The sequence below is a fragment of the Giraffa tippelskirchi genome, chromosome 13 (assembly GCF_054371585.1).
Source record: "Giraffa tippelskirchi isolate mGirTip1 chromosome 13, T2T-mGirTip1v1.2.pri, whole genome shotgun sequence".
In the NCBI taxonomy this organism is placed as follows: domain Eukaryota; kingdom Metazoa; phylum Chordata; class Mammalia; order Artiodactyla; family Giraffidae; genus Giraffa; species Giraffa tippelskirchi.
The window spans coordinates 116372125-116514649 of record NC_137287.1 but is presented as its reverse complement, the minus strand read 5'-3'; the positions used below and the strand labels follow the sequence as shown (position 1 = coordinate 116514649).

Below are 142525 nucleotides of genomic sequence, written 5' to 3'. Positions count from 1 at the left end.
TAGCACGCAGACACACACGTGGTCCTTCCCAGGGGCAGTTTGCACCACTTTGAATCAGCATTGGCACTAGTTGCAGAGACAGGCATTTTTTCCTATTATCTCCTTCACTTGATAAACTGCTACTGAGCACCTACTGGATGTATGGCGTTGTGTTAAGTCCCGTGAAAGACTCCAGGTTGACTTGGACTCACTGAGTCACATGGGCGTAATCTAAAGGCTCTCCCAGGGCAGAGAGCCTGCTGCCACCCCGCCTCAACCGATGGCCTTGGTCAGCTGCCTGGGGATGCCACAACGTGTGCCCTGCACCTCCAGAAGCTCCCTTCTGAAATGTGATCCAATGAGCAGCCTCCCAGAGCAGTCAGTGAAACCTGATGGGAAAGTTCATGGGGTCAGGACCCAGCCCTGTCATCCCAGTGCGTGACATCAGGCAAGTTTCGTGTCCTTGCTGACACTTGCATTTCCTTCCCAATAAAATATGGATAATAATACTTAGCTTGGTTGGGGGTGGGGGGCGCGGTTGTCAGGGGAATCCACGTGCTTCAGAAATACTTGGGTTTTTTTTTTAATAATTTTTTAAATTTATTTTTGCCTGTGCTGGGTCTTCATTGCTGTGTGGGCTTCTCATTGTGGTGGCTTCTCGTTGCAGAGCATTGGCTGTAGGGTGTGTGGACTTCCAATAGTTGTGGTTCCCGGGCTCCAGAGCACAGGTTCAGTAGCTGTGACACACGGGCTTAGTTGCTCCGTGGCATGTGGGATCTTCCTGACCAGGGATCGAACCCGTGTCTCCTGCACTGGCAGGTGAATTCTTTACCACTGAGCCACCAGGGAAGCCCAGATATACTTATTGAACGAATGAATGAATTGATGAGTTTCTTGCTGTGAGTTATGCTAAGGAGACATTTAAGATTAGACATGTCTCAGATTAAACACTTAATCATTTCTCCTCCTGGGAGAAAATTGCTCCTCTTTCTGCATCAGTCAGGTCTCTTGATTGCAAGGGAAGAAAAAAAAAAAATAAAGTGAACGGGCTTTAAAGAACAAAAGGAGATTTACTGTCTCACACATCTAAAAAGTTCATGACTGGGTCTGAATTTGGATGTGAGATGCTCAAACGATGTCATTAGAAATCTATTTCTCTCCTTATCATCACCCTGCCACATTATGTCTTGGCCTCATCCTCAACCAGGCTCTCCTTGCTGGTAGCTCCTCACCTACAGAGAAGTCAGAGCGATGTTGGAGAACCACCTGGAAGTTTGCCCTGAGTCTCCTGGACACACCAGTGCCACACCTGGGCCTCCAACAGTCTATAAGTTTCAGATAGTGGCCGCTCAGCCTCCATAGGAAATGGATTACTGCAAGCGACAGCAGGAAGTGGCTCCAGAGTGGGTCAAAGGTGTGAATTTTCCCGAGGACTGGTTCTGAACCCCACAGAAGCCTGTGATCACTTGGGTGCTCAGTGGCAGGACCACCTGGAAAGGTGAGAGATCCGAGGGTAGGGGCTGGCCCATGGAACGCCAAGGATCTGCCTCCAAGGAAGTGCGTTCACAGGTTCCTGGTGGGGGTTGGCCAAGAACCCCCATGCATGCACACACACACATGCCCCTGCAAACCACTGCAAACACCCACTGAGTCCAGGAAGCACGATGCCCTGTCCTAACAGTGCCAGCCAGGTAAGGCCTTTTCCGCCTCTCACCTCTTTTGTGTCTGGTGGAGGTGAGGGAGGGGAAGAAAGCATGGGGAAGGGGAAGATGTAACATGAATGAAATTGGAAATTTTGACATGACATGTTAATTACTGATTTTAGACCATTATTTAGCTTCCCAGGCGGCACGAGTGGTTAAGAATTCACCTGCTAATGCAGGAGACACAAGAGATGCGGGTCCGATCCCTGGGTCGGAAAGGTCCTTGGAGTAGGAAATGGGACCCCACTCTAGTATTCTTGCCTGGAAAATTCCATGGGTAGAGGAGTTGGGCGGGCTACAGTCCATGGGGTGGCAAACAGTCAGACATACCTGAGTGACTGAGCACACCCAGGCCGCTGTTACACTTGGAAATAACTGGAAGATGTTTTATTGTTCTTATATTGTTATTTATCATTATCTAAGAGTGAGCAGAAAAGCTGTGGAGCCTGTGGGATAGATCACGCGGGGCCAGGGAAAGAACCTTCCCACTCATTGTGTTTGAGTGTCTGGTGGGAGAGGAAATAGGGTTGATGGTTGTTGCACCTGCTGGCTTCCTCGCTTTCAATGTACTCAAATGTGTCTGCCCCGGGAGCAAGTTCAAAGAGACAGTGATGGCAGGCAGGATCACTGTATGGAATGGAGCTTCAGATCAGGTGTGAGAGAGGGTGACTCTGGAAGGCTGGAAGGCGCAGGTGCTAACATGGGGGTCACACTGTAAATATCTTCAAAAATGAAACCACAGTGGCATTCGAGATTTAGAATGGCTGTTGGTACTTTTATGGGCTTCCCAGGTGGTCAGTGGTAATGAATCCGCCTGCCAAAGCCAGAGATGCAGATTTGATTCCTGGATGGGGAAGATCCCCTGGATAAGGCAATGGCAGCCCACTCCAGTATTCTTGCCTGGGAAATTCCATGGACAGAGGAGCCTGGTAGGTTACAATCCATAGGATCGCAAAGAATTGGACACGACTGGTCACGCACACTGGTGCTTTAAATGCTGTTCAGATCTGGAGATATTGGTAAGGAGGGCAGTGAAGAGTTGATTTGGAGCAAAAATTCTATCTCCTGCCAAGAGCTACCTGAGCTGGTTCCAACTGTCAAGGATGTAGTGAGCACTTATTTTGTGCCCAGTGTTGTGCCAGATGTATTTCAGGGAGAAGGCAGTGAAAGCTGGCATCCAAAAGCAGAACGGCTGCCAAATTCTCCCACCTCAGGAGTTGACATCTGATTGAGAGATGACCTCAGAGAGAGCTTTCTGGATCGTATCTCAGTGACCACCGACCTCGCCTGTCAAACCCGGAGATTTAGGATGGCATCGGATCCCAAATCTGGAAGAACTTAGCAACTTCACAGTGCCAGATCCAGGGGGAAAATATGCACACAGGGAAACCAGAAAAGCATAGGATGGTGGGGAGAAAGAAGGAAAAATGAGAACACTCTGTTTCCACTGGCAGAAATCAGTCTTTGCCAGGAAAACTGGAATGTTGACTTGGTATGCTCATAATTCGATTTTCTATACATTCCGAAGTAAAGAAAAAACCAGACGGTGAAACTGCTGATACAGTTTTTTTAATACTGGCAAAGGCGATACGTACATGAACTCAGTCTCATGTCAATGCCTTATCTGGTATATCTACAAAGGTATATGCCACCACGTTTTAGATAGAGTACGGTCTCAGTGATGTCAAAGTGTCTATCAGAATGTTGTCTGTCTCCATTTTTAACCAGCTATCATCATAAGTAACAGATTCAGTGACCATACACCAACATGTTGCTAGTAACTGGCAGGGCATGGGCAGTTTTATTTTTGATCTTTAGATTTTTCACTGTTTTGAGATTTTCATAATGTAAAAGTTTATTTTTCAACTATTTTTTTTAAACTTAACTGGTCCCTTCATTATTGAAACAAGACACGCCTACCTGAACTTACATGAATATATTGAATACATAGAGCTTAAAAGGTTCAAATCAGAGAGTAGCTCATCTTTCTAACGCTCCCAGGCCCCACATCCGTGAGGTAACAACTGTTAAAATTTTGTCTTCTTCTCTCCCTTTGTCCCTGTCTGCCTTCCTTCCTCTTAAGGTTGTTACCATAAAACTAAACCAGGAATGAAAAGCTAGGTGGATCTGCAGCCAACTGCAGGTTAAAAGCCACATCTAGAGAATGGCGGCTACCCTTCGCCACCTGCGGGCTAGACTTCAGGGTGCAGGCCCAGATCTCTTTAAAGACAAGGCTGTATGTGAAAACAGCCCAAATTTCAAAAGTTGGTACTACCCTCAAAAAGTTAAAAGCAAAGGCTGGGCCAAATAGAATACATTTTAGGACCTGTTTTTAGAGCACTGAGGCCTCTTCTTTAAAAAAATAAACACAGAGTGCTTTTCTTAAATTATCAGTCCTAGACAGTGTCTAGTGATGAGAGAGATGAGGAATTTTGGTGATCTGCGTTCCTTCCACTACCCCCTTCTTTCCTTTTATTCCCTTGTTTTTATTAGTGATATTATTGCTTATAATATTATTCTACCAGTGTTACCTTTATGACTTTAAATATTTATACTCCATTTAAAATTTTATATCAACTGTAACACCTACGATATAAGAGGAAGAAAGCATTTTTCTTTAAGTCTCTGGTGCTAACAAATACCCTTTATTCTGCATCTGCAACATTCTAGGCACTTTACATTCACTCATCCATCACTCATTCATTCATTCACTCCTTCATTCATTCATGTGGTAAATACTGAGTGTCCACTTATGAGCTGTTCTAGACACGGGAAGTAAAGAGGTAAACAGTCAAAATACCCTGCCTTTGTGGGACGTATATTCTCACAGGGGATATGGATAATAAATCAACAAATAAATGAGCTACAGTCTGTTGGAGACTGGAAAGGGCCAAGGGAAAACGAGGACGCAGGGAAGGGAGAATGTGAAGTGTCAGTGTGTGCGTGTCCATGCGAGTGTGCAAGTTTAGCTGTGTGTACACACGTGTGTTGTGCATGTATACGTGCCCAGGCCAGTGTGCAATTTTAGCTGTGGTAGCCAGGGAAGGCCTTCCGGAGAAGGCAGCTTTGGAATAACAGATGGAAGGAAGGAGTTGAGCAGTCCAAGTATCTGTTGTGTGCACGTTCCTACCACAGGGAACAGAAGGAGCCAGGAATGGAAGGCGGAGTTGGTCAGATGAGTTAGAAGCGATGGAGAAAAGATGAGGTCTGAGAGCAAAGGGTGGGCACCGCACGGAGGGCCTGAGAGCTGGTGGTCAGTGCTCTGCCGAGTAAGAGGAGGAATCGTGGGGCGATCAGGTCAGAAGTGTGGTGTGGACCAACTTAGGTCTGGAAAGGTTCCTTCTGGCCACTGTGTGGAGGATAGACGGGAAGGCGGGAACAGAAGGAAGAAGGCCCGTGTTGCACGATGGCAATACTCCTGGTGAGAGATGGTGGTGGGGGTGGCGATGGTGATGCAGGAGGTGACTAGAAAGATGGGATTCTGTCAGGATGCACTGGCAGATTGGGTGTGAGAGAGAAAAAGAGGAGTCAAGGATGCCTCCAAGGTTTTGAGCTGAACACTCCGAAGGATGAGGTTGCCTTTTATCTCTCTTCCTAAGTTGCTTCATCTGTCACCAGCGATAAGAAGTTAGATGGATATACACCAAGATGTTAGTGATTATGGGCTTCCCAGGTGGCGCTAGTGGTAAAGAACCCACCTGCCAACGCGAGAGACGTAAGAGGCACGGGTTCAGTCCCTAGGTGGGCAAGATCCCCTGAAAGAGGGCATGGCAACCCACGCCAGTATCCTTGCCTGGAGAATCCCCACGGACGAAAGAGCCTGGCAGGCTACAGTCCATAGGGTCACAGAGAGTCAGACACGACTGAAGTGACCACGCATGCACACATGTTAGTGATTATGTTTGAGTAGTAGGGCTTGGGTGGGTTTTATTTTTCTCGATGTTTTTCAGTATTTTGTATTTTTGCAAGCAAAGACTGTATTACTATTATTATTGCCATCACTATTATTATTTTAGGGCTTTCAGTCATGGCAATGGTATACCCTCTGGGTGAGGTTAAAAGCACTTACTATCTGGGTGGATTCTGTATTAGTCACTATTTGCTGTGCAATAAGCAATCCCAGAATCATAAGTTAGCACTCCTTTCTCACTTTGAGACCTGTGAGTTGGCTGGCACAGCCCCACTGCAGGCTACAGGTCAGCTTCGGGACTGTACCAGATTTCTCCTTCTGGGGCCCAGGCTAGATGGGCTGGGGTACCCTGTTGTTATGGTAGATGTAGAAAGTTGCCCGAGGAGAGAGAGGAGACACCCACTGCCTCTTAATGTCAGGGCTGGGAACTGACACCGTGTAGCTTCAGCCCACATCCTATTGGCCAGAGCAAGTCACGTGGCCAAAGTCAACATCCAAGGTAGTTTCCAGAGCTCGGCTGCTGTGAATAATACTACAGTGAAGCTGGTATGCCGATAGCTCTCTGGGATACTGATTTCAGTTTCTTCAAACCTGTACCTAGGAGTGGATGGTCACGTGATAGGTCTCCTTTTAATTTTCCGAGGAACCGCCAACTGATTCCTTTAGTGGCTACTCCAGTTTGCAATCCCCACCAATGGTGTAGGTTCCCTTTTCTCTACATCCTTGCTGACATTTGTTATCTCTTCTTTTTTATTATGCTCATCCTCATGGGTGTGGTCTCATTGTGGTTTTGATAGTGAGGTGAGCACCTTGCCATCTACCTGTTGTATGTCATTTGTATGTCTACGGAAGAAAATGTCTATTCAGGTCCATCACCCAGTTTTAAATTTGATTATGTGCTTTTTTGCTATTGAGTTGAGTTCCTTATATACTTTGGAGATTAACTCCTTATCAGATTTAGAGTTTGCAGATATTTTCTTCCATTCTGTCGGCTGCCTTTTCCACTCACTGAGCATTTCCTGTGCTGTGTTGGAACACTTGGAGGGTGAGTGTGAGGCTTTGAGTTCCTAGGCTTCAAGTGAAACCTGCTTGTCAGGCTGGCTGACTTTTCTGCCCATGTGCAGCAGATGTGTACATTAATCCAGTATCAGCATGGCTAATCTATAAGAGGGTGTTTGCAGGGATTCATCCGAAGGCTGGGATGTGGGATCTAGATTTGACAAGGACAGTGAAGCCCATGAGCCTCTTGATGGATTCTGGAAAAGCACTGGAGTCAGGGATCAGCATTTAGAGATCAGAGATCTCAACGAGGCCAGAGAGTTATTACCAGGGGAGCATTCAAGTACTAGGAGAAATGTTAGCACATGGTGACCAGGAAGTGGGATGTTTGATGTAAAGCATTAAGACTGAGTCAGGTTTGAGGTTGACCAGGTTTGGGGTGGAATAGGAGGCTGCTGGAATGGCAGGTACAGGGACCCAGAGAGGCCACGCTGAGGTGTCATCCAAGAGGATGCTAGAGCTGGAGAGGGTCAGTCATCGTCCTTGTAAGCCTTGGTTTCCTTATCCACAAAGGAGAAATGGAGAGGCCCCTCCCAAGTCTGATGACCCATGACCTCAGGCATGGGCTGTGATTGGTTTCATATCTCGTCCCATGAATGAGTGGCCCCTCGAAGCAGCAGGGAGATAGTGGGTGGATGTACACACCCTTCTCCTCCGCTGGAGGACCCATCTGAGGACACATCCCTCCATCCCTTCAGTCCCCTTGAAGGACACTTGCTGTGGGGACCTTACTCTTGTCTCCTTGGTTCCAGGCCGATGCTCCCAATGCTCCTCTCCAGGAGAGTCTGATGAGAGAGTAATTAGGGCACCCTGTCTCTTTCTGGGTGCGTAAGACTTCCTTGATCGTTTCACTCTAGTGCTGTGTCAACCAAAGACTGGGAAGCGTAGTGCCCGTGGCATTGGAAATGATTTTCGGTGGTTCACAAGCATGTAAGTGTGCTGAGTCACCCCACTGTTCTTTCCACCCAGACACAGTCTCGGAGTGGTGCTACTATGCCACGAGGGCTTCCCTTATGGCTCAGCTGGTAACGAATCCCCTGCAATTTGGGAGGCCTGGGTTTAATCCCTGGATTGGGAAGATCCCCTGGAGAACGGAAAGGCTAACCACTCTAGTATTCTGGCCTGGAGAATTCCATGGACTGTATAGTCCATGGGATCACAAAGAGTCGGACCTGACTGAGTGACTTTCACTCACTCACTCACTCACTATGTCATGAACACCCCTCTCACTTGCTAAGCCCCCTTTTTCAACACAGAGGAGGCCTTAAGACCAGAGCCATCAGTCGATGACAGTATTGCAAGAGAATCAAATCCAGTGGAACTGGATTATTTTCATAGTATTTTTATGGTTTCTATTTCTGTAACTGACATTCTTTTTTTTTTTTTTTTTGTATTCACCAACATCACCCACAAAGGGTATTTTATAGCATTAAGTCTGATCATGCCATTCCATTGTCAAAGTTCTCCAGCGGCTCCTTGGAACACTTAGAAGAAAGTCGGAAAGGCTTCTGTTTTATGGAAGCTCCTTCATGACCTGACCCCTGCTGACCTCTTCATCATCTTCTGCCATCACCCTACACTTCATTCACTCCTCCTTGGCATTCCTCCAAGATGGAATCTCAGCCTTACCTCAGGGCCTTTGCACATGAGATACATCCCCTGCCTGATCTATGAGTTTATGACCCTGATCAAAAAAGAGGAGAATCCACCCTAAGACTAGAAAAGTATCACCTTAGGCTGACAGGAAAGGAGAACTGAGAAGGTTTGGGGGCTCCTGCAGAGAAAATCAGGTCTGAAGAAGCCAAAATGGCAGCTGTAAGCAATGATGGCAGGGTAAATGCTACTAGTGGACTGGTAATAACTGCTCTCCGGGGGAAAAAAACATAAATGTGTGTATGTAAATTTTACTGGGATAAAGGATGTACTGTTGCACAAAACTGACAAATTTACAAATAATAATAAACACTTTATTGTAAATACTCTTTATTGTAAACTCTATCTAGCCAACTAATTCTCTCAGAAATGTTTTCACTGATTTTCCAGTCAAACTCTGGATTCCAAAACCAACTGTCACTGCAATTTAGCCATGATTTCACAAAATCAGACCACAAAGAAATGCTTGACAGCAACACGACTCAGTAAGGAAGGTGCTCACATCACTGGAGCATGCGTGTGGTTGTGACACGAATGCTAGTTGAAATTTCTGTTCATGATAATGAGTAAGATGGAAGTAAAACAAGGAAGACGTGTGTCCAGACTCCTTCACTGGTGACATGAGTCACCTATTGGCTGAACTGGATAATAATCTCCTCCATTTTTTTGTGCCATTCACAATGTATCAACTACAGACAGGACAAATTGTTAAGTTTAATTTACATTAACATTTTATCCATCACATTGTTGAGACTGGGAAAAAAAAACAAACAATACATCAAGCCCTGATCTGTCATGTTCCTCAGTCTCTCTGATGCAAAGACACTCCTGTGGACGTTTCAAGAAACCAAGGTGACATCACTGAATGCAGAATCGGCAAGGGCTGGGCAGTGCCCCTCCCCCAGGCTCCTCATGTGATACAATAGCTGTAAATCACCTTAAGAGCACAGATGAAAGCAAAATGCAGTAAAATAAGGAAGTGCTGAGCTTAGAGTATACATTACCTTGTTTTTAAAGATAATTTATTTAAATATAAATTTAAATAATTTATTTTTTTAGCAACTGTGTTTAATAATGAGCTTGCAAAAGTCTGAAAATTTAACAATCAGCTTTCACAAGCCAGCACAAGCCAGCTCCAGTGCTCTAAAGGAAGTATCTAGAAATGAGAGGAGAGGAGGACTTTGGGAGGGGCCAGAGTCCTGTGGGGTGGAGCTATTTGCTCTGTCTCCATTTGACTCAACCCTTGTGGCCTGGGGCAGTGGGGGAGACACTTTACAATGTCCCAAAGGTGGGACCTAGGTATTGAGGATAAAGAGAAATCCCATTCATTCTGACCAGCTGAATGGGACTAGTTGAAGACACTCCCGAAGGGAGACAGAGGTTAAATACACCCCTGGGGGAAAGTCAACTCCATTCTACAGATGTGGAAACTGAGGCTTGAGGGTGTTGTTACTTATTCAAGGTCAGTAGCTGCCAAGAGGTGGAGGCCACACCGACAACTGGGTTTGTTAGCTTTCAGACCTATTTCCTTTCTGCAAAGTCCTCCTGTGCCATCCTGGAAACTGCTCTTGGAACGCATGACCTGCACTGTGATGGCCCTTGGATTTCAGGGCACACAACTATGGAATTCTTCACCTTTCCCCTAATTAAAACTTATCTCCCCAAAAGGGACTAGCATCTTGAAAGCAGGACCCATACTGATTATCTGTGGTATTGCCAGCATTTAAAATTCTGACTCATTGGCTTCTGAAGAGATCTTAAGAACCACCTGGTTCAGATCCCCCATTGTACACACAGGGACGCTGAGGCCCATGGTCAGACAGCAGGAACACCTGCAGTCAGGGCTAGAACTCAAGCCTCCTACCAACCATCTGAGTTGAAGTGAATGACAAGTATTCTGGGGAAAGGAATTGGAGGGGTTGAACAAAATGAGATCTGAGTACCAAAAAGCAGGTGTTCCCCCGAAAAGTCCCAGCCAGATGGAGAAAGATAATATGGTATCCTTTGCTGGATTTCGGTGTGATTCCAGGAGTGACTTCCTGCCATGGTGGTACCTTTGAGATTCTTTGAGAAAGTCCACGGAGCAACAGAGTCACTGTGAGATGCTCTCATCATTTCATTACTGCAGAGATGTGCGGAGTCAGTGGGGAAACTGAGGCAGGAAGGCAGAGCCTCAGGAACCCTCGAGCCTGAGACTCAAAATGAAGAGTGTGCAGCTCTCAGACTTTCATCCCTTTTGCCCCAGCAAAACAGACCTCTTCTGGAGCAGGGGCGACTCTTGAAGGACCATCTAGCACTTGTGTTCTGTGGCCCAGGCAAGCAGGAAGCTGAAGACTGTCTGTTAAAGCCATGGTTCCAGCATCTTCCAGATGGACCCCCTCAGGAGGCTGCAGAGACTTCGATACGACTGTACTGGACGCCAGCTGAGCTCTGCCTGTGGCCAAAGCTCAGGGGGAACCTGGAGCGCAGAGAGCAGGTGGGGTCAGAGGTTGGCAGGGCCTGGCAACCTTCCCCGGGGCTGATGGGAGTGGACCATGCCTGGGGTCCCCATCCCATCCCCACCCCACTCCTACCTGACCCTTCCTGCTTTCTGCCTTAATGTATATTTCCATCTTCTGAACAGCCCAGCTGTTCCCCCTGGTCTTCCTGGGTCCACCTGTGGCCTCTATAGCCAGATCTCCCCATCACAGCCAGACTGACCCTCCTAAACACAAAGACTAGCTCCTGTCACTCCTGATGGGAAGTGACATCACGCCCAGCCTCCCGTCCAAGCCCCTTTCCACAGCCAGCCTCTCCCACATCACTGCCCTCCAGTCCCATTTTTCCCATCCCACTCAAGGAGAAGAGCTCGTATACAAAGATAGGACAAAAGTCCTTGTGTTCAGGCAGGAAGAACAGGAAGAAAAGAAACACACTCTTCTGCAAAGGCAAAGTGTAAGGACTAAATCCTGAAGCAAAGTGCTCACAGTCTGAGGTCACTCTTCCCCCTTGGCCAGCCCTGACCACCTTACCATTTCTTCTGGAATTGCTGGTCTATCTCTGCTAACGACTGGCCTTTTGTTTCCGGGACAAATAAATAGATGAAGCCCAGGCCGAAGACAGCTGTCAGCCCATAGAGCAGGAAGGTCCAGGACAAACCAATGGCACCTGGGAACAACAGGGTGGGAATGTGGATGGAGCTTAGCCTGGGCCAACTGGTTGACCAGTGTTCCAGGTGGGACACTGAAAATCAGTTTACCTGGAACAGGTTCTCCAGATAGTAGATTTGCAGAATCTACTGTCAGATAAAAGTACCTTAAAGCAGGAGTGGGACTGGTTGTCCCAGAGGCAGACAAAGGGCCAGGGCCCAAATCCACAAAATGTCTGGGACTGAACCTACCTCTCCTGCGTCGGCAGGTGGATTCTTTGCTTCTGAGCCACCTGGGAACCTTGACCTCCGCTTAATCCTTTCACCAGCAGAGAGAGAGTGTTGGGCTGGGAGAAGGAGGACTGCCTTCTAGTCTTCTGACTACCTGGCTAGACTTGGGAAGGATGTATTTCCCAATCTGTGAGATGGGGATGATAGGATATGAAACAATTCGAATAAGCTCCCCCCCACCTTGCTTCCTTCCTCCTCCCTCTCCCTTCCTTCCTCTCTTGTCTCTCATTCATTCCACATAAAAGGAATGCTAGAAAACTGAGGCACCAGTGTGAAATTTGAATTCCCAAAGACTGGGTGTGGGAGATAGGCAAGGTGGACGGGTTCTTCTACCAGTATTTCCCACAGCCCCCAAGGGCTCCTCCTTTGAGGAGGAAACCCTCGGCTGCAGGAAGTGGGAAAATAACTAAACTCTCAGAACTGTGCCTTGGGGCCCACAGGGAAGGAGCCCCACCCACCTGGGCCTTGATGACCCCTGGCCTTGGGTCATGAGTATCCTCTGCATCTTGGACACCCCTCGCTAGTGTTCTGGGCCCATATAATTCCCACCCCACCCCACCAGCACCCAGACTGGGTCTGAATGCTAGCTAGGAAGAGAAAGTGTCACTCAAACCAGATCTGAGCAGAGCTTCCTGCTGGCAGGCGGGCATGAGCCAGTTTAAGTTGGTTTAGAATGAAAAGGAAAAGTTGTGGCTACTGCTGGTCTCAGACACCTTCTCTCCAGCGGTAGGGGTGGGTGGGGGAGTGGACCTTCCCCTCTTCTCTGGCCTGGAGGATTTTATGGTGTGACTGAGGGTTCTGGATATTGTCAGGCACTTCTGTGGAGCTTCTGCACAAAGTTTTATTTGGAGAATAGTTCTGCTGCTGCAAATAGGAAAAAAAATGCAAACTCCTCTGCTTTAGAGTGGAAACTTTTAGTTGCTAGAGGAGATTGGACTTATCTTGATGGGGGCAGAGAGCAAAGCCCCACACTCAGGGCTCCCAATCTCCAAATCCCCTACCCGGAGTTTGTTCTCCTCCCCCCACCACTAATCAGAGATGGCTTCCTGGACAGAGGAGAACTGGATGCTTCAGCTCTATGCCCGCTTCAGCCTCAGCTCCCAGGTTGTCAGTAAAGCCATTCCCCACCCCCTACCGCTGCTACCTGCCCTCCCCTGCCAACTGATGGGGCCTGGAATGAAGTAGAAACTTCGCAGGTTGTATCTTCCGTTGTCTTTGTCTCTCAGTCCCTCTCATTCTTTCACTAGCACCTCAGTTTTCCTTCGGGGACCCTCCCCCAACTCTCGGTCCACGCAGTGAAGTGAGGCTGTCAGTCTAACACCCCACCTTGTTCAGACTGGGTATGTGGCCCAAGGCCTGGGCATCAGAATATTGCAGCCTTCCAGTGATGGTTCAGTGATGGGCACGTGATCTTGCTGGGCCAATGAGAGTCAGTCCCAGGACATGAGTGCGAGCCACTGGAAAAGACAGGCTCTCCTTCCCGGGGGCTGCCAAGATGAAGAGCCCCGCTTGTGGTCATCTTTGCAGCCCTGCAGTGGGTCTGCCCAAGAATGAAGCTCACAGCGCAGGAGGCAGAGCCAAGAAAGTATGAAAGTGGGCCCACAGTTTTGTTGAAGCTTCTGGATCAGTCATGATTAAAGACAGCTACCCTCCTCTTTTCATGACTTAAGACAAAAGTATTACCTTTTGCTCATAAACTGGTTTGCACGCGATTTTCTGTCACTTATACCCAGACAATATGGAAGCCTGGGCTCTGTTTGGAGGCAGCTGTTTCTGGATCTTGGGCCAGGAAATTAGGTCAGAGGACTCACCGATGAGGTCGAGGAAGGAGAGGCTGATGAAGAGGTTGGCGGCCCAGTTGAAGCTGTTGCAGAAGGCGAAGGCCCTCCCTCGGATCTCCACGGGGTAAATCTCGCTGAGGACAAGCCAGGTCACTAGGACAGGAGGGCAGAGAGGATGCCTAGTAGCCGGGACCCAGGGCCTGGCACCCACGGTCAAGCAGGCAGCCCCCCAACAATGGGACTCAGTGAAGGGTCAGGCTCCTGACACCCATTTCTCCCTGCTGTTTCCCACAAGTGGCCATAAGATTCCCTTTAGAAGGACCAGTGACCTGGATTTGCCCAGGAAACCAAGGGGTTTCCTGGGACCCCAGGCTTTCAGTGTCCTAGGCAAACTGGGATGGTTGGTCACCCTATTAATTAAGTTCCTTTCCAGTCAACCCTTCTGAGTGAGCTATCCAGGGGCACATTCTGGCTTTATGAAGCTTAGGAGATTTGGGGTCTTTATAAGGAAGAAAACATGACAGACACAAATTAGGCTCCTGCCCTTGGAAGAAGTAGCTTCAAGGAAGCAAGGAGCCCTGGAGTTTGAGTTCGTTGTTCTCACGGTCAAGCCACCTCTGGTCCCTCTGAGACCCTGACTGGTTCAGTCCCCAGGCTTTCTGCTAGGAGGGGTAGAAGGCTTCCAAGTTACCTGCAGAAGACTCCCACTTACCAGGTCCAAAGCCAATGGAGAAGGCGCTCACAAAGACCATCATGCAGACCAGCGCGGTCCAGTGCAGCAGGGCGTGATCGGGGGAGGGAGAAAGGCCTGCAGGGGACGTGAGGCTTAGGTCTGTAGGGTCTTCGGCTCCAGGAGGAGGCCTGGTCTTCTTAGAGGTTGACAAGACTGGCCGCCCGGGGCTCTGGTCGGTCGTGGGCGGCAGAAGTGGAGCCAGGCCCCTGGGCAGGCCAGAGTCTCCAGGGAGCCCTGACATCCTGGTGGCGTTGGGCATGGCCAGGCAACCTGGGCCTGAGTGCAGGGGCACAGCAAAGCTGATGAGGCCGATGCCGCTGACCGACAGGGCCATGAGGGCACAGCCGGTGAGCAGCAGTGCCCTGCGGCCAGCTCGGTCCACCAGCCCCATGGCCGTCAGGGTAGCTGCCACCTTCACCGCACCAAGCCCCACGGAGGCCAGCACAGCGGAGGAGCCTCCCCGGAAGCCGACCGACTGGAAGATGGTGGAGGCGTAGGCGAGCACATTGGGCTGCCCGGTCAGCTGCTGGAAAAGCACCAGCCCCAGCCCCACAACGGTCCGGGCCCGCATGTTGTCCCGGGCCCTGAAGAGGTCCACAAAGGCGTATCTCGGCCTCCCCGGGTCCAGCTTCGTGGCCTCACCTCCCTGCAGCGGGATGAGGTCCTTGCGGGCCGCAGCCCCTACTGTACCAGCGGGGAGGAAGAGGAGGCTGAGAGACTGCAGGAAAGCAGGAGCAGCGGCCCAGCCAAACATATGCCTCCATCCCCCGAGCGCGCCGGCCAGTGCGTAGTTGAGCGCGTAGGAGAGCAGGACGCCCACGGTGATGCCTGCCTCGTAGAGGGCCACCAACACTCCCCGCTGCCGTGGGCCCGCCAGCTCGGACACGTGGATGCAGCAGGCCATGGAGGAGAGGGAGATGGCAAAGCCAGCCAGCGAGCGGCCCAGGAGCAGCCAGGCCAGGGAGCCGGCCAGGCCCAGGCTCAGGCTGCCTGCCAACAGCACCAAGTTGCTCCCGAGGATGGCTTGCTTCCGGCCATAGCGGTCGATGAGGCAGCCCCCTACCAGGGAGGCGAGGAGAGCCCCCAGGAGCAGGCTGCCCACCAGGAGCTCCTGCTGTGAGCAGCTTAGCCCGAAATCAAGCTGCAGTGGCAGCAGGGCACCGGATATGACTGCCAATTCATAGCCAAAGGTCAGGCCACCCAGCAAGGACACCGAGGCACACAGGGGCAGGAGGAGTGAAGATCGGCCTGAAAAACAAGAATGACAGGGTGGGTGCAGAATGTTTCCATGCCAGAGCATCCAGCCAGCCATCCGTCCGTCCCATCAAACCCCCTCTCCATCTGTCCAGCCCTCCATCTCTCCATCTATTCACTCATCTATTCGTGTATCCCTCTATACATCCATCTATTCATTTATTCATCCATCTATCCATATACCCACACATGCATGCATGCATGCATCCACTTCTTCCTTCATCCATCCCTTCATCCACTTCTTTCTTCATCCATCTCTCCCTCTCTCCTTCCTTCCATCCATCTACCCATCCATCCATCCACTCCTTCCTTCATCCATCCACTCCATCTGTTCATTCATTTATTGATCAATTTATCCATCCCTTCATCATCCACTCCTCCATCCATCCACTTACTTCATCCACCACATATTCTTCCATTCATCTACCCCTTAATTCACCCAAACATCCATCCATTTATTGATCCATCTATCCAAAAATACATTAATCCACCCATCTTTGTAGTCTATTTGCTATTTACTCTGACACACACACACCCATCCAGTCATTCATCCATCCAATCATTCAAAAAATTATCTGGCATCTACAGCACACTAGGCTGTGTTCTTGGGGCTGGCAATACAGTGGTGTTTTCAAGGACCTGACATTCTAGTAGAAAAAGGCAGATAATAAATGAATAGTTGATAGGTGTCATTAAAAAAAAAAAGAGCAGGTAATGCTGGGAAAGACTGAAGGCAGGGGGAAAAGGGGATGACAGAGGATGAGATGGTTGGATGGCATCACCAACACGATGGACATGAGTTAGAGCAAACTCCGGAGTTGGTGATGGACAGGGAAGCCTGGCGTGCTGCAGTCCATGGTGTTGCAAGGAGTCAGACATGACTGAGTGACTGGGATGAGCTGAAAGGGGGTTGAGAGCAATGGAGTGGTTCTGTTTTAAATAGGGTAGCCAGCCAGCTAAGGCATCTCTGAAGAGGGAAAACTTGAACAGAGATCTGAATGAAGTGAGGGTGAAAGTCATGTCAAGAATGGAAGAAGAACATTCTAGACAAGGGAATAGCAAAAACAAAGGCTCTGAAGCTGGACAGTTTTTGGCATGTTTGAAAAATAACTATGAATATCTAGTACTCCTACGGTACTAAGTACCAGGCTCTGTTTTAAGGGCTTTACATGTATTTACTCATTTAATTCTTACAACAACCTTAAAATCTACTATTATTAACATCATCCTCCAAGGCACAGAGAGGTGAAGAAACTTTTTCATGGTCACACAGCAAGTAAGTGGCAAAGTTGATGTGACTAGAGAGTTCAGGCTTTTAATCACGGCGTATTGAGCAAGGAGGCTGGAGTGGCTGGAGACCAGTAAGTGAGAGTGATAGGTGATGAGGTAGGAGAGGTAGCCAGGGGCCAGATCAGGAGGACATTGATGAATTTCACTCTCAGTGAATTCTAGGCACTTTTTTTTATCGAACTTTTAAAATGTGGCCAATGTAATTGAGGAACTGTGGTTTTAATTTTATTTAATTTTAATTAAATGTGAAAATAGCCACATGTGGCCAGCAGCTGCTGTACTGGCAGAGCAGCTAAACGGGTTTTGCTCTTAATTTTTAATTCACATATTTGAACAAATATTTCTGGAAGCATCTAGAGTAATCCAGACATATCTCCCTACCCTGGACCTGACAAGAACATTCATAACATTACAGTCAGATTTATGGAGTATTTGCTCTGGACCGGGCACTGCTTTGAGCCCTTTTAGTGGAGTAGCTCATTTAATTCTCACCACAACTTTATGAGGTGGGTTTTTGTGTTATTTATGAAGGAATAAACTGATCACCGGGTTTCTCAGGTGGTACTAATGGTAAAGAATCCGCCTGCCAATGCAGGAGACGCAAGAGACCTGGGTTTGATTGGGAAGGTCCCCTGGAGAAGTGAATGGCAACCCACTCCAGTATTCTTGGCTGGAGATTCCCATGGACAGAAGAGCCTGGCGGGCTATAGTCCATGGGGTTGCAAAGAGTAGGACACTGCTGAGCAACTGAGCACACACATATAAACTGATTATCAGAGACACGAAATGACTTGCCTAAGATCAAGAGTACTAATGGTAAGTAGCTTGTTGAGATTCAAAGCCTGGCGGTCTGGTTCCACAATCTGTACCCTTAACCACTCCAGTATAAAACTTTGGCAGAATAAGATTTCACTCTGTTTTCTCACTTCTGCCTCACCCCATCTATGTTAGGCAATTTTTGTGCAGGGGCGGGGAAAGGACTTTCATGGGTGGAGGAATCACCTCCCCCCTCCCCCCAGCTCATCTTTATCCCCATCACCTCTGCCCCCCAGGAAACAACCCCCTACCATTCCCTGGCTGGCCTAGTCCTTCCTCTTCATGACCATCAGCCAGCACCCTGGGGGGATCATGCTGCCCAGGTCCTGCCCCTTGTCACCCCCTTCTGCTCCGCCTCCCTTAGTTTCTAGAGTTCACTGCCGGAAGGGAAGGTTCTTCCAGGCCATGTGAGGCAATCAAGTGAAAACACAGAACTTTTCTGCCATGTCCTGGGTTCTTCTGGAGGTGAATGGGAACCCAGCCAAAGGGCCCAGCGGCAAAGCTGACCGTCCACAGGTTCCACCGGTAAATGCAGAAGGACAGACTCAGGTCTCAGTGGTAAGAGCAGAACAGCAACAATAAAGGAAGATCAAACAGTAATAATAACATGTGTCACTGACAGAGTGTCTCCTCTCTGCAAAGACTTCAGGTGCCTTCTCTCAATTCACCTTGGTGACAACTCTAGGTGGTACTGCTCCCATTACCCCCATTTGACAGATGGGGAAACTAAGGCTCAGAAACTAAGTGTTCTCACAGCTGGGAAGCAACAGGATCAGGACTCAAACGCTGACCCATCTGACTCCCAAACCCACGTACTTAAGCTTTCCAAGGCTCCCACCATCTGCTCTATTAAGTCCCAACTCATTGGCATGACCTCCCAGTCCCTGCACGAGCTGGTGGCCCCAGCCTACCTCCTTGGCCACCTCTCCTCTCCACACCTATCCCCACCCCTCTGACACACCCTGCAAACACTTGTTCCCAGCACATACCATAGAGCTTCATGCTGCTCTGCCCTCTACACGAACTGGTCCCTCTCTTCCCGACCTGTGTTCCCCAAACGCTCCCTCATCCTCTTCAGTCCCAGTTCACCTCCCTGAGGGGCTCCAGTAATACACATCTGTGATTTGGCCTCAGTCCCCCATACTCTGTGGAGAGCTGCCTTCGTCTTTCCTGTCTTCATCTCTCAATCTCCGGATCTGGGTAGACTTGACCTCCCCACCTCCACCCCCGATCACCTAGCTCCGGACTTTGTGTCTGTGACCCAGATCTGACTAGCTAGCAGGTTCTCTGGCCTTGGACAGTGGTGAATGCCATGTGGCTGAACCTGAGCCAGTGAGAGACAGTCCAGCCCAGCCCAGGGTAGTTGCTTATTTGGGGTACTGAGCTGGTAGTTTACCTGCCTGGAGCAGCTGAGGGTCATCTTTCCCTAGCAGGGAATCCTGACTACACTGCCTGAGCTCCTAGATCCAACCATGCCTGAAGCCATAGATTTTTCAGGGACCAATAAATAAGTACCTTTTTAGTTTTTTCCTGGTTAAGCTAGTTTGACGGAGACTAATTTCTGTACATCTTCCTCAACTTTCCAAGTCATATTTTTCACTTCCAGCCAATTCTGCTTTCTTCTGCGTTTGCTCACACCAAGTAATTGTGAAATTGATGTGTTTTCCTTATTGAACGGGACATGATGAGAACAGAGACTTACTGTCTCTGTGTCTCTAGGCCCCAGCCCCACCCTGAAACCCAAGATGGGCCAATTAAAGCTTCTACTGAGTGAATGAAAGATTGAGTCAGGATCCAGGGCAGTATCTCCACGTCCCATTCCAAGGACTGTATCAGATACATTTGAACTTAATCTAATGCTCTAGAGCAGCCAGAGAGATCCATGATAGCCCAAGTCAGGCCACATCATTCTGCCCAGAGTCCTCCGAGGCTCCTCTTTCACTGTGAAAAAAGTCAAAGTCCTGACAGTGACCTTCAAGGCCCTATAGGACCTGCCTCCTCTCACTGAGCTCCTGGCACACCAGCCTCCTTGCGGTTCCTCCTCACTCCAAGCCCGTCTCAACTCGAAGCTTTTTTTACCAGGTCTCACCTCTTCTGGAAAAGCCCTTTCCCTCCATTTCAGTGACCCCCAACCCCCCTTACCTCTGGTCCTGCTCAAGCATCACCTTTTCATGAGCCCTTCCCTAGTGCTCTACTTAAAATTGCAAGCTCCCACGGCATCCAGCATTTCATATTCCACTTTCCTGCTTGTTTTCCTCCATGGTACTTTTCATCATCTGAAATAACTACACATTTAACGTATTTGGGGGGCTCCACAACCAGAATGTCAGCCCTAAAGGGACAGGAATTCCCTGTGCGTTCTCAGTTGTCTCCTGATGCTGAGGACAGTTCCTGGCATACAGTAGACACTCAGTAAATACTGGTTGAGTAAACACATGATTGAATGAATGAGTGAATTCGGGACATAGGGAATCCAGACAGAAAGGATTTGGGCTCTTGAGCATCTTGACCCATTCAGGGTCTGGAAGTGGCCATGGACAAGAAGTGGAGTAAATCTTGGCCTCCAAGTTATGACGGCCCAGCCTGAATTTAGGTACTAGATGGTTCAGCAGGTCAAGAATCTGCCTGCAGTGGAGGAGATACAAGAGATCTGGGTTCGATCCCTGGGTCGGGAAGATCCCCTGGGGGAGAAAATGGCAACCCACTCCAGTATTCTTGCCTGGGAAATCCCATGGACAGAGGAGCCTGGTGGGCTACAGTCCATGGGGTCGCAAAAGAGTCGGTCACGACTGAGCGACTAAACAACTCCCTTTCTATGGATTGTCTGTCTAAATACAGTATGTGAAACTGGCTCATGCTAGATGAAGTCTCTCAGTTCTTGAAAGCAGAGCTTGATAGGGGAGAGAATCAAGGGTCAGGTGGAGAGGAAAAACCCAGGTCATGGCTGCACATGTCACCAACCGCAAGTCGCAGGGCACCTTTGGTGGGTGATACTAGAGCGGCATCTCACCCAGAGGCACAATGTATTGGATCCCTCCCCGACCAGAGACCTGCCATGGCTTCTTTTGAAACTCCAGGGAAAAGCCAGGAGTTAAACTGATCCATGCAAATATCTTCACCGAGATGGCTGGCTTCCAAGTGTCCCAACAACAGGTGATATAAGTGAGACTGTTGATACTATAGCCAGCTCACTTCCTTTTCCAGAAGCCATACCTGTAGCAGCTGCCTTAATTCCCACGTTAACCCTGTGTCACAGACACTGGTGCCGTTCCCATTTTACAGATGAAGCAACTGAGGCACAGAGAAGTAAAGACATTTGCCTAGGGTGAGAGTTTGTCAAGTCACAGAACAGATTCTGAACTTGGGCAGTCTGATTTCAGAGTCCTGATGTTGAGTGTTATTTTAAAAAATAATAATAAAATCTCACATTAACGGATCCTTTACCATGTGCAAGCGGCATGTGGAGTGTTTAAGTTCATATTCTCATGTCATTCACATGGCTTCCCTGTGATGGGGTGTTTCCTGGTGACTGTTTTGGAGATGCGGAAACTAAGGTCAGAGAAGTTAACTACCCTGTCCTAGATCAGGATGCACCTGGAAAATGGAAGAATGAGGGCTGGAAACCCCGTCTTTCTGACCCCCAAATTACAAACAGGTCCACTGAGTCCCCAATCCCCAAACCAATATCTGCCAGGTAGTAGGTGAATGAATGATTGACCTTTAGAGGCTTCTGAATCCAGAGAGAAAAACACAAACCTGAGTCCCCCGGAGCAATAAAGAAGTTTCCTAATCTTCTCCCCACCCCACCCCCTCACCCCCACTCTCCTCTATCTCCTCCTGTCTATTAGGCATCTGACAGCGGAGGTTTTTGTCTGTTTTGTGTAGGGCAGCATCCTAGGCCTAGAACTGTGCCTGGAGAGAAGTGCTCAGCGAATCCATGAATGAGTTTGCTCCTTTTGGAGCCTCTTCTTCGTCTGCAGAATAGGAGCAATTTCACTCGCTCGTGGGACGACGCTGCAAGGCTTCAAGCGGTCGGGGGAGAGTAGGGCCCGGGAGTAAGCGCCCGGGATCAAGTTTAGGAGCCCTCTCAGGTCATTTTTTTTCTGGGCAGAAAGGAGCGTTGAAGGAAGTGGGCCCAAGTCCCTTCCCAGCCCCCAGCCAAGGCCTGCTGTCCCGGCGGCCACCCGAGTGGGTAGTATCTGGTCGGGGCGCTGCAGCCGCGGGCAGAGGGTGCGCGCGCGCAAGGATGGGATCGTGGGGCTTCCCTGCCGGAAGCGCCCCTCTGCCCGCAGCGCCGATCGCGACTTACCCATGGCGACCAGGGCTCCCGAGGCGAGCAGGGGGCGCTGGGGGACTGGGCGTGCATCTCCCCCGCCGAGTCTCCGCCTCGCAGCCGCAGCCGGACAAACTTTCCGGCCCGCCTCCGTCCCTCCCTCCCCGCCTGTCCGCCTGTAGCGCCGCCGCCACGTCGGCCAGCTCAGGGCCCCTGTACCCGGGGGGCGGGACAGCGGTGCGCCTGGGACTCTCGCCCGGCCTGGCTGGGACCCCACCCACCGTCATCCCGGTTGCGGGTGGGGAGCCCACAATTTGTCCTCCTAGAGGAAAGGAGTCCGAATCACTGCGGTCCACTCTAGTTTGGCCTCTCCACCCAGCGTGTGTGTGTGTGCACTCACACACACACTCATGCATCCACACTGACACACACACCCACTTCAGCCGCTCACGCTCTCACCGATTCATCATCCATTCACTGAACACTTAGGTTTGGACACCTCCCACCTGCCCTCAGGCACTTTCCTAGGTCTTGAGGATGAGCTGGGAGAACCAGACAGACAGTTCATTCTGTTCCTGTAGAGTTTATTTTCTGGTGCGGGAAGCAGAAAGATAAATAGCCAAAAGAACCAGAGAACTACCATCTAGTGCTGAAGGCCAGGCAGAGAATTAAGCTAGGGTGCTGGGTTAGGCAGCCACTTTAGCTGGGGGTGGGGAGGGGATTTTTTGAGCTAGATCTCCGGTTCCAGACAGAAGGGAGACCAAACGCAAAAGCCCTACAGCCTGTGCAGCATGAAAACAGAAATGAAGGCAGAGTTTCTGGAGCACAGCGGGAGATAGGGTCCAAGGTACACACATGCCTACTAAGTCTCTTCAGTCTGTATCTGACTCTTCATCACCCTATGGACTGTAGCCTGCCAGGCTCCTCTGTCCATGGGGATTGTCCGGGCAAGAATACTGGAGTGGGTTGCCATGCGCTCCTCCAGGGGATCTTCTCAACCCAGCGATCGAAGTCAAGGCTCTTATGTCTCCTTCATTGGCAGGCGGGTTGTTCACCACCAGCGCCACCTGGGAAGCCCAGGGTCCAGGGTATGTGTTGCCAAACCCAGATCATTTAAGTACCTGGGAGGCCGGGGTCAGGATGGGATTTTATTCCAACTGACACAGAAATAATTGGGCAGTTCTAGCAGGTTATAGGGAGCAAGAGTGGAAACAGGGGACCTTTCGGAGGCTGTCGCAGGGTGAAAGGTGACATTGATGTGGACTAAAGTGATAGCAGTGGGGCTGGAGAAAAGTCGGCAGACAGACTGGATAAGGGCAGATGGACTAGGAGAGGAGCATTTGTGAATGAGGAAACTGAGGCAAAGGGACGTGAAGTAACTTGCATCATAAACAATACATAAAATCAAGAGTGCTGAAGGACACACACTAGTATACAGCTGATGTTGAAGTCAAGCTTATGGGAAAACCATGCTCTTATCCATCAAACTCCACTGCCTTTCTGGCATGGAGAAGAGCTCAAGCAGGCCTCTTGGCTTTTGCCATGTGACAGTTCCTCCTTCATGTGCGCATCTGGAATTGTCACCGGGAGATGCAATACAGAAAAGCCTAGGGTGTTCCATTCCTGAGATAACTTGTAGATATTATATGATTAAAAGGGCAGGAAGTCTTTGATCTTTATGGCTTGCATTACGTCAGGAGGATGTTTACAGGTCTGCTGTCGGGTTCTAGCTCTCCTAGAGAACAGAGAATCTCTCTTCACTGGTTGCCCCAAATGAGAAAGAAGAAGTTCTAATTGGGCGTTTTGGTAGGTGTCTTCAAAAATGACTTCCCTTGGACTTTCCTGGTGGTCCAGTGGTTGGGAGCCCACCTACCAGGGAACATGGGCTCATGCAGGGAACCTGGGCTCAGTCTGGGAAGATTCCCCATACCATGGGGCAAACCACAAGCCCCAGAGCCACAACTAATGAGCCCATGTGCTCTAGAGCCCATTCTCCACCGCAAGAGAAACCACTGCAATGAGAAGCCCACACACCGCAACTAGAGAGTAGCTGCCACTCGCCACCACACTGCAACTAGGGAAAGACCACATGCAGCAACGAAGACCCAGTACAGCCACAAAAAAATTAAAATAGATAAATAAAAATTTTTTAAAAGAATAATTAGTTTTAAAAATGGCTTCCCTTGAGAAGAGGTAGGACCTAGTAACTCATTTCTAACAAAGAGAATACAGCAAAAGTGTATTCTAAAATGTTCGTCATTTTAGAGATCAGGTTATAAAAGATGGTGATTTCCATCTTGCTAACCTCTTCTGATCACTTACTCACTCTGATGAAGCCACCTACTTACTGTGTTATGAGTTTCCCAATGGAGAGGCCAGTGTGGCAAGAATTGAGGGTGGCCTCCGGGCAATAGTAAGGGAGGAACTAAGTCCCTCAGATTAACAATCTGTGGGGAACTAAATACTACCACTAATCAAATAGTCATATAAGCAAACAAAAAGGCAACACAAAAGAGAGATTCATAAGGACACCAGGAATTATTAAGCTGGATTTTCCCTCCTATGAGAAGTCAGGGAGGGCTTCCCTGAGGAAGTATCATTTAAGCTGGAAATGGAAAGACGCCTAGATGAGTTTAGGCGGCCAAGAGAGGGAAGAGCACTTCTGATGTGGGAAATAGCAGCTGCAAAGGCCCCAGAGAAAGAGGGAGCCTGGCAAGAATGAGATTGAGAGGAGGCAAATGCATTTGAAGATCCCAGAGCAAAGGGGAGTTTGGTGGGAGATGAATCTGCAAGAGGGACACAGGGCCCCATGGAGGACCTCATGGGTCTTTATCTGAAGCACAACAGGGAGCCACTGAAAGATTTTAAACTAGATTTCCTAAGGTAGAAGTCAGAATCGGTCTGACTACAGCAAGCCTGGGACTTTTAAATATGTTCGCACAATGGATTTTTCCAAAGGAGGGTCTTGGAAATTGGAGGAAACAAAAAGCGCCCACCAAACTGAAAAGGTATGTTGAGAACAGAAAACAAGGCAGACAGCTCCATGTAATCAATGGATCAGTTTATTATACGGTAACTTACAGGGTAGAATCAAGTGGACAGCGATCCAGAAGCATTTGCAGCTGCACTTTGAACCTTTGAGAGGCCATTGGGACAATTTTATAGTTAACCTAGGGTTTAGGGGTACATCCTTGGAAACAGGAAGTGCATTCCTAAGTCAGGATTTATGTATGGGTAATGAGTTTTTGCAAAACCAAAAGTACATCAGCAAAGGTCTTCATCGTTTGGAGGCTAACAAAGCATAGAGACCACCTGGACCTAAAAATCACTGATGACAGAGAAGAGATTTACTACACAGAACAGCCATAGGTAGGGTGAGTGGAAGGACAGAAGGAACTGTACAGACCCAAGATGGTGTCAGTTATGCTAATAACCATACAGAGCAGTTCAGACAGGTTTGGTAGCCATGAGATGACCATATGGACACTAAGAATTATGATAATGAAACTACAAACTTGGGAAACTGCGTTTTCCAACCAAATAGAATTGGTTTTATAGGAGCTTCAGTTCAGTTCAGCTCAGTTCAGTCACTTAGTCGTGTCCGACTCTTTGCGACCCCGTGAATCGCAGCATGCCAGGCCTCCCTGTCCATCACCAACTCCCGGAGTTTACCCAAACCCATGTCCATCAAGTCAGTGATGCCATCCAACCATCTCATCCTCTGTCGTCCCCTTCTCCTCCTGCCCCCAATCCTTCCCAGCATTAGGGTCTTTTCCAATGAGTCAACTCTTCACATGAGGTGGCCAGAGTATTGGAGTTTCAGCTTCAACATCAGTCCTTCCAATGAACAACCAGGATTGATCTCCTTTAGGATGGACTGGTTGGATCTTCTTGCAGTCCAATGGACTCTCAAGAGTCTTCTCCAACACCACAGTTCAAAAGCATCAATTCTGCGGCGCTCAGCTTTCTTCACCGTCCAACTCTCACATCCATATATGATCACTGGAAAAACCATAGCCTTGACTAGACAGACCTTTGTTGGCAGAGAAATGTCTCTGATTTTTAATATGCTATCTAGGTTGGTCATAACCTTCCTTCCAAGGAGTAAGCGTCTTTTAATTTCATGGCTGCAATCACCATCAGCAGTGATTTTGGAGCCCCAAAAAATAAAGTCAGCCACTGTTTCCCCATCTATTTCCCATGAAGTGATGGGACCAGATGCCATGATCTTAGTTTTCTGAACGTTGAGCTTTAAGCCAACTTTTTCACTCTCCTCTTTCACTTTCATCAAGAGGCTCTTTAGTTCTTCTTCACTTTCTGCCATAAGGGTAGTGTCATCTGCATATCTGAGGTTTTTGATATTTCTCCTGGCAATCTTGATTCCAGCTTGTGTTTCTTCCAGCCCAGCGTTTCTCATGATGTACTCTGCATATAAGTTAAATAAGCAGGGTGACAATATACAGCCTTGATGTACTCCTTTTCCTATTTGGAACCGGTCTGTTGTTCCATGTCCAGTTCTAACTGTTGTTTCCTGACCTGCATACAGGTTTCTCAAGAGACAGGTCAGATGGTCTGGTATTCCCATCTCTTGAAGAATTTTCCACAGTTTATTGTGATCCACACAGTCAAAGGCTTTGGCATAGTCAATAAAGCAGAAATAGATGTTTTTCTGGTACTCTCTTGCTTTTTCGATGATCCAGTGGATGTTGGCAACTTGATCTCTGGTTCCTCTGCCTTTTCTAAAACCAGCTTAAACATCTGGAAGTTCACGGTTCACGTATTGCTGAAGCCTGGCTTGGAGAATTTTGAGCATTACTTTACTAGCGTGTGAGATGAGTGCAATTGTGCGGTAGTTTGAGCATTCTTTGGCATTGCCTTTCTTTGGGATTGGAATGAAAACTGACCTTTTCCAGTTCTGTGGCCACTGCTGAGTTTTCCAAATTTGCTGGCATATCGAGTGCAGCACTTTCACAGCATCATCTTTCAGGATTTGAAATAGCTCAACTGGAATTCCATCATCTCCACTAGCTTTGTTCGTAGTGATGCTTTCTAAGGCCCACTTGACTTCACATTCCAGGATGTCTGGCTCAGGTGAGTGATTACACCATCGTGATTATCTAGGAGCTTCAAGTAGGGTGAACTGGTGAAAGGTGCTGGAAGCCACATTAGGCCAAAACAAAGGGTCTGATGTTTGAAAAGGTTACCTTCCCTGTGTATGAATGAAACGCAGGGCCTGTGAGGTTCAACTTCCAGGATCCAGATTCCTGAGAGCAGATTCCAAAAGAGGTTTTCCAGAGAGACGCCGAACCTTTCCGGAAATAGCCGAAGAGCTGAGAGGCGGAGCCACCAAAGCCAACCGCGAGAGTCACGAAGAGCTTCCGGAAAGAGCCGGAGGAATGGAAAGAGCGGCTCACCGAGAGTGGCCGAGGGTTTACGGAAATAGCCGAAGAGCCGAGTGGCGAGGCCAGGAGCCTTAGAAGAGAGCCGAAAGGTTGGGGGGAGGAACCACTTCCACAAGGCCAAGGTGTCGGCCTTAGAGAGGCCGAAGAGGTCCGAAAACTTCCGGAGCGAACCGAAGCAGCTCCGACAGTTTCCGGAGACGGCCGAAGGGCTCCGAGCGGTGACGCGGAAACGCAAACATGGCGGCGTCCAACGCTGTTGCCGCTGAGTCGAGCGAGGAGCTGGCGCCCGCGGCCGAAGCGCTGGCCGCAGCTCGGGAGCGGAGCAGCCGCTTCCTGAGCGGCCTGGAGCTGGTGAAGCAGGGCGCCGAGGCGCGCGTGTTCCGCGGCCGCTTCCAGGGTCGCGCGGCCGTGGTGAAGCACCGCTTCCCCAAGGGCTACAGGCACCCGACGCTGGAAGAGCGGCTCAGCCGGCGGCGGACGGTGCAGGAGGCCCGGGCGTTGCTCCGCTGTCGCCGCGCAGGTAAGACGGCCCGGCTTGGGGGCGCGGGGAACCCCGAGACTCCGGGGCCCAGGTGACGGGCTCCCCTGAGCTGGGCGGTGAGGGTGGGGGGTGGCGGAGATTTGACTCATTTTCTCCATTTGTTCCTTCTTCACGGTTTTCCGTTAAGAAATGTCATCCTTTCATCCTTTTCCTTTCATTAACTTGTAAGAAGCTGCTTGACGTTGTAGCGACGAGCATTTGTCCTGGAGCGCCTGGCGCCTTGTTCAAGCTCCCGACTCTTGCCCCCTTTGCTCAACGTTGAACATATCATTTAACTGTCCTGAGCCTCAGTTTCCCCATCTGTACCGTGTCAACTTTCCATCATTGTTATTTTTTTATTACTTACTTATAAGAAGCAGATGTAGTTACAAGTTCTTGTCCAGGAGCCAGGCTCTCTGGGTTCAAACACTCCAGTTCAGTTCAGTGGCTCAGTCGTCTCCGACTCTTTGCGACCCCATGGACTGCATGCAGCACACCAGGCTTTCCTGTCCATCGCCAAGTCCCGAGCTTGCTCAAACTCATGTCCATCGAGCGAGTGATGCCATCCAACCATCTCATCCTCTGTCGTCCCCTTCTCCTCCCGCCTTCAGTCTTTCCCAGCATCAGGGTCTTTTCCAAGGAGTCGGTTCTTCGAATCAGGCGGCCAAAGTATTGGAGTTTCAGCTTCAGCATCAGTTCTTCCAATGAATAGTCAGGACTGATTTCCTTCAGGATTGACTGATTTGATCTCCTTGCTGCCCAAGGGACTCTCAAGAGTCTTCTCTGGCACCACAGTTCAAAAACATCAATTCTTCGGCGCTCAGCTTTCTTTATAGTCCAATTCTCACATCCATACATGACTACTGGAAAAACCATAGCATTGACTAAACATCATTATGCACTGTGACCATAAACCTTTGCCTCTGATGAGAAACAAGGTTCAGAGGGGAGAAGTAACTCGCCCAAGGTTACACAGTTAGTAAGGCTCTCAGCTTCTGTCCCTCTGACTCAGAAACACTGGCTTTTCACTTTTACACTTTCTACCTTTGTTACTTTCGTTGGTAATTTTTTAGGTATCTACTGTACATCAAGATATTGTTGGGTGCTGGGAGATTTGGAAGAAATTCAGTTGCCAGCAAGCACACTGTCTCTGCCCTTGCTTGGATTTACAAAGTTATTAATGTGTTCATATTTCCTATTTTCACCCTTTCCAGGAACTAAGTTCTTTTAATCAAGGATACCGGTTGCTTTGTTTCCTGCTGTATCTCTACACATTTGTCTCTAGTATCTTGAAATGTCTTGAGTGTGATTGACATTCAGCAAAGATTCATTGAATCTTCAAATTCAGTGAAGTCGTTGGATTATTGGCAGTACTGTTCTCATGTTATAGAAGCAGAAATGGAGGCTTAGAGAACTGCATGTGAGTTTAAAGATATACCTGTTTCCCTGGTGGCTCAGATGGTAGAGTCTGCCCACAATGCGGGAGACCCAGGTATGATCCCCGGGTCTGGAAGATCCCCTGGAGAAAGAAATGGCAACCCACTCCAGTATTCTTGCCTGGAAAGTCCCATGTACGGAGGAGCCTGGCAGGCTACAGTCCATGGGATCACAAAAATTAAAGATACATGGTTAATAAGGAAGGGAACTGGGATTTGAACTTGTCCTTCCTCTCTGTAAAGGTGCATCTCTAAGCTAGCATGCTGCTTGTCCTCCTGCTTGTGTCCTTGTCAGGAAACTGCTTTCATATGTTTGAACATATGACTGATGGTGCTTACCCTTCTGTCTCTTTATTTTGATTTGTATTTTAGGGAAGAAGTATGACAGAGAAAGTGAAAGTCGCTCAATTGTGTTCGAACTGTTTGCGACCCCATGGACTGTAGTCCATGGAATTCGTCAGGCCAGAATACTGGAATGGGTAGCCTGTTCCCTTCTCCAAGGGATCTTCCCAACCCAGGGATCGAACCCATTTCTCCCACATTGCCAGCGGATTCTTTACCAGCTGAGTCACCAGGGAAACCCAAGAATACTTGAGTGGGTGGCCTATTCCTTCTCCTTTGGATCTTCTGGACCCAGGAATTGAACCGGGGTCTCCTGCATTGCAGGCGGATTCTTTAGCAGCTGAGCTACCAGGGAAGCCAAATATGACAAATGAAGTTCTATCACAGAGGGTAGAAAGGAGGAGGGAGCTTTGGCTGTGCTGACCTTAGCTGTGGGGTGGTCTAAGCATAGTCTGGCAGGAGAAACTTCCAGAGAAGTAAAGCTGTACCATACTGTGGCGTTCCTAAATCTTTTTCCCAAAATATGCAGAAACATACGGGAAACATTTTCTGACTGAGCTAGAAAATTAAGCTTACTGTTAAAAAAATAAATATCTAATTCAGTGACCCCTTGTGTCTTGGTTGCAGGAATATGTGCCCCAGTTGTCTTTTTTGTGGACTATGCTTCCAACTGCTTATTTATGGAAGAAATCGAAGGCTCAGTGACTGTTCGAGATTATATTGAATCCACTCTGGAGACTGAAAAATCTCCCCAAAGTCTCTTCGGCTTAGCCAGGACAATTGGGCAGGTTTTGGCTCGAATGCATGACGAAGACCTCATTCATGGTGATCTCACCACATCCAACATGCTCCTGAAACCCCCCCTGGAACAGCTGAACATTGTGCTCATAGACTTTGGGCTGAGCTTTGTTTCAGCACTTCCGGAAGACAAGGGAGTTGACCTGTACGTGCTAGAGAAGGCCTTCCTCAGTACCCATCCCAACACTGAGACTGTGTTTGAAGCCTTCCTGAAGAGCTACTCCACCTCCTCCAGAAAGGCCAAACCAGTGTTAAAAAAATTAGATGAGGTGCGCCTCAGAGGGAGAAAGAGATCCATGGTGGGCTAGAAGACTTCTCTGTGTGACAACCACAGACAGGAAACTGTTCGCAGTACATTTGAAGGAAGGCTATGAGTATGAGATTCTACCCAAATAAAGATGGTCAGGTAATATTACGTGCTGCGATCGTGCTTGTTAGACATTATCCCATGCAGTTGACCGTTCTCACTCACTCTGTACACAAGACATGTCTGGCAGCACTGGGCATTCAGAATAAATCTCCGGCTTTCTCTGCAGTTGTAAGGTGTACACCTCAGATCGAAGGGCATGATGTTACAAAACGTTGAACCACATACTGAACCAGTGAACCACACTGAACCGCTTTTCAGCCCTTCTGGTGAGAGAAGGACAGAGCCTAAGTTGGTGGCAGTATATCTTTATCAGTTCTCTAACCCAGCCTTTTTTGTTGTGTTCATATTCTTCTTGAAACCAATACAGTGGGATGCAACCAGCATATTAAAAAAAGAAATGGAATCAGAGATTAGAAAATATTAGAGTACATTATATGTAGTATTGTAAATATTGTTTTAAGAGTATGGTAAAAAAAAAAAGATGAAAAATGTTGCTTAACTCCACTGATCCTTTAAGAGATGGATGCTGGCTATGACATATCTTTAAATTATTATATTATGTATTGGCATTATATCACACTGTTTTTCAAAGAATTCCAAGGCCACAGAGGCTGACCATGATTTTTTCAATGAATATTCTCAACGAGACTGCAGGCTCATGCCCCAGTTTCCTCCTGTACTGTACAGCTGATATGGCTAACCTCTGCCTCCTGGAGGGAATGGTTGACCCACGTGTGCGGGTTTTACGTCAGCAGATACCTAGTACTCACTCTGTGCCAGGCACCAGAGACACAGAGGGGACGTGAACTGCTCGGGAAACAAACTAAGTACCTAAGAGTTTCAGACAGTCATGAGGGCTGTAAAGGATGCTGAGATCCCAAGTGACCGCCAGGAGTGGTCAGAGAAGCCTCTGATGAAGTGACATTGGAACTAAGATGTGCCAGAGAACCAAGAGATGGCAGATGGAGCGTGATGTACCAAGGTGATGAAGGAGGAACTTCCTCGAGGGACAGCAAGGCCAGTGGGACTGACTAGTTGGCAGCCAAGCAAGGAGGAGAAGCGGGAAGTGAAATCAGAGAAGTGGGTAAGCGCTGGGTCATTCCAGGCCTGGTAACGAGGTTGGGTTTTTATTAACGCAACTCAGGAGGTTTTAAACAGGGAGCATCTGATTTGTATTGTGAAAGGATGGCATTAGTAGAAGAAATCTACTTACCTGGTACTACTTCCTTGGACTTCCCTGGTGGCTCAGACGGTAAAGCATCTACTTACAATGTGGGAGACGCGGGTTTGATCCCTGGGTCGGGAAGATCCCCTGGAGAAGGCAATGGCAACCCACTCTGGTACCCTTGCCTGGAAAATCCCATGGACGGAGGAGCGTGGTAGGCTACGGTCATTGGAGTTGCAAAGATTCAGACATGACGGAGCGACTTCGCTTTACATTCAGACACGACTGAGCGACTTCACTTTACATTCATTACTTTTAGTAGAAGAAAGTCTACATGGAGTCAGAGTGAAGGCAGGGGAGCAGCGAGAAGGTTGAGCCTGGGATGGTGGTCGACGGGTGGATGGTGAACCATGTGACATGCTGGCCAGCAGCTTGGGGAGGTGTCAGCAGCAACAGGGAGGCAAAAACTGACTTCTGCAGGCAGGCAGAAGGAGACAACCCGAGACTGGAGAGATGTCTGCCTGTCCCCAGAAGGAGCATTCCATCTTCTTCCGCAGTCCGTGGCCCAGGCTGGGAAACAAGGGTGAACAAGCCTTCCTAAGGGATCAGTGGATTCTCCTAGCTCAGTGTCTCACAGAGGCTAGGCTAAGGAACCCTCTGCGATCCCAGCTCCCTCGAAGTCCATGTGGGGACAGCCTGTGCTTTGCATCAGTGAGCCAAGGGCATCAGCAGCCAAGTGTGAATTCCCCCTGGAATCCCCCCGCCCCCCAGACGGGTGCAAACCTCCATTGTACAGATAAGGAAACACTGAGCAACGTGGAGTATGATGTGCTAGGATCGCAGTAAGTGACAGAGCTGAGATTCAAACTCCCATTTGCAACAACAGTTAACTGTATTGAACAGTTAAATTCTGTGTGTACGTCGCCCTGTCTTCAAGGGAAGGCAGCTGAGGCACAGAGAAATTCCGCCTTGCTCCAGGTCACACAGCGAGTAAGTGGCAGAGCCAGGGCAAGGTGCTGCGACGTAGCGTAGAGGTGTCCAGCAAAAAGGATAACAGGCCACATCTCCTGGAGAACTGGCCGGTCTGTGGGTCGCGGGATGGAGTTACCCAAGCCTGACCTGGCAGGTGCCCCACCCGGGCATGCTCCTGAACCATCTGAGCTGCCCTCGGGGAAGTGGGGCCCCTGCTGAGGCACGTGGGCTGTAGTCTCTGCTGTAACCGAGGAGTTAGCCTGGATCCTGATGCCGCTTCCCATACGATTTCCTTTACACAGACAGGCGCCTGGTTGTGGCCCATAGTTTGCCAGGTTGATTTGTTTAAAATATCACATTAAAATATTTGTCTCAGTTACTGAGTCTTGGGGGCCCTAAGTGCTGCTTTGGCCTTGCACTCATCCTTAACTCCTAACCCCACCGTCACCAACTGATGGAGACCCTGACTGAGTGCCCATGTCCTTATAAGGGCCTGCCCCCAACCCTCTTTTTGGGAACTAGGACTCTCCTGAGTTCAGGGCCCTGCAATTCCAAAGGACTCAATTCCCCTTTCCCTGAACCCAGTGGAGTGGCTCTCCTTTGCCACCAGAGGTCGCAAGTTTCTGTCATTCTGGGTGCAAAGAATTTAGAACTTCTTGCCCTTCCAGCCTCTCTTCACTTCCTTCTCCCCTCCCCTCCCCCTGTCCTCCTCCTCCCCCACCCCCTTATCTTCCTCTGCTTTCCTCTTTTCTTCTCTCTCTCTCCCTTGAGTTTATTCATTTATTCACGCAACACCTTAGCTGAGTGTCCAGATGCGAATGCCATGCTGATCACTGATCACCCAGGGTCCTAGTGAGCAAGACGGATCAGAGGTGGGGGCGTCTGTTTCTCTCCTTGATTTTGTCATCCGTTCTCACTCACTGGGCATTTGCCAAGCATGTTGGCTGTGTCTGGCCAGATCCTGAAGGAGCTATGGTGACAAGGGAGTCCCCCTGCCACCTTGGAGGCCCCCCTTCTTCACCTCTCCCAGCACCGCTGCAGTCAGTGGTTTCCCCACTGCCTCCCCACCCCCGACCCACACACACACCTCATGCTGCCCTGGCCCCCTGCGTTCCTCCTCACTCAGCAGTCAGAGACATCCTGGTAAAGCCAGAGGATGCCAGTTCCCTCTTCACAAGTGTGACGGCTTCCACCCCGTGTATCCTTGCTCACCAGCTGCATGGCTTGGGACCATCTCATTGCACTTCTGTGAGCCTCCATGTCCCCGTCTGTAAAATGGACCAACAGTGGTACCCTGCTGTGAGCATTCTCCTGGTCAGAATCCCCAGGAAGCAATGCAGTTTAGCAGGTAGGATGTTTACTAAGGTGTCAGCCTCCATGGAAGGGAAGTGAAGGAAGGGAGGGCTTCAGAGAAGTGCCGCTGAGATGCAGGCTGACAGCAGCCTCAGCCGGCCCCATGGGGGACCCTGCAGCTACAGTGGCCCTGCACAGATGTCCCAAAGTGGCCTTCATAATCCCACGTCACCTTGATGTGGGCGGGCCACCCCCGAAAGGTTTGGGCTTGGATGAGGCCACTCTGCTTGTGACTTGATCCCTGAAGGGGAGACAGTTGACGGCTGCTTGCTGACCACATCACTTCTGGGGCAATTGGTTCTTCCTTGAGGGGGAACTGGGTCACACATCAACACCCTCCCATAAGCATCAGTGAAATAGAGTGCTGCCACAGTGCTTGGCATACTGTAACAATGAACTGTGGTGGTGTTATTACTGTGTAGGTTTTATTGCTACTGTTTTTAGAGACAGACGAACAGGCAATCGTAATACAGCATCATTTGCTCCACTTTATAAGCCCACAGGTGTGCATTGACTGGCCCCAGGCCTAATCTGCCAGAATCAAAATGTCTTGAGGCGGGCTGAGAAGGCACATTTCTGTCAAGTTCTCAGGTGATGCTGAGGCTGCCGTTCTGAGACCACTGCCCTACGAGAAATCAAGGTGTTTCGTGGGCAGATCAGGAAATGGATGCTGGGGGTGGGGGGGCGAGGGCAGAAGCAATAGTTAATTTGCTTAGCTCCTTGTTGACAGTGAGGAAGCTGAGGCTCACGGATGCTAAGTACCTTGCCCAGAGTCATCAGCCTGTATGGTAGAGATTGTGCCAGACATTGTTGCCTCCTAAAAGCCACCCCCTTAATCCTTCTGGACAGAGCCTCGAATTATCCAGGTATTTACAGGGAAGCTAGGATTAATCCCTGGAACAGGAGTGGGCGTGTGACCTTTTTCTGGCCAACAAGACCCAAGAGAAAACCTGCAAAGTATGCTTTTGGGGAAGGTTTTTCTTATACAAGTTGAGAGGAGTATGAGAATTCTCTCTCAAATTCTGACTCCAACACACCCCCGTCAACAATGCCTGCTCTTATTTATTTATTACATGTTTTAAATGGATCATCAGTTTTATTCCCCTAGTTCCATGAAAACAATGTAAATTTAAAGGGATTTGTACGCTTTGCTGATGAATTCATGTAATGCTCTAGTTCCCTTATCTTTTGACTTCCTCTCCTCAGAAGGAAATGACAACCCACTCCAGTATTCGTGCCTGGAAAATTCCATGGACAGAGGAGCCTGGCAGGCTACAGCCCAGGGGGTTGCAAAGAATCGGACACGACTGAGCAGCTAACACTTTTTCTTTCACCTCTCCAGTTACCCTGTTGTGTTTTGACCACTGGCTGTAGGAGTCGGGGCTTAGAAGAGAACTATGCCTTGAACAGATAGCTGTTGTGGTATGGTAATTTGTTTTCCTGCTTGCCCTTTCAGTCTGCTCCCATTTCTCCAAACACAGAATCAAAGTTTGAGATTTAAGCCCTTAAACCTGTAGGAATTCCTGTTGGCTTTTTTGCAGAGGCGTTACTTGGGATCTGAATGGTAGGGAGGCCCCTTGTGGAAGGTGGTTAGGAACCCAAAGCCAACTGTTTACATAAAGACAGCAATACAAAAGCGCTGGTCCTGGCCTCAAGAGGAGTTACCTAGCACTGGTGTCACCGTCTGCCTCTGCTGTGTATGTGTGTCCTTGGAATTAGACCCCGGAAAGGCAGCCCCAACTTTAAATTGCTAAAACCTATTGTTGTTGTTCAGTCACTAAGTCATGTCTGACTCTTTGCAACCCCGTGGACTGCAGCACGCCGGGCTTCCCTGTTTGTCACTGTCTCCTGGAGTTTGCTCAGATTCGTGTCCATTGAGTCGATGCTGCCATTTAAAACCTTTTGGTGATAGCTCAGTTGGTAAAGAATCCGCCTGCAATGGAGGAGACCCCGGTTCGATTCCTGGGTCGGGAAGATCCACTGGAGAAGGGATAGGCTACCCACTCCAGTATTCTTGGGCTTCCCTGGTGGCTCAGCTGGTAGAGAATCTGCCTGCAATGCGAGAAACCTGAGTTCAGTCCCTGAGTTGGGAAGATCCCCTGGAGAAGGGAAAAGGCTACCCACTCCAGTATTTTGGCCTGGAGAATTCCACGGACCGTGTAGTCCATGGGGTCGCAAAGAGTCAGACTCTACTAAGCGACTTTCACTTTCACTTTAATTGCTTTAAGGGGGCAGAGGGATAACGGATCCACTTTAGAGATCTTGAAAGTGGAGAATTTGTCCCACAAAGGTTCTTATAAAAGTTAACTGCAATAACTGATTCACATGGGTTATTTAAGGGCTAACTAGGAAACTGTCAATAGTCAGATCTCAGTAAAACCAGGTTGATCAGTTTATAGTTCCTTTAGTTTTCTGATTGTCACAAATGTAGTTAATCAAGCCCCCCCAAAATAAAAATAAATCTGGGAGCCAGAAAAGATAAACGCAAGCCCTCATTCATGGTGGCAGGACAAACTGATTACACAGGGGTTCCCAGGGTGTGTAACAAGTGCCTTGCAGGAACCTGGTCACAGCGGTCAGTGATGCTGAAGCCCAAGGGGAGGAATTCCTTTTCTTTTGCCTGCTCCTAACTATTTCAAGGAGAAAGTCTCAATTTGGGTCTGTGTGCTTGGATTTCTATTCTTAAGGAATGTCCCTAACAGAACGAGGGGCCTCAGGTCACCCCCCCCCTTTATCTGATAAACTGGTTCAGTCCCTCCTGGGCTTGTATTCTTATTTCACAGTTGCCTCCCATTTACAGCAACTGGTAGTAATTTTCCTTTTTAGAGAATGACGCAAAATCTTTTTTTTAACATATGTAATTTTAACTCAAAAAATATAAGTAGCAACACAACGTAAACTTTGTGACGGTAGTTCTGGAATGTCTGAAGTCTGAGACAGTCAGGCCAAGATTGCCTCAGCTTTCCATATAAGTGCAGTATCCAGATTGCTCTGAGGACCTAGGTGTTCAGAGCCAACTGATGCCATTAGTATTGGACAAAGTTTCCTATTTTACCTGAACAGAAACAAATGATTCTGACCTACTTTAATGAAATCGGGGAAAAACCAGCTGAGGCAGGCCCCATCATGTCCAGATTTAAAGGTGTTTGGGGGATCAATGAAACATACCAGAAATATTTGTTTTTCTTTCCCCCTAAACAAGTGTAATGACTGTCAAAGTGTTGATGCTAATTTAGATCCTGATTACATATTCTGAAGCCTTAAATTCTGCTTCATTAATTGTAGCACTGGTAGCTGTTTTGCACAATATTGCATGCTAAGCTGCAGGCAGCTTGACAACAAATACTGGAGGAAAGAGAATTTTAAAAACCAGCTTGATGAACCATTGTCTGTTAAGAACTTGAGCAAAGATTAAAACCCCAAGGCTTTTGCAGGCAGACCCTCAGCAATGGTCTTCCAGAAGAACATTTCCTAGCTGACAGTTTTGTTTGAGATGACAACTCATTGGTGGTGTTTTGCTGACGTTTTCAATTATGCAGACAAGCCCTGTGGTGAATAGCATTACCAAAACTAATAAAGCCCCCCCCCCCGCAAAATTACAGTGATTTGAAACCCTGAATTTTTGTTAGCAAAAGTACATCCTGTTCATGAGAACATAGCAATTAGCCCTTGCCCCCCACCCACCACAAAACCTACATCCTATTAATAAAGCCAATCCAAAACGTGTCACTTAAAAGAAATTGGTTTTCAGGTCCACAACTGAAAGAGTTCATCAAGGTTTTGCAGCTGGAGGTTTAAAAATTCCCACTTTCTGAAAATATCTGACAGTCAAGGGCCGGGAAACTAAGGTAATGCTGATCCTCCTGGGTGTGAAAAGCGATGTTCACACCCATGGATGTGTGTGAATGGATGGCCTACACTACCGCAAAGGTGCTTGTGCCGGCTGCCATTTTTGACTGGACCAGTGACTCTTTAAACCTGAGTTTAAGCAGGATGGCCAACATGCCCGCACTACTTGAAACAACCATGTAAAACATGCCCAAGGAGATTAATGAGATTCCAGTGACACTCCAAGAGCACCATATTTTTGAAAAGTCTTTTTCAGCTGCTGCGACTTGCTTTGCTTTTTCTCCTCTGTATTGTTGACGTTGCTGCCTGTTGTCGCAGTGACTTTGCTGGGGTCCTGGTGGCCATGGCAGTTCCTGAAAGGGGTAGTGGTGCCCAGGAGCCAGGTGGTGCAAGACTGGACCTGGGCACTTGCTTTGCCCACAAGACTCAGCAGCGCAGCAGCCCAGCCATGTTGCGCAGCCTGGCATGTGTGCCTGTGCAGCTGCCCGCTGTGTGAACAACTCCTGCTTTTAAATGCAGTGGTGAACAAAATTAAACCAGTAGCCTGAGATCCAGCCCACTCAGCACCTGGCCCACCTCTCCACTGACTTCGTCTCTGAATTTAGGAAAAATCCCAGACTTCTCTGGCCCTCTGTTTCCCCATCTGTGAAATGAAGGTTCTCATCTGGATTGACTGGTTGTTGTACCTGTAGACATGTTTGTTGGGTCCATGGAGTGTTTGGTTTTTTGGTTGCCAGTGTTAAATGATTAGGATGGTTTCATAGAAACATCCATCTGACTTCTCTGGAAACATCGTCAGGAGATCCAGCCACACTTGACCCGCATTCCAACACTTCCCCTTTTGAGTGGGGAGGGCTTGTGCTTGCCAGCTCACCCCAGTCCTCACTCTGCCCTATTGCCCCTTGGCTCTGAGGCTGGCTGCTGGTCACGTTTTATCACCATGCTCATCCTGCTCTTCTCAGGATGCAGTTAAGAGGAGAGTGAAACATTTCTTACTTCCAGACCTTCTCACCTTTGTGCTGCTCATCCCTGTAAATATTGAATTTGCAGCCCCCAGATAAGCTGGTCTCTATCTTTTTCCAGGGATTGCACAAGCAGCTCCAAATGCAGTCTGTTCAAAAACAAACTCCTGGTTCCAGCCCTTGGTCTCTGCTCCCACCCAGCTTCCCCATTGTAGGAAATGGCTCCCCTTGACTCCTCTCTCTCACCCTCATACCCAGCAGTGAATCCTCTTAGCTTTACTTCCAGAATATAATCAGGAAGCTGGGAGAGTGGCTTCCCTTGGAGGAGGGGTAGAAACATGGAACAGGCTTCTGGGGGCTTCTGGGGGGGAGGGGTAAGTTCCATTTCTCCATCTTGACGCTGGTTACTTGGGTGGATTTGTTGTAAAACTTCATCCAACTGCACGCACACTTACAATAAATGAATCTTTCTCTTGGAAAAAAAAGTGAAAGTGTAAGTTGCTCAGTTGTGTCCAACTCCTTGCAATCCCATTGACAGTAGCCTGCCAGGCTGCTCTGTCCATGAAATTCTCCAGGCAAGAATATTAAGTGGGTAGCCATTCATTTCTTCAGAGGATCTGCCAGAAATTATGAATATACAATAAGAATTTTTGCTAGCAAAAGTAAGTCCTATTCATGAGAACACAGAAATTAGCTCCTTCCCCCCCACCCCCAACCCCCCCGCTGCCCGCCACCCCACCTGGCCCCACCACAAAACCTGCATCCTATTACTTGGACCTTGTGCTCTTTCATTTGAACCATTCCGGCCATCTCCTCACCACACTCCCTGCTTCTGCCTCATCCCCTTTGGTCTTGTTCCCACACAGCAGCCTGGGGGATCCTGTTCAAGACCAGTTCATATCATGTCATTATTCCTCTGTCCAAAACACTCCAGTGTTGCCACCTCCCTCAGGGCCAGAGGCCCACCTGCCCCATCCTCACACTCTTACCTTTCTGACCCCCTCTTCTCACCTTGGATCAGTCACGCAGTTCTTCCAATGGGCAGTCATTGGGAGAATTGTCTTCCAATGACTCAGGGCCATTGTACTTGCTGTTCCCTTTGCCTGCCACACTGTTCCTACACATCCTCACCTGGCCACTGCCTTCACTTCCTTCCAGTCTCTCTCCCAAACTCCACTTTCTCTTCCGTGAGCATCCTGTGCAGAAGGTACCTCATTGTCTCCCCAGCTTTGTCTCCAGCCCATTCATGAGCACCTGCTACCATTTACATTCGCTTGCTCGTTTGTTTCTTGGCCACTCTGGGGGCCAAGGTGTTGTTTGCTTTGTTGCTCCAGCCCTAGTTTTTGCACTGGTGCCTGGAAGGTAGTGGGTGCTCAGTAAACATTTACTGAATTGAATTGAATTCCCTCATACAAGCCCAGCCTAAGCCTAGTTGTTGGAGAAAAAGAAATCAAGGCTCCATGTGCACTTTCCTACTACTGTGTCACACACACACACACACACACACACACACACACACACACACACACACACACACCACACACACACACACACACACACACACACACACACACACACACACACACACACACACACACACACACACACACACACACACACACCACCTACTCACAGTCAAGGCTCCATGTGCACTTTCCTACTACTGTGTCAAACACACACACACACACACACCCCTCCTACTCACAGTCTTCCCTGCTGGAGGCAAAGCAGAGTAGGGTCCTGGCCTGTGGCTTAGAACAAAAAACAGTCAGAACCCTGGGGGGTTTGGTGCCAATCAAAGGCCTCCTGATGTTTGTAAACCTTGGCTCTCTGCCTGAGATAGAGGGGGTTATGGGATGGCCCAGAATCCAGAGTTGGTTGCAGCTCCAGGCCAGGGGAGTCCATCGCCTGCCCCTTTCCCCACAGTGAGGAAAGGCCCTGAGAGGTCAAGCCGCGTGACCCCCTCCCTCCAGGGCATCTCAAGGGGTGACTTATCCCAACCCCAGCCTCGACCCCACCTGCTGGGCCTGGCTTCAAAGCCAATATTGCTTTTGGAGCTGCAGAGGCTTCGACCAAGATGTCCCACTGAGAGATGCTGACCGTGGTACCACGGGGCTCAGTGAGGGGAATGGGGGACGCACTGAGAGTCCCTTCTGTGCAGGCAAAGTGGGAAACTGGTGCCCACACACCCCTCAGAAGGCTCTCCCCTCTCCCTGCTTTATGTTTCTTCATAGCGCCAAACACCACGTGATGCTGTATATTATGCTGTATATTTCACGCATGCATCTTGTTCTAGAGCTGCCAAAACAAAAGCTCTGTGAGAGCAGAGACTTTTCTTTCATTTGATCCCCATTACTGTCCCAGCACCCAGAATGATGCCTGGTACATAGGATGCACTCAATTCATATTTGTTGAATGAATGATAGGCATGATTTTGGTTGATGTTCACAGTAATATAATACAGTGATTTAAAGCATGTTCAACTATTCAACAGTTGACTGAACCTCTGCTACGTCCCAAGCACTGGGACGGTGGAAGGGTACTCTCTGGACTCCTTGTTCTCATGGGGCTTCATCTAGGAAGCATTTCAAATGGTGTCATGCTGTGAAGGAAACAACACAGGGGATTTTATACAGAGGGAGTGTTGTCAAGTTGAAGAAGGCTGTGTTTCACTAAATTAGGTTGTCACGGAGGCCCCACTGAGGAGGTGACATCTGAATTGAGACCTGAGTGAGGAGAAGGAAGCGGCCACTGTGAGGGGTGGTAGGAAGGAGTAGGGGAAGAGAGATGCAGGCAGAGGGAGCAGTCAGTGCAAGAACTTGGCATGTTCAAGGAGCGGGAAGAAGGTCACAAAGAGAGTGGCACCCAGTGGTTGAAGGGAAGGAGGGTAGGACATGGAGGTGAAGGACTCAGCAGGACTCAATCATTCGTGTAAGTGCCCGGCACAGTGCTTGGCACACAGCAGGCCCCTTAGTAACTCACCTGATGACTATGAACTGTGTGTTGACATATATATATTTGTTACAGAGGTTGTTATCTGCCTATGTGCAAGTTCTATGCTACACAGTCGCCTAATAATTCTCTCCACATCCTTATGAGTTGTATACACTTTTTGTTCTCATCTTAGATGAGGAAACTGAAGCCTCATGGAATTAAATGTCTTACCCAGGGTTGCACAACCAGCAAGTGGAACAGCCAGAATTTGTATGTAGCTTCATGTAATGCAAGATGACAGACTCAATAAGGTAATGCAAACAGATTATTACAAGGATTTAGAAAAAGTTAATCCATATAAAGTGCTGCAGACTGTGCCTTGCACATAGTAAGTACAGGATATGTATTTGGTATTATCAGTGCTATTATTGGGCTTCCCTTGTGGCTCAGCTGGTAAAGAATCTGCCTGCATTGTGGAGACCTGGGTTTGATCCCTGGGTTGGGAAGATCCCCTGGAGAAGGGAAAGTCTACCCACTCCAGTATTCTGACCTGGAGAATTCCATGGACTGTATGCTATCATTATTAATACATTTGAGTCACCAGGTTGAAACATCTGCTCTAATAGAATATATTTGTACTCTTAATCTCTTAGCTGGTTTCAGAATAAGGGAGCCTGTCCAGGGACACTGGGTGCAATATACCCTGTCCCAACAGCTTCCACCCAGGCTTTGGGGAGCGGACCTGAGTTTCTATTAAGTCAGCTGGTCCAAATCCCTAGGACTAGTTTTTCCAGTTTGGAGCACCCCATCCTCCCACATCCAGTCCTCAAATGTCCAAAGTGCTCCCTGTAAGGCCTTGCGGTCCATCCAAGACCATCTGATGCTAACCTGGCTAGCACCTTTGATGAAGCCGACTGTTGGACTGGCTCAAGGTCAGGTCTCCAACCTGAAAGGACATGGGAGAGGGTTTCACCACAGCCTGCCAAGGGTCCATTGGGAAATCACTTGGCCTAGGGTTTATAGGAATCACAGCAGCATGACTGGATAGGAAGTGAACACTGCACCTCTGTCTGGGCCTTTCTCTTGTCTTGTCTTGGCTTCCCAAATTTCAGATCTTTGCATCTAATTTTTGGAATTTTCCATAACCATGCACTCTCCAGAACTACTTAGTATTTTTCTTTGAATTGCTTCACATTGTAAACTTCAATAGATGTAGCTTAAAAGGAGGATTATTTTAAAGTCATGGGCTCTAGAGACTTCCCTGGTGGTCCAGTGGGCCTTGGGGCCAAAAACACAAAATATAAAACAGAAGCAATGTTGTAATAAATTCAATAAAATTTCTAGAATGGTCTACATCAAAAAAAATCGTGGGCTTTAGTTTTAAAAAAAATCACTTGCTCTAAGTCAAAAGTAATTAGAAGAATAAACAAAATGAAAAGAAACCAACACTGTCCAATTGCAGCAAGATGTCAAAGTCTCTGGTCCTGAAGTCTTCTCAGGCTGTTAGAAAGGGAGTTGCCAAGTGATGAGGAGTTAATGGGAGACTAACACCCAGCGGAGACCCTCTCCGTGGGGTAATGAAGAGGTAAAGAAAGTTGACACAGGAAATAACTTTCACTCTGTGGGATTAAATGTTATTTAAATACCATCTGTGTGTGTGCATGCTCAGTCATGTCTGACCCCCTGGACTGTAGCCCACCAGGCTCCTCTGTCCGTGGGATTTTCCAGGCAAGAATACTAGAGTGGGTTGCCATGCTCTCCTCCAGGGGATCTTCCAACATAGGGATCGAACCTGCGTCTCTTGCCTCTCCTGCATTGGCAGGCAGGTTCTTTACCAGCTGAGCTGTCTAGTGCAACATAAAATGATCTGTGTTTCCTCATGGGTCTGCCTCTCACATGTTGAGAAATATTCTACCACCTCATTTGGTCTCAGCACAGCTCCTTTCTGTCTCATCTTCAGATATCTGAGGACAGGTCCACATAAAAACCTGTACACAAACGTTCATAGCAGTGTTATTCATAATAGCCCCAAAGTATCCATCCATCCATCAAGTGATGCATGGATAAATCAAATGTGGTATATTCGTACAACAGAACATTATTTGGTCGTAAAAAGGAGAGAACTACTGATGCATGCTACAACATGAGAGAACCTTGAACAAAATCATGCTAAGTAAAAGAAGTCAGACGCAAAGAACCGCATATTGTATGATTCCATTTATGCAAAATGTCCAGAACAGGCAAATCTAGAGAGACAGAAAGTAAGTAGATTGGTGGTTATCTAGGGCTTTGGAGGTTGAGGGGTGATTGAGATTGTTAATGGGTATGGGGTTTCTTCTAGGATGATGAGAAAGTTCTAAAATCGGTTGTAGAAATGATTGCACACCTTTGTGAGTATACTAAAACCTATTGATCTGTTGGCTTTAAACGGATGGATGGTATGCTATGTCAGTTATATCCAAATAAATCTGTTATTAACATAATGAAAGCAGAATCTGTTACTCTGCTTAAGTCCCTGCAATGGCATCCCTTGTCATTCAGTGTAGAATGCAAAGTCCTCATTCAGCCTTTCAAGATGCTGTGTGGTCTTGTCCCTGGCCCTGCACCCCAGTTCCCTGATGGCTCTAAGCCAGGCCTTGCTTGCTTCTGCCTCAGAGCCATTGCTCTTGGTTTTTCCTTCCTCTTGGAATGCTTCCTTCACATACCCAGAGAGTCTACTTGCTCACTTTCCTTGGATCTCTGCTTAACTTAGGGCACGTGGTCACCTAACTCTCCAGGGCTTCCCTGACCACCTTATCCGAAGTGGCACCCCCTCCATCATTCTCCATCTCCCTCTCCTGCTCCGTTTTCCTCTGTAGCCCTGGCTGCCTCCTCTTCTTTGTGCTCTCATACGTTCTACTCATTTGTTTATTACGTGTCCCCTACAACTCCACCTTCCCTCCCCTCATATAAGTTCTGTGTATGCAAAGATTTAAAAATTTTGGTCTTATTCATTGTTGTATTCATAGCCTAGTATATAGTTGCCATGTAGTCAACATTTCTTGAATAAAAGGAATAATGAAAGGCTTGGTGCCAAGTTTTCTGATGGGGAAAACCAAGTCTGGTATTCAAATATTAACTTAGTAAACATTAACAGAATGTCTACCACAGACCATGCCTGGGCCCTGGAGATATAAAGATGCAAAATTTGGTAGAACTCGGGAGGCCCATTCCCTGGTGAGCCATACCTGATTCCCTGGTGGTTCAAGCGGTAAAGAGTCTACTTGCAATGCGGGAGACCTGGGTTCAATCCCTGAGTCGGGAAGATCCCCTGGAGAAGGAAATGGCAGCCCACTCCAGTATTCTTGCCTGGAAAGTCCCATGTATGGAGGAGCCTGGCAGGCTACAGTCCATGGGATCACAAAGAGTCAGACATGACTGAGTGACTTCATTTTCTTTCTTTTAGTAAGGCCATGAGAACTGGATTGAAGTCTCTAGATGTGAAGTGATAGATGCCAACTGAGATTTTGCATCAGGGAAATGATTCTACCAGTATCTGACAAAAGACGAACTAGCTTTTAGGGATGTGGGGAGTTGGATAGCAGTGGAGTTGTTCCAAAAGTGACTCTCAACCCTAACTGCATATTAGAATCTGCTGGGAGCTCTTAAAAATCCTGATGTTCAGGCCACATCCCAGACAATTAAGTCAGAGTCTCTAAGGGCAGAGCCTGGGCATCAGCATTTTAAGCTTCCCAGGTGGGTCAAGCTGCAGCCAGGGTTGAGAACCACTGTGTTAGATTTTAGGTTAAAAGAGTGTCGGTGGTCCTTGTTACCTGATGATACTGAGTACTGGGAAACTGCTTCATGACTGAATATACTCAAATTGTTGACAGGTCTTATAATATGTGAGGGGCTTGGGTGCTTTTTTACTTTAGTGTTCAAAAGTCATATATCTCATATCTAATGAACACATATGATGAAACATAGCTAATAAAACATATACTGTGAGTCATTACTATGTTGTGGTTAAGCATGGAGACTACTGGGATTTGAGTCCCCCTTAATAGCCACGTGTTGTTTGATAAGTTACTTAAGCTCTATGTACCTCAGTTTCCTCCTCTGCAAAACTGGAATATATTAGGATCTATTGCATAAGGTCATTTTGTGTTTAATGAGTTAAATTATATAAAGCTTTTAGAATAGGGCCTGGCACAGTAAGTACCAGTAAATGCTGGCTGTTATTCATTAATAAATAAGAAAGCCAATACCTCTTGCACATTTGACATAGATCACTAATTTGATGAAGTTCTCTTGAACAATATAAACTGCAATTATAAATGTCAGTAAATCTGATTCTTTTGAATGGGTCAAGCATATTAAACAGCAGACAGTTCAGTCAGTTCAGTCACTCAGTCGTGTCTCACTCTCTGTGACCCCATGAACTGCAGCACTCCAGGACTCCCTGTCCGTCACCAACTCCCTGAGTCCACCCAAACCCATGTCCATCGAGTCGGTGATGCCATCCAACCATCTCATCCTCTGTCGTCCTCCTCTCCTCCTGCCCCCAATCCTTCCCAGCATTAGAGTCTTTTTCCAATAAGTCAACTCTTCACATGAGGTGGCCAAAGTATTGGAATTTCAGCTTCAATATCAGTTCTACCAATGAACACTCAGGACTGATCTCCTTTAGGATGGACTGGTTGGATCACCTTGCAGTCCAAGGGACTCTCAAGATTCTCCAACACCACAGTTCAAAAGCATCAATTCTTCAGTGCTCAGCTTTCTTTATAGTCCAACTCTCACATCCATACATGACTACTGGAAAAACCATAGCCTTGACTAGACAGACCTTTGTTGGCAAAGTAATGTCTCTGCTTTTTAATATGCTGTCTAGGTTGGTCATAACTTTCCCTCCAAAGAGTAGGCGTCTTTTAATTTCATGGCTGCAGTCACCATCTGCAGTGATTTTGGAGCCCAAAAAAATAAAGTCGGACACTGTTTCCACTGTTTCCCCATATATCTGCCATGAAGTGATGGGACCAGATGCCATGATCTTAGTTTTCTGAATGTTGAGCTTTAAGCCAACTTTTTCACTCTCCTCTTTCACCTTCATCAAGAGGCTCTTTAGCTCTTCTTCACTTTCTGCCATAAGGGTGGTATCATCTGCATATCTGAGGTTATTGATATTTCTCCTGGCAGTCTTGATTCCAGCATTCCTCCAGCCCAGCGTTTCTCATGATGTACTCTGCATATAAGTTAAATAAGCAGGGTGACAATATACAGCCTTGATGTACTCCTTTTCCTATTTGGAACCAGTCTGTTGTTCCATGTCCAGTTCTAACTGTTGCTTCCTGACCTGCATACAGGTTTCTCACGAAGCAGGTCAGGTGGTCTGGTATTCCCATCTCTTTCAGAATTTTCCACAGTTTATTGCGATCCATACAGTCAGAGGCTTTGGCATAATAAATAAAGCAGAAATAGATGTTTTTCTGGTACTCTCTTGCTTTTTCGATGATCCATCGGATGTTGGCAATTTGATCTCTGGTTCCTCTGCCTTTTCTAAAACCAGCTTAAACATCTGGAAGTTCATGGTTCACGTATTGCTGAAGCCTGGCTTGGAGAATTTTGAGCATTACTTTACTAGCATGTGAGATGAGTGCAATTGTGTAGTAGTTTGAGCATTCTTTGGCATTGCCTTTCTTTGGGATTGGAATGAAAACTGACCTTTTTCAGTCCTGTGGCCACTGCTGAGTTTTCCAGATTTGCTTACGTATTGAGTGCAGCACTTTCACAGCGTCATCTTTCAGGATTTGAAATAGCTCAACTGGAATTCCATCACCTCCACCAGCTTTGTTCGTAGTGATGCTTCCTAAGGCCCACTTGACTTCACATACCAGGATGTCTGGCTCTAGGTGAGTGATCACGCCATCATGATTATCTGGGTCGTGAAGAACTTTTTTGTACAATTCTTCTGTGTATTCCTGCCACCTCTTCTTAATATCTTCTGCTTCTGTTAGGTCCCTACCATTTCTGTCCTTTATTGAGCCCATATTTGCATGAAATGTTCCCTTGGTATCTCTAATTTTCTTGAAAAGATCTCTAGTCTTTCCCATTCTATTGTTTTCCTCTATTTCTTTGCATTGATCGCTGAGGAAGGCTTTCTTATCTCTCCTTGCTATTCTTTGGAACTCTGCATTCAAATGGGTATATCTTTCCTTTTCTCCTTTGCTTTTCGCTTCTTCTTGTCTTTTCACAGCTGTTTATAAGGCCTCCTCAGACAGCCATTTTGCTTTTTTGCATTTCTTTTTCTTGGGGATGGCCTTGATTTCTGTCTCCTGTACAATGTCACGAACCTCCATCCATAGTTCATCAGGCATTCTGTCTATCAGATCTAGTCCTTTAAATCTATTTCTCACTTCTACTGTATAGTCATAAGGGATTTAACATATGAATACTTTTACACCAACATCAGTTACAGAAATGCTAACCCCATGGTGTTTACTTTAATTCTTATTCATATTTTTTAAAAATCATGCTTTTAAAAAATTCATAGATAGAACTATAGAAATTACATTATCTGAACAGCAGAGAAAAAATGGACTGAAAATGAACAGAGCCTCAAGAATCTGTGGGATTGTAACAAACAGTCTAACATCTGTGTCACTGGAGTTCTGAAAAGAGAAAAAAGAGGAAGGTGCATAAAAGTATTCAAAGAGATAATGGCTGAAAACTCCTCAAATTTGGTAAAAGAATAAATCTACAGAGTCCAGAGGCTGAGTTAACTCCAGACAAGATAAATGAAAGAAACTTTTCGCTAGGCAAAAATACTGGATTGCTATGCCCTCCTCTGGATCTTCCCGACCCAGGGATAGAACCCAGGTCTCCCACATCCCAAGTGGATTCTTTACCATCTGAGCTACCAGGGAAGTCCGAAAGAAACTTAAACAAATGCATAGAAGTTTGACTCTTCAGAAGTCAAACTTCTGAAAACTAAAGACAAATATCTTGAAAGCAGTGAGAGAGAAATGACCTCTTACCTCTAGAGGAAAAACAGTTCAACAGCAAATTTCTCACCAACATTCATGAAGTCCAGAAAAAAGGGGCATAACATTTTTCAAGTGCTGAAAGAAAAGAGCTGTCATTTCAGAATCCTATATCCAGTGAAAATATTCTTTAGGAATAAAGGGGAAGTCACAAGCTTCTCAGATGAAGAAAAACTAAGAGGGTTTGTTGCCTACTCTGAAAGAATGACTAAAAGTTCTCAAAACCTAAAGGAAATGATAAACAAAGGAATATTTGAATATCAGAAAGGAAAAAAGTACACAGCAAACAAAAAATATGGGTAATGGCTTTTCTAAGTTATGTTTAATGGTTGAAGCCTGATGTGATTCTTTTTGCCTTTTCATACTGTTCATGTCCTGAATATTCATTGGAAGGACTGATGCTGAAGCTGAAACTCCAATACTTCGGCTGCCTCATGCAAAGAGCTGACTTATTTGAAAAGACCCTGATGATGGGAAAGATTGAAGGCAGGAGGAGAAGGGGACGACAGAGGATGAGATGGTTGGATGGCATCACTGACTCAATGGACATGAATTTGAATAAACTCCAGGAGTTGGCGATGGACGGGGAGGCCTGGTATGCTGTGATCCACGAGGTTGCAAAGAGTCAGACATGACTGAGCAACTGAACTGAACTGAGACTATGCTAAGTTATGTATATACAATGTAATACCTAGAATGAACACTAAAAAATCTATACTAATAAATGCACTCAAAATCACTCTATAAAAATCAAAATGGAATTCTAAAAAATGTTCAAGTAATCCACAGGAAGGCAGAGGAAATAAGAAATAGAGAAATAAGAAAGACAGAGATAGAGAAATAGAGAACATATAGAAAACAGAGTGGCAGATTTAAGCCCTAATATATCAATGATTATGTTAGATGTAAATGGCCTAAAAACACTAATTAAAAGACAGACCCTGGCAGAGTAGGTGTTTTTAAAGCTTGACCCAACTGTATGTTGTCTATAAGAAGTTCATTTCAAATATAATGATATGTGCATATTGAAAGTAAAAGGATAAAAATTATATATGGCAAAGAAGAATTTAGTCAAAAGAAATCAGTAAGAATCTATATTAATATCAAATGAGGTATATTTCACAACAAAGAAAGTTACCAGAGACCTAGAGGGACATTGTATAATAATGAAGGAGTCATCCATTAAAAGATTTAACAATCTTTAATGTGTATACGTCAAACAACAGAGCTATAAAATATGTGAAGCAAAAACTGACAGAACTGAAAAGAGACACAGACAAACCTACATTTATAGTGAGAGACTTCAATACCTTTGTATCAATAATTGATAGAACAACTAGACAGAGTCAGAAAGAATATAGAATAACTTAACAACACCATCAAACAACAGAACCTGGTTGCCATTTATAGAGCAATCCACTTAAAAACAGCAAAGTACACATTCTTTCAAGTGACCATGGAACACATAGGAAGATAGCTATGCTGACCCATAATACTCATCAAAGTTAAAAGAATTGAAATTGTACTTGGTTATGGTTCTTTGACCATGTGTGCGTGTGTTAGTCACTCAGTTGTGTCTGACTCTGTGACTCCATGGACTGTAGCCCGCCAGGCTCCTCTGTCCATGGAATTCTCCAGGCAAGAATACTGGAGTGGGTTGCCATTTCCTTCTCCAGGGGATCTTCCCTACCCAGGGATAGAACCCAGGTCTCCTGCATTGCAGGTGGAAGCTTTACTGTCTGAGCCATCAGGGAAGCCCTCTTTGACCATAGTAGAATCAAATTAGAAACCAGTAACAGAAAGATCCCTGTCTCCTGTACAATGTCACGAACCTCTGTCCATAGTTCATCAAGCACTCTGTCTATCAGATCCAGTCCCTTAAGTCTATTTCTTACTTCCACTGGATAATCATAAGCGATTTGATTTAGGTCATACCTGAATGGACTAGTGGTTTTCCCTGCTTTGTTCAACTTAAGTCTGAATTTGGCAATGAGGAGTTCATGATCTGAGCCACAGTCAGCTCCCGGTCTTGTTTTTGCTGACTGCATAGAGCTTCTCCATCTTTGGCTGCAAAGAATATAATCAATCTGATTTCAGTGTTGGCCATCTGGTGATGTCCATGTGTAGAGTCTTCTCTTGTGTTGTTGGAAGAGGGTGTTTGCTATGACCAGTGCGTTCTACTGGCAAAACTCTATTAGCCTTTGCCCTGCTTCATTCTGTACTCCAAGGCCAAATTTGCCTGTTATGCCAGGTGTTTCTTGACTTCCTACTTTTGCATTCCAGTCCCCTATAATGAAAAGGACATCTTTTTTGGGTGTTAGTTCTAAAAGGTCTTGTAGGTCTTCATAGAACCATTCAACTTCAGCTTCTTCAGCATTACTGGTCGGGGCATAGACTTGGATTACCGTGATATTGAATGGTTTGCCTTGGAAATGAACAGAGATCATTATGTCATTTTTGAGATTGCATCCAAGTACTGCATTTCGGACTCTTTTGTTGACTATGATGGCTACTCCATTTCTTCTAAGGGATTGTTGCCCACAGTAGTAGATATAATGGTCATCTGAGTTAAATTCACCCATTCCAGTCCATTTTAGTTCGCTGATTCCTAAAATGTCGACGTTCACTCTTGTCATCTCCTGTTTGACGACTTCCAATTTGCCTTGATTCATGGACCTAGCATTCCAGATTCCTACACAATATTGCTCTTTACAGCATCAGACCTTGCTTCTATCACCAGTCACATCCACAACTGGGTGTTGTTTTTGCTTTGGCTTCGTCTCTTCATTCTTTCTGGAGTTATTTATCCACTGATCTCCAGTAGCATATTGAGCACCTACTGACCTGGGGAGTTCATCCTTCAGTGCCCTATCTTTTTGCCTTTTCATACTGTTCCTGGGGTTCTCAAGGCAAGAATACTGAAGTGGTTTGCCATTCCCTTCTCCAGTGGACCACATCACGACCCAGATAATAACGATGGTGTGATCACTCACCTAGAGCCAGACATCTTCCAGTTGAGCTATTTCAATTCATAAAAGATGACACTGTGAAAGTGCTGCACTCAATATGCCAGCAAATATGGAAAACTCAGCAGTGGCCACAGAACTGGAAAAGGTCAGTTTTCATTCCAATCCCAAAGAAAGGCAATGCCAAAGAATCCTTAAACTACCGCACAATTGCACTCATCTCACACACTAGTAAAGTAATGCTCAAAATTCTCCAAGCCAGGCTTCAGCAATACGTGAACCATGAACTTCCAGATGTTCAAGCTGGTTTTAGAAAAGGCAGGGGCACCAGAGATCAAATTGCCAACATCCACTGGATCATGGAAAAAGCAAGAGACTACCAGAAAAACATTTATTTCTGCTTTACTGACTATGCCAAAGCCTTTGACTGTGTAGATCACAATAAACTGTGGAAAATTCTGAAAGAGATGGGAGTACCAGACCACCTGACCTGCCTCGTGAGAAACCTATATGCAGGTCAGGAAGCAACAGTTAGAACTGGACATGGAACAACAGACTGGTTCCAAATAGGAAAAGGAGTACATCAAGGCTGTATATTGTCACCCTGCTTATTTAACTTATATGCAGAGTACATCATGAGAAACACTGGGCTGGAGGAAGCACAGGCTGGAATCCAGATTGCCAGGAGAAATATCAATAAACTCAGATATGCAGATGATACCACCCTTATGGCAGAAAGTGAAAAAGAACTAAAGATCCTCTTGATGAAGGTGAAAGAGGAGAGTGAAAAAGTTGGCTTAAAGCTCAACATTAAGAAAACTAAGATTATGGCATCCGGTCCCATCACTTCATGGCAGATATATGGGGAAACAGTGGAACCAGTGGCTGACTTTATTTTTCTGGGCTCCAAAATCACTGCAGATGGTGATTGCAGCCATGAAATTAAAAGACACTTACTCTTTGGAAGGAAAGTTATGACTAACCTAGACAGCATATTAAAAAGCAGAGACATTACTTTGCCAACAAAGGTCCGTCTAGTCAAGGCTATGGTTTTTCCAGTAGTCATGTATGGATGTGAGAGTTGGACTATAAAGAAAGCTGAGCACTGAAGAATTGATGCTTTTGAACTGTGGTGTTAGAGAAGACTCTTGAGAGTCTCTTGGACTGCAAAGAGATCCAACCAGTCCATCATAAGGGAGATCAGTCCTGAATGTTCATTGAAGGACTGATGTTGAAGCTGAAATTCCAATACTTTGGCCACCTCATGCGAAGAGCTGACTCATTGCAAAAGACCCTGATTCTGGGAAAGATTGAAGGCAGGAGGAGAAGAGGACGACAGAGGATGAGATGGTTGGATGGCATCACTGACTCAATGGACATGAGTTTGAGTGGACTCCGGGAGTTGGTGATGAACAGGGAGGCCTGGCGTGCTGTGGTCCGTGGGGTCACAAAAAGTTGGACCCGACTGAGCAACTGAACTGAACTGAACAGAAAGATAATACAAAAATCTCCAAACACTTAGAAACTAATACCTCACTTCTGAATAATCCATGGGTCAAAAAAGATATTGCAATGGAAAATAAAAAATGCATTGTATTGAATGAAAATGAAAATACATCACATAAAATTTGTGGGATACAGCTAAACCAGTGTAGAGAGGGGGAATGTTTATCATTAAAGGTATACTTTTGAAAAGAGGAAAAAAATCTCAACTCGATAATCTAAGCTCCCACTTCAACGGCCAAGAAAAAGAAGAATGAGCAGAAGGATGGAAAAAAGAAATATAAGACCTGAAATCAATGAAACTGAAAACAGAATAAACAACCTCACAGAACTAGTTCTTTACAAAGAGAATTAAATTTAAAAATCGCAAGTAAGACTGATAAAAAGAGAAAAGATGCAAGTTACCAAATGAATGAATCAGGAATGGATGAAGGAATCAAGGATATCACTATAGAACCTGCAGACATCAAAAGGGAGCACTCAAAACTCCACATGCAAACATTTAACAATTTACAAGAAATAGAACACCTCCTCAGAAAATTCCATGACATCTTACAGAAAACCCTAACGAACTTTCTGGGCAACTCAATATAAACTACCGCGATGCACTCAGTATAAAGTAGATAATTCAAATAGCCCTATTTCATAGAGATTTGAAAGGAAAAAATAAACCAGTTCTTATTGGTAGATGATATGATTGTCTATATAGAAAGTCTCAAAGATGTGACCAAAAAAAAAAACCTCCTAAAACTAATAAATGAACAAGATTTAGGGTATAAGGTAAACATTCAAAATTCAACTTTATTTCAGTATACTATCAGTGAGCATATGGATGCTGAAAAAAATAGAATACCATTTACTTTGCTCAAAACTGCAGCTGTTGTTGTTGTTTAGTCACTAAGTCATGTCCAGCCTCCTCTGTCCATGGAATTTCCCAGGCAAGAATACTGGAGTGGGTGGCCATTTCCTCCTCCAGGGGATCTTCCCAACCCAGGGATCAAACCCTAGTCTCCTGTGTCTCCTGCATTGCAGGTAGATTCTTTTCCCCTTGAGCCATTGGGGAAACCCTGTTTTGGTAGAGGGATAGACAATTAGATCAGTGGAACAGAATAAGGAACCCAGAGACAGATCCACCAAATAGGCCCAATTGATTTTTGACAAAAGTGTGAAAGGAATTCAATGGAATAAAGATAACTTGTTAAACAAATGATGCTGCAGCAATTGGTCAATGATAGGCAAAAATAAAATAAAAACCTCAACCTAAGCCTTGTATGGAGAAGGCAATGGCACCCCACTCCAGTGCTCTTGCCTGGAAGGTCCCATGGACGGAGGAGCCTGGTGGGCTACAGTCCATGGGGTTGCTAAGAGTCGGACACGACTGCGCAACTTCACTTTCACTTTTCCCTTTCATGTACTGGAGAAGGAAATGGCAACCCACTCTAGTATTCTTGCCTGGAGAATCCTAGGGATGGTGGAGCCTGGTGGGCTGCCATCTATAGGGTCGCACAGAGTTGGACACGACTGAAGTGACTTAGCAGCAGCAGCAGCAGCAAGCCTTGTACCTGATATAAAAATTAACTCATGGTCTTAAATATAAAACATAAAACTGTAACTTATCAAATATCTAGAAAAAAAAAATCTGAGACAATCTTCAGGATCTAGGGCTGTGCAAAGAGTTTGACACTAAAAGCATGATACAAAAAAGGGAAAATTTCATCATTTTGACTCCACCAAAATTACAAGTGTTTGCTCTGTGAAAGGTCTGTTAACAAGATGAAAAGCCAGGCCATAGACTGGAAGAAAATTTTTGCAAACAACATATCTATCATGAGACCAGTATTTAAGCTATATAAAGCACTCTCAAAACTCAATAGCAGAAAAAACAGTCCAATGAGAAAATGGCAAACAACAGGAAGAGATAGTTTTCCCCAAAGAAGATATGCAGATAACAAATAAGCACAGGAAAAGATGTTAAACATCATTAGCCATTAAGAAAATGCAAATTAAAACCACAAGATTTCCCTACACCCCTATCAGACTGGCTAATATAAAAAAAACATTGGCAAGGACATGGAGAAACTGGATCACTCATCCATTGCTAACAGAAATGTAATATAGTGCTAACACATTGGTAAATTGGCGGTTTCTTAAAAACAAACAAACAAAAAAACCAAGGATACAACTGCCGTACAACCCAGGACTGTATTCCTGTGCACTTATCCAGAAGGAACAAAAAGACTCCTCCAGGCTCCAACCTGTAAAGCAGGAGACACTGGTTCAGTCCCTGGGTCGGGCAGATCCCCTGGAGGAGGGAATGGCTACCCACTCCAGTATTCTTGCCTGGAGAATTCTATGGACGGGGGAGCCTGGCGGACTATAGTCTGTGGGGTCCCGAAGAGTCAGACTCGACCGAGTGACTAATACAAACACACACAGGCCCGGACCTACAGATGACTGACCCACACCGGAAGAAAAATAAGTAAAACAGTATCAACAGCAAGAACTTCCAATAGACCCCTTGTGTAGTTCCGACTGTTACGATCATCACGCCCACTTTGTGGATGAGTAAACTGAGACTCAGAGGCCATTGTCAAGGCCACGCAGCTAGTATGCGGCAGGGGCGGCAGAGGCGGTATATGAATCCAATTAAGGCCAGTAAGTGATTCAATCCTCAGATTGTCCGGTGTGGCCCTTTTCACAGGCAAGTACGAACAGTGAAGCCTCGGGCCACATAGCTGGAAAGTCAGGCGACTACTCGGTCTTCTGGGCTAGAGTGCCCTTCCCTCGTTCTTGGGTCCAACTTTTCCTAACTTTCCCGGGTCTCTTTCGCCAAGTCCCAGGGGAGCAGGCACCACCCTTTTCCTCCGGGAGGTGCGCGTAGGGGGGGAGGGCGGGTCCCCGAGCGCAGTCCCCTCCCCAGACCCTCCCCCAGGCTATAAACCCGGAGCCGGGGGCCAGGCGTGGGCAGTCCCCGGCTGGCCCGCTCCGCGGGGCGATCGCACAGATGGCGGCGCTGGCGACAGTGGCCAAGAAGGTGTGGAGCGCGCGGCGGCTGCTGGTGCTGCTGTTCACACCGCTCGTGCTGCTGCCGGTGGTCTTCGCCCTCCCGCCCAAGGTAACGCCGCCTCTCCTGGGGGGTCCCCCCATTCCGCCTCCGCTGGGCAGCCGCGCTGCAGTCAGGACCCTGTCCTCCCCAGCCGGAACACCGCCGAGGTCCCAGTCTAGATTTCACCGGACCCCGTCTCCGCCTTCCCTCGCTTTCCCTGCCTTGCACTGCTGTCAACACAATTCCCCTTTCCCAGCTGCTGCTGCTCCTGGGAGCCCGGGTTCCACTAGCCTTCTGGATCTTGTCATTTCTGCAGGAATGATTTCTCTTTATCGAGCTCTGACTGTGTGCTTGGTGATGTGTTGCACATTTCACCTGATAATCACAAGAAACACTTGATGAATGCCAAGCTGTGTGATCTGGGGCTTAACCTCTCTGAACTTCAGCTTATTCATTTGTAAACACGGGGGAAATGATCGTACGGATCCATTGGACAGTGGTGAATATTAAAAAGAGGCAATATGTTAATCTCTTTGAACTGAGCCTGGTACCCAGTAAGTGCCGAAGACTGCACTGGCTGGTCTTTATTCAATGCCTTATATGATGGAGACAGCCAAGATTTAATAAATGCTTATTGGGAGCAAGTGTGAAGTGAAAGTTGCACAGCCGTGTCCGACTCGGCGACCCTGTGGACTGTAGCCCACCAACCTCCTCTGTCTATGAAATTCTCCAGGCAAGAATCCTGGAGTGGGTTGCCATGCCCTCCTCCAGGGGATCTTCCCGACCCAGGGATCGAACCCACATTTCCTGCAGGGCAGGCAGATTCTTTACCATCTGAGCCACCAGGGGCAAGGTGCAGCGCTAAACTTTGCCTACGTGCAGCATCTGACTTAGTCCAGACTGAAAATGCCCCTCCAAGTGCGGAGGGTTATTTGCTTTATTTTCCAGAGGAGAAAAGTGAGGCTGGGAGAGAAGTGTCTTGCTCACAGTACAGGCAGCTGAGTGGGATCAATCCCTGGCTTATCAGAATCCAAAACCTAGGTTGTTTCTAGACTCTCAAAGAAAGTAACCTGTAGAAGATCAAAGTCTGCAGATTGAGGTCAGGAGTGTCACGACAAAATTCGTCACCAGTGGGAGAAGGAGATGGTATCGCAGGTCCCCCAGTGGGTCCCTCACCTGTGCCCAGCATATTCGGGGCATCAAGGTTAGGTGTGAGGCTCGTTAGACAAGGCTTCTACCTCTAGGAAGTTGTTTCACTGTCCCTCAATGAGATATTGTTCAGTTGCTAAGTCATATCCAACTCTTTGCAACCCCATGGACTGCAGCACACCAGGCTCGCCTTCTCCTTCACTGTCTCCCTGAGTTTGCTCAAACTCATGTCCATTGAGTTGGTGATACCATCCAACAATAAGATAGTTATTCATTAATTGCCATCAGTGAAACATTAAATGTTCATAAAAATAAAGTAGAGAGTATAATTTAATGAGACCAGGGGAGCGGGGAGAAGTGTTCAGAGAGGGCTGCCTAGAGGAAGGGGTGAGGAAGTGATACTAAGAAGATGGTGTCGAAAGATCCAGGACCAATTCTTCAGTGTGGAATTATCCTAGCAATTAGACTTTCTTGACATGCAAGAGAAAACCAATAAATGCTGGTGTAAGGATTAGGCTCCTTATTTAAAAGCCGTCCCATCCCTGGCCACTTGCTGACTTCAGGACCTTGGACCAATCTCCTTTCCTCTTTGGGTCTCCTTTTCCTTGTCTATAAGGTGGAAGATTGCCATGCTAGCTTCCGACACTTGATATGAGGGTCTGAGCGAAGATGTTGCCTCACTTTGTGAAGGCATCACCCTCTGCAGAGGGTTCTGAAAGCTCCTCTCTGCTCTGTTCTCTAGCAAGATTTGTGAACCCAGGGGCAGGTCCAAGTGTTATGAGGCCAGAGACTTGTACCAATTGAAGGGCTTTCTTTAAGAAAAAGCATACAGATTTACAAGTACAGAATTCAGTACCCGGCTTGGGAGTGAGTGGCTCTGAACCTTTAAAAACTTCATTAGCTTCACAGTGAACCCACTTCCATATGATCCCTAGCGTGGATGGGTAACAGCACATGTCTGATCAATAAGGTGTTTCACTGAGTGCTTCACTCTTCTTATGTGCCAGGCACTGTGCTGAGTTCTCAGGTGTTGTCCTATGTAATATCCACATCACCAGGAAGTCAACTGCTATTAGCAAGGAACAGGTGAAGAAATGGAAGCTCAGCAAGGTTAGGTGACTTGTCCAAGGTCACACAGCCTGTACAAAGCCAGAATGCATTGTCTGTGTCTGACCACCTCACTTTATACTCTTTCTTTAGTGCTAATTGAGTGAGAACCTCTCCTGGTTCCCTCCAGATCCCCAGTGGGGACTCTCTGTGTGGCCCTAGATTTCACTGCCTTTTAAACTGGCTAGTAAATCAGGGCCTCCTCCCAGGTGGCAGCTCTGGCTTCTTGGGAGATCTTAGCCTCCCTCAAATCTCTATGAGCACACTCAAAGCCCCTTCTTCCTCCATGTTATATGTATCACATTGTATTATTATCATATTCTTGGATGTTAATAACTGACATGTTTCTTAATCTAATGTACAAGGTGAATAAAAGCATCCTTAGAGAATAGTGAACAAAGAAATTTGTGGTTTTTGTTGGCCTATGCTGCTACTGCTGCTGCTAAGTCGCTTCAATCGTGTCCGACTCTGTGCGACCCCATAGACGGCAGCCCACCAGGCTCCACCGTCCCTGGGATTCTCCAGGCAAGAATACTGGAGTGGGTTGCCATTTCCTTCTCCAACGCATAAAAGGGAAAAGTGAAAGTGAAGTCGCTCAGTTGTGTCCGACTCCTAGCGACCCCATGGGTCTGCAGCCTACCAGGCTCCTCCACCCATGGGATTTTCCAGGCAAGAGTACTGGAGTGGGGTGCCATTGCCTTCTCCAGTTGGTCTATGACATACACGCAAAGCAAACAGAGTGGATATGCTATGCACACATAGTTTCAAGGCAATTCCTGTGATCTTAACCAGTTTAATCCTGTGATAACCTCTCCAGACAACGGCTGGCAGTCTAAAAAAGTGTGCTTTCTGTGCAAATGAAGCTTCAAGGCAAGTGTGCTCAGTGTCCACCCTCACCCCTAACATCAGGCTGCTGCTTCTAAGCCTCTCTCACCTATAAATTCTGGAACCACCAATGCCAGTTAGAGGGTTCATATCCCAAAAACTTTTGCAAAATTGTTGATATCAGGGAAGAAGTTTGAGATCCTTGGCATTGGTCATTTGCCCCTCACTGGGTCCTGCTTTTCCAGCTTGATAAGATCTCCAGCATCGCTGCTCTGATGTTCCAGAAGTCTGTATGATCGTAAGGGTTGGTTATCATGCACCTGTCCCCTGGTGACTGGTCAGGGAGGCTGCAGAGAGGCTGGGGTTAATCTGAAGGGTAGAGCCAGGGACTGGGGGCGGGGGATGGGAACAATTCTTACATTATGTCCTCCTGGCTTGGAACCCTGTCAGCAGGGGTGAAAAGGAGTGGGATGCCCTTCTGGAATGCAGTGGCTGCAATTTCCAGGGCCACGGAGATCATGGCTCTTACCCCAAAGAGTGCCAGAGACTGAGGAAGTCAGGATGCTGCCAGAGGTACTGTGCCTCACAGTTTTCTAAGAATGGCCATCCTGGGAGGTGAGTGTTAGAGGACTGGCCTTGGGCGGCTAGGGGAGACAGAGGAGAGTATTAAATCAAGCTTGCAAATAAGCACCAGCCCCATGTATTTACAGAGAATCTCACCTCCTTTCCTAACTTATTAAAAGCAAATCTTGCTGGACTGACCATCTGGCCATCAAGAGCACTTCCAGTGGGTACTCACAGGTGGCTCTTTCTAAGGATGCTTTGAGGAGGAGGCATGTAGGGGTGGGGGGACTCTGGGCAGGGCCTCCTCCCAGGCGGCAGGTCTGGCTTCCTGGGAGATCTTTTGTTGTTGTTCAGTCACTCAGCCATGTCCGACTCTTTGCGACCCCATGGACTGCAGCACGCCAGGCCTCCCTATCCATCACCAACTCCCAGAGCTTGCTCAAACTCATGTCCATTGAGTCATTGATGCCATCCAACCATCTCATCCTCTGTGGTCCCCTTCTCCTCCTGCCTTCAATCTTTCCCATCATCAGGGTCTTTCTAATGAGTTGGCACTTTGCATCAGGTGGCAAAACTATTGGAGCTTCAGTTTTAGCATCAGTACTTCCAAAGAATATTCAGGGTTGATTTTCTTTAGGATTGACTGGTTTGATCTCCTTGCAGTACAAGGGACTCTCAAGAGTCTTCTCCAACACCACAGTTCAAAAGCATCAATTCTTTGGTGCTCAGCCTTCTTTCTGGTCCAACTCTCACATCCATACGTGACTACTGGAAAAACCATAGCTTTATGACTAGACAGACCTTTGTGGGCAAAATAATCTGACTTTGCTGATCTTAGCCTCCCTCAAGTCTCTATATCAGCACACTCAAAGCCCCCCTCCTGTTATATGCATATATTTGTCATGTCATATTATTGCCATATTCTTGGATGTTAATGACTAGCACGTTTCTTAATGTAACACACAACGGGAATAAAAGCATCTGGGCAGGACTGCTCCAGAGTGTGGTGCAGGTTGTGCGGTGCACAGGGAAAAGTGAGGAGGCAAAATGAGACTGAATCCACCTGCACTCCACCTGCCGAACCTGGCATCCCGGTGCAGTGCCGGGTCCACCTGAGGAAGAGCCCCTTCCCCAGTTTGCACGAAGGCGTGGTCTGGCTTGCAGCAGTCTTGTTCTGGGTGGGTAGTTACACCTATGAAGTCAGAGGCCCACTTTTCTGCATTCACCTAATCCTTGAGTGGGGGACGTTCAGGTGGACGACCAAGAAAATGGGCCTTTCTTTCCCAGTTTTGAGGCTTTGGAATCAGAACTGGATTCTCATTCCACATCCCTGCTCTGTGACCTTAGGCAAGTCGTTTGACTTCTCTGGGCCTCAGTCTCTTCAGTGATAACACGCCCATATCACCTTCCTCCCTGGTTATTCTTTGGGCGTAGTGAAATCATATGTTGTACTGGCATCATAACCTCTTACTTTTTCATTCAGCCCTCGAGGTATGTTTTAACTCTCCTGTTTTGCAGATGAGGAAGCTGAGACTCAGAAGTAAGAGGATGAAAAGAGTATGGGCCTTGGAGTTGGGAAGACTTGGGTTTGGGTCTTGGCTGTCAAACTGTAAGACAAGGGGCTTGGGTGGGAGACGTCCCACTTCTGAGCCTCGTTTTCCTCACTTGTGAAGTGGGGAGGTCTCACAGGCCCCCAAAGGGCTACTGTGAGGTTTAATTCAGTTAGGATACAGAAATTGTCCTGTGCTGTGTCAAACAGGGTGGGTGTTGCTAACAATTATAATTGCTAAGTGTTTTCCTCATCTGCCCCACACTGTTTTACATGCCTTTCACATTTTAGTTCACTACATTTCATTTAATCTCTGAAGCCTACCTTCTAGATAAGGGGTGAAGGGAAGTAGACATCAAGCTCCCGTATATCTATTCAGATTATAGTAAGCCCTCAAGAAAGGATAAGAACACCTCATACTTATTGATTACTTACTGGAAGCTGGCCGCCTCTCTCCCTCTGTGCCAGCCACCCTGGCCTTCTTGGTGTTCCTTAAATATCCCAAGATTGCTCTCACCCCAGGGCCTTTACCAGCTTCACAGGTGGCACAGTGGTAAAGAATCCACCTGCCAATGAAGGAGACCCAAGAGACTCAGGTTCGATCCCTGGGTCAGGAAGATCCCCTGGAGGAGGTCATGGGAACCCACTCCAGTATTCTTTCCTGGAAAATCCCATAGACAGAGGTGCCTGGCAGGCTACAGTCCATAGGGTCACAAAGAGTCAGACACGACTGAGCAGCTAAACACGTGCACACCTGCCTGCAGGCCCTTTGCATTTACTGTTCCTTCCGTTATGAACTGCTCTCCCCCCAGATGTCTGCAAGCCTTGCTCCCACACTTCATTCATCTTAGTTCGAAGATGAACCTCCTCAAAGGCCTTCCCTGGCCACCCTATCTAACATAGAAAATAAAAATTCCTTTATACTCTCTTCCTTGACTTATTTTGCTTCATGGTCTTCTTCACTATCTGGCAATGTATTATGTATTTAAGGAACGGGCAAGTCAGAGTAAGTAGGCTTAGAGTTGGCTAGTTCAAATAATTCCAGTGGGCTCTGGGACAGACAGCTTCTCCCTAGTTGTCTGGTCCCTGGCCCTGGGTGATTAGGGCAGGCAGATAGCAGCCTGTAGTGAGCGAGTCCGAGAAAGGAGATGGTTGGGGGTGTGTGCTTGAGATTGTCTGGTTTACATTTGAAAAGCCGACACATAGGTGAGTTGTTTACTATCTCTAGGAATGAGCTAGCCCTGGGAGGGGCAGACCCTCCTGGGTTAGCAAGGTCCCAAGATGCCAGAGCATCACATTCAGAAACTGGAAAACATGGTTGTTACAATCTCCCATACTCTTCTCTTCTCTCACTGTGGTCCAGCCTTATAGGCCTTCCTTTGGTTCTTTAAACCTGCCAAACTTGTTCCTGCCTCAGGACCTTTGCACTTGTTCTTGCTGCCTGGGATGCTCTTGCCCCTGATCTTCCACAGGTGGATCTATCTGGTCATTCAGGTCTTAGCTCCAAAGGCACCTCCTCCAAGAAGGCCTCCTTGATTACCTCTTCTCAATAACACTTGCCCTCCTCGCTGTACAAAACACTCTCTAAAACAGCGTCCTGTTTTATTTCCTTCATAGCATTCATTCCAACCTGAAATGTTCATTATTTGTTCACTGCCTGCCTCCTCCACAAGGCTGTGAGTGATGGAAGGGCAAGGCCTGTGTCTGTCTTGTTCCCTCAGCATCCCCAGTGCCTAGGACAGAGTCTGACACATAGTAGGTACTCAGTAAACAAGCCAGTGAATGAATTTGCATTTGAGCCAGGTATCTCTGATTTCTGAACACAGGCACTTGCTAAACCCCTGCTGCTGCTGCTAAGTCGCTTCAGTCGTGTCCGACTCTGCGCGACCCCATAGACGTCAGCCCACCAGGCTCCCCCGTCCCCGGGATTCTCCAGGCAAGAATACTGGAGTGGGTTGCCGTTTCCTTCTCCAACGCATGAAAGTGAAAAGTAAAAGTGAAGTCGCTCAGTCGTGTCCGACTCCTAGCGACCCCATGGACTGCAGCCTACCAGGCTCCTCCGTCCATGGGATTCTCCAGGCAAGAGTACTGGAGTGGGTTGCCATTGCCTTCTCCCTAGACTGCTACTAATTTGTAGAAGATCTGAGCTGAAATCAGTGTTTCCAGCCCTTTCCTTTTTCAACGGGGAAAACTGAGGCCCAGAGGGCACATGGAAGGACCTTCCCGCCCCTCCCAGCCAGGTGGTCCCAGAACCCTCATCCGTGTCCCCTCCATGCTTTCCCACCAGGTTTGACCCGTTGCCCACACAGACCCCTTGGCCTTGGAACCGCTCCTCTGAGGCCCAGCCAACTTTCCACTTTCCTGGAGATCCTGCCAGGTGTGTAAACAGACTGACATAATTCCTGATGAGGCGGTGGGGAGCAAGATCGTGTTTCCTGACCTAACTCAGCTGGGCAGTGCCCTCTGGACTGATGAGCAGGATTGTGTGACACTGCCCCCTCCCCCAGACCTTGAAGACGCAAAGTGAGCACCCTAGCTAGACCAGAGCTGAAACAAATGACACAGGTGTGCCCCAATGGCTCTCTCCAGCTGAGATGCACCAGGGATGAGACAGATGCACAAGGCCATGCCATCTCTGGCAAGCCTCAATTTCCTCATCTGATAAGTGGGCATAATGACACCCACCTTCTCGGAAGACTTGACAGTGCCTGATGCAACATAGGTACTTGGTAAAGAATTGTGGCTATTGCTATTATCTGCAAAATAGGGGTACTAGGTGCTTGACACTATCTACTTGTTCATGAAATTCACAAGGGGAGGGGCAGCCAATGGGAAGGAGCCTGTGCTGGGGGTGAGGGGAGTCAGGAGGACTGATACACAGGACAGAACAGTGATGCCCAGCTCAATAAAGACATTGGGAAAAGGCTGGCGAGGCCAGCATGCCCCTGCTGGCAGCCCAGTGGCTGCCCTGCCCAGTTCCTTTTCCTTTCCTCCTGCGAGGCCCTCTCTTGGTCTGGACTGGAGAGAGGGATTTGATTTCAGCCGTGTTAAGCTCTCCAGCAGGGATGTGCCAGCCCCTGGGAGGCTCAGGATGTGAATTCAAGGTTGCTGATGTCCCAGGCCACATGCCTTATTTATGCCCTCTCCTCTGTCCCCCAGGAGGCCCCTTGAGAGCCAACACCTCTCTAGCATTTATGAAGTGCCAGGCATGGTTCAATGCACTTGAGATAGGATTGCTAGCTTGTTTATGCTCACCATGGCTCTGTGGCACAGGTGCTATTATTGTCTACATTCACAGATGGGGAAACTGAGTCACAGAATTGTTCAGTCACTTGCCCCAGCTCCCGTGGTTTGGAAGTGGCACAGCTGGGATTCTGACCGGCATTCTAGCTCCAGAGTCTGTGCTTTTAGCCACTGTGTGACACAAGGGGGATGGACCCATTTTACAGACGAAAAGCCTGAGGCTCAAAGAGATGAAGACACTTGCCTAGCACCTCACAGTCACTGAATGAGTAGTCAGGCTGCCATTTGAGCCTACGTCTGCCTAATCAAAAGCCCACATTCCTTCATGGTTCAGTGGAGGCAAGGGGGAAAGGGGCAAGGCGTACATTAAGGAAGGCTTCCCAGTGGAGAGACCTGTTGTTCTAACACTGGAGTGGGAGTTTGGAGGTTTTGGGGTCTTGGGGGCTCTGAAGAGAGGAACTAACATGAATGGTCAGATATGATATGTAGGAGCTTGGGTTTGGGTGCTTCGGTGCAAATTCTGGCTTTTTAATATGCTGTGTGACCTCGGGCCAGTTGTATAATTTCTCTGTGCTCAAATTCCTCATCTGTGAATAGGTATGATAATACATGATGATACTTGTAAAGGGCTCAACAAATGTTGGCTGCCTTCATGAATAAATCACCTCCTGTGTCCTGGGCTCTGGGGAGTCCTTTAAAGCAGAGTTCTCAAGCATTTTGCCCTCCAGGAGACATTCGGCAAGGCCTGAAAACATTTTTGATTGTCACAGCTCGATGGAGGTGCTACCAGCATCTAGGGATGCTACTAAACGCCCTAGAGTGCACAGGATTGCCCCCACAACAAAGAGCTCTCAGGCCTCGAATATCAGTGGTGCCAAGGCTGGGAGCCCTTGCCCAATGCATTTGTTTGGCGTCCTCCCCCAGCAGGCCCGTGAGGCAGGTACCATCAGGTCCCATTTTCTGTCAGAATCACTGAGGCCCAGAGAGGGGAAGGGCTTGCCTGTGGACTCACAGCCTGACTGCAGAAGGCCTCCCAAGGTGGAGGGGATTTGGGAATGCAGGGCCTTCCAGGCAAGACAAAACCCCACTGGCCCGTGAGCCCTGCTCCAGGCTCTGCTGCGTGGAGCGGACAGTCCCCTCTGCCCTCCTGGCTCTCAGCGGGCGGGACCAGCCTCCTTTCCCGTGACCGGGAGGAATAACAAGAGCGGCCCTTGTTCGCTGCCACCCACAGCCCCAGTTGTCCCCTGGATTCCACATGATGGTCCACCTTTCTCGCATGACGAGCCACTTTGCTGGCTGGCCCTCGGCGGCCTGGAGGAGTGCGGGAGAAGGGAGGACACGGCTCCCTGATCCTTTAGGCCATTTTCTGCCTGGTCTCGAGCCCCTTTGGTTTCCTCTGAAAAGGGCTGGGACTCGGCAAAACTTCTCCTGGTGCCTGAGCCAGGCGTTTGACAGCATGGAGTCCGAGAAACACAAGTGTGACCAGTTTCCTGAGACACGAGTCCTGGGAACGGGCTCTGCTGTGCTGACATCTGGGACCAGAATGTGGGGTGTCCAGGCCTGGGGAGGCCAGCAGAGGCCTAATGCACGGCCCTGCCTGCAGCCCAGCTCTGACTTCTTCTTGGGGGAACTGAGATGGTCCTAAGAGGCCCTCCCTACCCCCACTAAACTGCCCACCAATCCGGGATACCTGGCCTCCTTTCCTGCTCCTGATCTGTTTCTTCTATGGGGCCTGGACCTCCTCCAGACCTTGACTTTCCTCCCCTGGACAAAGGGTCTGCCCAGAATCACTGGGCTGATTTGTCCTCCAGAATCACTCTCTGAAGGGGAGGGGGCAACATCGTGAGAGTATGAACTTTAGCACCAGATCTGCTGGACTCCATGCTGGCTCCCCCACTTCCTGGCTATGTGACCGTGGGTAAGTTACTTAGCCTGTCTGTGCCTCAGTTTCCTCCTCTGTGTGAGGACACTAATAGGATCTGCCTCAGAGGGGGATTGTGAATGTTGGTTTTGATACCTAAAATACTCTGGGCCTCTCCTGATCATAAGAGGTACTAGTTAAAGATCTGCTGTTGTTGTTGTTCAGTCACCAAGTCGTGTTCAACTCTTTTGTGACCCCATGGACTGCAGCATGCCAGGCTTCCTAGTCCCTCACCATCTCCCAGAGTTTGCCCAAGTTCATGTCCATTGCATGGGTAATGCCATCCAACCATCTCATCCTCTGTCATCCCCTTCTCCTCCTGCCTTCAATGTTTCCCAGCATCAGGGTGTTTTCCAATGAGTCAGCTGTTCACATCAGGTGTAATAGTAGTAATAGTAGTATTGTTATTTGCCTTACAAATGAGCCTGTGGATCTAGGGGTCTGGAAGTACTTTACAGGGGATGAGACTTGCTTCTGTATCCTCTTGGCTTCTTCCCTTTACTCTCTGTGTAGGTTCTTGGGTTCTCTCAGCCTCCAATTCCTCCACTATAAAATGAGGGAAAGCTGATCTCCTAGGAGCTTCTGGAATTTTAAATGAGATAGTGCTTATTCAGAAAAAAAATCCCAGTGAAAGTTCCCTTGCCATTCTAACTCTGAAGCCCAGGGCCCCAGAGGCCTAAGAAGTGAAGGACCGTGGGCAGCAGAGGGTCATTGTCAAGAGGGGCTTGTGAAGTTCACAGCTCAGGCCTCAGCAGCAGAGGTCAGCTTTCCCATCATCCCCTGCATTGACTCTCACGATGCCTGGACCAGAGTGAAGGTGGGACGATGGTAGATGGTGGAAACTTAACGATGTCAGGGGCAGGGAAGACCTCAGTGCCCGAGAGAAGTCAGGCTAAGCGGTGGACCCATAGCTGACCCAGGATGGATCCCTGCCAAGAACTTGCTCTGGGCGGGGGCGGGGGGCAGGCAAAACAAGGCACTTCCCCTGCCATCCTTGGTCTCCCCATCTGTCTCGTGCATCCACTCGCTTCATGGGGCCACGTTGAGGAGCCAGGGAAACCAAGCACTTTGTAAAGAGTGAAATAAGTACCTGCAAATAGTAAGGTACAAATAAAGGTCCTTCCCGTCTGGTTAACCAGTGTATCCCCAGCGCTTGGCAAACAAGGTGCTTAATAAATATGTGTAGAATGAATATGAAATCAATGCAAATATTTCTTTAGTGTTTCCTGTGTGCCAGGCACTGTCCACGAGTGACCCTTACATTTAGTTTAAAAGTATTAATTGAGCACCTACTATATATCAGCTACTATTCTAGGAGAACATGGCAATGAACCAAATAGTCACAAATCCTTTTACTTATGGAGCTGACATTCTAGAGGGGTAGATATTAAAAAAAAAAAAAAAAACAGATAAATAGGTAAGATCTACGTATGTTTGTGTGTGTGTGTTAGTTGGACGGTCGTATCTGACTCTTTGTGACCCCATGGACTGTAGCCTGCCAGGCTCCTCTGTCCATGGGATTCTCCAGACAAGAATACTGGAGTGGGTTGCCATGCCCTTCTCCAAGGTAAGATCTATAGTATGTCAAGTGATGATCAATACTATGGAGAATAAAATCAGAAAAGGGAGGGAGCCAGGAATGGGGGTAAGTGCAATTTTAGAGTCAGGAAGATTATGAAAAGAGAACATTAGGAGATGACATTGGAGCCAAGAGTTGAAGGAGGTGAAGGAAAGAGCCCTCAGTGCATATAAAGGAAGAGCATTCCAGGTGAAAGTGAAAGTGAAGTCGCTCAGTTGTGTCCGACTCTTTGCAACCCCATGGACTGTAGTCTACCATGCTCCTCTGTCCATGGGGTTTTCCAGGCAAGAATACTGGAGTGAGGTGCCATTGCCTTCTCCAGGGGATCTTCCTGACCCAGGGATCGAACCCAGGTCTCCCGCATTGTAGGCAGATGCTTTACCACCTGAGCCACCAGAGAAGTCCTGGTGAGGAGACATTCCAGGTGAGGAGACAGTAAGCGCAAAGATCCCGAGGTGGGAGCATGGGGTGTTCAAGAAATAGCAAATGGTCTTCCTGGGTCCTCATGACACCCTTCCAGGAGCCTGACCACTGACCCCTTGATCACAGAGAAACTCAGGTGAAGAGCTTAGGAGGCATTTAAAGGCAGATCCCACCATAATGCCTTCAGGCCAGATTTCATTTCAGCCCGAGAGAGGCCTCCTGTTAAGAGAGGCCTCCGAAGGTGTGGGATAGCTGCCAGGAGCAGGGGGAGGTGGAGAAGCCCTGGGGGGCCTTAGACACACCCACCACCCGTGTTGGGGACTGAAGAGCCCTTTGGACACATGGAAGACTGAGGCCCACAGAGAGGAAGACGCTGCCCGAGGTCACACAGTCACTTGGCCTCTTTTGGAAGAACTTATTCCAAAAGTTCTCAGTCCTCTGGCTGAGTCAGGCCGCTGGGAGAGTTTTTTGGAAGGGCTCCTCCCTATAAAATGGAGAAAAACTGATCTCCTAGGAGTTGCTGGGATTTTAAATGAGATAGTGCTTATGCAAAGGAAAATCCCAGTGAAAGTTCCCTTGCCATTCTTATTCTAACCCCGAAGCCCATAGCCCCTGAGCCCTAAGAAGTGAGGGACCGTGGGCAGCAGAGGGTCACTGGGCAGCTGCCACCCCGCCCCCACCCGCCTGTCTGGCTTATGAATGATTAGTGAGGCTTGGGGGGCAGTGGGGTGTGAGCTGCCCCTTGAACACTTTTAATGAATGGTTCTAAGAACCTGAACTTGTGACGTCTGCTAATAAGTCCAGGGGTCTAACACAGTCCATTCAAGTGGAAGGAGCAGAAGGATGGGGTGGCTAGCCTTGGAGGTCTTCTGGGGCAAGTCTCTCCCTCCCATTTCTCCTCTTTCCCCGTTGACTCTTAGGCCCAAATGGACACAGGGGGCTTCTAACTGCTGTCTCAGATTGTTTTGGGGCTGAGGAGAGGTTAGGAGGGAGCCTTGGCTGGAAATCAGAGACCAGGACTTCTGGGCTGTCTTACGTATTTCTCTCTGAGTCACCCTGAGCCGGTTTCAGGCTTAACCCTCCAGGCCTCCGTCTCCTCCTCCAGAAGGTAGATACTCTAAGATAAGCCAGGCTTATCCTCAGAACTGAATAGACCCAGAAAGGATGTGAAAGGACCTTTGAGGTGCTTTTCTGTTGAATATCTGTCCTTCCGTTTTCCTTCATAGAACCTACCAGAATGTGAGAGGAGCAACATTCATGTTAAATTTCAAAGGCTTAACCCAACTCACTGCACAAGTGAATCAATAAATGCTGACTGTTACCATCACTACAGTAATTCTCTTCTCTGAGCCCAGGACCGGGGCCCTGGCCTCAGACCACCATGCTGAAATCATGCTCTGCCCCTTGCTAGAGACGTACACGTGGGTGAAGAGGTTGCTGAACCTCTCTGTGCCTCCAATTTCTCCTTTCTAAACAGAGCCGTGAGACGAGCAGGTGAGCTCATGCATGTCAAGGGTGAGGCTTGGTGCCAGTCACAGTGAGCCCTCAATGAACGGGAGCTTTATTATTGTCACCTGCCACTCGCAACTGAGGCAGTGTGAACTTGGGCCAGTCGCTCAAGCTCTCTGAGCCACACGTAATCCGGGGACAGCGGTCATAATGCCTCATGGGGCTGTGGGTAGGTTCAATGAAGGAGTCCATGGCACCATGCCTGGCACATCTTAAGTGCTCAGTGCAGGCAGCCGTCTCAAATAAGAGTGCTGGTGCTCTGAGGTCACAGGGACAGCTGTTCAGGAGACTGCGGGGAGAGATGCTGCCAGCGTGGCAGGGCTTCCAAAGATGCTACGTCCATCCGTGTTCCCTTTGACTTCCTGTCCAGCTCTGTGAGGATGGTGAACAAGCACCCTGATTTATAGATGGGGATGTGGAGGCTCAGAAAGGCCACTGATCAGCCCAAAGGTCAAAGCTTGTAGGTGGTGAACCAGGATTTGCATCTGGGAGTCTGGGACTCCTTTGGGCCTTGTTACCCTGAGCCCCAGCTGCCTTACGTAACTCCCTCTTTTCAAGTGGAGGCTCATGCCTCTTGGCCTCAGCAGAGAGAGTTTCTCTTGGATTGTCTCTTGTCTCGCTGGGTCCTTTGCCTGAGTCTGCTGTCTGTGCGCCAAACTCCCATCCTTTTGGGGTCAATATCTACCCAGCATCATTGCCTTCATCCTCACGTGAAGTGCAGACTGGAAGTGCCTTAGGGGTCTTTGAGATGAAACCTCTAATATAAGGAGGGCAAGAAATGGGCAGAAATAACAGATTCTGTCAGTAGGAGGTAACGTTTTATAACTTAATCTGCCGTGCACTTCTCCCAGCACTCAACCTACATTCCCTGCATTTAATCCTCGTAACTAACTCTGTGAGGTTGAAATTCTCATCGTCATTATCATCATCCCCATTTTACAGATGAGGAAACCGAGGCACGACAAGTCACTTGTTCTAGGAAGCAATAGAGCCAGGATTTGAACCCAGGCCCTCTACCACTGGATGCCAGGCTTGCAACTCAAGTTCCTCTGCTTCTTGACATCGGGCTCTGATTTCAGCCCCTCACCTCCTAACTCCCTGTCCACTGTTCTTTCTGTTGATCCCAATGGCTCCTGCTTCTCAGGGGCTGGTCATTTTCTAGGTGCTGTGTGATTCCTGTGTTATCTATGACCAAACTGAGGTCCGAACCTGCCCAAGGTCACTCACACCAGCCGTGGGTGCCTGAGCTGATATTTCAAGCCCCAAGTGGCCTCGGGTTTTGACCACTGTGGAGGCCCAGCCTTGGGCTGGAGGGGATACTGAGAGATTGAAGGCATGGCTCTGGACTTTCTAGAGTTCAGGGCTTCCCACAGCCCTGGCCCTGGATGTTCCTGGGGAATGGGCCTCTAGTAGGCAGGGGGAAGGCACCCCTGTGCGCTCCTGGGCCTGATCCTGCTCCCCGAAGGGCCTGGCATGGAGCCTCGGTCACAGCCCAGCGCCTTGACAAAAACGCAACCCAGCAGGAAGATGGACGCGGAGGGAGGGAGGGAGCGGGGGGGTGGACACAGTTTCCGAACAGCTCCCGCCCCGGACTCAGAGTGCTCTTTCTTTCTTTTCCTGAGTGAGGGGGGCAGGCTTGGGGGCAATGGGGGCCAAGTTGCCTTGTGTCTGCCTGGAAATCATTCCCCCAGCTCAAAAATTAACTGCCTGACATGGCACTTTCTTCTCTTCTCCGCTGTCACCTCTGCGTGTTTTGCCTGCAGACTTTAATCCCCGTGCTTATGGACCAGCTGAGCCTGAGAAGCTGGGATTTCTTCAGTGGGCGGATTACAAGGCTTTCTGTCAGAAATGTCTGGGTCAGGCTGGCATGAATCGGGCTGGTGAGGGACTATGAGGACCCCCCGCCCCCGGCCCTGGCCCAGTTGTTGCTGCCAGCCAGGGCCAGGACTAGGGGCAGGCAGGTGAAGCACCCAGGGAACAAAGTTTAAGGAGGGACTCACAGTCAGGGTCATGTACCCGCCTCCCCCTCATCCCAGCCCAGCTCCCAAGTTCTCCTGCCTGATAGACCTCAGGGTACAATGATCTTTCCATGAAACGGGGTAAAACAAGTCCTTAGATCTGCCTCGCTGTGTGACCTGAGGCGAGACACTGTCCTTCTCTGGGCAGTCATTGTACTAAGGGTTAAATTAGACCAGGGTTTCTCAGCCTCAGCAATGGTGACTTTGCTCCTATTGGAAACAAGTAATTTTCTGTTGTGGGGGGCTGTCCTTGGCACTGCAGGGTGTTTAACAGTATCCTTTGCCCCTGCCCACTAGATGCCACTGGCATCATCCCCTCCAGTCACCCAAAAATGTTCCCTTTGTCCCCTGGAGGTCAGAGTCATCCCCTATTGAGAACCACTGGATTAAGTAATCTCAAGTTCATTCTAGCTCGGATATTTTAGGATTTATTTAAAGATTGAAGAATAGTTTATCTGAAGCTCAGCTTTAAGAAATTAGGGCTTCCCTTGTGGCTCAGCTGGTAAAGAATCTGCCTGCAATGCAGGAGACCTGGGTTCCATCCCTGGGTTGGGAAGATCCCCTGGAGAAGGGAACAGCAACCCACTCTAGTATTCTTGCCTGGAGAATCCCATGGACTGTATAGTCCATGGGGTCGCAAAGAGTCGGACACAACTGAGCAATTTTCACTTTCACTTTAAGAAATTAAACTTGTATTATTATTTTTTAAATAATTTTATTTATTTTTGGCTCTGCTGGGTCTTCGTTGCTGCACAGGCTTTTCTCTAGTTGCGGCAAGTGAGGGCTGCTCTCCAGCTGCAGTGCATGGGCTTCTCATTGTGGTGGCTTCTCTTGTTATGGAACAGGGGCTCCAGGACACCCAGGCTTAAGTAGCTGCGACACGTGGGCTCCATAGCTGCGGCTCCCAGGCTCTAGAGCACAGGCTCAATAGTTGTGGTGCGCAGGCTTACTTGCTCCACAGCATGTGGGATCTTCCTGATCAAGGATCGAACCTGTGTCTCCTATACTGGCAGGTGGATTCTTTACCACCGAGCCACCAGGGAAACCCCTACACTTGTATTATTATTGCACTGTAACAATAGCTCATTGAGCATTCCCATGTCAGTGGTCATTTCATATGAAATAAATCACCCTCCAAGGTAGAGATTGTTATTACATGCCTGTAACACACAAGGAAACTGAGAGTGAGGGCAGTTAAATAACTAGATCACACAGCTAGAGTGTGGAAGGATTGCGTTTAGTGTTCAGGCCTGTCTGACTCCAAAGCCAATACTATTTCTGTGCGTGCGTGCATGCTAAGTCACTTCAGTTGTATCCTACTCCGTGACCCCAGGCTCCTCTGTCCATGGGATTCTCCAGGCAAGAATACTGGAATGGGTTGCCATGCCCTCCTCCAGGGGATCTTCCCGACCCAGGGATTGAACCCGTGTCTCCTACTCTCCTGCATTGGCAGGCTGGTTCTTCACCACTAGTACCACCTGGGAAACCCAGTACTATTTCTACTGTGCGTGTTTATTGTAGGAAGATTAGAAAAGACAGACAAGCAAGAGGAGATCTAGTACTTTCTGATGACAAAATTACTACGTTGGTGGAGTCCAGACTTTTCTATTCCGTTCACCTTTCTGAGGCAGTCTGAAAAAAGTAACAAAAAGCAACAAAGGAAGAAGAAAATGCCATATCTGATAAAAGAAGGGCAGACCACAATCCCACCCTGTTTGTGAAGAGGAGCTGACAATGATTGTGGGATTTGGACCAAAGTGCAAAAGGGAACCCAGAGTGACATGTGCTTCTGCAGCTCCTGAGCAGGAGGCAGAAGTCTCCAGAAGGATTTTTCAATTCTATGAGCCCTTCTTAATCCTGGCAAAGCCTGAAGCATGCACGGGGAAGGAAGAGTCACTGAGATGTATGTGACAGTTCAGAGCTCAGATGAACTGGATGAAGAGACTTGAAGACCCTTGGCAAGAAGTAGGATGTTAAAGTGGCAGGTGAGAGAAAGGATAGGTAACAATCAGCCGTGTGGTTGTAAGGGTTCTAATTTTCTCTCTCAGTGAGTCAGACTTACTCAATGAGACACTGAAGAACTGTGATATTCTTAGGTCTTTATACTTAATCTCCACTCTAAGTCTATTGCTTAGAGTAGAGATATTAATATATTTCCGGGCAGCGCTGGTGGCAAAGGGTCTAAGATAATCCACAAGGTTACCTGCCCGCCCCAGCTTCCTGCCAGCCCCTGTCCACACACTTTCCTTTAACAAAGACCTGTGGTAAGCAGCCAGCATGGGACCTACAAAAAGGTTGTGTGAGAACTAAGAGGAAAGAGAACATCAAATGAAAAATAAACAAAGAAAAATACTGGAAGAGTTGTGTTATGAAGTAGGAAAAACTACTGAACTGACATTTCTCTGTAAAATACATACAAAAAAATAAAGAAATAATGGCTTTCCTAAAATAAATCTCAAGATAAGAAATAAAAGTTTCAAAGAAGAGAATAAAAAGTAGATGGAGTTGAGAAAAGCAGTGTCGGAAGAGAAATGGAAGTGGGTGACAGAGAAAAGTGAAGCCACATTATTATAAAAGCTCTACAGGAAATAGCAAAATGGAAAATATTAAAACATAATCAAGAACATGTTACACAGGCTAAAGAAGATGGAACAAAATTAAGTGAGAAAGAGTAAGAAAGGATGAAAGAAAAATGATCAATATGGAAGACAAAGGAAATCCAACTTCTGCATAATTGATGTTGCTGAAGAAGAAAAAGAAATCAAACAAATAAAACAGAAAACAATATTGGAATCTTTAATAGTAGAAAATTAATTTACCTCTAATTCTAGAGGATGAATTACTTAAATGACTCTGAAGCCAAATTAATTTAAAACACATGCAAATTTTCTGTCTCCAAGCAAAAAAAATGTATAGAGACTCATCAACTTTGAGTTATATCATGGCAACATGAATTAATTGAGGATTAAATCAAATAATCTTATGGATATCCAGGCAAAAAATTTGATGAGCTGTAAGGGTGAAGAAATCAGGCTGACCTCAAATTTCTGCACAATGAAGTATTTCCTAATTCTCAGAAAAGAGAGTGCAACTTCAGAATTTTATAGATACATTACATATGTATTCAGGTAATGTCTATTTTAAAAAAAACATGTACATATATAGTTGAAATTTGGAAAAATGAAGAAATTTATTCATAATCTCACTGCTAGTCTACCTGTTAAGTACGTATTTCAGAATGCGTTTATGTGCTGTTTTGTCTCATGGGATTCTGTAGGATGTAGGTATTGCACTACTATTATTCCCAGTTTGCAGATGGATGAACTCAGTGACTTGACACAAGAATCCAGTGGCAAAACCACTACACCCAGGCTTCCTGGCCCTCGGACCTGAATCCTCTAGAACGACTCACCCAAAAGAACTTTCTGCAGTGACGGGAATATTCTAGATCTGCTCTGTCCAGAATGGTAGGCACTATTCTCATGTAACTGGAGCACTTGACATGTGGCTTGTGTGACTGAGAACCTAGAATTCTAAAGTTCATTTAATTTTAATGAATTCAAACTTACACAGCCACCAGTGGCCCAGAGTTGGTATATTTGGACAGCCTAGTTCTAGAGGTTTCCTTGGCATTCTTTTCCCTTCTAAAAAACAAATCTGACCACTTTCCATTTCATCCATCCCCCAACCACATGCGCATCAAGTCCTTCCAGATTCTGGCCTCTGAGGTCAATCAGCCTTCATAGTTAGGACCAGCCTTCTGGCTTCTCACCCCTGTCTTCTTAGACTGCAGTCTCCTTCAGGTAGTCCCCCCTGAGGGTTTTAGCTGAGTCACGGCAGCTTCTGCTGGCAGGGTACAGGCTGGGGCTGTGAGCGATGTTTCACCTTGAGCTACGACTCCGTCTACCCTGTGCCATCTCAGCAAATTCCCCTTCCTGAAGCGGAACATCTAGACTGAACAGAGTGGCCAAGGGGCAGACTGCTGACTCTTGAGAAGACCCAGAAAGTGAGCCTGCAAGAGCAGACACCTCCCCCTACCTCTGGACTCCAGAGGTTAAAATTCAAAGGAACAGGGCCTTGGGCTCATGTGACACTAGCCTTTACCCAAACCTGCCCTTGAGGGAATCAAAGGAAGAATCCATTCGGCAGACACGCAGACTGACTGTCCCTGTGGCCAGGTGGCTGGTCTGAGTTCACTGAACAGGGGGCCCAGAGGTGGAGGTGGCTCGGATGTGCTGTGCGCTGGAGTGAAACTGACCCCACTGGACTCCGCTCCCTGATACACTATTTGGACCAGGAACCACGAGATCTGCTCTTGTGCTCCGTGCGGCTTCTCCTGTGACCTCAGTTTCTGTCCCTGTAAAATGAGGGTTTTTAAACAGAACAGGGACTTTTCACAGAGCATCCTGTGATTCCTAGTAATCCATGAACAACTTGAAACTAGATCCGAATTGTGTATGTGTGAGCTCTTTTCTGGGACTTTCCACCCATTAAGACCATTTAAACAAGAGGACATGCATTGTTGACCATGGGTCTGATGCCTTTTGCAGACATGGGTTGTTTTTTTGTGGGTTTTTTTTGCCCATACTTTCCTTTTAATGAGCAAATAATTTAAAATTGTGAAATGTCACATAAAAGCACAATTTCAAGCCTCTCTTAAAAAATCAGAGCTGGCATCCTGGGCCCCATGGCAACAGTCAGGAGCTGAGCAGCAGTTGCTGTTTTCAAGGGGCCTATATTCCCCACTTCACCAGAGTCCCAACTTCTCCCTGTTGCACCCATGACATGAAAGCCCAGTGCCAGCTGTAATTTATCATCAAACTTGGTCATTTTCTCCCCTGTTGAAAGATCAGTTCCCTGTACCCACAGCTCTGTCCGAAGTGCAAATCAGACTCCAGAAAATGAAGTGATTTTTCTTAGGCTAGCCCACTTCGCTCATTAAATTGTCCCTTGCACTTGAGTTTGTGATGCCTGATTTAGAGCATTTAGTCATTCATTTGGGCTTCCCCTATGGCTCAGTAGGTAAAGAATCTGCCTGCAGTGCAGGAGACACAGGAAACGTGGGTTTGATCCCTGGGTTGGGAAGATCCCCTGGAGGAGGAAATGACAACTCACTCCAGTATCCTTGCCTGGGGAATCCCATGGACAGAGGAGCCTGGCGGGCTACAGTCCAAAGAGTTGCAAAGAGTCGGACACAACTGATTGACTAAATACACACACACACAATCATTCATTTAACAAATGTCCACTGAGGACCTGAAGAGAGAGGTGAACAAACACAGACAAGAAGGCTGTTTGTGTGGAGCTTGAGGTCTGGTGGGAAGAGAGCTAATGATAAGTGAATGAATAAATTCTTCAGTCATTGGAAAGTGCTTGACAAGAACGAGGCTGGGTCGTGGGGATCAGAGCATGGACAGTAGCGTGGTCCATGAAGAGGTGACCTTTGAGATGAGGCTGAACAAGGAGGAGTGAGGTAGGCAGAGATCAAGGCTGAACGCCGGGCAGAGGAGACAGCAGATGCAAAGCCCTGGAGGTGGGAACCGGCTTGGCCTGCTGAATTGCTGAGAGCCCACCGCTTAGCGTCTGCAGGCCAGCTCTCTGGTCCTGCCTCCAGGCCCCCTGGGAGACTTTTGCTCTCTGGAAGTCAGCTCTGGCCTAGAGGCCTGCAGGGATGGAGGGGTGGGGGTGAAGGGCAGCACTACTTATTAATTCCTCACCAGATGCCTGGCACCCAGCTGGCAATTCTGAATCCAGTTTGCCCACAGGAAGCTCAGCCCGGGCACAGGAGCTACTTGGGGTCACCTCGGCCTGGCTCCAATTCCTAACCAGCGAGGCAATGAAGCACTGTTGACCCACTCACTGCCCAAGCCCCGTGAGGGCCAACGATCGACTTTGTGATTCCTGACATTTCCCTTGGGTCACCCCCGCTCCCCCTTCCCGCGGCTGACACGTGCTGGATCTGGAGTCATTTCTCCACAAAAGATGGATGTTGACCTCCTGGCAAGAGCACCCAGAGGGAAGAGAAAGTGGGACAGAGCGAGAGAAACAGAGGGAGAGAGAAAAGAGGGGAAAGAGGGAGAGGGAGAATCCAGGCCTAGGACTCAAAGGCCTTTGAAAGGCCACCCATGCAGCCCAGAATTTACCAACACCCCTTCCCATTACGTAATGTGCAGAATTAATAACGTTGCACTAAAGGACTGGCAAGACCTCACCCCTGAAGCAGAAGTGCTCAAATATTTACAGCAGGTTTATTTACAATAATGCCAAACTGGAAACACTCCAGTTTCCGTAAGCAAGAAGATGTACAAAGAGTGGTATATTTATAGAATTGAATACTATGCAGCTATGAAAAAGAGCAAACTGCAAACACACACAACCTCACGGATGAACCACAGGCACTATACTGAGCAGAAAATACAAAAGGACTTTCTGCATCATTCCATTTAAGTGAAGTCCCAGAAGAGGAGAAAACAAGCTATAGTGACAGAAATCATAGCCGTGTTTTGGAGGGGTCCTGAGGACTGACCTGAAAGGGGCTAAGAGGAACTCTCTGAGGGGATGGAAATGTTCTGTAGCTCTTTTTTTGTTTGTTTTTTTGAGCTATAGTTGATTTACAATGTTTTGTAAGTTTCTGGTGTACAGCAAAGTGATTCAATTATATATATATATTCTTTTTCAGGTTCTTTTCCATTATAGTTTATTATAAAATACTGAATATAGTTCCCTGTGCTATATAATAGGTCCTCTATTTTCATATATACTAGTTTTTATCTGCTAATCCCAAACTCCTAATCTATCTTCCCAACCTTTGGTAACCATAAGTTTGTTTTCCATGTCTGTAAGTCTGTTTCTGTTTTGTAAGTTCATTTGTATCATATTTTTAGATTCCACATATAAGTTATATCATATTATATTTGCCTTTCTGACTTATTTCACTTAGTATGGTAATTTCTAGGTCCATACATATTGCTGCTGAGTAGTATTCCATTGTACACATTTACCACATTTCTTTACTAGAAATGTTCTGTATTTTGATTGGGATGGTGGTTGTGTGGGTTCATACATTGTTGAAACACAGACTGTACACTTAGAATAGATGCATTTTATTGTGTATAAACTATAGCTCATAAAGCTAATTTTTTAAAAATCATGTTTGTTTTTCTCTCCAGTTGTTGCTGTAAAAATGTATAGGGGACGTTCTTCCCCTATAACCCACGTGGTCCTGAAGACCATGACATTCCCCATCACTCTTGAGAAGTATTAATAATTAAAATCCTCCAGTTACTTGAATGCACACGCATGATCTATGCATAGAAAGTAGAATGGTCAGTTTTTGCCATGCCCTCCTCCAGGGGATCATCCCAACCCAGGGATCAAACCTACATCTCTTATGTCTCCTACATTGGCAGGCAGGTTCTTTACCACTAGTGCCACCTGGGAGCCTTTGTAATGTTGGTCAGGTTACTTAACCACTATGTGCTTCAGTTTCCTTATTTATAAAATGAAGATAAGCATGGGACCTACTTCATAAGGCTGTTGTGACAATCACAAGTAAACTGAGACCATGCAGGGACAGTAGTTGGAACGGTGTCTGGCCTGTAGTACGTTCTCAGTAAATGTTGGTTCTTAGTAGTCTTACTACGGTGTTGGTGGCGGTTGCTCTCATATGAAGGAGAGCAAGGATGAGAGCTTCCAGTTAGATTATTCTCTGGAAAAGAGAAGACCAAATGGAAGGGTGAGGCTTCTGGAATGGGGAAACTGGGAGGGGACATGATGGTCATTAACAGCGTGTTCTTTGGGGACAGTGGGGACACAGGTGAGAAGTGATGGAGGGACAGAGATGGCAAGGCCAGGCCAGTGAGCTTCAGAGGGGTTCTTTTGATCTAGGAGTTTGAGAAATTCCAGGGATGCTAGAGATCTAGAGGATGTAGGAATTTGGCAAGGGCAGCCGCAGATCATGCAGAGATGTGGAGTGGTATAGAGTGCAAGCTCTGGAGTCAGGCTGCCTTGAGTTCAAATCCTGGCTCTGCCTCAGTAACCTTGGGCAAGATACCTGGTTTACCCTCTTTGCCTCAGTTGTCCCATCAGTAAAATGGATATTAATAATACCTGCCTCCAAGAGGAGCTATGGAACAGAATGAGTTAATGCATGTAAATTACTAGGAAAAGTACCTGGCCAGTTGTAAGCACTTGCTAGCTCTTGTTATACTCGGAGTCCTTTAGATGTTTAAGGGAAAAGAGTTTAAAAATTAGAATTTCTGTTTAGATTTGCAGTTCATGAATTACAACACCACCATGGGACCGAATTACCTGGGTCACAGCTTCACACGCATGACTAAACCAATGTCTTCTATAATCCCCTCTGAAAAATAATAGGGCCTCTCGTTAAATGAATTAATACATGTAAAATGCCTGGAATTTAATAAATGCTCAAAACATGTTGGTGGTTGTCACTATTACCATAATTATTCTTCTGCATAGTGATGTGAGGCAGGATTAAGAAGGCAGTTCTAAATAGAGCTTCTCAGAGCTCAAATTTTCCAGGTGACCTCAACTATTATAATATTCTTTTCTTTTTGCTTCATACCCTTGTCAGGATAACCCAGATAACAGGGTTACTCTGGCCTCACAAAATGGATTGAGAAGTGCTCCTTTTTTCCCTCGGTTCTCTGGAAGGATTTGTATAAGACAGATGTTATTTAGTCCTTAAACGTTTGGTAGAATTATAATCGAAGCCAGCAGGGCTTAGAAGTATTTCTTGTTTTTGTTTTTTTGCAGGGAGGTCTTTAATGATTCATTCCATTTCTTTCAAAGTCAATGACATAGTTTTTCTATTTCTTTCACTAATAATTGAATAAGTTATGTTTTTCATGAAGTTTTTCTATTTCCTCCAATCAAATTTATTGGTATCGAGTGGTTCATACTATCTATTTAGTATCCTTTTGAAGCTGTAAGGTTAGATCATTTCGTGAGGATGGGGATGGAATTGTGCTATGTGCTAAGTCGCTTCAGTCATGTCCGACTCTTTGTGACCCTATGGACTGTAGCCCGCCAGGCTCCTCTGTCCATGGGATTTCCCAGGCAAGAATACTGGAGTGGGTTGCCATTTCCTTCTCCAGGGGATCTTCCTGACCCAGGGATCGAACCTGAAACTCTTCTGTCTCCTGCATTGGCAAGCGGGTTATTTATTCACTAGCGCCACCTGGGAAGCCTGAGAATGAAATTATAGCTCTTATAAGAAGAAAGCATGTTTCTCTATGCCTGGAACCAAAGAAGGGCCAAGTAAGGACATAAGGAGAAGACAGCCATCTATAAGTCACGAACAGAGTTCCCCCCATGACCCAAACCTGCTGACACCTGGGCCTTAGAGCCTCCAGTCTCCAGAACTGTGAAAAATAATTGTCTGCTGCTTAAGCCACCCAGCCTATGGTGTTTGCTTGATTAGACACACATATTTTTCAAACTGAAATACCTATTGGCCTTTCAGATGGTGTATAAAACAGGATAGATGTGGCATGTCTTCCAAAGACAGCAGCAAGCTTTGACAGCAAATAATTGTATATTTTTAAACAATAGATGCATGATGGAGCATGATACCACACATGGGTCGAAGAATGTCAAGTTTGCACCAGAGTGACCTTGACTCCTTGGGAGCTTTCCATGGGTGTCGTTCTGCCTGGAGGCCCACAACAGTGACTGGAGCCTGTGTACTCCCGGCTCACAAGACTCGATGGCTAAATTTTCATGAATTTTGCTAGCTAGTTGTTGAACATAGACACTATTTAAGGTGAAATTTTATGAACTGGCGTTAAATAAAATATATCAAAACAAAGGTAATAGATAGTCAAAGTTCATCACTTCCTAATTGTGTTACTATTTTGTAAGGTCTTGATGTTATTTACATCTACGGTTATTTACCTCTACTGTTATTTACCTCTATATGTGCAGTGGAAATACTGTAGAGTGTTGTGATACTGTCCATCTTTGAGCACTCTGTGCCCAGTGATGCAACTTGGTGGCTTGCAATCAGCCGTGTGAAGGTATTGACACATAGAAATCAGTAAACACTACAAATTAAGGCTTGGCTTATTGTTTGGGTGCTTGTCTAGTCTCAAGGCAATGGGAAAACTTAGTAATGCAGATCACACTCAAAACGTGTAGTCTATAGCTGTGACATTGTGAGTAGCACAAAAAATGAGGAACTCTTCGCCCAATATTTTTTCATGTGGACCATTTTTTTAAAGTCTTAATTGAGTTTATTACGATATTGCTTCTGCCTTATGTTTTGGTTTTTTGACCATGAAGCACGTGGGGGCGTGGGATCTTGGCTCCCCAACCAGGGAACAAACCCGCACCCCCCTGCATTGGAAGGCGAAGTTGTAACCACTGAACTGAACAGGGAAGTCCCCTCCTCCAGAATTTGAAAACCATCATTTGATTCAATAAAGAAGACACACCATTGATAAATGGACTATTCATTGAGTCCATTTTGTCTTAATAATTAATATAAAGGAAAATATAACCAACATTTCAGGTGGCACTAGTGGTAAAGAATTCTCCTGCCAATGCAGGAGATACGGGTTCAATCCCTGGGTCTGGAAGATGCCCTGGTAGGAAATGGCAATCCACTCCAGTATTCTTGCCTGGAAAATTCCTAGACAGAGGAGCCTGGCGGGCTACAGTCCACGGGGTCCCAAAGAGTCGGACACAACTTAGCACACACACATTCATATGGAGCTAAACTCATTGATCAATGACTCAAGTGACTTCTTAGCTGAACTGAATAGTAATTAAGAACTTTTACACACACATACCTGCAGTTTTTCAGAGAGTTGGTTGTTAAACATTTCCCAGCACACCACTTGAGGAATACTAGGTGGGTAGAGTCTGTTAAGGTCACTTGAGTTTGAGAAGTAACTATTGAAAATGGTCCTATGATTGGCACAGATTTGCTGGTAAAAGTGCATGACTATGTCCCAGTCATTTTCCTAGTCTCAACTCCCAGTCTGGTCAGGAGTGTGTTGTAAGCACTGTCTCTGAGTTACAAGTATTAGTCACGTCAACAAAGACTTTGGGTTCCTACTAAAAGTTCCAGGCACTGCTCTTGGCTTCAGGGACCAATCTCAGCCGTCCTAGAGTTTACATGCTAATGGAGGAGAAAACCAGTAAGGTATAAAAATCTGCTTTCAGGTTAATTTCATCTGTCAACTTGACCATGCTAAGAGACGCCTAGCTTGTTGGTGAAACGTTATTTCCGAGTGTCTGTGAGGATGTCTCTGGAATAGACTGCATTTGAATCAGCCTCAATCTGTTTTGTTTTGAATCTTTGAAATTGCATTATCAAGCTATCCTAGATTCTAGTAATCAGCTGACAACTTGGTTAAGAGAGTTGGCTCTGGAGACAGACTGCCTTGGTTCACAGTCATTGCCTCGCTAGTGACCTCCTTGCATCTTAAATTGCCAGTCCATCAAACAGTCATATTAATTGCACCTACTTTACCGGGATTTTGTGAGGAATAAACAACACCTGGTACTTAATAACCCAAGGTTGTTGCTATTGTTTAGTCACTAAATCGTGTCTGACTGTTTTGCAGTACCATGGACTGTAGTCCACCAGGCTCCTCTGTCCATGGGATTCTCCAGGCAAAACTACCAGAGTGGGTTGCCATTTCCTCCTCCAGGGGATCTTCCCCACCCAGGAATTGAACCTGCATCTCCTACACTGGCAGGTGGATTCTTTACCACTGAGGCTCCTGGGAAGACCAATAATCCAATAAATATCAGTAACTATTATCACTCTTTATAGAGTGTGTACCGGGTATTGGACGTTGTGCTAAATGCCGTGTATGGGTGCAGCAGTAGCTACTGGTGCTCTGTCCACATCCCCTTTGGCACTCACCATTCTGCACAGGCCAGTAGCTTCTTACTGAACCCAGGGTGCTTTCCAGGAGCGTGTTCTCTGGCTGCTGCACAGGGCAGGCCCAAGTGCTGGGGAGTTAACACTCCCACGAGCAACCCTCAACCAATGATGACCAAGAGTTGGCAGCTTCCTTGCCTCCCGGGGGGAGAGGTCTGATCTATACTCTCTTCTGGGGTCCCAATCAAGATCGCACCCCAGCTACCCACAGTGGTAACCTTCTCGTTAGTACATCATCTTGGCTTCCTTCTCTATTTCACTTCCTCAGTGCCCTTCCAGAGCTTTCTAGGATTGCCCGTCAAGCAAACTACTTTCACTTGCACACACACTCTCTCTTTGGCTGTGCCATGTTGCCATGAAAGACCTTAGCTCCCCGACCAGGGATCGAACCCGTGCCCCCTGCAGTGGAAGCACTGAATCTTAACCACTGGACCGCCAGGGAAGTCCCTCAAACCGCTTTCACTCTTGTGCTCATCCCAGGGACTACTTCAAAGACAATGGGGGTATTTCACGCGACATTTGAACAGTCCTATAAAATGACAGGTATGGCTCCCCCCATTTTATAGTTGAGTAAAATGAGGCTCAGAGAGGTGACACCACCTTCTCAAGGGCTGAGCCTTGGGCACGTACTCTCTCCACTGCCTCCCCAAGGAACGTGCCTCGGGGATGGAGCGTGCTCCAGCACCTCTTCTGTCCCTGCCACCCCAAGCTCTGCTGACCCTCCTAACCCTGCATCTCCCCCTGCAGGAAGGTCGCTGCCTGTTCATCATCCTGCTCATGGCGGTGTACTGGTGCACCGAGGCCCTGCCCCTCTCGGTGACGGCCCTGCTGCCCATCGTCCTCTTCCCCTTCTTGGGCATCCTGCCCTCCAACAAGGTCTGCGCCCAGTACTTCCTGGACACCAATTTCCTCTTTCTCAGCGGTCTGATCATGGCCAGCGCCATCGAGGAGTGGAACCTGCACCGGAGAATTGCCCTCAAGGTCCTGATGCTCACCGGGGTCCAGCCGGCCAGGTAAGTCCAGGTGATGGGGTCCAGCTCAGAGGTGGGGAGGCAGAGGGACCCCATCTCTGGGAGCCCACACCCACCGTTCCTTCTCTGGTCAGCTGGCGTGACAAACTCCTGTCCTACCAGCCACTTGTTTATTCATTTCCCAAATATTTAGTGAGCCCTGCTCTGTGTGCCTGACATGGTGCTAGGCTCTTGGGTGGCTCTTAAAACTACGTAAGAATCACTTGGGAAATGCTGATTCCGAGACCCCACCCCAGGGATTCGTGTCCAGTAGTTCTGGAGGTGGCCGTGTCAGCAGTTTGACTCAGATGAGTTGGGGCTGAATCCTACCTTTGCTGCTCTGGGAGTGACCTACCCTCTCTCTGCCTATTAGGTGATGATCAGTGCTGTAAGTAAGTGCTGGCTCTATCATCCTGGTTTTCTATTTACCAGCCAAGGTGACCCAGTGGGTGGGGAGCGGATGGAAAGATGGCCTTGGAGAGACAGGGAGATACGGTCCATTCCTACGGCGCCTCAGGCCTCCTGGATAGGACTCAGACTTTCATTTTAAGAGAATTGAATGGCCTTTAAAATAAGGTTATTGTTGTTCTTTTTTTTTTGCAGTTTGCTGCATCTTAAGGCGTCCTTCCCAGTAATGTTATTTAAATGCATAAAGCACATGTATGATTTAAAACAAAAACAGTCACAGTAAAATGCACTTACCCAAATAATGTTTTAAAACCACGCAAATTTGTGATAGAAAAAAAATTCTGGTAGAATACTGTATGAACTTCTTTATTAACATAATAAATGATGAGCTCTAGCAGCAGCCTAGTAACTGTAGTTTTGAGGCTGTAATTCTCAGAACTATAGTTCTGAGTGTCAGTGATATTCCAGGGTGTCTCAACTATTATAATGAGATATGAAAGTGTATCCTCTCAACTGGTAACCAAGTCCCTTCTAATAATAGTGAACTTTATTGTCTTCGTTTGTCACTGAAGGAAATATTCAATTTCTATTAGATGTTAGTAAAGTAGAGCTTCATTTACTCCCATCATTTCCATCCTGAATTATATCCATGGCCCCTCTGTCTATGAATCCCTGCTTTAAAGAACTCTAAGGGAGCGACATGACGAGATTGGCATTTTTAAAAAATTCCTCTTGGCTGGCACGCGGGGAGCAAATGAGGATGAGAAGCTGGATGCCGCCCAGGTGACTTCCTCCTGGAGGAGGTTATATTTGACACTGAAGAAAGGATGAGGCTACTATCAAACACGTTTTAAAGTTTGTTGTTGTTGTTCAGTCACTAAGTCACGCCCGACTCTTCGAGACCACATGGGCTACTGCACGCCAGGCTCCCCATCCTTTACTATCTCCTACAGTTTGCTCAAACTCGTATTCATTGAATCGATGATGCCATCCAACCATCTCAAGCTCTGTCGTCTCTTGCCTTCAATCTTTCCCAGCATCAGGGTCTTTTCCAATGAGCTGGCTCTTCACATCAGGTGGCCAAAGTATTGGAGCTTCAGCATCAGTCCTTCCAATGAATATTCAGGGTTTTAAAGTTACAACAATGAAAACAGTATGACACTAATTCAGAAATAGATTTTTTAAAACACAGAATAAATAATCTGGAAGAAATCTAGATCTGTGGGGAAGGGAAGGATTCAATAAATGGTAGATGTTGGTATAATTGATTCATTTTTTTCAAAAAAAGCTTCTTAGATCTGACTTTGCTCTATACATCTAAATAAATTCCAGGTGGATTAAGAGTTCAATGTAAAGGAAGAAAAACCACTAAATTTAGATTCCTGTTGGTGGGCAGGACCAAGTGATGGCAAGCAGTCAGGGCATCATGGTGTGTTTGGGGGCTGATGGGAAATTCAGCAGAGCCTGAGAGGGGTGCCTGGGAAGAAGGGAATGGGGAGAAGAGGCTGGAAAGACTGTTTAGGGTAAAATAGTGAAAAGTCCTGGTGCCAAGGTATCTTTTATTCTGTAATGGGAGCCATCAAGAATTTGGGGGCAAAGGAGAGAAAATTTAGGGTTGGTGCCCCTCCGGAACTATTTTACCTTGGGTACCTGAGGTCAGTTCACTTACATACACCTAGTCAATTTCCTTAAGAACTAGAATAAGCCTGGTGAGTGGATTCGGTTTCCATTGGTCACTGGCTTGTCCTCGCTGGGCCTTGACTTTCCATCTGTAGACAAGTGGGATGCAAACTGGGGCCAGGGGCCCCGGTTCTAGATCTGCCCCTAACTCCCTCTGTCCCCAGGCTCATCCTGGGGATGATGGCGACCACCTCATTTCTGTCCATGTGGCTGAGCAACACCGCCTCTACCGCCATGATGCTGCCTATCGCCAACGCCATCTTGAAGAGTCTATTTGGCCACAGGGAGTCTCGTAAGGACCTCAGCTGGGAGAGTGAAGAGACTGCAGGTGAGTCTGTGGGAAGGGACTGGGAGCAACTCCACCAGGGTGGGGGAGTGGGAGTGGGGATGATCAAACGGTGTCAGGGAAGGCGAAGGGGATGCACTTATTGAGCATCTACTGTGTGCCAAGTTTAATAATGAGAGTAACTGAGGATTAGCTAAATCAAACCATGGTACCTTTTTTTTTAAGTGCATTTATTGAGCATTTACTATGTACTAAGCAATGAGTTAAACACTTAACATACATTACCTCCTTGGCCTCTCAAAACAGCCTTATGAAGTAGGTACTATATAAATTGAAACAACAATGAAATGTGCTTCCGTGAGATTGGCAAAAATAAGAAAGCTGGACAGTACCCAATGTTGGCAGGAATGGGGGCCACTGGAAGTCTCTTTGCTGCTAGAGAGTGGGAACGACTAGCCTTTCCTAAGGGCGTTCTGCAAATATTTAATCAAATTAAGGGTGCATATACCCTGGAATGCAGAAATTTGGCCCTGAATGCAAGTACCAAAAGTCCAGAAGGAGACACATGTCATGTGACCATCTTTAGCGCAGCAGTCCCTGTGGTATGCTGGGTCAGGGCTAGGGTTCGGATATGGCCACCACTGCCAGTAATGGAGGAGGTAGATTGTGGAGGGCACCCTCACTGAGCACCGTGCTGCTTTCTGGAGCAAAGATTCAGAGGGACATAAAGTTATATAAGGCTTCCCCCTCGGCTCAGCAGTCAAGAATCCACTTGCAGTGCAGGAGCCACCGGGAATGTGGATTTGATCCCGGGGTCGAGAAGATCCCCTGGAGGAGGGCATGGCAACCCACTCCAGTACTCTTGCCTAGAGAATCCCATGGACAGAGGAGCCTGGCAGTCTATAGTCCATAGGGTCACAAAGAGTCGGACACGACCAAAACAACTTAGCATGCATGCATAATTATATAAATCTCATAAAACTTAGTTGTGATTGGGAAAGCCAGAATGAGGTATATTGGTTTGGCCCAAAAGTTAATTGGGCTTTCTGTAACACCTTATGAAAGTGAAAGTGAAAGTCACTCAGTCGAGTCCGACTCTTTGTGACCCCATGACTATACAGTCCATGGAATTCTCCAGGCCAGTATACGGGAGTTGGTAGCCTTTCCCTTCTCCAGTGGATCTTCCCAACTCAGGGATCAAACCCATGTCTCCCGCATTAGAGGCAGATTCTTTACCAGCTGAGCCACAGCAAAGTTCAAGCATACTGGAGTTAGTAGCCTATCCCTTCTCTAGCGTATCTTCCTGACACAGGAATCAAACCAGGGTCTCCTGCGTTGCAGGCAGATTCTTTACCAAATGAGCTATCAGGGAAGCCTATAACACCTCATGGAAAAACCCAAACAAATGTTTGGGCCAACCCAAAAGAACACAATACCATTATGTAAATTAAAAATACTTACAAAAGGAAACAGTTTGCAAGAACATAAACAAAGGAAAAGCTACACATTCAATGCATCAGAGGGGTTGCTCTGAAAAGCAAACTGGAAATTTATCCCCAAATTGGGAAATGGGGATAAAAGGGACCAAATTAATAAATAAATAAGAATGGCCTCGTGCAACAGAGAGTGAGCACCTACTATGAGCTGAGGAATTAGATTCAGTTAAATCTCAGGAATTGTGTTCTAAAAGCAACAAAACACAAGTGGCTGCCGTGTCTTTAAATGACTAAATGAGGGCTCAGAGAGGAGAATTGACTTCCCGGAGTCACACAGCACGCAAGTGGCAGAGCCCAGCTTTACACTCAGGCAGCCTGGCGACAGAGCCCACTCCCCTCCCCGTGAAATCAGCAGCGTCAGTGAGAATTCTTTTGACTGCAGATAAGAGGATGCCTGTCTGCAAGTGACTTAAAGAACAAAGGGTTATATTCCTTGTCAGAGGAGGGCAGTGCCAGGTCATTTCACAGGCATAAGGATGTCCAGACTGCTCACTGCTGTCTCTGTGATTCCCCTGGTCTTCCCTTCCTAATTTCAAAGTGGCTGCCATATCCTGTCCGCTTTAAAATGTCTTTCTTTTTCTTTACACAGATGTGTTTCAAAAGGAGGTTTTAAAATTGGTATATAAGAGGGTAGAGATTGCAATCTTAATTCTTCCTTTGCAGTTTTAATAGAACCCCCACCTTGACACATGACTGTGCAGAGAAAAGGCTGAATGTCTCAGCTTCCCTCGCAATTAGATACGGTCATGTGATCAAGATTAGCCAATGAGGTATGAGTAGAATGGCGTGTGCAGCTTCTGGTCCTCCCCTGCCTGCTTCTACTCCATCTGGCTGAGATGTAAATAGGATGCTGCAGAGGAAAGATGCTACCTGGGACCCAAAGACGGAAGGTGTGTGTTGAGAGATGAGATGGTAGGTCTGCCCCAGTAGCTTTCGATCATTTACCCCAACAAACACAACACACCTTATCTATGAAACCATGAGCCTTGTGTGTGCTCTTTTTTTGAATATGCATGAAAATCATTACCTATCCATTAAAAATCTAAACACTGATTCATGTACCATCTAAGCTGGCTTCCCAGGAGGCTCAGTGGTAAAGAATCTGCCTGCCAATGCAGAAGCTGCAGGAGACATAGGTTCGATCCCTGGAGGGCATGGCAACCCACATCAGTATTCTTGCCTGGAAAATTCCAGGAGACTGGGGGCTACAGTCCCTGTGGTCGCAGAGTTGGACGTAACTGAGCGACCGAGCACGCATGCACACACCATCTAAGTTAATCTCACTTACTGTGATACGAGTATTTCTCCATCATGCAGTAAAGGGTCTTGCTTATTTTATTTTCACGACAGCCCTGAAAGCTCAAAATAGTTATAAGTCCTTTACAGGTGAGGTTCAGAGAGGTGACGTGGTATGTCCAGAATCAATCACATTGTTGACAAAGTAGCAAAGCCACGATCTATACAAGGTCAAAGTCTTCCATGTGGGCAGAAAGAGATGTTCTATAGCAGGGGTCAGCAAACTCTGTAAATGACAAGACAGTAACATATTTAACCCTTTGCTGGCCACTCTGTCACAACCACTCAAACTCTGCCCTTGCAGGGAGAAACCATCCATAGATGATATGTAAATGCGTGGGTATGGCTGTGAGCCAATGAAATTTTGCTTGTAGGTGCTGAAATTGAAACCTTGTATAATTTTTACATCACAAAATATTATTCTTCTACCGATTTTTTTTTCTATCGACTTAAAAATATTAAAACCATAGCTGGCAGGCAGCAGGCAGGATTCAGCCTGTGGACCACAGTGTGCAGGTCTCCAGTATTCCCTAGCAGATGCCTAGTGTTGGCTCAGACAGTAAAGAATCTGCCTGCAATGCAGGAGACCAGGTTCGATCCCTGGGTTGGGAAGATCCCCTGGAGAAAGGCATGGCTACCCTCTCCAGTATTATTGCCCGGAGAATCCCATGGACAGAGGAGCTTGACTGGTTACAGTCCATGGGGTCACAAGGAGTCGGACACAACTGAGCAACTAACACTTTCACTTTTCAGTATTGGCTTTGTCAGTTTTCAAACTGTTTCCCCTGAGTCTTGGGGCTCCAAGAGAATGCCTCACAGTCACTGTGGGGTGGCAGCAAGTAGTTAACTCGGCTCCTTCTCTCATTTCAACCCAGCTGCTCCCTCTTTATATACTTTATACCCTGAGCTTCCAAGTAACTGTCTCCGGTGTTTGCTGAGCACTTACTTCACGCTAAGTAAGTAGGTCTCATCTTAGGGCCTTACCTCTGAGTGACATGGAACTAGCAGTGACCTCACTTAGAGGAATGGGAAAGGAGGGAGAAACTGAAAACGCAGTTGATTGTAGTCCCCAAGGTCACCTGTTTCAAAACAGCATCTCTGGTATTTTGAATCCAGGCTGGTTGACTTTACAGCCTGTGCTCTTCTTTTGATCTACCTCCCACAGAAGTTTCCCCCCCCCGCCCAAGAGTTTAGTGGCAAAGGGGGAAAAATGTGTGAAAGCCAATTATGTGAAAGAAGAAGTAAAACCTGAGACTCGGGAAGGAGAAGGGACTTGCCCAAGGTCACACACAGCGTCGGTAGATAAGTGAGATCCAGTCTTTCCCCTTACTCTGCAGGATGTCAGGAGGCAGGAGACCCTGGTGGGGAGGGGGCGGGCCGGGGCAGACACCTGCTTTCATAGGCGGTGGGATCAGAGAGCGGGGATTGGTTAATGATCAGCTCTCAGACCTAAACCAGGTAATTCCAGGGCAAAGAGACGTTCCCTTTCATCCAGTTTCTGTGTTCTGTCCTGGTGGCAGGAGGTGAGGGCAGGGGTGGACGGAGTGGAGACTCGTCAGGGGCCAGGACAGGGGCAGGGAGGCTCCTGGAGGCTTTCGGTCCCTGAGGGAAACCCAGAGCAACAACAGTGAGGGTGATGTGAGCTGCCATTTTCTAAAGGTGCCCTGTGCCTGTGCTAAATTTTTCAGGCCCATTAGTTTGCTTAATCTTCATAACCGTACTATGAAGAAGATGATCCCCATTTTACAGATGGAGAGACTGAGGGTCAGAGAGGGAAAATGATTTGCCCAAAGCAACATGGTGTGTTAGTTGCCGAGTTTTGTCTGAATCTGGAATCTGTGCTTGCAGGCATGTGCCAGGACGAGATAGAGCCTGGGGCAGGGCAGGGCTCGCTGGACAAAACCCTGGGGGTCCTCGGTCTTGGAGGGCAGCCCCGCTGCTTCTCTGCAGTTCTGTTACACACTTTGCTCCTTGCACTGCCTGGGGGACCAGAGCCACATGGGTGGTGGCTTCTCCAGCATCCTTCTACACGCGCGCTCTCCTTAGATCCTACACTTCATCTCTGAAGGGGTGGCCCATTTCACAGAGGGTGAAACTGATGCACAGAATGGTGAAGTATTTGCCCAAAGCCCCTCAGCCAGTAAGGGGACCACCAGGCTTTTGAACCTAAACTCAACAATGCTTTCCCCTCCTTTTTTCTGCCCGAAGAAGGCTGGCTTGGGACCTCCCTGGTAGTTCAGTAGCTAAGACCATGCTCCCAATGCAAGGGAGCCTGGGTTTGATCCTTGGTCAGGGAACTAGATCCTACATGCTGCAATTAAAGATCCCTCGAGCCGCAAGTAAGACCCAGCACAGCCAAACAAATTAACTAAAAACAAAAAAAGGCTGGCTTGCCACCCATGTCTTTCCTTTAGGAATGCCCAAGATGCCATCATTCCAAAATCAATCTTGTCGGCTGAGCTAAGCACTGCCCTCTCCTTCCCTCTTCATTCATGAGGCTGGGAGAGGGGCCTCTTCCCGAGGCTCTTTTCTCATCTATAAAATGAGGGCAAAACCTCCCATTTTGTATATATCATTGTGAAGCGTACATGAGAAATGAGATCCTGGCACACAGACGTAGGTAATATGTGGCAGTTATACAGTTGCCATTATATAAAAACCAGCATAAAAGTTCCAAGAATCAGAAAGAGTGGGTAATAAGACCCTATACCTTGATTCAGATTGAAGTTTCCCATGACTCCTAATTGAGAAGGATTTATTTGTTGATTACCCATCTCCATGGACTCCCAAGTTCCAAGGGAGCTTATGTCCATCTTTTTCCTTGCTGTGAACTATAGTATTGTTCACCTAGAACACTGTTTGGCATGTAGTAGGTGATCAATAAATGTGTGGAATCAATCAATTAATAAACAAACCAGTTACTGAATTGCTCTAAGCCTCAGTTTCCTAATATATAAAATGGAGATATAAATCCTTACTGCCCAAGTAGTGTTAAATAAATGAACAGGTGTAAACCTACCTAACCTGGGGGTCTTTGCTCTCCCTGGGGTGCTCTTTTCCAAATTTGACACAAGAACTCTTTCCTAAGGGCCTTCCGTGTGCCAAACTTCAAGAATATTTCAGTCATGCTGGGGAGTTTACATTATAGTTAGCTGTTCTAGGTTCGAGCCAGGTAGGTGCCTTTGGAGATGGGACGAGATTCAGGGGTGGCAAATCAGCAGTTCTGGGAACAAGCCCGACTCTGCCATTAAAAACTCTACCAAAAAAATTCAGTTGGGTCATTATGATGACCCAGTGGGTCATTGCAATCCCAACCTTACCCTATCTGTCCGGTCCTCAGGTTCCCCAGGTGTAAAGAGGAAGGTAATAACCCTGCCCAGCTCTCCCACGTTGTCCACAGACTGCTGTAAGATTACAAATGTGAACGTTCAGTACCCTCCGCCCGACACCAGCTCGAGGATTGTTATTATTTGAATAAGACCTTACATAATCACCACGCTCCTAACCAGCCAGTGATTTCTGGACCCAGGGAAGTTACAATCTTTGGAGACTTTGGCCTGTTTTCATGTGGTCACGTGGGTCACTGTGGTCACAGGAAGCAAAGGGGTGAGGGGCTGAGTAGCACCTTGGTTTTCCAGGTTTTTTTTCTGCTTCCTCTTCATTGATTTTATCACATCGTTATTAGAGAAATAATACTCAGTATCAAATTGTTTCACATTACTAATGGAATGGAATTAATTTGCATAAAGAAAAAGTAAACTCCCTCCTTCCTAATCTTAACTGCTACCAATAACTACTGTTTACAGTCATGTGTGTGTGTGTGTGTGTGTGTGTGTGTGTTTGAATAGCCTCCTCTGCCTTGTCTGTGGGCTTCCCTGGTGGCACAGACGGTAAAGAATCTTCCCGCAATGTGGGAGACCCAGGTTCGATCCCTGCGTCGGGAAGATCCCCTAGAGGAGAAAATGGCAACCCACTCCAGTATTCTTGCCTGGAGAATCCCATGGACAGAGGAGGCTGGCAGGCTACAGTCCATGAGGTTGCAAAGAGTCGGATACGATTGAAGCAACTTAGCATGCATGCATGCCTTGTCTGCAGCCCTAGGGTTTTATATCTGGCTCTCCAGCTCTGATGCTGGCAGCGACCAGGTTCCAGGAATGAGAAAAGGGGCCAGGTGGGGACTGTGGCAAACTGGTGAGCGTACCCCCGCCTCTCTGTAGGGTCATGGGCAGCCACTGGAGACATCAGTTCCGCATCTCTAACTTCAGGGGCGCTTTCTCAATCCTGGCTGCACAACAGAACCACTTGTAGAGCTTTTGAGAAATACTGAGGCCCCAGAGCCTCTAAACCAGAACCTCCGGAGTAGAGCCTGGGTTTTCTCAGTTCAGTTCAATTCAGTCGCTCAGTCATGTCTGACTCTTTGCGACCCCATGAACCGCAGCACACCAGGCCTCCCTGTCCATCACCAACTCCCAGAGTCCACCCAAACTCATGTCCATTGCGTCGGTGATGCCATCTAACCATATCATCCTCTGTCGTCCCCTTCTCCTCCTGCCTTCAATCTTTCCCAACATCAGGGTCTTTTCCAATGAGTCAGCTCTTTGCATCAGGTGGCCAAAATATTAGAGTTTCAGCTTCAACATCAGTCCTTCCAATGAACACCCAGGACTGATCTCCTTTAGGATGGACTGGTTGGATCTCCTTGCAGTCCAAGTGACTCTCAAGAGTCTTTTCCAACACCACAGTTCAAAAGCATCAATTCTTCTGCTTTCTCAGGACATTCTAATGTTCACCCAGGGCTGAAGAGGGCGAGCTTGGTTATACCTGAGATGCTAGTGAGCTTTGCAAGGATCTGATGCTGCGGGACAGCCGTTTCTGACCAAGTGAGAAAGTACAGAGTGAGCGAGAGGTGGGTGGCGGCTGGGAGTCCCTGGGTCAGAGTTCTCCCTGTCTGGCCAGCCCCCGGGGAGTGACTCTGTGTCTCTCCCCGCCCCCAGCATCAGTGTCCTATGAACAACCCTTCACTTCCTGCTTTAGTGCCCTGGCCTTCAGCCGTGTGCGTTGAATGTGAACCTGCGCTCCCACCATGGTAGCCCATGGCCCAAGGTGAGATGATCTGAATTTAGCCTTCAGACTCCAGCCTCAGGCGCAGTAAAAACGACAGTCAGCCACCATGGAACCCTGCTCCCTCGTGGTACCAGCAGGAAAAGAACAGCCCAGAGTGGAGAAGCGAAGAGAATTCCCCAGCCCCTGGGGTGAGACAGGGAAAGGGCCAGAGCTGGAGTCTAGACCCTTCCTCCACATGTCCAAAGCGGCCAAAGAGCATTTGTAGTTAAACAGGCTGAGATTGTTATTGTTGCTGCAGTGAGGAAAAACACACTCCGTGGGCAATGACAAAGATCTCAGAGATATTAGAAAGCACCTCTCACTATTCGGACTTTGGTTGGGGCATTTGGCGTGGGGATGGGGACCTAAGGAAGCAGGGCTTGCTTTAGATTGGGTGCTGTCAGAAACTGGTGGTCCAGTGGTTAAGAATCCACCTTGCAATACCGGAGATGTGGGTTCGATCCCTGGTCGGGAACTAAGATCCCCCATGCTGCAGGGCAACTAAGCCCATGCACAGCAAGGATGACCCAGCTCTGCCAAAAACAAAGCGAACAGAAAAAAAAAAAACAACTTGGGACAATTCTGTGATTAGGTAAGAAGTAGCCATTTCTTTAGCAAGAGAAGAGGATGCTTGGTATTTTGTGGGTGGCAAGTGGCTTTGCGCTTAAACAAGGTCACAGTGTCCTTTCTCCGGCTTGTTTTATCAGTCTCAAAGTGACTGTCTGGAGTCAGTGATGTGTAAGATTATTTAGGTCCAGCAAGAGAATGATGTGTCATATCTGGGTCAGACAAGTTCCAGACTCCAGGGGCCACTTTCTTGTACTTTCTTAATAGTAACCCACACTTCCTGAATCCTCACTAGTGCTCAGATGCCTGTTAAATTTTTAAACTCAGGGGCTGGCAAACTTGGGTGCACCAAATCTAGCCTGCCACCTGTTTTTCATCTAGCCTGTGAGCTAAGCATAGCTCTTATGTTTTTAAACAGTTATATAAATCAAGCAGAAGATTTTATGATATGTGAAGATTATATGACATTTTCAGTGTCCAAAAATAAAAGTTTAGTCACACTTATTCATTTCTGTATTATCTAGGGCTGCTTTCATGATACCATGGCAGATTTGAGTAGTTACAACAGACATCATATGGCCTCCAAAGCCGAAAATATTTACTGTCTGGCCTTCTGCAGAACTTTACCAGTCCTTGCTTTAAACAGTGTTTCAGTTCTTCATGCTGCTATGACAAAAATACCACAGGCTGAGTATTTATTTCTCCCCATTCTGGAGGCTGCAAAGTCCAAGATTAAAGCACCAGTAGATCTGGCGTCTGTTGGGGGCTTGTTTCCTGGTTCATAGACAGCCTGGCTGTCATCTGGCTGTGTTCACATGGTAGAAGTGGCAAGGGAGTTCTGTGAGATCTTTTCAGTTCAGTTCAGTTCAGTTGCTCAGTCGTGTCCCACTCTTTGCGACCCCATGAATCGCAGCACGCCAGGCCTCCTTGTCCATCACCAACTCCCAGAGTTTACCCAAACCCATGTCCATCGAGTCCATGATGCCATCCAACCATCTCATCCTCTGTCGTCCTCTTCTCCTCCTGCCCCCAATCCTTCCCAGCATTAGAGTCTTTTCCACTGAGTCAACTCTTCGCATGAGGTGGCCAAAGTATTGGAGTTTCAGCTTCAACATCAGTCCTTCCAATGAACAACCAGGACTGATCTCCTTTAGGATGGACTGGTCGGATCTCCTTGCAGTCCAAGGGACTCTCAAGAATCTTCTCCAACACCACAGTTCAAAAGCATCAATTCTTTGGCACTCAGCTTTCTTTATAGTCCAACTCTCACATCCATACATGACCACTGGAAAAACCATAGCCTTGACTAGACGGACTTTTGTTGGCAAAGTAATGTCTCTGCTTTTAAATATTCTATCTAGGTTGGTCATAACGTTCCTTCCAAGGAGTAGTTTAGTTCAGTTCAGTCACTCAGTCATGTCTGACTCTTTGCAACCCCATGAATTGCAGCACGCCAGGCCTCCCTGTCCATCACCAACTCCCGGAGTCCACTCAAACCCATGTCCATCGAGTTGGTGATGCCATCCAACCGTCTCATCCTCTGTCGTCCCCTTCTCCTCCTGCCCTCAATCCTACCCAGCATCAGGGTCTTTTCCAATGAGTCAACTCTTCGCATGAGGTAGCCAAAGTATTGGAGTTTCAGCTTCAACATCAGTCCTTCCAATGAACACCCAGGATTGATCTCTTTTAGGATGGATTGATTGGATCTCCTTGCAGTCCAAGGGACTCTCAAGAGTCTTCTCCAACACCACAGTTCAAAAGCATCAAATCTGCGGTGCTCAGCTTTCTTCACCGTCCAACTCTCACATCCATACATGACCACTGGAAAAACCATAGCCTTGACTAGACGGACTTTTGTTGGCAAAGTAATGTCTCTGCTTTTAAATATGCTATCTAGGTTGGTCATAACCTTCCTTCCAAGGAGTAAGCGTCTTTTAATTTCATGGCTGCAATCACCATCAGCAGTGATTTTGGAGCCCCAAAAAATAAAGTCTGACACTGTTTCCACTGTTTCCCCATCTATTTCCTGTGAAGTGATGGGACCAGATGCCATGATCTTAGTTTTCTGAACGTTGAGCTTTAAGCCAACTTTTTCACTCTCCTCTTTCACTTTCATCAAGAGGCTCTTTAGTTCTTCCTCACTTTCTGCCATAAGGGTGGTGTCATTTGCATATCTGAGGTTATTGATATTTCTCCTGGCAATCTTGACTCCAGCTTGTGCTTCTTCCAGCTCAGCGTTTCTCATGATGTACTCTGCATATAAGTTAAATAAGCAGGGTGACAATATACAGCCTTGACATACTCCTTTTCCTATTTGGAACCAGTCTGTTGTTCCATGTCCAGTTCTAACTGTTGCTCCCTGACCTGCATACAGGTTTCTCAAGAGACAGGTCAGATGGTCTGGTATTCCCATCTCTTGAAGAATTTTACACAGTTTATTGTGATCCACATAGTCAAAGGCTTTGGCATAGTCAATAAAGCAGAGATAGATGTTTTTCTGGTACTCTCTTGCTTTTTCGATGATCCAGCAGATGTTGGCAATTTGATCTCTGGTTCCTCTGCCTTTTCTAAAACCAGCTTGAACATCTGGAAATTCACAGTTCATGTATTGCTAAAGCCTGGCTTGGAGAATTTTGAGCATTACTTTACTAGTGTGTGAGATGAATGCAATTATGCAGTAGTTTGAGCATTCTTTGTCATTGCTTTTCTTTGGGATTGGAATGAAAACTGACCTTTTCCAGTCCTTTGGCCACTGCTGAGTTTTCCAGATTTGCTTGCATATCGAGTGCAACACTTTCACAGCATCATCTGTCAGGATTTGAAATAGCTCAACTGGAATTCCATCACCTCCACTAGCTTTGTTCATAGTGATGCTTTCTAAGGCCCACTTGACTTCACATTCCAGGATGTCGGGCTCTAGGTGAGTGATCACACCATAGTGATTATCTGGGTCGTGAAGATCTTTTTTGTACAGTTCTTCTGTGTTTTCTTGCCACCTCTTCTTAATATCTTCTGCTTCTGTTAGGTCCATACCATTTCTGTTCTTTACTGAGCCCATCTTTGTATGAAATGTTCCCTTGGTATCTCTAATTTTCTTGAAGAGATCTCTAGTCTTTCCCAATCTGTTGTTTTCCTCTATTTCTTTGCATTGATTGCTGAGGAAGGCTTTCTTATCTCTCCTTGCTATTCTTTGGAACTCTGCATTCAGATGGGAATATCTTTCCTTTTCTCCTTTAAAGGCACTAATCCCACTGATGAGGGCTCCACCCTCATGACTTAGTCACCTCCCAAAGCATTACCTCTTAACAGCATCACACTGGGGATGAGGTTTCAACATTTGAATTAGGGAGTGGGGGAGGGGAGGGAATGAAAACATTCTGCCTATAGCAAATAGATCAACTCTTTAATCCTCTTGATAACCCCAGGGGAATTATTACTTCCATTTTGTGGATTAAAGAAGTTCAAGGACATTAAGGGATTTATCTAAGCCAGTTTCTTAACTTTGGCAGTATTTGACATCTTAGGTGGGAAAATTCTTTCTTGTGGGGGCTGACTTATGTACTACAAGATGTTTAGCAGCATCCCTGACCTCTGACCACTAGGTACTGGTAGCACCCCCACCACCTTCATCTCAGTTGTTACAACGAAAAATTTCTCCAGACGTTGTCCAGTGTCCCTTGGAGGCAGAATGGACCCCAGCTGAGAACCACACTGATCTAAGGTCGCAAAGCAACTGATGGAGACATGACCCCTGAACACACGTCTTCAGTTATTAGTCACACTTCCAATTCTCAGGAATGGATTCTTTTGCTCTTGGTGATGGTTTCAGCTGCAGGAAATTTTAATCTCTTCAGTTTTCTCCTGTGGGGAGACTGACCTGTCAAGCAAGGGATTCTTTAGAAATGAAGTCATATCCTTTTCTGACTCTCCTCTGCTCAAACTCTCCCCTGGCTCCACTCCCAACTGACTCAGAGGAGAAGCTAAAATCCTTACTGTGAACCCCAAGACCTCTGTGTGGTCCAGACCACTTCCTGCCACCCCAGCCCATGCCCCGTCTGCCACCTCCTCCTAGTCTCCCTCTCCATCAGGCCCCTCCAGCCCCAGGGGTCTTCCTTCTGCTTCCCAACACACCAGACACACTCTCACCTCAGGGCCTTTGTATTTGCTGTTCCTGTTGCCCCAACCCCTCTTCCCACAACTCTTCATATGATTGACTCCTTTTAATCCTTGAGATCTCAGCTCAAATGCCATCAGCTCATATGTCTCCTCTGTTGACCTGATCACGAGTCTACCTGCTCCTCCTCCCCACTCTGCAGTCACTTTCCATCGCTTCGCCCAGTTTTACTTCCTCTACCACTTTCATCACAACCTGGAGTTTTCTTTCTTTCATTATTGTCAGTCATCCTCTCTAGAATAGCGCTTTCATGGGACCAAGGACGTTAACCTATATTATTCACTGTGTACCCCAAGCTGATGGTCAATAGTACACAGTAGGTGCTCAATAAATGCGTTTTGAATGAGTGGCAGATTGGGGTCACCCATCCCATTGCTGATCCATTACCACTCATAGCTGGTCTTTCCCAAACATCCCCTTGACAGTGACAGTTGAGGTTAGCCTAGGCTTGAGTTATGGCTTGTCCAGCTGCCTTGTGGCTAACTTCCTGCCCCCAGGCCTGAAGCCCTCTCCTAATAGGAACAGTGGGGTAGAAGGATGGAATTTTGAATGTCTTTTTTTTTTTGAAATCCAATGACTAGTATAGGCTGGGACCTGAGGAAGTACTCTTGATTGACTGTGCAAGAAGGGGATGCTTCTGTCCCACCTGCGGCATCCCACTAAAGACCTCGTGCTCTTTCCTCCTAGTTGCTGTGCGGAAAAACAGCCTGCACACTGTGCCCACGGAGATGCAATTCATTGCCGGCACAGAAGAGTGAGTTCCCCTGGTGAAACTCATAGAGGAGCCCGTGCTTGATCCAAAGAGAGGATGAACAAGAATTCCATACTGCAGCCAATCCCCACCCCCCAATTCTTCTCCCAATGACCCAGTGCCCAAGTTTCCACCACTTCTCCCTGAGCTCCAGCCTCCTTGAAAAAAGAAAATGTGGGACGGGCAGGGGAGTACAGTAAACCCCTAAAGGTCTGCTGAGGTGAAGGGTCTGGAAGGAGGGACCAGAAGAGCAGGAGGTGCAAACCACACGACCGTCAAGGAGGAGAGGGTGTACTGGGCCAGGCTAAAACTTTGTCTGCAGACAAAATATCCCAAGACTGTAGCAGTCTTCACACCTGTGTGACTCAGGAAGTGTCTGGACATTGATGGCGTGGTTAGTCTTTGGTATCTTTTTTATATAGCAGAGAGAATATAAGATCTGGGTGCTTGGGGTCAAGCAGACTTGACTTTGAACCCTGGCTTAGACACTTACTGGCTCTGTTGATTTGCACACGTTACTTCCTCTCTTTGAAACTCAGTTTCACCTACCAACTTGACACGATATCAGAACCCACCTGATAGGGTCGTTTAGAGATTAAATGAGATCATGTAGATAAAGCCGGTTGTTAGGCCTTCCACGCACAGATGGTAATGCTTGTTATTAACGGTATCGTTATCTCAATTTCATGATGAGGAAGCAAACAGCAGGGAGTAAAGTGACTTGCTCAAGGCATCATTGCTGGGCATCAGTCAGGTCTGTTTCTTTCATTCAACAAATTTATAGAGAACTTACCATGAGCCAGGTACTGTCAGGCACATGGCAACGAACAGAGGAACAAGGCAGGAAAGCAGGCTAGGGATGGGGTTTGGGGAGGGAAAGGGCAGTATTTAAATGTGTGTCAGGGAAGACCTCACTAAGAAGGTCATTCTTGGGCAAACACCTAGGGGTGGTGAAGGGTCCTGGGGAATCTGTGGGAAGAGTACCCTTAGCAGAAGGGCCAGCAGGTCTGAAGCCCTGAGAGTTCAAGGCAGCCGGGAAGCTAGTGTGGCTGGAGGTGGGATCAAAGAGAGTGCTTGTGTGGCAGGAGGGCACTGGTGGGGGGCAGAGCATGTGGGACCCCATAGGCCATTGATGGAGTTTTGACTTTGAATGAGATGGGAACTGATGGAGGGTCTAGCAGAGGAGGGACATGATTTTACATCAGTTTGTCTTACCTTGTGGCCTGTGCTCCTTCCTAGCACCATGTTTGGGGGCTTTGAGTCCACCTTTGAGATACGGGTTCTGTAGTTGGCCCAGCCAATCACCACCTTGCAGCCTGGGAATCTGTTTTAACCATCTACCCAGGCAGAGCTTGTGCTGAGTCTGTTGGAAAGGAACTGATTCCCACCTTCTGGAGCTCCGTGTCCATTGGTTGCAGACCCCAGCCCCACTCTCAGTGCAGTTCAGTCGCTCAGTCATGTCCGACTCTTTGCGATCCCATGGACCGCAGCACGCCAGGCTTCCCGGTCCATCACCAACTCCCAGAACTTGCTCAAACTCATGTCCATCAAGTCGGTGGTGCCATCCAACCGTCTCATCTTCTGTGAGGCTCAGTCTGGTTGGAGCCCCAGGTCCGAGGGAGCCCACAGGTATCTGACCGGGCCTCTCATCCTGGATAATCAGGGTGGCATCTGTCTCTAGCTGCTTCCAGCCCTTGTCTTCCTTTTCGACCCCAGATCACATCCCCACCACCCACTGGAGAAGGGGCCCTTCATGTTAGTGATTAAGGCCCCAAGATATTTGAAGTGTCTTACATTGTTTAAAAAAGATTGATTTGTTACCCAGGGACAATTCTTAATTTCATCCACTAATAAACATTTTACAATTGCACAAGTAAAAAGAAAAAGAACTCTTAAACAAAAAGAAAAATGTACTCAGCACCTCACTCCCAAAGATAGAAGAGTTAAGTGAATACCATTCTAGACCATTTATCGATATATATGTATGTGTGTGTGTGTATTTTTAACAAAATAACTGACCATGCTACATATGCTATTTTATAACCTATCATCTCAGCTAATGGAGTGTAGTGGACGTCTTTTCACCTCAATAAATTTGTGTCAGCATCATTATCTTTTAATTATATAATTAACAATTCTTAACTTTATTATTTCCCAGACTCTGAAAGGTACCAGGAAAATAACCCAGAAAATACAAATAAAAAGTAAAAGAGAGGAAAAAAATCCATAATTTTGTCCCTACGAAAGTCCCCAAAGCAACTTGGTGTATACCATTCTAGACTTTTCTTAATACTCATATTCATGAAATATGTGTATATTTTTAAAATAAAAGAAGTAAGTAGTGTGTTACCTACCTTTTCACTTTATATAGTGGACATCTTTCATCTGAATAAACACCCATCTAGATCACCATCTTTAATAACTGCATTGGTATTTCACCCAGGAACAGGATCATCTTTATGTAGCCAATCCTTTTTTGATGGATATTTAAATTAAGTTTTCCATTTAAGTTATATTTAATACCAAGTATCACTTTAGGAGAACATCTTAGAGCAGGGCGCTTAAGCTGAAGGGCTGCACATTTTTAGAAGTGTTTGGTTCCTATGCCTATTGTCTTCTAGCAAGTTCACTTAACTCTCCTGTCCCGGGCAGTGTGTTTCTCCACGAGGCCGGGAATTCTGAATGGCTTCTCTTTGGATTTGTTTAAAGCAAAGACTGCCCTGAGGAGGCAGAGGCTCCAACGGATCTCCAGCCTACCTCCAAGAAGGAGGAGGAATATCGCAGGAACATCTGGAAGGGCTTCCTCATCTCCATCCCCTACTCGGCCAGCATCGGGGGCACTGCCACCCTCACGGGCACAGCCCCCAACCTCATCCTGCTCGGCCAGCTCAAGAGGTAAGAGCGAGTGCTCCCCGTCCCCGGCGCTGGGGTTTCTGCCTCTTCTACTCCTCTCCTCCTCCTTCACCCAACATCCAGGGATGTGTCTTGGGTGTCTACCATTGTCCAGGCTCTGGGGACCCAGCGATGCACAAAACCCAGCAAAATCCCTGCTCTGGGGAACTTCCATCCTGGTGAGAGAGACAAACAATAAAGGAAAAAGCAAGAGAATATATAATATGTTGGCATGGTATGTTATGAAATAAAATCAGGCAGAAGAAGGGGGCAGAGGTGACAGGAGTGGGTGCTGTTTTATCCAGCTTGGTCGGTATTGTGCCATCCCTCTAATATAGTGACATTTGAGCAGAGACCTAGAAGTGAGGAGGTGAACTTTGTGGACGCAGGAGGGAAGAGCATCACAGACAGAAGGAATAGCCTGTACAAAGGTGGGAACGGTCCCAGGAAGCAGCACAAAGACTGGCCAGGCTGGGGAGCAGAAGGGGATAAAGGTAAGAAGACCAGGGCAGTCATTGTCGGGACCTGGCTCTTCCTTCAAGTGAGACGGGCAGTCAGAAGAGAGCTGAGAGCAGAGGGGTGACATGACATGACATCTCCTTCTAAAACCAACCCCAGTGGGAGGTACTGGTGTGTGGCTGTGATGTCCCGTGAGAAGCCTTACAGCCAGGCACATGGACCAGCAGGAGTGGACTCTGCCAAGTAAAATCTCCCCATCACTGAAACTGTTCAAACAGAGGTTGAGTGGCCATTTGTCAGGGCATGAGAATCAAAGAGATGTATTCTCCGATGGTTTGACATCAATCCCGTTTGTCCAAACCTTAGTCTGAAGATATTAAAAATCCTTGTATTTCAATATTCTAAATATTTTCAGATTCCAAGATTCTGAAAGGTGGGGTTTCTAAGATTTTGTTACCGTGGAGATGTGCCATATATTAAATTAATCCACATGAATCCAAATGTAAGCATTTGACAAACAAACGGCAACAAAATTTTCTGATATTCAACATGGCCCCATGTGCTAGCCGACGTCTTTATCTGGTATTCAGCCAAAGAATCAAGGATTTACAGGGATGATGGAGAAAAAGCTAACTGTGTTGGTCTTCCTGAGACTGGGTTTGGTGTATATAATTAAGTTCTATACTTGTGGGTAGTCAAAGTTATTTTCATGAGAAAACTTAAGCACACGCATGTCTTACCTCACAAGCTGATTTTAAAACCTTAACTCTCCACCCTGTTCTCGGGTTCTCAAATCCTCTGATTTTAAGATAACGTAAAAAAAAACCCAGTGATTCTCAGCCATGGGTGCATTTTAGAGTCTCCAGGGAAGGTGAAAAAAAATATGCTTGGGTCTCAGCTGCAGAGATGCTGATTTCGGAGGTTGGGCATGGGAGCCAGGCATCGGTCTTTTCCCAGTTGATTTCAGCCCCCACTGCAAACCTTTGGTGTCTTTTCATCTCCATTCTTTGAGCAAGACCTGGCAGTGAGACCAAAAACCAGAAGCCAAGATGGTCTGTTTCAGATATGGGGACCATCTGGGATGACCCGTTTTTCTCCTTGGTTAGCAGGAATTGCCAGCAAAGGGCAGTCGGCTGGGAGGAAGGGTGTTTGGTGTTAGTTCTTACAGAAGCCTGCCCCCAGGGATGGACAGGAAAGATGTGGGCTCTGGGGCCCTCAGAGACTAGTCCTGATTTGGGGGATGGGGGACATGGAAGGGCATTTGCTGTCAGAGGGCTTTCAGGCAACCTATTCGCTCTGATGTGAGCAAGCCTTGAAAAGAAATTAGGGGGAAAATGCTGGAACTTTAAGTAAAAGTATCCAGCATGAAGGATTTTGAGTAAAGTGCATGCAAATTACATGCAAAGCGTATACAGCGTTTAATTCCATAAGCCTGGACCTTCTCCTCGGGAAGCAAGGTATTTGAAAGGAAGATGGGGTTCATATGAGGTTCTGATTTTCCAGCAGGGAACCTGGGGAGACAGGGAAATGGCTTCCCTGAGTGTTCACCTTGGTCTTCGCTCCCCAAGTACATTGTATTCGTTTGTTCTGATCACACCTGATACAGGAACTTTATATTGGGTTGGCCAACAAGTTCGTTTGGGTTTTTCCAGACCATGACAAAATGGAATGAACTTTTTGGCCAACCCAATCTATTACTCAGAAAATACAGGGGGAAAAACTCAGAAGACCTTCCGTGCCCTGGGAGTACGGAGCACACTCCCTCCCGTTTTCCTCTGTGGGCGTGTGTGGCTCGGTCCGTCTGGAGTACGGAGCGCACTCCCCCCGTTTTCCCCTGCGGGTGTACGGAGCGCACTCCCCCCCCCGCGTTTTCCCCTGCGGGTGTGTGTGGCTCCCTCCGTCTGGTTTACGGAGCGCACTCCCCCCCCCCCCGCCCCCGTTTTCCCCTGCGGGTGTGTGTGGCTCCCTCCGTCTGGTTTACGGAGCGCACTCCCCCCCCCCGCGTTTTCCCCTGCGGGTGTGTGTGGCTCCCTCCGTCTGGTTTACGGAGCGCACTCCCCCCCCCCCCGCCCCCGTTTTCCCCTGCGGGTGTGTGTGGCTCTGTCCGTCTGGTTTACGGAGCGCACTACCCCGCCTCCCGCCCCCGTTTTCCCCTGCGGGTGTGTGTGGCCCCGTCCGTCTGGCTGACGCTGGCGGCCTCTCACTGCCCTCTTTTCTCCAGTTTCTTCCCACAGTGCGACGTGGTGAATTTTGGCTCCTGGTTCATCTTCGCCTTTCCTCTCATGCTCCTGTTCCTGCTGGTGGGCTGGCTCTGGATCTCCTTCCTCTATGGAGGCATAACCCTGAGGTACCCAGGCATTTGACCTGAGCTTCGTGGCAGACAAAACCGGGCTAGAGTCCCAGCTTCCCGCTCCCTAGCGAGTGACCTTCCTAAGTCCTCCCAGGGTCCAGTCAGATGTGGTGCCTGTAGTCGTCCTGGCTTCCCAGGGAGAGGGGATTACAGGTGGCGTGGGATCTTTCCTGCTGAGCCCAGGCCCTGGGTGAATGTCACCCACCATCAATAATCACTGATCGCATTGTCCCTTAAGTCAAGTCCACACTCACACCACAGGAGAAGATGCACAGTGCTTCTCATTTCACGGGGCGTCAGTACAGGAGGTAATTTGGGGCAGCCTGGGGACAAGGTATCAAATGACACTGACTCCGATAGAGAGAAAAATAGTCCTTTATCAAGGCTGCTTATGTTGGGGAGAAAGTCTCAGTAAGGTGGGGAAAAACTTTAACACCTCTCTAGCATTTCCAAATCATCCTTTTAAAAAAGGAAGAGCAAGCCTCAGGCCCAGAGACTTAGGCCAGCAGTGGTATCCGCAGTGGTATCCAGCCAGACGGAATAATGTCGCTTTGCATTCATGTCTTTATTTTTATGGATACTTTCTATGTATGACAAGTGATTCTTGTTTGCTCTTTATGGGAGTGATAGAAAGCTTTCTATTTAAATATCTGCCTTTAATTAAAATGCTAAATCTAATTGGAGCCTGTGGCATGTGGACGTAGGAACATTTGTGAAGGGAGTTATGAATGTGTCAGTTCAGTTCAGTTCAGTGGATCAGTCATGTCCAGTTCTTTGTGGCCCTATGGACTGCAGCATGCCAGGCCTCCCTGTCCATCACCAACTCCCAGAGTTTACTCAAACTCATGTTCATTGAGTCGGTGATGCCATCCAACCATCTCATCCTCTGTCGTCTCCTTCTCCTCCTACCTTCAATGTTTCCCAGAATCAGGGTCTTTTCAAATGAGTCAGTTCTTCACATCAGTTGGCCAAAGTATTGGAGTTTCAGCTTCAGCATCAGTCCTTCCAATGAATATTCAGGACTGATTTCCTTTTTGAATGTGTGGATTTTGGGAAATACTAACATAGGAGCTACAGCTCAGGGCTGGAGTAGCAGGCATGTCATAAAGTTATTCTCTGACTCAGTCTCCTTACCTCTCTGGGTCTTAATTTTTCTCATCTGTAAAATGGGACCAGTAAGAGCTATTCTAGATCAAAGAGATGTGAAAATCCCTTGAGAATAGAAAAGCTGTGACTGTGGTGTTTCTTGACCCATCAGAGCATCAGAGCAGAAATTTGGAGTTCAAAGCCCAGCTTAGTCCAGAGAAGCAAGCCCAGACATTGGACTCAGATAAACCAGAGTTCACATCATGGTTCTGCGTGACCTTGAGCAACTCTGTCCCCTCCCTAAGGCTTTACCTCTTTAATTTCTTCACTTGTAGATAGGGGATAAAAATGAAGTCTGGGTTCCCTGGGTGGCTCAGTGGAATACAGCTTCCCTGATAGCTCAGTTAGTAAAGAATCCGCCTGCAATGCAGGAGACCCTGGTTTGATTCCTGGGCCAGGAAGATCCCCTGGAGAAGGGGTAGGCTACCCACTCCAGTATCCTTGCGCTTCCCTTACAGCTCAGCTGCTAAAGAATCTGCCGGCAATGTGAGAGACCTGGGTTTGATCCCTGGGTTGGGAAGATCCCCTGGAGAAGGGAAAGGCTACCCACTTCAGTGTTCTGGCCTGGAGAATTCCATGGACTGTATAGTCCATGGGGTCGCAAAGAGTCAGACACGATTGAGCAACTTTCACTTTCAGTGGAAAAGAATCTGCCTGCCAAGTAGGAGGCACGGGTTTCATCCCTGTGTTGGGAAGACTGCCTGCAGAAGGAACCAACTGACTAGAGGCAACCCACTCCAGTATTCTTGTCTGGGAAATCCCCATGGACAGAGGAGCCTGGTGGGCTGCAGTCCATGGGGTCATAAAGAGTCAGACACAACTGAGAAACTAAGCACACACATTCCCCCACTTACAATATATGAGACTTCTCTGGTGGTTCAGTGGTTAAGACTCTGTGCTCCCAATTCAGGGGGCCTGGGTTCGATCCCAGATCAGGGAACTATGATCCTGCATGCTCCATGGTGTGGCCACAAAAATAAAAATAATTACAATATGTGAGAGCCTCTGTTTCCATGCAGCAAGGTGGATTTTTGCCAATCTGATGAGAAAAATAATTTGCATTTACTTTAGGAGTAATTTTGAAGAACCTTTCATACTAAGGGATAAGATGAAAACTTTTCATATATTGATGGGGGACTCTGGTATTTCCTCTCCTGTGAATTGTTAAACTGTGTGTTTATATCCTTTGTGCATTTAAAAACTTGATTGCTGGTCTTGGTTTTATTGATTTCTAGTATTCTCTCTATATTGAAAGATTAGTGCTTATTTTGAGTATGAGTTGCAACTTTTTTTCCTGATTTTTTGCTTTGCTTATCATGCTTTATTCTGTGCAGAAATTTTTAGAAACATTTTATGAGATGAAATTATCAATTGTTTCTCATGTGGCATCTGAATTTTCAATTTCAGTTAGAAAGATCTTCCCATTATAGGAGTTATGAAAGAAGAGTCCCATGTTTTCTTCTAGTATTTTTGTATTTTTTACATTTAAATCTTTTCATCTGTTTGGAGCTTGTCCTTTAGGGTGCAGTGTAAGGATGCAACTTTGGGGTACATGTTTGGAGTCAGCATTTTTTTTGTTCCAGATAACCATCGAGTTGTCTCAATACCTTTTCCTGACACACAAATGTTTTTAATTTTAATGAAGTCAATTTATTTTTGTTTGCTTGTGCTTTTTGTGTCATATCCAAGAAATATGTATCTAATCTGAGGCCATGAAAATTTATCTCTATGTTTTCTTCTAAAAATTTTATAGGTCTAGCTCTTCTTATATTTACGTGTTTGAACCATTTTGAGTTAAATTTTGTGTGTGCCAAGAGGTAGGGGTTCCACGTTCATCCTTTTGCATGTGGCTATCCAGTTATCTTGGGGCTTCCCAGGTGGCTCAGTGGTAAAGAATCTGCCTGCTAAGGCAGAAGATGAGGGTTCGATCCCTGGGTCAGGAAGATCCCCTGGAGGAGGAAATGGCAACCCACTCCAGTGTTCTTGCCTGGTGAATCCCTTGGACAGAGGAGCCTGGCGGGCTACAGTCCATGGGGTCTCAAAAGAGTCAGAAGGACTGAGTGACTGAGCAAGCACACACACATCCAGTCATTTTAACACCTTTTGATGAAATACTATTCTTTCCCCATTGAATGGTGTTGGTACCTTTATCAAAAATCAGTTCACCATAGCGGTGTGGGTTTATTTCTGGACTCTCTGTTAGATTCCATTGATGTGTATGTCTGACATCATTGACTGAATAGGTCATCTTTTCTACAGCAAGCTGGGGCACCAACTTTATCACAGACTAAATCCCCATTTATGGTGGGGTCTATTTCTGGACTTCGTATTTTATTTCCTTAGTGTGTATGGTTTATTCCTGAGTCTGTTTGACCCCAAAAAGATTTTAAGCCTGGGAACCAGATGATCAGATTCACATTTTTAAAAGACCATCCAGGCTATAGGTGGGCAGAACAGATTTTAGAAAGGGAACAAGGAGGCAGGGTGACCACCCAGCAGGCTGTCACAGAGTCTCCAAAACAGAGGCAAAGCGGCCTGGCCAGATGGAGGTGGGTCGCCGAAGTGTTTTAGATTGCAATGGCCACTCCTAACTTCCTCGCTTTCTGTTTCAGGGGCTGGAGGAAGAAGAAATCTGAGCTCAGAACTGATGCAGAAAATAGGGCTCGAGACACCATTCGAGAGGAATTCCAGAGCCTAGGGCCCATCAAGTACATGGCACAGGGATCCTTGCTTGGGGTGGGAAGAGAACTGGGCACTAGACTTTCAGGAGAGCTACCTCTTGGGGACTGAGTCCAGAGGGAATTTCAGGACCAATAGCCTAGGAGCCTGGAGACAGAGGGTAGGGAGATGACTAACACAGTCAGCCTCTTGCCCTGGCACTGGGGTCGATATCCCGAGGACCAGCAAACTCTCAGGCTGAACTTGGAGTGGGGACGTGTCACCTTCTTGCCTAATGCCCACTTTCCCTCCTGGCTCACAGGATAGCTGGCCCGGCCTCAGGTGGCTCCCAGGACCTCGTTTAGTGCATGTTAAAGTGAAAATAACCAAGAGCCAGCAGGCCCACACACCAGGCCTGACTCTGCTGCTAGCTTGCTGTGTGGCCTTGGGCAAAGCACTAACCCTCTCTGGGCCCTGCATCCTGATCTGTGAAATGGGCACATTGGGAGGATATTTACTCCAACATTTGGGGAGTCTCTGTTTTGCCTCTATCTGCCCCTCTCTCCATGTCTGTCCCTCTCCGTATCTGCCCCGTTCTGGATATATGGCTGTTCCTCCCTTTGGCCTACCTCTCTGTTCCCGTCAGTTTCCTTCTTCTCTGTTCTTCTGACCCTGTCTCTCTCTCGCTTTCTCTCTCTCTCTCTGGATTGTCCCTAGGACTCTGGGAGTGATATGAAGAGTTTGCAGGGAGGCAGGCCTGATGCTCAGAAAAGATGCTGGGGGAACATGGGAGCCCTGGCACCCCCCACCCCTCACTCTCGGGACCCCCGAGGCAGTGAACTACTACTTCCAGCTCTGAGAGGCAGGGCCTGGGCCCAGTCACACGCAGCGGGCCCCGCCCCAGGCCTTCCCTTGCTGCTGTCAGGCCAGAGCCCAGCGTTACCGTGGTGTCCACATCTCTGTGTCGCAGGTTTGCTGAACAGGCCGTGTTCATCCTTTTCTGCGTCTTCGCCATCCTCCTCTTCTCCCGGGACCCGAAGTTCATCCCTGGCTGGGCCAGCCTCTTCACCCCTGGGTGAGACTCTGGGGACCCGTGGGATGGAGTCCAACAGGGGAGCCTTGGGGCTGGGCCGCCCGGAGCCGAGGAGGCAGTGCCGCGGGGGAGAGTTGGGCTAGGTTTCCGCCTCTCAGCCCGTGTGGTTATTATCAGTTGCTTCTTTTGCTCTCAAAAGAGCTTAGGTTTGGGTGAGAGAATATCTGGGTTCCTGTGTGATAAGAGCTCTGCCTTTGGAATCAGACAAAACTGGGTTCGAATGCCAGTTCCGCCACTACAGACTGTGCAGCCCTGAGGACGTGGTTCATTCATTCATTTGATTATTCAGTCAGTCAATCAACTTTTATCGGGCACCTATTGGGCACTCAGTTGCCCCACAGCACGTGGGATCTTCCTGGACCAGGATGGAACACGTGTCCCCTGCAGATGGATTCTTAACCACTGGACCACCAGGGAAGTCCCCAAAACTTGCTTTTTCTTTTAGTTTACAAGGTATCTCGGTTGTATTTCCATGTCAAACAAAACAGTTGATGTTATTTTTTATCTTTTTTTTAAACAAGCAAGGAGTACTTCATTATACATATGATAATACACAATTTATTTAAACATGTCCCTACTAAAAATCCCCCACTTTTTTTTTTTTTGTTCTTATCAGTAATGAACATCCTGGTACATAATCTGGGTACAAGAGCCCAGTTATTCCCTGAAGATAAATTCCTAGACGTACAAGTGGATCAGGGAGTATTCACACGTAAAGTTTTGAAACATACTGCCAGCTTCCCCTTCAGAAAGTTCCTTTTCCTGCCAATATCCTGTGTTTCTCAACATCCCCATCAGATATTGTCTCCCTTTCCACGTTTTCCTTGTCTGTTAGCATGTGTTCATCTGTATTCCTCTGTGACATTGGTACTGACCTTCTTTCCCAGTTTCTTGGCCGTTCGAACACTCTTCTTCCCAAATGTGTGGGCTGGAAGTGCTTTTGTTGGACTTGGGTCTGTGCTTCATTGAACTCAGAGCCAGAAATATCTGAGTTCAAGGTCATCTCTTCTACCGACCATGGTCTGGCCCTGAGCAAGTTGCTGCTGTTCCCTGAGACTCAGATTCCTTATTTGAAAGGGAAGGTACCTGCCCCTGAGGACTGTCTCTGAGACTTCGGTGGGCTTGATATCGCCACAGGACACATTGTGGATTCTTGGAAGGTGGCAGTGAGGTTTCGAGGGGCTGTGAGGTGGGCTCCATCTGGGCTTTGCTGGTGTGAGCTGCATCTTTGGGTTGCATCTTTGTGTGCTAAGCTGCCCACCCCAGGAGGAGTGCAAACAGGAGCTGAACAAATACACTCAGGGTTTCACAGGGGCCCCAGTTATAGTGATGCATAGGGGTTCCACAGACTCCAGCCTTCTGCAGCTCTCAGATTCTCCCCTCCTTGATCAAATCCCTCTTCCTAGGGTCCTTGAAGTGGGAGGATAAACATTGGTTTGGCTCCAGCAGAGTCTAAACACCCCAGGGAGCTGTGGATAAAGAGCTTTTGCGTCCATGGGTGGTTTGCGTCCCTGCCGAGCACCGCACCGCGCAGAACACAATCAGCGGCCTCCAACAACGTCCCCTTCCCAGTGGGCCTAATTCCCTTCCACAAATCCTCATTTGCAAAGCTGCCAAAACTTGGCCTGCTGAGATGCCCGGAGTCACATGCTTTGGGGCCTTGTCCTTGTAGGTTTATTTCTGATGCTGTCACCGGCGTGTCCGTTGTCACCATCTTGTTCTTCTTCCCATCACAAAAGCCGTCCCTCAAGTGGTGGTTTGACTTTAAAGGTAAGGTGGGCAAGGCCGGGGCATCGGTGGTCTGGAGCATGGTAATCAGTGGCCTGAAGGCGGGGTCCTCCTGAGACTGACAGCCCCATTGTACAAACCGCATGATCCTGCCTCTTGGCTCTCCCTGTCTGAGCTTTTACCACGTCTGGGTACTCAGCGCTGCCGGAGGTGACCGTTCAGGGCGAGGGTTAGCAATTAGTCTCTGGGTCAAACCCAGCTGGATGGCTGTTTCTGTTCAGTCCCTGAACTCAGAATAATGGCTTTCACATTTTTTAAATGGTTGAAAAGAATAAAAAAATATATATATATTTCTGACTCTTGAACATGACATAAATTCAAATTTCAGTGTCCACAAATAAAATTTTTAATTTTTTGAAGAAGAAATTCGTGGACAATTATTTTCTTGAGTCATGTAAGTGCCTATACAATAGCCTCGGCTCTGCCCAGAAAAACTCTGGGCCCAAAGCAAGAGCCTAAGGAGCCAGAGATGGAAATCTGCCGGCTGGGTTTAAACGGATAGGAAGCAGGGGGACTGCGGCAAACCTGGACCCAGGTGTTCAATTTCAGCTTCAGATCACTGAGCACCCAAACCAAAACGTCTGAAGGTTGGCCTTCAGATCGCCAGATTATGACCCCACTGGGATTTCAGCTGGTGTTTGCAAAAGAGGGTGCCAACATCTGCTCCTGGTGACAGAGGCCATGGCTGGCCCGTCACCCTCCGAGGCTGTGGGATGAGCTCTGGGCCAGAAGTCAGGAAATAGGGGTTGTGACCTAACCGTCTTCTATTGCTAGGGGAAGAAAAGCGTCTTCCAGCGGCAGCTCCAGTTTCCAGGAGGAGTGGAGGTTTACATGTGTGGGGTATAGTGTAAGGATGAGCCAGGAGCTGTTTCCCAAAGACTCACAGGCATTTACTGTAGCAGAGGTGGACCTCAAGGCTTGGGGTCCCAGGTGGCTTAGACTGGGGGTTTGAGGCTGTGCCACTGAACAGGATTCAGTGGTTCTCTTAATCTCTGCTTCTCTGTCTTGCTTACAGCTGGCTTTCCTCACCATCCACTCCCTGTATCATGTCTTGGTCTATTCAGAGTTTCTTGGTAGCTCAGACAGTAAAGAATCCGCCTACAGTTCAGGAGACCCAGGTTCGATCCCTGGGTCAGGAAGATCCCCTGGAAAAGAGGATGGCAACCCATTCCAGTATTCTTGCCTGGAGAATTCCGTGGACAGAGGAACCTGGCCGGCTACAGTCCATGGGGTCACAGAGAGTTGGACAGGACTGATTGTCTAACACTTTCACTTTCTTAAACTTTTTTTTTTTTCAGAGTTTCTCCTATTTCTGAGCTTTGGCATCTGTGTAGCTTCTACTTCATTAGCATTCCTGCTTAATTCTAGCTTCTGTTCCCTTGTAGAGTGGTCCCCCTCAGAACACCCACTCCCTCACAGTACCTACTCCCACTGCTCCTCCTACTTCCTGCCCCGGTTTCTGTCCCTCGAAGCATCGAGTCCCACACACTTTCTGCTACTCTCCTAAAGCGTTGACTCTAGTACTCAACACCCATGTCCTCCATGCAGCCTTAGAGAGTGGTTAGTCAGTTCTCATGGAGAGAAAGTGACTTGATTAAGGTCACACTGCCAGTTAAAAAGAGACATGAGGTGGACCCCAGATATACAAGCCAAACTTGATTTTCTTCATCTTACCCACTGTCTCCCATTCTTCTGCGGGTCTGAGTGGTACTTGCAACTCCTTTTATGATCGCTCACCAAGTACTAAAGCTCCGCCTACTGGGTGCTGTGTGCTGTGCTTGTGGCTGGTGATGGTGACCGTGATGCTGCTAGTGATGGGATGTGAGTGATGATGAAGAGGGGGAGGAAGGCAAGGTGAAGGCTGCTGTGTATGACATTGTTGAGGTGGAGAAAGAGGATGACCGTGATGTGGGTGATGATGTTCGCTTCTATTTCCTCTCTGCCCAACAGGCTCTTCCTCCAGACATCTGAATGGCTCACTCCATCACTTTCTTCAGACTCTGTCCTAAGGTCACCTCCCCAAAGAAGCCTTCTCTGACTATACCATCTAGAAAAGCACTCCTCCTTTACACTCTCAGTCTCTTTCCTATATTTTCTTTTTTTTTTCATAGCACATAAAATTTCCCAACATGATACGTTTATTGATTTATCACCTGCCTCACTTACTGGGATGTAAGTTTTCCAGCAGGAGGGGTTTTTCCCTGTTTTGGCCACTTCCATATCCTCAGGGGCTAGGGTAGGTCCCCAATATACACTTGCTAATTAAATGACCAACAGCTTGCTCCGGGCCACACCCTGTGCTGAGCCCATGCACACACCAGCCCAGGTCATCGTCGGAATTGATCTCTGGGGAGGTACTATTGCTCCCTTTTGCAGATGAGAACTTTGAAGCTCAGAGAGGTAGAGGCACTTGGCTCAAGTCACACAGCTGAATGGCAGAGCCAGGACTGAATTTTAGTTCAACCTTAAAGTCAGTGCCTTCAGCTCCTGCTCTAGAAGGCAGAGAGTATAACCTTGAGCCAGAAGTGAGAAATTCAATCAGAGGCTGCATTTATAAGAAATAGTGCCAAGGGCATGGTCAGGTGGGAAGATAATAAAGGCAGTAACAGCTGACATTAATTGACTTCACCATATGGTGAGCAGTTTTATAAACTCTCACCACTTAACTCACTTAACCTCATTATCTTAACTCACTTAAACTCATCCTCAGGGCCTCCTCCCTCTGCCTGTACAACCCTTACCTTCTAGGTGGGCCACTCTTTCAGACCTTGGGTGCCTCTTTACTATTTTATCACCTAAAGGCCGAGGGCTGGGCCACCTGCCTCTTTCAGCTCTGGGCTTACTCATACTTGGGTTTGGCCCACGAATCCCCTGGCAGTGTGTGACATCAGAACCACACGTACACCCGTGGGCTGCATGCATCTCGTGCATGCTAAGTCGCTTCAGTCATGTCCGACTCTTTGCGACCCCATGGACTGTTTAGTGGAGGGGCTTTATTAAGTAGCTTTGGATTGTCTTTATTATTAAATTAGAAGCTTTTGTTTTAGAGAACCATGCTATAAAATTTTGAAAAACACCGAAAAGGGGAAACAAAAATATCAAAGAGTGTTTAACCAGGGGCTATCCTGGCAGTGGGGGAACCTTGAACAGGCCAGACCCATCCTCCTCCAGGGAGGCTGCTGGCAGCCCACAGTGAGAAGGCCCAGTTCCAGGGAGCTTACTTGGTGCCAGGCACTGGGCTCCGTGTGTTGAATATATCATCTGACAAGTGTTTATGGAGTGACTTCCAGGTGCCAGGCAGCTGTGAATTGAACAGAAATGTCCCTCCACCCACGGCTCCATCACTGCCTCATCAGTGCCCACAAGGACCTACCAGCTTCCATGATGTGTCAGGTGTCAGCTGAGGATATGGGGGCTCTGAGCGGCAAGGTCTTGTTCCAGGGACCCGCAGCAAACCAAGGTCTAGGAGGATGCTCTCAGTGCAGGGGTAACAAACTACCACCCGTGGGCCAAATCTGGCTGCCACCCGCTTTGCAAATAGAATTTTGTGGAAACGCTGCCCCGTCCACGTGTGTCTGCCGTCTCTGTGGCTGCTTCCATGCTTCCGTGGCAGCCTGACCGCGACAGAGACCTGCAGAACCTGAATTAGTGCCTCTCCTGCCCTTTTCAGCAGACGTTCGCCGGCCCCTTGTTCTATCCACTGCTTTTGAAGAAATACAAATTGCCTCATAATTCCATGGACCAGCCATTCCCTCGGTTTCTACTCTCCTGAATTTCCTTCCTCTTTTTTTCTCTTCTCTGTACACGTTCAGTTACAAAGAGGACCTTTTCTCGTGTAAACGAGGGGGAAAGTAGCACTTACCCAGAAGGGCTGTTAGGAACTGAAAGGATGTTCTGCATGTGAACTGCACAATTCCAGAAGATTCTGAATAGAGCAAATGCCTTGCCATGATGATTGTGTTTTTTTTCCCTGAAACTCCCAAATGGGAAGCTGAAGCCAGATTGTGGCTTCCTGGAGACCCCTGCGTGTCCCTGCGGAGATGGGGCTGCAAGGGCTGGTGTCCTCTCCTCTGGTTGAGGGTCCTGAGAGTGTGTCGGGTCCCTTCCATGCTGGGGGGGGGGTTGGGAGGAGCTGGGTACCCCCTCCCAGGCTGAGCGTCTTCTCTCTGCCCAGCTCCCAACACAGAGACAGTGCCCTTGCTGACGTGGAAGCGGGCTCAGGACACGGTGCCCTGGAACATCATCCTTCTCCTGGGAGGGGGCTTCGCCATGGCCAAAGGCTGCGAGGTAAGAGGGGCAGGCGGCAGGCAGCTTGGGGAGGTGAGTGCCTGTCCTGGGGCAGCTGCAAGTGTGGGGCTGAGCGAGCCCCACCGGCCGCACAGACGCCCCATCTCCCATGTGGGAATGATCACAGCTCCGTGCCGTGCCTAGTGCTGCCCAGAGAGAGAGGAAAATGGTACAGTGTGGAACCTCGAGGACCTGGCAGTGAGCATTGTATCAGTACTACTAATACTAATATCATGACCCAAGGGTCCTATGAGAACAGAGGACTCACCGTAGCAGGCTGACCCTGCAACAGGCACTGTTCAACATGCTCTACACATATTAATGTATTTAAACCTCCCAGCAAGCCTATGAGGTAGATGCCACCATTATCCCCATTCTGTAGATTAGGAAACTGAGGCACAGAGAGGTAAAGTAACTTGCCTAAGGCCGCACAGCTATGTCCTCAGGGTTAGGGGCCAGGTAGTTTGGCTCTAGAGCCCAGTATTATGAATATTAGCTACTTGGTGTTACTATTAATGCACTAAAGGGCTCTGTGAGCACAGAGGCAGAGCCAGGACTAGACTGGGGTGAGCGAGGCGCTGACAGAGAATAATTTTGGGAGGCTCATGTTCTCAGCACAGCCAGACCTGCTCAGTGGAAGTGCAGCCTCAGAGTGCAACATGTAGTAACCTGTTAGCTCATGAAATCTCCACACTGACCCTCAGGGCTAGGGAATATTTTTATCCCCATTTTACAGGTAGGAAAACTGAGGCCTGGAAAAATTAAGCAGCTCTCTTGATGTCATGCAGTTGCCCTCTGCTTAGGCACTGAGGTTTGAACTCCAGTCCCATCTGATTTCAGAGTCTAGCCTCCTAACACTCACTCTTGAGAACTTCCCAAGTGCCAGGCACCAGGGGAAGCACTATGCAAATATTGACTCCGCTAATCTTTTTTTTTTTTTATAAATTTATTTATTTTACTTGGGGGCTAATTACTTTACAATATTGTAATAGTTTTTGCCATACATTGACAAGAATCAGCCATGGGTTTACATGTGTTCCCCTTCCCGAACCCCCCACCCACCTCCCTCCCCCTCCCATCCCTCTGGATCATCCCACTGCCCCGGCCCCGAGCCCTTGTCACATGCATCGAACATGGAATGGTGCTCTGTTTCACATATGACAATACACATGTCTCAATGCCATTCTCCCAGAACGACCCACCCTCACCTTCTCCCTCAGAGTCCATAAAATTGTTCCATGCATCTGTGTCTCTCATTCTGTCCCGCATATAGGGTTATCGTTACCATCTTTCAGATTCCATATATATGCATTAGTATACTGTATTGTTGTTTTTCTTTCTGGCTTACTTCACTCTGTATAATGGGCTCCAGTTTCATCCATAATCTTCAAAGGCACCTCTGAGTAGATGTTGTGGTCGTCCTCCTTCCAAAGATGAAACAGAGGCAACTCAAGGCTGAATAAGTTACCGATGTTTGTGCAGCCAAAAGCCGGCAGAGTGGTATTTGAACCCACAGCTCATGAAGCTGGGCCCCACCCTTCCCCCAGATTTCAAAACCACAGCCAGTTAAGGGTCAATCGGAAATTAAGGTGAAAGAAAGCTGAAATTACTTCTCCGATTGCTTACTTTGTAAAATTCAGGATTTTAAAAATATTATTTATTTATTTTTATTTGGCTGTGTTGGGTCTTTTTTAAGTCATTCAGTTGTGTCCGACCCTTTGTGACCTCATGGACTGTAGCCTACCAGGCTCCTCTCTCCATTGGATTTTCCAGGCAAGGGTACTGGAGTGGTGGATTGCCATTTTCTTCTCCAGGGAATCTTCCCGACCCAGGGATCAAACTTAGGTCTCCTGCATTGCAGGCGGACGCTTTACCATCTGAGTCACCGGTATTAGCTGTGTCATGCAGGATCTTCCATGGCAGCACACCAATTCTCTAATTGTGGCAGACGGGCTCCAGAGCACGAGGGAACACAGCTCACAGGGGGCAGAGCTGGGATTTGAACTTGTCGGACTCCTCTCACTACTGCCTCTTACTTGGGACATATCAGGGAAGGCTTCCAGGAGGAAGTGGCATGTTAGCCAGGTCTCAGGAGGCCATGCAGGGCAAAGGTAGAAAGCATGAGCGGTGGACCCAGACCGCCTGGGTTGGAGTCGGTCCTCCACCTCTGAGCTGTGTGCCTCCATTTCCTAATCTGTAAAATGGGCACAGTAATGGTGCCCATCACATAGAGTTGTTATAATTACTAAGTGGATTGGAAAAGTGGAGGTTCTTGCCCTGAGCTCTTCAGTGGAAATGGTGCCATTTAACGGGATGACATGGCTCTTGCCTCACCCTGAGCCTGACCTGCACCCCAGAGGCTTCTTTAAGCTCAGGGATGGTGAACAAAGCCCAGCTCGCAGTGGGGGCTGGGCTGCAGGACTGCTGAGCGTGCTGGGGAGGCCAGTCTGGCTCCTGGCCCAGCCCTGGGCAGTTGGCCGGGGTTTCTGTGGAACAAAGACTTTGTGTGACAGCTGCCCCCTCCCCCAACCCCTGCTCGTACCAGCCCCTCCCCAGGCGGCCTGTCCTAGGAGGGACCAGAGTGCTCGTGGCCCGTCCTATTTCCCAACCCCTGCCCAGTGCCCTTGCCAGGTCACCGCCAGGCCTCCTGGGGCTTGGAGGCCCTCAGACCGGGCCCACAGTGAGCCTGGATGTGTAGACTCCCACCTGCTGGTTCTGAGGGGCTGGAAGCAGACCCCAGTGCTTGTGCTGAGCGTGAGTAACTTGCTTAAATCGGCTTGATGTTCACACTAGTTTCCTCCTGCTGCAAAACTGTCCATGCTGCTGCTGCTAAGTCGTGTCAGTCGTGTCCGACTCTGTGCGACCCCATAGATGGCAGCCCACCAGGCTCCGCCATCCCTGGGATTCTCCAGGCAAGAATACTGGAGTGGGTTGCCATTTCCTCCTCCAGTGCATGAAAGTGAAAAGTGAAAGTGAAGCCGCTCAGTCATGTCCGACTCTTCGCGACCCCATGGGCTGCAGCCTACCAGGCTCCTCCGTCCTGGGTTTCCCAGGCAAGAGTACTGGAGTGGGGTGCCATTGCCTTCTCCGAACTGTCCATGACTCCCCCATGTATTTAGACTCTAGTCTGAAGGCTTGCCTCCAGAGAACAGCCCCCGCCTATCACCCCGACATCAGCTCTTATCTCTGTCCCCTCAGGGCTCCTCTCCAGTCCCACTGACCTGCTCCTCAGCCACACTAAACTCATTTGCACCCCCAGGACCTTTGCACCTGCTTCCTCCCTCTGCCGAATGCTCTTCCCTGAGATCTCTGAGTCCTTACCCTCAGGTCTCGGCTTCAAGTTCACATCCTCAGAGAAACCCTCTCTGGCACCATATCTAAGGTAGCCTCGCCCCACATACAGCCCCCCTCTCTCTCTTGTCACCCTAATTACTTCCTGTAGCCATATCTACCCCTCAGGCTGTGGGCTTCCCTGGTGGCTCAGTGGTAAAGGATCTGCTGCCAATGCAGGAGGCGCAGGTTCAATCCCTGGGTTGTGAAGACTCTCCACCCTTACCCTGGGGAAGGAAATGGCAACCCACTCCAGTATTCTTGCCTGGGAAATACCACTGACAGTGGAGCCTGGAAAACTACAGTTCATGGGGGTCACAAAGCAGTCTGACATGACTTAGCAACTAAACAGCAAACAACAACTGCCCCCCCCGAAGGAAATCCCATTCATTTGTTTATTGGTGTCTCTCTTACTAGAATGTAAGCTCCATGCGGGCAAGGACCATATCTGTCTTCTCCATTGCTCTTCTAGGCATGTAGAAAAGTCCTGGTACCTAACATGCTCGCTCAGTAAGTATTTGTTGGACACGACCTGTAACATGGGATGTTCTGAGGACCGATGACATGAAGGAGGGCAAGTACCTGGCAGGGGGCTGATGCAGAGGGCTCACCGCTTTTATTGTTATCATAGTTTTATTGTCTCATGAATTAAAAATTGGTCTAATTCTGGCACCTTCATGTATACCTCATTTAATCTCTATCCACAACAAACTTATCTACAAATATATTCAGGTGATATAACTTGGTATTAAATCAGGATGGAATAGACCCTATAGGCAAGTAGAAACATGTGTATTCCCCTGAATCCCTCATTTTCTGTTGGAAAGTTATTATTATTATTGTTCTTATCATTTTATTGGAGAGGTAGCATTATGAAGTAAGAGCCAGATTCTGAGCTCAAAATTCCAAACTCATTTCACTTATTTGAGCATATCACAACCTCTTTGTGCCTCAGTTTCTTCAACCATAAAATATAGGTAACTATACTACTTCATCCCTGCCAGGTGGCACAGTGGTAAAGAATTTGCCTACCAGTGTAGGAGATGCAGAAGACACAGGTTTGTCCCCTGGAGGAGGGCATGGCAATCCACTCCAGTATTCTTGCCTGGAGAATCCCATGGACGGAAGAGGCTGGCAGGCTACAGTCCATGGGGTTACAGAGAATTGAAATGACTGGGCACACACGCACCCACATTACCACTCCTTCGTGGAGCTGTTCTGAAGATTAATAAGTCAATGTTAGCAAAGTACTGAGAAGAGTTCTCAGCATAGAATAAGCACTGTATTAAGTGTTTGTTAAATAAATAATAGTAAGCCCTGTTTGGTACTTATTATATATAGGAACTGTTTTTACCTGTACTTTGAAGAAAGCAAGGAACAGAGACGTTCATTAATTTGCCCAGTGCCACACAGCGTGTAAGCAGTACAGTGGTTTGAATGCTCATGCATGTGCATGAAGTCTTTTCTTCTTTTCCTTTAATCAAGTTCACTGGCTCTCTCCACTTAAGAATTCTTTAAAAAAAAAAAAAATCAGTCCTTTGTAAAATATTTATTGTATTACTTTATTTATTTAATTTGGCTGCACTGGGTTTTAGTTGTGGCATGCAGGATCTTCAGTTGCATCTTAACTGTAGGACCAGCAGGGAAGTCCCTACCTAAGAATTCTTACCTCAAGTTGTGCACACACAGCTGAGCCTACTGTCTTTATGAGGCTTTAAAGAGATTTTTCAAGGGTTTTCAATGGAGATTTCAGCCTGAAACATTTCACTTCTACCATAACACCATCCTTTAAGATCTGACCCTTCTGTATATCAGCGAGATCAGGAAGAAAGGACCTCATGGAAGTGTGAAAGGAGGAGAAAGAGGGGTCACCATCCTGCCAGCTCCGCCTTCCCCTCTCATCCTGCATCAGTGGCCGCAGGCACCTCTTGGCGTCCCTGTGGGCTGTAAGGAACAGTTTGACAACTACTACTCAAGGCAATTCTTGAGTGTTCCACCACCGCTGGCATCTCGTGACTTGATGCCACTAATGGCCAATGGCGTGTTTTGGGCACTTACCTAGTACCAAGCACTTTTCTAAGTGCTTTAGAGATTAGTTCCTTTTCTCCCAACTATAATGCCCTAAAGTGAAAGTGAAAATCACTCAGTCATGTCCGACTCTTTGCGACCCCGTGGACTATACAATCCATGGAATTCTCCAGGCAAGAATACTGGAGTGGGTAGCCATTCCCTTCTCCAGAGGATCTTGCCAACCCAGGGGTCAAACCCAGGTCTCCCGCAATGCAGGCAGATTCTTTACCAGCTGAACCACAAAGGAAACCCAAACATTGAAGAGCAACCGCCCAACATGGGGCTTAAATGCATGACCCTGCGATGAAGAGAAGAGTCACACGCTCTACCGACTGAACTAGCCAGGCAGTTCAGGAACCCCTGAGGACAAGCACTATCGCATCTCAGTTTACAGATAAGGAACTGAGGCACAGAAAGGTTAAGTTACTTGCCAAGGAAGACACAGCCAGAATGGATTAAGGTGGGGGGACAAGCCTAATCTGATTCCAAAACCCTTTCTCCTCACCTCCTGGGCATGCCGCCTCTGCCCTTGCGAGTTACTGTTCCTGGAGTCCCTGGGAAAACCTTGTGGCTGTGTGTTTCCATGGAAACAGAGCTTCTGACTCCTAAGGGAACAGGAAAGGGCAGGTGAAGCCCCTTGAGTCCCCCCGAGAGCAGCTGGGGGGTCTCCTCTCTCGCAAAGCTGCCAGACCTCCCTCCAGCTACGGAAACTGAGCCAAGGCCCTGAGTGGCTGTGGGGACGTTGGCTGGAAGCCTGGCACCCAGAGGCCCGGCTACAGGGAAGCTCTTGGCTCCTCATTCATCCAAGTCATTAATATTCCCTCTCTCCAGCCCTCCTCCATTTAATTACACACACTGCCGTCAGTCTCTTTGCCAGAGCCATGGCCTCTGAGAAAAACTAGTGGCCCCATTTTTCCCTGCAGGGTTCCCTGAACCAGAGGAGGGGCTGGGGTCTGGACTCTGCCATACACTATAATTTCTAGGTTATCAAACAGTGCGGTTGTAAAAGAAGCATCTTATTTTATAAGATCTCTTCTAGGGAAAACTATCTTTAAGCATTTATTATTCATTCCTTGAAGGTAACTGTTAAGTCATGGTGTAGGGACAAGTAAAATTTATTTGTGTCAACTATTCTAAAATCCACTATGAAAGCTTAGTTTTGGATAAACAGCAAAATTTCTATTCAACACAAAAGAAATGCATAATGTTCTCTGATAAACCGAGGTGTGTTAGTACCAAAAGATACTGCACTGATAAAAGGGCTGTGGTAAACACACACTTAGCTAAATGTTAGGGGTCTGACCCAACCCCGGCCTTGATCCGCTCCTAAGCCTACAACTGCTTTATCTTTGCCAAGAAAACGACCTACAGGCGGCGCCCCTGTAGCCTTATTGCTATATTGCCGCGTGGCACCATCAGGAGGCAGCATCGAGCACAATTTTACATCAGTTTTCCCGCTTTGGGGACTTAACGAAGGTGCGCTGGATTCTGGGTTATTAAGGATACATTTGAAGCCTGGAGAGCAGAAAGGGGAGACTATCATTATTAAATACCCGCAAGTAAAGTAATTCCTGGAGAAGTCAGCAGAGAGAGAGAGCTTGGAGATAATTCTGCAGCGTTGATGGCAGATGGAGTCTGGAGTCAGAGAGGGGATAATCTACCCTGGAGAGCTGTGGTCAGCTCTGGGCACTGCCCTTCATTAAGAGGTGCAGTGACAGTCTGGTGTGTCCATTGGAGGGTACGTGGTGACAGGGCGCTTTGCAGGAGAATGTTAGTTTATGGACTCCATGGCCCTGAGTGCCAAATACATCTTAGCCACTATTTGGGGGACACTGAGCAAGTCACAAAAACTTCGCCAAGTTGGGATTCCTTCTCTGTAACATGGGAAGGAATGTTTACTTTGCTGAATGGTTGGTGATTCTTTTGATAATGAATAATAATACAAATAATAATGGTGGTACTTGTGTACCATCATTGTAATAATCATCATAAATATCCTTATTATTGGAAACCTATTCATTGTGCTGGGCTTCCCTGGTGGCTCAGTTGTAAAGAATGTGCCTGCAATGCAGGAGACATGGGTTCGATCCCTGGGTTAGGGAGATCCCCTGGAGAAGAAAATGGCAACCCGCTCCAGTTTTCTGGCCTGGAGAATCCCATGGACAGAGGAGCCTGGTGGGCTACAGTCTGGGGTTGCAAAAAGTCAGACATGACATAGCACCTGAGCACGCACACATTCATTGTGTTGTGTTTGACTTCTAGCTGATTATATATGATATATATATCATATATATTATATTTTTAATATATGTTGATACATAATAATTATAAAATTTAATAATGAATATTTTGTATAAATATGTTAATATTTTTGGAAGTGATAGCTGTCATTGGCAGAATGAGAAGATTTAACATGGAGGTTCCAGTTCCCCTCTCCCACTCAAGTTAGGGCTACCCGAACCAAATAAACTATTAGGAGAACCACATAGATTATTTGAAGGATCCAGGGGTTTGGGCCCTGGGCCTGTGGAGTATGGAGTAGAGAGCAGCTTGGGAAGCAGAGAGGCTGATTGAATATGTGACCTTGCGCAGGTGACCCACCCTCTCTGAACCTCAGTCACCTTGTATGTGAAAGAGTGTAGTTGTCATCGCTGTGGCCAATCCTAACCCCCTCCCACTTGGCCCAGGCTCGGGGGTGGCAGCCGGCGGTGGGCTGGGTGTGAAGAGGTGCTCTTGCTTCCTCCCTCCGCAGGAGTCGGGGCTGTCGGCGTGGATCGGCGGGCAGCTGCACCCCCTGGAGAATGTGCCTCCAGTGCTGGCCGTGCTGCTCATCACCGTGGTGGTCGCCTTCTTCACCGAGTTCGCCAGCAACACGGCCACGATCATCATCTTTCTGCCCATCCTGGCGGAGCTGGTGAGGGTCCTCACAGGGTCGTGGGATGGGAGGGCAACATCCCTCCCCAGCACAGGTTCACCAGTCTCTTTCTTGATCCTGGGAGCTCCACAGGGGGCCACAATTGTCATCATTCTCATCCAACATGCATAAAAGTGTCAGAACCATGATTTTTTAAAAATACTGTCTTTTTTTTTTCCTCTAAGAAATGCATAAACAGTAAATATTTTCAAAGCACACCAGAGGGCCTCCTTTTGGAAAAGCAACCCACGGTGACATAAAGAGTTTTCTAGGAAAATAGAAATGACCAAATATGGATTAAGAAGAAGTAGAAAATCTGAGTAGACAGATAACCATAGTAGAAATTCTAACAGTAGGCAAAGCTCTAGTTTCCCTTTAAAGCAGGGTTTCTCAGCACTGTGGACATCTGGGGCCGGAGAATTCTGTTACGTGACGCTCTCTGCATTGTAGGATGTTTAGCAGCATCCTTGCTCTCTACCTACTTGTATAGACCATTTGAGAAGGACCAGGCAGAGGCCGTGAGGTTTCAGAATTCAGATGCTCAAAATGTGGTCCCTGGACCAGCAGCACCAGCAGCATTACCTGGGATCTTGTCAGAAATGCAAATTCTTGCCACCACCCCCGCCCCCAAATCCCCACACAGGCTGACTCAGCAACTCTGCGAGAGGTGGGGCCACCAGCCGTCCAGGTGACTCTGATAGGCACTCAAGTTGGAGAGGGAGTGTTCTAGAATAATTTCCCCTGCCCGTCCTCCCTGATAAACTGCCTGTGGCCTTGGAACATTGCTAACCTAGGGACGTCCTCTCTTGTCTCTGTGTGGTTCTCCTCTTGTCTGTGTGTCTCTCCTTCGGCCCATGTGTCTGTATTTCTGGCTGCATTTCTCTCCGTGTGTCTTTAAATTCATCTTCTCGTTTGTCTCTCTTCTTCTCTGTCACTCCGCCCTTCTCTCTCCGTACATCTCTGGCTCTTTCTTTTCCTGTCTCTCCATCTGTCTCCGTGTCCCTCACTTTCCTCCTGCCTCCATCTCCCGTGTGGTTTCTCTGTCTCTCTCTGTTTCGGTCTCGCCCCTGACTGCCGGGCCCAGGCCATCCGTCTGCGGGTGCACCCGCTGTATTTGATGATCCCTGGCACCGTCGGCTGCTCCTACGCCTTCATGCTCCCAGTCTCGACGCCCCCCAACTCGATCGCCTTTGCCTCCGGACATCTGCTGGTCAAAGACATGGTGAGTCCAGGCGTATTCTAGCAGAGGCCCCAAGAAGTGGATGGACCAGGGGTGGGCAAGGTATCGAGGCAGGACTCCCGCTCTCCCCCGCCCCCCAATTCCTGAATAGGTCATTCTGAGTGGGACCAGAATTTATACTTCTAGCAAACACTCTGGGATGATTGCTTAGGTGATTTCAGGAAGCACCGACTCAGCCACTGCTTTCCAAAGTTGGCTTCGGAGATGAGGGCCTTCCCCTCTCTCTAGGCACCGCCCTGTCTTCTGACTTGCTTGGCCAAGTGCTCCAAGCCCGGCAGCATCTCTAGGGGAGACAGAGCAGCAGACCACGCCAGGGACGTAGGGGTGCACCTCAGTGCCCGGTCACCTGGAGAAGAGACAGAAGCCAAGGCCGGTGGCCAGGGTGGGGGGAGGTCCCAGCTTTTAGCAAGACTCTCCTCCAAGCTGAGCCTCTTCCTCGGCCTGCTTCCTTCCGCCCTTCCCCCTCCACTGGCTGCCTGGGATGATTGTGCCATGGAGTTCAGGGGCTGCAGACCCTAAACCGGCGCAATAGAGAAGAGGGATCTGCTCACCTAGTTCTTAGCCGACGTAGGGTCTTCAGGCATGGAGACCCCAGCAGGACAAATGGAGAGAAAGCGAGAGTGAGAGGCAGTTGACAGAGCAGAGAGGTAGCAGGGGCCCGGGGAGACAGACACTCATGCATTCATTGGTTCATTCACTGTACAAGTGTTTGCTGAGCACATTCCGTGTTCCAGGCGCGGGGGTGGTGCAGGGTAGGGGAGACACAGGCCTGCCTCCAAGGAGACAGGAAATGCAAAGCAGGGGGCGATGTTTAATGATCAAAGTAGGTTGTTTTCAAGTTGCGTGATGCTGGGTGAGCCAACTGCTCTGAGCCTCGTTTTCCTCTTCTATAAAATGGGAATAATAATAACAACAACCCTAAACGGGTTGCTTTCAGGGTAAATGACATAGCTCTATGACACCTGCATGGAACAGCATCTGGTACCTAGAAACCACTCAACGAAAGGGGACATTTTCAGCTCCTTGAGGGTCAGCCTAGGGCATGTAAAGATGGAAGGGTCTTGGATATCAACTGTCCTGGGTTTGTGTTCCCCCTCCATCTTTCCCCAGCTGTGCCATCTTGGGTGAAAGACTTTCTGACTCTCAGTTTCCCCATCTGTATAATGGGCCTCGAGTAGAACCCTCCCTCACTCTGGGCTCCTTTGCAGGTGCGGACGGGACTCCTGATGAACCTGATGGGCGTTCTGCTGCTCAGCTTGGCCATGAATACTTGGGCACAGACCATCTTCCAGCTGGGCACCTTCCCAGACTGGGCCGACATCCACTTAGCCAACGTCACAGCACTGCCATCCAGCTTGGCTAACGGCACATATCGGACCCTCTGAGTCTCCCTCAGGAACTCTCTTCGGGCTGGGCCCTCCCAGAGGGTTTCGCCATCCTCTGCTGCTGGGACCCCACAGGCTGATCAAGCAATTCTTCTCTGTGATCCAGTACACAGCAAGCAAGGGTGACTTCCAGTGGTCCACTTGAGTCCACAGTCTCGTTATCTAGGATACCTTCTCGTCTCCCACACAGTTCAGGGAGCCGCTTCCTCCCAGTTCTGCTGCCTGAGAAACAAGCTCCTTTATCTCTGAGTTGATCTGTGGTTAGGATGCAAGAAAGCCCAGTTTCAGCAACAGTAAGCCAATCCGGAATGGTGTTTGTCTTGAACAGTTGGGGCAGGAGGCATAGCTAGCATCCCTCACTGACGATGCGAGGTTACCATCTGGAAAGACCATCCTGCCTTTAGGGGTCACTTTCCTTCAAGAGGCTGGGGCTGCCGTGTCCCAGTTCAGCTGTTCCAGCTGTTCCCAGCTGGTGTGTGCTCTGCTTGGGTGGGGGCCCTTTCTGTACCAGTTGTTTGACTATCACCCCTGCTGATACCCAGAAGCTGGGGTTATTTTCAGGCCCTGGAGGCAGGGGGAGGGACAGATGACATCCTGAGGACATGGAGATGGCGCAAAGCCTCTTTGCTGTTTCTCTGGGCTCCCGAGCACACAATGGGGAGTTCCAGACCTTTCTACCTAAGCTTTTTCTGATTTTCCTGATTAGTCTGAATCAGTGTGGCCACAGTTCCAGGGTCAGGCCAAGTGTGGGTCATGCCCCCTAACAGGTGGCCCATGGCTCCTCCAGCCGGGCGCCTCCCACACGGGCCTTCGTGACTGCCGGCTTCTTCTTGTTCCTGGAGCCGCTCTTTGCCTCCCCGCCCCCATCCCAGGTAGTAAGCACGTGTGATTAGCAAGGGCCACGTTTTCCAGGGGTGAGAGAAAAGTCAAAAGAGAAATCAAGGCCTCGTAAAACGTCCAGTGTCTTAGGCAGGGAAACCCCGTAATCCTCTCCTACAGACGAGGATGATGTCCCCTGAGCCGGGGGCTGGTGGGGCCCGTCCTGAAGGATGTGCTTCTTCCACGTTTCAAGCAGGAGCGTCTCAGTGCCCCCTACCCCCGGGAACAGTGCAGTTTGGACGCGACGGGCGCTCAGGAAGTGTCTGTGCAATCAGCGGCCGGGCGTCAGCCCAGCTGAGGGCCCAGAAACCTCATGGCCCCCCTCCCTGTGCCTCCGGGGGATGTGGTGCCCCGAGCGGCTCGGCTGGGGAGCCGCACCCCGGGACCGCACTTGTTCTTGGAACGGTATGTGTGAGTCACGGATGCTTCCCTGGGAGCAGCAGGGAGGAGGAAGAGGAGGCTCCCCTCCTTCCTGTAGGGGGTCCTTCAGGAGTGAGTCACAGTTACAGCCCACCGGGACTGGGGGGTGCCCTCCCACAGGATGGGGTGGGGGATGCCCTCCCACAGGAAGGGGTAGGGGAGAAGTTCATTCACAGAGAAACCCAAGGGGCTTATCACCAGATGAATCATGATTTCAAATACTTCTGATTGAAAATGCTGTAAAATAAAGAATGTTAATCAACCCTGGGCCTGGAAATCATTTGCCTTGGTGGCCATAAAAGAGCTGCAAAACCCCACATTCTGGAACTTGGGGTGTCACAGAATTGATCTCATGTCCTTACTGCTCTCCTTTCTCCACTCCACTCCAGCCACACACTCCAACTCTCCTGTCTCGGGGCCTTTGCACGTGCTGTTCCCGTTGCCTAGAACACTTTGCTCCCAAATATATGCCTGTTTCCTCACTTCATTCAGGTCTCTGCTCAAATGTCACTGCCCCAGAGAAGCTTCCTTCACCATCAGGTCTAAATATCACCTCATTATTTTTTAACCCCTTGTCCTGCTATAGTTTTCTTGTATTTAGTCAGGATGCTGTATTATTTATTTTCTATTAATTTTCTTGTCCTCTAGAATATAAACCTATCAGAATGCAAACTTTCTTTTGTTCAGTGCTGTACGTCCAATACTGAGAAAAGTTTCTGACACATAGTAGGTGCTCAGTAAATATTTGATAAATAAATCTATGCTAGAAATTATGACAAAACAATCTCACTCTTTGACCAAGGGTTTATTTGGCTCATTTCTTTAATCACTTATTCTTCCATTTATTCATCCAACGGTATTTATTTAGAACCTATTTTATGCTAGTTCACTGTCCCTAGCCACATAGAACTTATTCCGGGAGACAGGCAGTAGACAGGTAAACAAATAATGTGACTCTGGGTCATAACATGAGCTAAGTTCATTTTAAGAAGAAAATGAACTGGCCGGTGTGACAAACCTACTCAGAGGCTATGTTAGCTGGGGTGGTCAGGGAGGACTTCTCTGAGGAGGCAGCACTGGACCAAGACCAGTAGGAGTCAGTCATGTGCTCACGGTACTGTGGGAGGAAGGGGGATGGCAGGGGTGGTACAGAGTCATTAGAAATATACCAGTAACTCATCTATAACACGCAAGAAATACCCAGAAGTCAAAAGAGACAAAGACAAAGCACTTAGTTCCCCAGTGATTACTTAACAAATCAGCCCAAAGTTCAGGGCCTAAAAATGCAACACATTTCTGGATTTAGTCAGAGTTCAGCAGGTATGGTTTTATCTCTGCTGTACATGGTGTGGGTGGGGCCACTCATCTGGGGGTTTTGCTGGAGCTGGAATGTCCATGGTGGCTTTGGACACCCCCAGGGTCATGTGGCTTCTCGGGAGTTCAGCCTGGACTGCGGTATGTGACAGTGGACTTCTCAGAAGGCAAAAGCAGAAGCCACAAGGCCCCTTAAGGCCTGGGCTTGGGAGTCCAAAACATCAACTTTAATGCATTCTATCAGTCAAAGCAGGTCACAGGGTTAGCCTGGTTCAATGAGAGGGAAATAACTTCGTACCTTGATGGGAGGTGTGTCACCCACAAACAGGGAAGAAGATGGCTGGCCACCAACTTTGGAAGCCTTCCATCATGGGGCTCGAGGGAAAACTGAGTGAAAGATACAAATATGCCGTTCTGAGAAGGATGTGAAAGTGGCCAGCAGGTGTCTAAAGAGATGCTCAAATCGCTTGTAATCAGATATGTGCGAGTTAAACCAAGACTCAACAATACACCCATCAGACTAGCAAAAACTAGAGAAGTAGACAGTGAGTGATGGTGAAATGGAAAGACACAGAAGCCCTCATGTTTTGTTGGCAAGACAGCAAACTACCATTGTCGTCCTGGCAGGCACCTTGGCAGTCATCAGGAAGATTCACTATTGGCATTCCCTGTGGCCCATCGTATTCTTGGGCTTATATCCCAGCAAAATTACCCCCGGGACCCCTGAAGAGACAATATAGGAGGATATTCATGCCAGTGTTGTTTGAGGTACCAAGGCGCTGGAGGCCATCACTGGAGAATGGGGGTTATTTCACACTGTGCAAACATGGCCACAGGTAGGAGTGATAGAGTGAGCATGGACAGATTTCAGCACGTACATCAAATGGAAGAGCAGAGTCATGTGGGCAGGGGAGTGGGAACCCTGATGGGAAATGGGGGTGAGGGGAATCAAAGTCATTGAGTAGGAGTTCAATGAACCGCATTAGACACCTGGCTCCACCCACATCATCTGCATGACCTTAAGCAGGTCCTTGACTGTTTGGACTTTGGTTTCCCCATCTGAGAGATGGGCATCATAGTCAGGGTCTCAAAAGGAGATGGCAAACACATAAACTAGCTCATGTGAGGAGATTTTAGTAGAGGGTCTAGTTGCAAGGTGTGAGCAGATGGTCGCTTATGGAAACCACAAGAGAAAGCATGGACCCTGGTGGAGATGGGAGGTAGGACCAGCCATGGAGAAGCACCTTACAGCCCAAGGGCTCAAGGACAGATGCTGACCTAGAGCTGGCAACTTTAGTCCAGGGACATATCCAATCCTTGGTGACCCCATATGGAGGTAGCCACCCTGGATCTTCCTCCCCTTTCTCTCTCAGCTCTCCTGGGGCTCCCCAACCCAGATGTATTGGTTGGGGTTCTCTAGAACCAACAAGATGTGTATATATGGAAAGAGTTGCAGTTCAAATCTAAAGGGAGTCTGCTGGCAGAATCCTCTCTTGCTCAGGAGAAGTCAGTCTTTTGTTCTATTCAGGTCTTCAACTGATTAGATGAGGCCCACCACACAAGGTAGAGCAATCTGCTCTATTCAAACTCCATTGATTTAAATGTAAAATCTCATCTGGAAACACTTTCACAGGAAGACCTGGAATAATATTTATCTGGATACTGTGGCCCAACCAAGTTGACACATAAAATTTACCATCACAACAACAGAAACCAGAATGCAAGGGGATCCTTTGGTGCACCTCATCCAGGTCCTCAGTAATTTTTTGTATTGACTACATGTTGAAAGGATAATACTTTGGATGTAGTAGATTGGATAAAATATTTTATTAATTTCAGTTTTGTGTGACTATTAGAAATTTTTAAATTATGTATGTGACTCACATCATTTTTCTAGGCAAGCACTTCCTACTTGATAAGAATCTAGCCACTTCTCCACCTTCTCAAGCCAACAGAATGGATGGTGGCAACATACTATACCCGCAAGCTATAAAACTCAATGACTGATATTCTATGGACTTCTGATTATGATTCCAGATCTGAAGACTTACCACTTCCTCTTTCTGTTCTGTCTTATGGTTCTGAATCCTCTACCCAGAAATTCCCCTTAACAAAATTCATTCTATTTTTGATGATTCAGACACTCCTTCCGGATGTTGTGGGCCTGAACTCAGACCAGCACTTATACAGGCAGAGATGACTGCCTACATTTGCTGAAAAAAGCCAAAAATATCTTCTGCCCCTTCCCTCCCTTTGCTCCCATCCTCCCAGATTTTGTGCATCCACTAGTGGCCCTGGAGAGATGACCAACATGGTTCTTAACCAATCAGCTCCTTGATGCCAGTGTGAGAACTAAGCAAATGACAGTGTCTTCCCAAGACTCTCCTTTCCAATCACCACAAGGATCTGAAGTTTCCTTTGTGATGAGGCTCAGGCCAGGGCTCTGGTCCAGTGGGCATCACAGAGGCCTGTACAATCTGATCTGAGAAGCCTGGGGCTCATTCGGGCCAAGCTGTTAGCCCAGGTTGAAAGGAACAGGCCTGGAAAGTTTATCTATTGTTTACCGGACCCTATTCATACATTATCACATTGAATTCTCAACCTTAAGAAGTAGGTACTAGTATTCTCTTCATAGCAGAATATATTACAGTTCAGAGAGAGACAGTGTCTTTCCCAAAGTCACACAGCACACTAAGTGGCACAGCTGGCATTTCAGTGCAGGTCTGCAGGCTCCAGCCCAGGGCCCCTGCAGCAGAGAAACAGCTAGACAGCTCCCTGCACCAGTCCACTGAGGTTCCTGCAGAGCCTGTAATCCAGTGGCCCTCATGCGGGACCTCAGACCTACCACGATTGGCCTGCACCATGGTTTTTCATTTTTAAAAAAATTCTAGCTTTTAAATTGAGCGACTTTCACATAAAAATGGGAATGAGTGGCATCTTTGGAAAAACTAGCCACTCTGGTAACGTTGGGTCTCATTTTCAAGGGGCTTCAACCCTCTGTTCAGGGAGCAGAGTAGAAGCTACTCTTTCCGAAGGGTCTCCATGTGGCAGCTCGCCACTCTTTCCATCTGGCTCACCCTGCGCCTTAACTTGCAGGTGCCTGCATTTCCTGCTCTTGATCTACTCTGGGTGCCCAGTCCTTGGCAGACTTGACAGTGGCCCAGCTTCCTAGCAGGGTTGTGATCCAGGAAGGGTGTTAGGCCCTCTGAGGGCTACAGGTGTCTGATCCCAATTGTGTGACTATGAGAATGTCACTTCCCTTATCTGGGCTGTGGGACACCCTCCCTCAGGCCGGAGCAAGTGACCTGGCCGATGTCCTTAGAAGGGAAATGACAGGGAGTCTGGAATGTCGCCTAGGTATACCCCCCTGCATCAGTCTGTCCTGCAGGGCAGGGGGCTAGGGGCTCAGGAGAGGCCTCCTGGGGCAGATGGTCTTGCTGGCAGTGATGGCCACAGAGACCCTGGGTCGGGTGAGGGGCAGGGGAGGGATGTCTGCTTTCCAGGGAGAGATTGGTTTTCAGAAAAGACCAGAAATGTACCTGCAGGGCAGTGACTGCAGTAAAGCCCACACACAGGGAATTCATGTTGAATGCCTACTCTTGACAGGGCCAGATGCATCCCAAGGTCAATGTGAATCTTGTGAATTCTTCCCTCCCCAGCAGTAGGGCCCAGGGGCTGACCAGGAAGTTCTGGAGCAAGACTGCTGACTATAAATTGTGGCTCTACCTATTACTAGCTGAGTGGCTGGGTTGAGGGACTTAAGTCTCTGGATCAGTTTTCTGAACTGAAGAATGGAAATAACAGCATTGTTGGGAGAAGCGATTCTGTGGACACGAATAGAAGTATGCCTCATCCTTAGCAAGTGCTCAATGAATGCTAACTCTTCTTATAATCACTCTCTTTTAAGAGGAGGAAGCTGAGACAGAGAGGTGAAGTCACTTGCCCAAGGTCACACACCTGGTGAGTGTTGGGGGAGCAGCGCATGGCAGGACGGAGCTGTGATTCAAAGCCAGGTCTCCATTGGGATAAAGACAGGAAGGGAGCTGAGAGAGGGACCAGAGCCACTGATGGTCAGAAAGAGTCATAGCAGAGGTCCCGTGGTCTCCTGTGGGTGTCCACCCCCTAAGTTAGGGACCAGGCTCCTCTGGGAACACATAACTATGCAGCGGGAGGGAAAGGAGAAGGTGACCTGAGGTCTAGCCCCAACACTACCACCAATTAGCTGCATGGCTTCTCTGAGCCTCAGTATCCTCTTCTGTGAAATGGGACTAATTCTACCTTCCTGCTATCAGGTTTAGTAGTGTTGCTTGTAAAAGACCATTTCTCTCCTCCCACACCTTCCACCAGCTCCTGCCGGCCAGAAGAGGATGAGGCAGCTTGCCCAACCCCCTGGGAGGTGGACCCAGGCAGGGCGGGACAAGGCCATCAGGAGCACTTGATTAAGGGCAGAAAAGCAGAAGTGACAAGGTTTCCCAAGTCCTGGAGTCCGCAATTCCCCCCACTTCCTCTCCACCTGCCATCGCTGCCTGAGCCCGCCTGCCCACATCTGCTGCTGTTCAGGAAGCATGAGGCCCCTCAGGGGGACACTCGAACACCTCATCAGGACCAGGTAGGTCTGGGGACTTTGGACACTGGGGGCCACAGGCAGGAAAACAGTCAACGAGCCTGATGGGTATGAGCCTACGTCTCAAGCTCTGCCACTCCCCAGCCGTGTGACCTCGGGGAAATCTTCACCTCTGTGAGCCTCACTTTCCTAAGCTGCGAAATGGGAGTAATAATAATGTCTGTGAGACTGTTGTGAGAACTGAATGAGAAAATGCACGCTTACTGCTTGCCATTGTATTTGCCTCAGTGATTGGCAGCTGGTTCCTTATCATTTACAACATTCAATGCACACCGTGGTACACAATATGACTTAGAACCGGTTTTCCATTCCAGTATCATTTAAATTATTAGCTATCATTTTAACAGCTATCATATTCTGAATATGAATTATACAATAGAAAGCTTAGTCCCAAATTAAAATGCCATCAGGGGCTGGGAAGACTGTAATTCATCATCTCTAACCTCAAGTGGGTCCTCAATACTGCCCAGCATGTATATAACTTCCCTAGTTCATTTACTTGCTGACTCTCCTGGACAAATATTTTACACCTTCTTCTCCATCTTCAAATTTCCATCATCTCTTCCAGCATTCTCACCATCAATGCTGATTTGGCTTCCTGCTACCCTGAACAAACAGAAACAAACATGTAACAGTCTACAAATATTTACGGAGCACTCACTATACATCAGTCACTATTCTAGGTACTTGGCGTATATCGGTGATCAAAAGAGACCAGGTCCCTACACTGGTGAAACTGATGCTCTTGTGATCGATCATGGCTGACATGGTACTTGCTATGTGCCAGACACAAAGTGACCTTGTGAGGTACCACTTCTGTTGTACCATTTGACAGATGAGAAAACTGAGGCTGGTAGAAGTTAAGAAACTTGCCCAAGGTCACGCAGATGGTGAGTGGTGAAGTGGAGATTTGAATCCAAGCAGTCTAGAGGTCACACACTTAACTATTCCTCTGTTCTGTGTGGGTCAGATGATGCTTATACATATGTGCCCACACCTTGCCTGTCCATTCATCATCACCTGTACCCATTTTCTCTGCAATACTACCTACCCCTGAGGTGGTAGGGTGAATGGCCCCTGCTCCTTTCTAAGACCAGCCCTAGCTTCCATGCCCTGCCACCCACTGAAGGATATTACTCCAGGGACCCTCCCCTTCATCATTGTCTCCACTCTTGATTGGATCCCCCATCTGCCAACATGCTAGAGTTTCTCCAACTTAAATGAACTTGGTCCCATTTCCCACATCAGCTACTATTCCATTTCTCAGCACCTTTACTGCACAAATTACCTGAAACCGCTGTCTGCACTTACGTCTCATGTTCTTCTCTGTCCAGTCTCCCATGGGTCCACTCTAGTTAGGTCTTGGCCCAACATGCCTCCAAGCTGCCCTTGTCTACATCACCAGTGACCCCCAGGTGGCTAAATCCAGTGGTTTTGCTCAGCCCTCATCTTTCTTGACCCACCAGCAGCACGTGGCACATTGGATCACTACCTTCTTCTTGAAACACTTCACTGACTTGGCTTCCCAAGACCCACATGGCCTGGTTCTCAGTCTCCTCTTCTCTCAGTCTCCTCCTCACCTCCCAGCCATGAACTCTGGAGTGCCACAAGGGTCTGTCCTCAGAACGCTCTACTTCCTGGCTACACGCGGTCTTAGGGAATCTCACGCCCCATCTTTAAAGACCATCTATCAGTCCATGACTCCCAACTTGCTATCTCCCGCCTGGTACCTCCTCTGAATTCCAGACCGTGTTTTCAATCACACACAGCAGTTCTGCCAGACGGCTGAAGCGGCGCCTCACATTTCCAAGGGCCAGCTGAGTTCCCCCTTTGCCCCCTCCACTCAAGCCTGTTTCAACCACAGGCTTCCCATCTCAGGAAGCATCACCTCAGGGCTTCCAGCTGATCAGGCACAAACCGTCCCTGTCATGCTGACTCCCCCATCCTTTCTCTCCCACCCACAGCCAATCAGCCTGCCAATCGTATTGGTTCTTCCAACAAAACGTGTCCAGAACCCGGCTCTCCTTACTATTCCTCTGCTGTCATGCTTCAGTGGAAGCTCTGTGAGGTCAGAAATTCTCCTCTGTCTTATTCATTCCTGTTTCTCCAATGACTAGCACATAATAACTGCTTAACAAATGTTTGTCGAAGGAATAAATAAGAGTATTATAGAGGAGAAATTTTCCTCAGATCAACTGGTCCACTCTCCCCATCCTCTAAATTATAGAGGAGACACTGAGGTCTATAAAGAAGGAATGTCCAGGGTCACACAGTGAGCTGACCAAGACTCTGAAGTCAAGTGAAATAGCACCTCTCCCTGGGACTTCCTTGATGGTTCAGATGGTAAAGAATCTGCCTGCAATGTGGGAGACCTGGGTTTGATCCCTGGGTCAGGAAGATCCCCTGGAGAAGGGAATGGCTACCCACTCCAGTATTCTTGCCTGGAGAATTCCATGGACAGAGGAGCCTGGTGGGGCTAGTCCATGGGGTTGCAAAGAGCTGGACACGACTGAGTGACTCACACACACACCCTATTTCTCTCTCACGCATTTTCTCTTTTGTCTGTGCTTCTCTCTATATGACTGTTTCATTCCCCTGTACCAGTTGCCCTCACAAGACATAAACAGCCCAGATATACATCCTCAGCAATCTGGGTTCTTTTCCTGACAACTCAGTGAGAATAGCCCCGGGGAAGGCTCTGATTGGCTCAGCTTGGGTCGTGTGGGTTTGGGGTGGGTTACTCTGATTGGCCCACCAACTGGGAGGTGTGCCCACCTCTGTAGCTAAGGGGGTGGAACCTGTTAACAGCTGGAGAGTTTTTAAGGACAGGAGCGCTGGGGAAACAGGAAACCCTCCAAACCTCCTGACAGAGGTTCCCCTGGTTTACATGTGTGCAGGTGCAAAGTCTGGTACCTGGGGTTCCGCAAGGCCCTTGCCCTGCTGCAGGCCACCTGGATTGCCTACTCCCAGCCCATCCCAGCCAGCTGTGGCCAGCTGCTGACCCAGGTCCTCCTGTGTGGTTCCCTGGCCCTTGCTGCGGCGAGTCTGACATACTGCTGGCTGGCGTCCTCGCTGCTTTATCCTCTCGGGCCATCGGCCACGGTGGCCGCTGTCTGTGGCCTCCTGGCCTTCCTCGGCCTGGGCCTGGTGGCCCCCGCCCGCTGCCTGTTTGCACTCAGTGTGCCCACGCTGGGCACAGAGCAGGGCCGCCGTCTTCTCCTGTCCTGGAGCACCGCCACCCTGACCGTCGCCGTGGTGCCCAACGTCCTGGCCAACCTGCGTGCTGCTGGGCAGGTGCTGAGGTGCGTCACAGAGGGCTCCTTGGAGAGTCTGCTCAACACCACCCAACAGCTGCAGACAGCGTCTCAGGCCCTGGGCCCTGTCGGCCAGGCGGGCAGCCAAGGCCTGACGCTCCAGGCCCAGGGCGACAGCGCTGCCGCCTTCCGGCTCCATGTGCTCAGGGTCACCCAGCAGGTCTTGGAGGACTTCTCCGGCCTGGAGTCCTCGGCCCGGGTGGTAGCACTGGGGACCCAGAGGGTGGTCACCGGGCTCTTTACACTGGGCCTCCTGCTGGACTCAGCCTGGTACCTCCACCGCTACCTGACTGACCTGCGGTTTGATAACATCTATGCCACCCGGCAGCTGACTCAGCGGCTGGCAGAGGTCGGGGCCACCCACCTGACGGCCTCCCCTCCAGCCTGGCTGCTCTGGGCAGCCCGGCCGAGGCTGTCCCAGGCGGAACTGCTGAGTTGTCTGGTGAGGCTGGGGCTGTTCACCCTGCTCCTGATGGCCACGGCTATGATGGTGGCCATGGACCACGTGGTCTTCCTCCTGGCGCAGGCAGCCGTGGACTGGGCTCGGGAGCTGCCCGCTGTGCCCGTCACACTCACCATTAAGTACGATGTAAGTGCGGTGACCGGAAGGTGTGAACAGTCATTTCCTTGAGGGAAAGAGTTGCTGTTGTTGTTTAGTCACTCAGTCGTGTCTGACTCTTTGCGACCCCATGGACTGTAGCACCCCCACCAGGCTCCTCTGTCCATTTCCCAGGCAAGGATACTGGAGTGGGTTGCCGTTCCCTTCTCCAGGGGATCTTCCTGACCCAGGGATCGAACCTGCCTCTCCTGCACTGCAGGCAGATTCTTTACCATCTGAACCATCAGGGAAGCCCAAGGGAAAAGATAGGGTTTGTTAAATCCTTGACTCAAAATTGAATTTTACTTGCCTGCAAGTCTTCGTCCTTGGATAAGCATGAGATCCAGAGGCTTTGGCATATAAACACGTTTAATTCTCAGGACAGACTAAGGCAGTGGGTTCTGTTTGCACCCCCTTATCACTCTGGATACTGATACCCAGAGACATTCAAAATAACTTGCCCCCCAAAGTCACTCTTCACATATGACAGCATGTCCCAGCTTTGTTTTTCTCATGTGTACAAACTGGATCAATCCTCTTTACCCTATAAGATTACTATGAGCCTTAAAAAGTGGTAGTCTCTAGAAGTATCTAGTAGGCTCCACGCCACATAGGAGATGTTTAATAAATAGTGGCTATTATTAATAGCTCATATCAATAGATAATAGACTAGAGGTGACCTTACCAATGGTCAAGATCAGGAGCCCACCAACAATAGCCACAGGCCAATTCTGCCAGCTTGCTGTGTTTGTAAATTGAGTTTTATTGGACTCAAATTAGCCGTGTCCATGCCTGCTCTACGAAGCTGAATATTTGCAAGAGGGATTGTATGACCTGCAAAGCCTGAAATATTTACTATTTTATTAGTGGTATATAAAATACCATCTATTTACTATTGGAAAAATTTACTATCTCATCTAGTTTTGTGATTTTTAATCTTCTTTGGTCACAAATCTTTTTCTGTTTAATGGTGAGATCTCACACAGAAGTCCATTGTGTAAAACATGCCAAAGTATCAGACTCTGAGCTAATAATATTAGTAGTTAATATTTATTAAGTACTTATTCTGTATGGGCTTCCCCCATGGCACTAGTAGTAAAGAACCCACCTGCCAATGCAGGAAACATAAGAGACGTGAGTTTGATCCCTGGGTCAGGAAGATCCCCTGGAGGAGGGCATGGCAACCCACTCTAGTATTCTTGCCTGGAAAATTCCATGGACAGAGGACCCTGGTGGTCTAAAGTCGATGGGGTCGCAAAAGAATTAGACATAACTGAGCATGCACATACGTATAAATAGAAGCAAGATATTGGGACCCAGCCTGGCTGGGGCCGATCCCTCGGTGGGCTGCATGTAACCCTCAGTGTGACCTTAGGTTCCCATCTTTTAAATGAGGCTCTTGATAGAATCAACCTCATACAACTGTGTTTATTTGATGGATTAGAACATCTGAAGTATTCACTAAAGGCTCAGCAGAGAGAAAAATGCCTGTAGGCATGAATTGGTTTTCTCTAAAGCATTCTCTGCAAAGAGAGTAATAATAATAATAAAAAACAGCACTTGTCTGGTGCTTTTCATTTGGGAAAAACCCTGTTTCCCAGTCCTGATCTCATTTGGCCCTCCTCAAGCCCAGGAGGTAAGGGTTACTTCTGCACCAAGTTTGCAGACACAGGCAGGGAAAGTTGGCCCCATCCAGCCCCACAAGCATCTGTTTGTGGGAGAGGGAACAGCCGGGGTGTCTGCTGACTTGACCTTTCCCTCCTTTCTGAAGGCTGCGTACACTGTCCTGGGCTTCATCCCCTTCCTCCTCAACCGGCCGCCTCCGGAGAGCCCCTACCTCTCTGCCCACAACTCCTTCCAGTGGGAGCTGCGCTTCACCGCCCCCGGCTGCCCCCTGCTGCCCGCCCGGCGCCCGCACATGGCCACGCCCCTGGCTGCGGGCGCCCTGCAGCTCGCGGCTTGCTCCACGGTCCTCCTGGAGACCTACGCCCGCCGCTTGCGGCACAGCATCGCTGCCTCCTTCTTCAGGACCCAGGAGGCCAGGAGGGTCCGCCACCTTCATGCCCGCCTCCAGCGAAGATATGACAGGCACCGAGGCCAGCCGGCGCAGCCGCTAGACACTGCATCCTGCTCCTGACCCCCAGGCCGGGCAGCAAGCACCCAGCACAGGTAGACAGACCTGCTGGACGCCTGGAAGGACAAGGAGCAGTGAGACCGAGGGGAAAGAGCTTTGGCGTCGCCCAGACCTGAGTTGTAACCTTGGCCCCTCTGCTGCCTCCCTGTGTAACCTTGGGTAGATTGCTTCCCCTCTCTGAGCCTTGGTTTCTATATCTGAATAAGGACTGCATAGCAACAATTAATGCGACCTGCTTTGCACATGGAAACGTAGTAAGGATGGAATGAGATGTTGGGCAGCAAAGGCCTGCATAAACAGAAAAGGATGATGCACAGTGCAGACGAGCTTCCTCTGGGCAAGTTGGGCCTCTGTCCAGGCTGCCCGCTGCATTGGCTGCTGTCCCCCGTAGTTGGAGACTTTGCACCCTGATTGTGTCTGAAATGCCCCTGGAGCTTATCTATACGTTCCTGAATCCTCTGAACTTATTTATAGTCATTAAAATTTTCTCAATTTTATAAATGTATTTATTAAATTCTAAATTAGATTGTTACTCCTTTCCTTCCA

The 142525-nt window shown here is 47.8% G+C and overlaps 4 protein-coding genes across 5 annotated transcripts; 3 read left to right on the top strand and 1 right to left on the bottom strand.

Annotated features, from left to right (window-relative positions):
• Positions 1–9350: 9350 nt before the first annotated feature.
• SLC2A10 (solute carrier family 2 member 10) lies at positions 9351–21952 on the bottom strand. The gene is made up of 5 exons (XM_081557246.1): positions 21906–21952; positions 14216–15484; positions 13534–13656; positions 11316–11451; positions 9351–10762 (listed from the first exon to the last, which is right to left on the bottom strand). Exons 1-5 carry the CDS (start codon positions 21907–21909, stop codon positions 10684–10686), a joined length of 1611 nt encoding a protein of 536 aa, XP_081413372.1. The 5' UTR covers positions 21910–21952; the 3' UTR covers positions 9351–10683.
• A 5532-nt stretch (positions 21953–27484) lies between these two features.
• On the top strand, positions 27485–33254 carry TP53RK (TP53 regulating kinase). The gene is made up of 2 exons (XM_081559410.1): positions 27485–27791; positions 30197–33254. Exons 1-2 carry the CDS (start codon positions 27509–27511, stop codon positions 30673–30675), a joined length of 762 nt encoding a protein of 253 aa, XP_081415536.1. The 5' UTR covers positions 27485–27508; the 3' UTR covers positions 30676–33254.
• SLC13A3 (solute carrier family 13 member 3) lies at positions 31234–130258 on the top strand. Of its 2 annotated transcripts, XM_081559408.1 has the most exons (14): positions 31234–31821; positions 42166–42283; positions 85061–85326; positions 87576–87739; positions 101021–101087; positions 103794–103979; positions 106657–106782; positions 110544–110639; positions 111560–111664; positions 113355–113452; positions 117645–117757; positions 125910–126071; positions 127156–127293; positions 128520–130258. In XM_081559408.1, the coding sequence occupies exons 2-14, from the start codon at positions 42260–42262 to the stop codon at positions 128694–128696; spliced, it is 1722 nt and encodes a 573-aa protein (XP_081415534.1). In that variant the 5' UTR covers positions 31234–31821; positions 42166–42259; the 3' UTR covers positions 128697–130258. The 2 variants fall into 2 exon arrangements, with proteins under 2 accessions (XP_081415534.1, XP_081415535.1); XM_081559409.1 differs by lacking the exons at positions 31234–31821; positions 42166–42283; positions 101021–101087 and having other exon boundaries at positions 85055–85326; positions 103794–103977; positions 106738–106782.
• Positions 130259–135874: 5616 nt separating this feature from the next.
• On the top strand, positions 135875–141982 carry OCSTAMP (osteoclast stimulatory transmembrane protein). Its single transcript, XM_081554403.1, has 3 exons — positions 135875–135918; positions 138831–139836; positions 141617–141982. Exons 1-3 carry the CDS (start codon positions 135875–135877, stop codon positions 141980–141982), a joined length of 1416 nt encoding a protein of 471 aa, XP_081410529.1.
• Positions 141983–142525: the final 543 nt, after the last annotated feature.

Excerpts from the sequence above, each read along its gene's own strand:
- TP53RK (XM_081559410.1), top strand. The coding sequence starts at position 27,509 with ATGGCGGCGTCCAACGCTGTTGCCGCTGAGTCGAGCGAGGAGCTGGCG. Across the intron at positions 27,792-30,196 it reads GCTCCGCTGTCGCCGCGCAG|GAATATGTGCCCCAGTTGTC; the intron begins GTAAGACGGCCC and ends TCTTGGTTGCAG.
- OCSTAMP (XM_081554403.1), top strand. The coding sequence starts at position 135,875 with ATGAGGCCCCTCAGGGGGACACTCGAACACCTCATCAGGACCAG. Across the intron at positions 135,919-138,830 it reads GAACACCTCATCAGGACCAG|GTGCAAAGTCTGGTACCTGG; the intron begins GTAGGTCTGGGG and ends ACATGTGTGCAG. Across the intron at positions 139,837-141,616 it reads CACTCACCATTAAGTACGAT|GCTGCGTACACTGTCCTGGG; the intron begins GTAAGTGCGGTG and ends TCCTTTCTGAAG.
- SLC2A10 (XM_081557246.1), bottom strand. Across the intron at positions 11,452-13,533 it reads CTCCTTCCTCGACCTCATCG|GTGCCATTGGTTTGTCCTGG; the intron begins GTGAGTCCTCTG and ends TGTTGTTCCCAG. Across the intron at positions 10,763-11,315 it reads CAGCAATTCCAGAAGAAATG|GTTCCCCCTGAGCTTTGGCC; the intron begins GTAAGGTGGTCA and ends TCTGCGCTCCAG.
- SLC13A3 (XM_081559408.1), top strand. The coding sequence starts at position 42,260 with ATGCAAGATGACAGACTCAATAAG. Across the intron at positions 101,088-103,793 it reads TTCATTGCCGGCACAGAAGA|CAAAGACTGCCCTGAGGAGG; the intron begins GTGAGTTCCCCT and ends ATTTGTTTAAAG. Across the intron at positions 110,640-111,559 it reads CAGAGCCTAGGGCCCATCAA|GTTTGCTGAACAGGCCGTGT; the intron begins GTACATGGCACA and ends TCTGTGTCGCAG.